Here is a 110,387-nt window from a genome sequence, read left to right as displayed (position 1 = left end):
GGGGTGGAGCTGGTGACCGAAGGCCTGCTCCACCCCTCACCACCATCGTGACCTTGGAAAAGTTCCTTAAGGTCCCTGTGCCTTGATTTCTTCATCTGTATAATGGGAATGATAACTCTTCCTTCGTGGGGGTGCTGTGGGAGGGAACCGCCAAATCCTCATAACGTGTTTTGAACCGTGCCAGGCACATAATAAGCCCCCAGGGTTAGCGAATTTATTTTCTGGGATCATTTTAATAGGGGTCCTGTCTTTTGCAAATGATCCCATCGCACATTCAAAGATCATTTCTAAGTCACCATCAGGCTCCTTCCCCAAAGTGTATCCCCCAGGACACTGGGACCTTGAGATGCTCCATTAGAAAAGAGGGGGCAGGAGCCCTGGCTGGTGTACCTCAGTGGATTGAGCACAAGCCTGTGAACCAGAGGATCACGGTTCAATTCCCAGTCAGGGCACATGCCTGGGTTGCAGGCCAATTTCCAGCGGAGGATGCACGAAAGGCAACCATACATTGATGTTTCCCTCTCTCCTTCCCATCTAAAGATAAATAAATACATAAAATCTTAAAAAAGAAAAGAAAAGAGGGGGCAAGGGGCGGGTTCTGTGGTCACAGAGGTCTGGCAAACTGCTCTGGACTCGCCTGAGGCCACAGGCGCAGACTGGGCAGAGCTGGAGGTGTGGGCAGCTTTGAGGGAACAGACTCACGGGTTTTTTAAAATACACTCTGGGGCCAGCCGGGCAGGGGCCAGGTGGACACCAGTAGCCGCTGGGACAGTCACCTGTGCCCTCCTGCGTTCCTCCTTCGGAGTCTTACACTGTTCCCCAGAGATAGTTGCCATTCTCATTGGCTGCTTTTCAGTGCCCCATCGGGTGGCACCAACACAGGCTCTGTCAGGCTGCTGGGAGGGCCCTGAAGGTCAGAGGACACAGGAGCCTGCCCTCCTGGGGAAGTGACGACTTCACTCACCCTTTGGGGAGTAACTGAGTTACAATTCCCATTGCAAAGCCTTGGCCCCTCCCACTGAGGAGGTGGGTCTTTCCTTCAAGTCAAGTCCAACGCACCCAGTAAAATTGAAGGTCAGGTGGTGGGCACGCAGCCCCCGGAGTGGGATCCCCTTCGTAGCCGAGAGACGGAGAAGACCCAAGTAACCTGCAGGGAACATGTTTGTAAACCGGGACAGCAAGGGAAACTGCGTGCTGGGAGAGCGGGGCCAAAAGGCAAACATCGGCTCCTGGGGTTTCACAGGCTGGAGGGGGCACCGTCACCCCGACCACGACCCCATTTCCCACGGGAGGCTGTGAGGAGGGTCTGAGGGCGTGTGCGTCCTGGGAAGGGCTCAGGCGCTGGCAGTTCGCTTACATTGCTCCGTGTGTAGGTTCTGCATTCTGCGTCGGGACTGGTGCTGGGATTCCGGACTGGTGGCCTTTTCTGGGCAGGAGAGGCTTCCTAGCCCCTCCTGACTCCCGCTGTGCCCCACCTGAGAGCTGGGTAGAAATGCAAGCCCCAGGGCCCCACCTGCCGAGTCAGAATCTGGGGGTGGGGTTCGGCCATGTGAGTTTGAACAAGTTCTCCAGGCCATTTTTATGCAACCCAGGTCTGGGACACAGGGGCGCTGGGATGATTCAGGGGCATTTCCATTCAGGTGTGAGTGGCCAGTCCAGTTCGCCCGGTTAATAACCTGTGTAGACCTCTGAGACCCTGCCTCCAGGACTGGAACCGGTCTTTATTTTTAGAGAAAACCAAGTGGGGCACCTGGGCCCGGGGCCCTCCATGCTGGCTGTTCGACTCTTCGGAACTTCCCTGGGGGTCGGTGGTTCCTCTTCAGAGTGTAGGGTGGCGGGGAGCAGGGGAGGTGCGGGCCCTGCAGTCCTGTGTTGCATGTGCCCTCTTGAGCTGTAAATAAAGAGATGATGCGTACTAAGCCGACTTGGTGTCTCTCTCTGCCCCTCCAGGAGGTGGCCTGCCTGTGCAGCTGAGTCTGGAGTGGACAGGAAGCCTAGTATCCCCCCCGGCCACTGCGCGTCTCATTCATTCACACACCCCTTTGATGGAGCCTTTGCCTCAAGCTAAGCAGTAAACAAGGCAGACCGGGTCTCTGCCTGCCCCTGGTCCCAGATTTTTACATCCCTCCCCATTGTAGGGTTGGGGCAGTGAAAGTCCCAAGGAGACTACCAGGCTGGTCACGGCAGGCTTGCCTCCAGCAATGTCATTCCAGGCCCCGGTGGCCAAGTGCAGAGAAACACAGGTGCCACATTTGGCAGGTTGGGGAAGAACGAAGTAACACCACCCAAAGCCGGGCCTGGGCAGGCTCAGATGCCATCGTGGGAAAGGATGTGAACTGGCAGGGGGGTGGCCTGGCTTAGCACCAGGAAGGACACCTCTTGTCTCGGTGGCCTGGCCACTGTAGTGAATACCGGTCAGCTCACTGACCTTTTGTGACCCTTATCCACACTTTCCCTTTCCATGGTTTCAGTTACCTGCGGTCCAAAACTATTAAATGGAAAATTGCGGAAATAAACGATTCATACGTTTTTTCAATTGTGTGCAGTTCTGAGTAGCGTAGTGAAGTCTCCCACCATCCTGCTTGGTCCCACCTGCAACATAAATCACCCCTTTGTCCAGCGCATCCATTCTGTACCAGGGTGTCCAACCTACGGCCCTCTGGCTGTGTGCAGCCCAGGATGGCTATGCGTGTAGCCCAACACAAAATCATAAATTTACTTAAAACAGTGTGAGGTTATTTTGCGATGACGTGTCACAATATATTTAATGTGTGGCCCAAGACAACTTCTCTTCTTCCAGTGTGGCCCAGTGACGCCGATGGCATGGGCTCCCCCGCGCTGTGCTCCCAGGCGGCAGCCACCTTGGTTATCAGACCGGCCGTCGCCACGCTTGTGTCAGTGACCTTTATTTCCTTTAGTGCCTCACTCACCTCACGTCATCTCTAGGCACTGTGTCTTCTCCCATGTCACAGGAGTTGGGGGCGTCCGGTGCCAGACAAGATGTTTTGCAGGGGCGAGCACATTCACATAACTTTTAGTACAGCATACTTGTTATAATTGTCCCACTTTTAATGGTCATTGTGGTTCATCTCTTCCTGTGCCTAACTTATATATGTAGCTTTATCCTAGCTTTATACGTTTGTTTAGGAAAGGATGTTGTTTATGTTGGTCTATGTGGGGTTCAGTACCAGGGTGGTTTCAGACATCTGCTGGGGGTCTTGGAATATCTAAGAGGGATGGATAAGGGGTCTCTGTATGTGTTTAGAGAAGAAACACATCCATCCAAGTACAACCCTGGCCTCTGTCTCCTGGGCTGTGTCCACTGCTGTGTCCCCCACCCTCTTGCAGAGATGGAAATTGTTGGACCCATTTTGCAGAGGGGAGAAACTAAGGCGCTGAGAAATAAAGGCCACTTGTCGAAGTAGTGCATGGTGACAGTGCCAGAGGCTCCACCCAAGTCTCCCCAACTCCCAAACCTGACCGTGGCCACCAACCCCATGTTGCCCCTGGAATGCCTCAGGTTTACCGCCCACCTGCTGGTGGCCAGTCACGGGTCCTCACACTGCCCCCCCTCCCCACCCTCCAGCTCAGCCAGGATCTCCAAGTCTGCAGTCAGGGCCTGCAGGGGACAGGGGTTCTGTGGGGCAGGCCCCAGCCCTGGGCTGCCAGAAGAAAAGGACGTGTCCTCACCTTCATGCTGTCTTCTGGAGGGCCCCTCAGGTTTTCTCCCAGGGGCTCCCCAACCGGCAGGAGCTGTGGAAGCACCCTCCCAGCCCTACCACCTGCTTCCTCATTCTCCTCTCCTCTCCTCTCCTCTCTGACCCACCCCCACCTGAGCCCCAGCCCCCTCACTGCCCTAGGGGAGCCTGCATAGAGCCAGTCAGGAAGCCATCTGCAGTGAGCCAGCCTCGCAATAGAGAGTGAAAGCAAATACCACGACAAGCCCTGTGGCAGGTGGGCATCTTAGGGGCTGCAGGAAGTGGTGGCCATAACTGGTCTTGATTGCGTGTCTGAGCCACCTCCAGGGCCTCCCTTGAAATTGGAATTCCATCCACATGGAGAGATGGGAGGCTGGAAGAGAGAAGGAGGTGGCAACTGGAACTCAGACAGACGGACAGACGTGACCCAGAGGGCAGAACCAGGACAGGCAGGGCGAGGCAGGAGGCAGCCAGCACACATTCAGTGTGGGGGTGTGGGGGTGTGTGTGCATACACACGAGTGTACACATGAGCACACACATCCACATGACAACATGAAGAGCATTGCTGGAGCAGGACGAGGGGAGTGAAGCATGGCCTCAGGGCAGGGTCAGCGAGCACCGGGCAGATGGGCTGCCTTGGTCTGGAGCAACAGCCTCTGAAATCCACGCTCTCTGGCCAAAGTCTGACACAACCACTGTGTCCTGGAATTCAAGAAGCCCCAGGCGTCTCCTTCCTGCTTTTTCACCAAGTGTCCAAGAGCATTCCAACGTGTTCTCTGGTGCCCAGCGTGAGCGCCTGCGTCTCTGGAGGGCCAGAGCTACATCGTAAGGGTTTGGTGAGGACTCTCCAGGACAGGGCTCACTAGGTAGTAACTTGTATAGGACCCCGATGAGATGAGACGGGGAAGCAATAGGAACATAGAGATTACTGGCTGCATTTTAAGGCTCAAGGAGGAACATTCAAGGGCCTATAAAAGTCAGTGATGGAGGCTGCTGTGAGTGTGAAATCTGTGCCGATGGGACACATAGTTCTGAATTAGCCCCCCTTCGTTTTGGTTAGTCCAAAAAACAAGTGTCTCCTCTGGAGAAGGGCCTCTCACACCTCCCATGGAGGTCCAGCCCCCTCCTGAAAACCCAGGAAGAGGGAAGCAGCGGACTCGGCCCCCCATGCCTCCCTCCAGCCACGTGCTTCCCCCAGGATTGTGCTCCCTTCCTGCTTTGACTGAATGGCTGGAGGCACACAGTGATTTTACTAATAAACCATAGTGGCATTTGATACTTTTAGAATCGCGGCATCAGCCAGAACCTGGGCCAAAGGACGGGGGGTGAAGTCTGGGACCCCAGAAGAGCCACCCCGACCCCCGTCACAGGGTTCTGTTCCTCCCGTTCCTTCTCTCCTGTTCCGTCTGTTTCCAGCTGCTGGCTTCAGAGTGAGAAGAGCCCGTCCACAGACACGGAGAACAGCATGAGCAATGGAATGCCGGGACTTCCTTCCCCAGCTCTGCTGGAACCCAGGCCAGGGAGCTCAGAGCCAGCCGGGACGTTTGTGACCAGCTGAGCAGAAACACTGGAGAACAGGCCTCCAGGCCGAATCCCGGTGATGCTCTCTGGGCCACTGAGAGCCACACTCTGCCTTCCAGATCCTTCTGTGATGTGGAGGGCCCTGCTTTCTCACAGGTGCAGGTGCCTTGTGGACAGCATCTTGGTTGTTTTCTCTGTCCCAGTTTGATTTACCTACCGGGGAAACGGAGGTGGCCAGCCCGTGTCGGAATTGTTGGCTACCCAGAATTTTGAGGACCGGAGGACAGTCAGGAATCATGTCAGAGCCTTTCGTGTTCAATGCCTCCTTTGTGCTGCCACAGCCCCGAGGTTGACTGTTACTGTCCCCGTCTTCTAGATGCAAAGTGGCAGCACTGGGGGTGGGGGGGGACACACGTCAGGGCTGGGGAGGCTCTCAGACTTTGCTCCTAGGAAAGCCGTCTGGGTGGGGTCTTCTCTGCATCAAAGGGGACATCTTTGCTGCTTCCATCCTGGTGTTTATGGTGGGCCCAGGAGATGCTGAGACAGGCTGACAGGTGCTGCATTTTTTCCCCATAGGAGCAGGGCAGCTATTGGCCCGCTGAGCATTTACAAAGTGCGGAGAGCTGTGCCAGGCAGGCTGTGTAATTCTCTCACGTGATTTCCCCAAATCACCCCCGGGGCTGAGTAACTTGCCCAAGATCACTCTGCTAGGAGGGGGCAAGGCAGGGACCAAAAAAATACCTTTAAAGGACACAAGCAACCGTCAGAAGGAAATGGCTGTGGTTGATTCATCGGCCACTTTCGTAACCAGCGGCCCTGACCAAGTGACTTCCAGGCCAGAGCTGGGACTGTTAGCAGCGCCCTGAGGACACACAGAGAGTTGGGGGGCAGGTCTTCCAGGTGCCTGTGAGAGAGGAGGTGGCACACACACACGTGTTCCACTGGTTGGTGTCCATCCATTCCCTGAACACCTACTATGCACCCGGCAAGTATCGAGGTGGCAAGACCCTCTTAGGACTTGCAGGCGAGCTGCGGGGGGCGGGGGGTGGTGTCAGACAATGAACAAGGAAACAAGTGAATTGATAGGGCAATACCTTCAGATATTGATAAGTGCTACGAAGAAAATAAAATAGGATGGTACAAAGAACCTGGAAAACCATCGGACAATTTCTTAAAAAGCTACATACACCCCCACCGTGTGATCCAGTCCCTCCTGAATTAGTTATTCACCCAAGGACGTGTTCAGTAACCGTCGTCTGAAGAAATGAATGAACCTATTCTGCAGGCCAGTTTCTTTGTTGAAGGTACTACGACAAAATGTGGCAGAGACAGACAGGATTGATGAGGAACATGAAAAACTTAAACTTGACTTCCAAAAGTGTACTCACGAAATGTATGACCTCCCCCCAAACAACCTTGTGGAGTGTGCTCTTGGGAGGGGTCCACTTGTCTTTCCTTAGTCATGACTGGGTCATAGCAGGAACTCTCGCTGGTTGAGAAGAGTTTCACTTTCCTTTGTCCCCCTGGGCTCCCTCCCCACCCCAGCCAGCTGGGTCTGTCCTCACCTCGCCCACGCTTCTGGCCTCAGCTGGTCAGGATGAATGCAGTGTCACTGCGTGAGCTGCAAAGATATTACACAGAGCAGCCTTGTCTTTCATCCGGCTCCGATCCGTCTTCTCCTCCTGGCCTCCATCTTTTCCGTCCCTTGAATGTGGGCAGCAGACACGAGCCGCTGAATGCCAGGGTCCTGGAGCCAGACCTCCTAGGGTCCCAGCCCAGTTTCATGCAGTCAGTGGTGTGACTTTGAGCATGCCTCCTCACTCCTCTTAACCTCAGTCACCCTACGGTAACTCTCGGTAAGACTGGTACCTACAGCATGGGGTGGTAGTTAGCGGTTCCCCAGAGCGCTTCCCACACCGCCTGCCACAAAATGAGCACTTAATAAATGTCAGCTCTAATCGCAGGAACTGCTTGTTTTGCATTTTCTCCTGACAAGGTGATCATGGTCTTGTTACAGACCTTCAGGCTTGGGTGAAACTCACACCTCCAGGATTTGGGGAACCTGGGGGATATTTCTTAGAAGGAAACTGATCCATAGTAATCTAATAAGTGTTGTCATACCCACCATTTATTGAGGAATTACTCTTTTCTAGGCACTCTGCTGACAACAGTAATTCACAATAATTAAGTAATCACGAATGGTAAAAATATAGCCAACCCTGATTTAGTCTGCCAAGCACTGTTCACCGTGTTTTTTCATGCATTAGAAATCCTAACTTTGGGGGGGATACCGTTATCATCCTCATCTTACAGATGAGAAAATCAAAGTGCAGAGAGGCAAAGCAGTTTGCCCAAGTCCAGACAGTCAGTGGACAAGGCCAGGACTCACACTGGTCTAGAGCGGTTCCCTGTGCTCTCAACCCTGAAAAGTCCAGCTCGTTGTAGCCACGTGGCCGCTCTCTACAGCCCACCATCCTCGGTTACAAGGGCGCAGGCAGCGCTGCTCTGCCCCAGGCAGGACTCTATCTCCACTCCGGGCATTAGATTAGGCCCACGGGCCCTGCGGAAGTCCCCATGCCCATCCGGGAAAATCCCCTCTTTGTATCTGAAGAGAGCTTGTGTCTTGTTACGATCTCAGGACAACCACCCAGGCAGTTTCCCAGGTTCCCACAGGGATCCCCCTTCCTGGAAACAAGAGCAAGTCCCCAGATGGTTCCTCAGGACAACCACCCAGGCAGTTTCCCAGGTTCCCACAGGGATCCCCCTTCCTGGAAACAAGAGCAAGTCCCCAGATGGTTCCGGGGNGTCAGTGGACAAGGCCAGGACTCACACTGGTCTAGAGCGGTTCCCTGTGCTCTCAACCCTGAAAAGTCCAGCTCGTTGTAGCCACGTGGCCGCTCTCTACAGCCCACCATCCTCGGTTACAAGGGCGCAGGCAGCGCTGCTCTGCCCCATGCAGGACTCTATCTCCACTCCGGGCATTAGATTAGGCCCACGGGCCCTGCGGAAGTCCCCATGCCCATACGGGAAAATCCCCTCTTTGTATCTGAAGAGAGCTTGTGTCTTGTTACGATCTCAGGACGACCACCCAGGCAGATTCCCAGGTTCCCACAGGGATCCCCCTTCCTGGAAACAAGAGCAAGTCCCCAGATGGTTCCGGGGGACGCTCATCCAGGTGACTCCAAAGGAAAGCTGGGGAAAGCTGGTGTTCTGCACGTGAAGGTTTTCTCCAGGCATGGGTGAAGGAGGGAGTGGGAAGGAGGATGGAGGTAGCAGGAACTTATGGTCCTTTTGGGGTGGTTGGCAGTCTTTGAGATGCCTGGTGAGACAGACTTTTCCTTCCTCAACTTCTTCCATTCGCGGTTAAGGGACAAACAGGATGTTGACAGGATCTGTCTTCTCCAGTCTTCTTCCTTCCAGAGACAGACGCATCCTATAGGTTTTCAGACGCATCCTATAGGTTTTCTGTTGGCCTTCCCACCAGGCCTGTCTTTCTTTCTTTTTAAGATTTTATTTATTTATTTTTAGAGAGAGGGGAAGAGTAGGAGAGAAAGAGAAACATCAATGTGTGGTTGCCCCTCATGTGGCCCTCTGGGGCCACAGCCTACAACCCAGGCATGTGCCCTGACGGGGAATTGAACTAGCGACGTGTTGGTTCTCAGGCCCACGCTCAATCCACTGAGCTACACCAGCCAGGGCCGCCAGGTCTTTCTAAAGCTTTTAGTGTCTCAACTCAAGCGGGCGCCAGCCACTGGCCCCTTGTTGGTGGATCATAACAATATCATATATGTACTGTCCACTTACTGAGAGCCAGGGACTTTGCCTTGACAGAAACTGTCCTTGAGCCCTCTCCTTGACTAGGCCTCTGTGTCCATCCTGTTCTCGCTGGGCCTGCATAGCCCAGTTTTAGAGAGAATCCTGACCTTGATATCAGATCCCCCTTGCTATCTGATCAAGCCCCCCCCAACACACACACACACACACACACACACACACACACACACTTATGATGTCTCAGTCCCTGGCCTGCCTTTTAGCAGAAATCCGGTCAGGTCAGCTCAGCTCAGCTCAGCATAATCCCACCCACCCTTGACATCTCCTCTTAGGGATTTTCCATCCGCTGACCCCTCCCTCTGCTGCTTGGCTAGGAAACCCCACTTGTCCTTGCTGTGTTCATAATTAAGCTTGATTTCCCTATCCCTATTGCAAGAGTCTGCAATAAAGCCTTCCTTATCATTTTAACAAGTGTCAAAATAATTTTTCTTTGACAACATGAATTCGGTCATTTATCCTCACAAGGATCCTATGAGGTAGGTCCTGTAAATGTCTCCTCCTTTACACTGGGAAGTATGGAGGAGAGAGGATGCCCTAAGAAATGAGACACCAGCTGTTGCCACATTCGCAGTTTGCACCTGGACATTCCCCCAGGTTCTCCCCGCAGCAGGTGCTCGCATCAGTCTACCTGCTGGAATATTAACCAGGCAAGATATTGCCCCTTTGTGACAGAAACCCCGCTGGTCTCCAGGCGCCCGGGACAGCTGTCTGAGCAGCGAGTGGCAGGAGCTGGGAGCCTGGAGTAAACGCGGGCAGCCCGACGCCGTCTCCTAGCAACTCGGCAGCGGTCCCGTGACCCGACTCACGCGGCCCCGAGTTGAGCTGGGGTTGGAGCTGGAGCTGCGGGCGGGGCGGGGCTGGCAAGTTTTCGTTCGGAGTTTGCAGGCCGCGAGTCTCGGTGGCTGTCTCGCCGGTGCCTTCCTCTTAGGTCGGGATGGAGCTGCCCGTCGTGAACCTGAAGGTGGCGACGGGCGTGGCGGGGAGGGGGTGGCCACGCCGCAGGCGGGCGGGAGCCTGGCGGGCCTCCCGAGTGGGTAGGGGGCGTTTGCTTTTTTAAATGGGGTTTTATAAGTGAGAGGGCCGACGGTGTGCGAAAGAGGAGAGGTAGGGAGGAAGAGAATGTACAGCCCCAGGTGAGAAAGAGGTGGGCAGACAGACCAGGGCAGGGAGCGGGGTTCAGGAAAAGGTCTTCAGGGAAGACGGAGACTGGACGGCGGCGGCAGGGGGAGGGAAAGGGCCGCCCGTTCCCGGAGCCAGCCCCTTCCAGCTGGGAGCGTTCTGCCCCGAGGATCGCTGTGGCCTACACGCCCAGAATTCCCCTGGAAAAGAGGAAGGCGCGGGGGAGGGGCCCTAGGAGACCCCGAGGCGGCGCTTGGAGGCCGGACACCTCCCCTCACCGACAGAGACGGGAGGGGCTAGACCTTTCACCTGGCCTCCCAGCACCGCCTGGTACTCTCCTTTGCTTGCTAAACCAGGTTAAGAAAATTAGATTTCCCAGACAAGTAGTTTCTCCAAAATACGTAAGCCCAGCGTGGTTATTTCCTACTAAACACGAACTTCAGTAGAAATTGCTTAAAAGCAGAAAACCCCAAGTGTGTGCACCTAGGAAAACACTGCCGGGTTTGTGGGGTGTCTTCATTTCCTGAGCCTCCTCCCCAGCTCCTCGGGGCGCCCTTGACTGTTCTTTTTCTGCCTGCCCTCTGCCCCTGGCTGACTCCCCAACCCCCGCGGTGCTTTTTGGGCGGGGGGGGGGGGGGGGGGGGGGGGGGGTGCAGAGCCTGTAGCTTTGGTCTGGAGGCTGTGAACCTTGGACCAAACCTGCCGTTTTGGGTACTGGTGCACACTCAAAGCTTTGAAACCTGTATTCAGGAAGACTCACAAGTGACCAAGCATTTAGCAGCCAGTGGTGTCTGGCACCAAAGAAACCCAAGCGATAAATGGCTACAAACAACACGTCATCCGTGTTTGGGTCAGGAGATGTGTTCTGTGCTGTGACTTCACACTGGCTGATTTTGTGAGCACACTCCTTTGGGCAAACGTCCCGAGGCTTCTGCTCAACAGCCGCCAACAGCTGCGTGGAGACACGGCTGGAGCAAGGGAAGGGATTTGGGGTGCTTGTCAGCTGGGGAGAAATTACATGAGGGCAACCGAGGTTTGTTGGCATCTGTACTCGTCCTGTTTCAGGCAGTGTGAGGTTATCGCCAGCTGCCTTTTCTCTGATTAGGGATTCGCATAAAATAATGCTAAGGGAAAATCAGGTGATGGACAGGGAGGCTGGAATGGAAGGGGCATCTGTGGTATGCCAGGTTATTTAGTTAATCACAGCAGCCTTCCAAGAAAGTTGATACCGTCACCTTTTTACGGATGAACAGACTGCAGCCCAGATCAGGTAAACAACCTGCCGAGGTCTCATAGGGATTCAGTGGCAGAGTCAGGACCTGAACCTACCAGGTCAGACTTCAAAGCTGGGACCCTTCTTGGCCATGACCTGGTAGTGAGGGCTTCTGCCTTGACAGCTTATGTCCATCAGGAGCACTTAGTCCCTTTGGGGCTTTTTTGGAGCAGTTTTACGTGCCTGCCAGCCAGGCACCACCGCACGTGTGAGCTGCGCTGACTTTGGGGGCCATGAATGAAGCAGCTGGTCCTCGCTTTGTCTCTAAGGGTCTTTGCTTCCACCAGTCAGAGACCAGTAAATGCTGGGAGTTTCTGAGGGGCTGGGGTGGCCAGGTGACATACGAGACCTCCACTGAATTCGAGTTTCAGATCAACAATGAGGGATTTTTTTTTTTTTTGCATGAGTGTATTCCAGGCAATATTTGGGACATACTAACAAAATATTCATGATCTGAAATCAGAAGTTAACTAGGTGTTCTGTGTTTTCGTTGTTAAATCCGGCCACCCTGTGGAAGGCAGCTGTTGATTCCTTGTTCGCAGACACTTAGGTGGGATGTTCTGAGGTCAAGGCCCCGAGGGAGCTGGGGAAGTGTGCCCCCAGCCCCCACACCTCTGCACTCCTGGTTTCTTATATTCCATGGGCATTGGCCCAATGCCTGCTTGTGCCCAGCCATGGTGGGCAGTGGTGCCAGATGAGAAGAAACCGCTGCCCCAGGCCCTTAGCTCAAAGGGCAGTTTCTCACTGAGCCCTGTCCTGGGTGGGAGGAGTAACATTGTGACAAGCTTAGAAGGAACGAGACTTGGATCCATGAGGCCTTGTTGGAACAGGCCCTTGGGAAGGGTTGGGGGAAGTGCAGTCTGAGTTAAGAGCTCAGGACGGCTGGGTACGAAGGGCCGACCACCTGGCAGGCACTTTGCTGAGTGTCTCAGACGCCTCTTCAATGGCCGCCTGCCCCCGTACCCCTAGATCCACTCGACAACCCTGAGAAACAGGCCTGCTGGCCCTCATGGACGGACGAGCCGGCAGCAGTTCTGAGAGGTCAGGTGATTTGCCCAAGGTCACACAGCTTTCTCATCTTGAGTCCAGGATCCAACCCACGTATTTGGCTGATTCTGTCCCCCCACTAAGGCAGCCGTGACTGGTGGCCCTTAGCCTCAGCCGCCCTGGGGGATCGCACTACCTCACAGAACAGGTCGTGTTTGCAGGGGCTGGTAGGCGTATATTCCACCCATCCATCTGTGTGTTGATCTGAGGTTCTCCACCCCCACCCTAACCCGCCATGGGCCCTCTAGCGGCACACAGAGGGCCTAAGTCCCCGTCCACATGCCCCCTTGGTTTCCCCTCAGCCTTCCCTTCCTCGGATCAAACCTCATTTCCTTCCGCCCTTCCCTTGCTTTCCCAGGTCCTGACAGTTGCACAGGCCTTGGGCAGTCAAGGCCAGCAGTCAAGGCCAGACTTTGCTACTTATTAGCCTGTGACCTTGAGCAGGTTTCTTAACTCTCTGAGTATCAGTTTCCTCACAGAAAAAAGTGGGTAAAAATAACCCCTGTCTTCTGAGGTTAATGAGAGGAGGACCCAGGGGTCCAGGAGGTGGTACAGCGTTGCCTGTTTGTTGGCGTGAAGACTCGGCCTGGATAGGCCGATTCTGAGATTTGCATCTGCGCTTTGTTATTTATGAGTGTTCCAGTTTGGGCCAGTTTGCCTGATCTCTCACAGCCTCAGTTTCCTCATAAGTTAACAGGGATTAATACTCTCCTCCACGGAGTTTCGTGAATGACGGGGGTTAGGTGTTCAGGGCAGTGTAGACCACGTGGCGGGCGGACCCTCATCAGGAGCAGGAGTTGCTCTTGCTGGCGCGGTCCCAGAATGCCTGCCCCGCACAGATGTGTGTGCTTGTTAAGTGGATACATAGAGGGGCCATCCAGATGCCTGCCTGAGTGTGGTTGAGGCACCCCCATGGGACACGTGGGTGGCAGGCGTTGCCTCCATTTCACAGAGAAGGAAGGCACCTGGGGCTCAGACACAAAGGGACCTGGTCCTTGGGCCAGAACCCGGGGCTCCTGTTCCTAATCCAGCATCCCACGACCCCAGCCTCCTTGGCTGTTTGACCCTCTCCCCTCCGGGCTGCCAACACAGTGCAGACTCCGTCTGGGAAAGAGCTGGGCCACCCCTCTAGGCGAGCACTGTGTGAAGAGTCCAGGAGCTCAGGTCTTTCTTTCCTCTTTCCCTGGGCATGTTCTCAGATCCCTTCCCCTCCCTCCCGCATTCTCTAGGGCAGTGCCTGGGAATCCCAGGTGTCCCCTTGGTGACCGGAAGCCTCCCCCAGAGACAGCAGACAGTTGTTTTGTGCTGAGATGAGTCACTGTTCTCCTGCACCGGGGCAGGGCAGGGCTGGTTTGGCCAGCTTTCTTGTTGGAGCTGACCTGGACATAGGCCTGGAGTGGGGGGGGTGGGCCACAGGGTGCCCCCCTTCCAAAGACAGGGAAACTGAGGAAGAGGAGGCTTAGTCTTCAGTGGGCTTCTTTTCCCAGGGGCTCAAGAGAGTGATCTGGTAGTGCTACATCTCTTAAATATTTCTAAAACGGAAGGGATGCCCTTGGAGCGGACTGGATGCCTTTGGAGGAACTGCACTATTTCCAGGTTATTCTCTTCCCTTCCCCAGAGGGATGGCATCTTTTCGGACCCTAGCCAGGTTCTTACTCTGTCTCCCGGAAACGTCTTTATCTCACGGGTAGTAGCAAGTGACCTCCCCAGGGGCTCCCCTGCGATCTGCTGCCCTCCTGTGTCCCAGCCGTTCACCTTGCCTCACCAGGCCCAGCTCTGCAGGGCCGCAGGGGAAACAGCTGCCATGCGCACAGCCTAGACGGAGCAGCCAGAGCCCTGGCAGATGAGGCCCCGTTCGGGAAGCCAGCAGTGGGAAAGACCAAGCTGTAAGATGTGGGTGCGAGCTCCCGCCCCTGCGCCTCCTTCCTCCACGTCTTAGTCTCCAAGCCAGACACCAGGATGGCTTGGCCCGCCACGTGGCATGGCAGATCCCCTCCCGCCTGTTNAACGTCTTTATCTCACGGGTAGTAGCAAGTGACCTCCCCAGGGGCTCCCCTGCGATCTGCTGCCCTCCTGTGTCCCAGCCGTTCACCTTGCCTCACCAGGGCCCAGCTCTGCAGGGCCGCAGGGGAAACAGCTGCCATGCGCACAGCCTAGACGGAGCAGCCAGAGCCCTGGCAGATGAGGCCCCGTTCGGGAAGCCAGCAGTGGGAACGACCAAGCTGTAAGATGTGGGTGCGAGCTCCCGCCCCTGCGCCTCCTTCCTCCACGTCTTAGTCTCCAAGCCAGACACCAGGATGGCTTGGTCCGCCACGTGGCATGGCAGATCCCCTCCCGCCTGTTAGAGGGGACAGGGGTGTGCTCTTAAGATAAAGATCCCCTCCTGCGCGCCCCCCCCCAACTCAGGCCCAGTCCTGCCCACACCCAGATTCCTGGCCCTTCCCCACTCCCTTATCTTCTGCTCCAGTCACACAGGCTTCTGCTCAGTTTCCAGAATGTTCGCAGAGCAGCTGATGTTCCTTCTGCTTGAAATGTTCTTTTCTCTCTGCCCCTCCTTAACCCCCAGCTCATCATTGTCTTCTCGGTGGCCCTGTTGTAGAATGAGGTTTCTCTTCCTTTGTGGTAACTTTCCTTCCGGACAGGGGTCTCACTGGATCCCTCGTTCCTCTGGTCATCGTTCCCGAGTGTCTCTAGCCGGGGAGGGCGGTTCGGTGCCACCTCTGCTCTGCATGCCGTCTCCACAGGGCAGCACAGCCACCAGGTGGCTCTCAGGGGTGTCGGGTTAAACCAGTAAACGTTTGAGAAACTGAGAACCATCTGGTCGCTTCTCTTAAGCCTCTGGAAGAAGAAACCCACGGAAGACAAAGCCTCTGTTTCCCCGTCTTGGTAGTGGGGTGAGCGCATTCACACAGGCCCGGGGAGGCTGATGGTTTGAATGCTGGCTCTGCTGCTGTCCAGCTGTGACCGTGAGCAAGTTCCTTGCTCTGAGTCTCAGCTTTCTCAGCTCTGGAATGCACCTCAGAGGGTTCCGAGAATGAAATGAGTTCCTATACAGGACGTACCTAGAACGTGCCCAACACATCGGAAGTGCTCACAGATACACAAAGGTAGATGGTCATGCAGATTCCTTCTACAGCCGGCCTGTGATGTACAGACGAAACCTTTTCAAAGTCTCAGGACCTCCCCAACGTCGGGCTTATCAGTCCTTACAGAATTATTTTCCTGAGTTTTGGGGACTGTGGAGTCAGACCCCTTTTGGTTCACTTGCACTGGCCAACTCAAATCGAGGTCTCCTCCTCTTGCAGGGCAGATTCCTGCTCCTTCAAGGAGCCCCCGGCCCGAGGGAGCAGGAAGAGTGTGGGTGTCCGCTGTGGCAGTGTCCCCTGTAGCAGCGTCCCCTGGCCTGGCCTGTGCTTCCCTGCCCCCTGGGCTCGCTCGCCACTGCTGGTATTTTACAGCGGACATCTGCGCAGCCCGCTTACTTGGGGGCTAGAGAGGGGCCTCCGGTGTTTTCTGGCTCCAAAAGCTCCCCGCCCCCATGGCAGTCACGCTCACCCATCTCTCCCCCACTCCCATTTCATGCGCAGATGATCATCCTGGCTCACTGGCTGTTGACGACCTGGTAAGTGACTCCCAATGTCTGCGTCCGTGCCCACCTGTCTCCCAGCGGGTTCCAAGACTAAACAACGCTTTTGTCAAGCAGAGCCTCAGCAAGCTCCCCACGTCCCAGGAATTTTGGAGGGGCAGGCAGTTCCCTCCCAGAGGCCTTTGCCATCACCGCCTCCTAGGAGCTTTGAGCCCGCATCCAGGGTGGCAGGGTCAAGGACAGATTTCTCAGTCACACTCCCCTGGCTTCTGAGTTAGTGAGTCTGGGCTGCAGCCCCGGCACCTGTTTTCTGAAAACCCCCAGACTATTGAGCCCGGCTGCCTTCTGCGCTCAATTGCTTTGCACATGTTTTCTGTATGGTAGGTAAACTTTAACGAATGTCATTGAGTTTACAAAGTGCCTCACCGCATGCCGGGTGGTGAAGGCCCAGTGAAAATGCTGAATAAGAGCATGGCCTCTTGAGCCCGATGACCTGGGTTCAAATCCCAGATCTGCCACTTAGCAGCTGTGGGCTCTTGGGCAGGTTACTTGACCTCTCTGTGTCTCCTCATAAAATAAGGATAGTAATGCCTCCTCCCTAGAGTTGTTAACACAGATGCATGTGAGTGACTTAATTCAAAGCATTTAGAAACATACCAGCCCTGGCTGGTGCAGCTCAGTGGATTGAGCATGGGCCCTCAAAACAAAGGATTGCGGTTCAATTCCCAGTCAGGGCACATGCCTGGGTTGCAGGCCAGCTCCCAGCAGGGGACGCACAAGAGGCAACCATACATTGATATTTCTCTCCCTCTCTCCTTCCCTTCCCCTCTAAAGATAAATAAATAAAATCTTTTTTAAAAAAAGTAATGTACCAGATATGAATAAGTAAATAAGAGAACATATCAGTTATTTACCATACCCTAAAAAATAAAATAGAGTGGGCGTTGGGACAGACTCTTAAGTGACAAGGTATCATTTACAATGCAGCAGTCAGGGATGGAGTCCTGGACTTAACATTTGAGCTGAAACTAAAATGACAAAAAGGGGCCAGGTGTTCCTGGTAGAGGGATGTAAAGGGGGGCTGTGTTACCGGCAGCGCCCACAGGGCCCCTTGGGCCATGGAGCAGAGTCTGTTTTATTACAAATGGGACAGAAAGCCGTTGGAGGACTTTGAGCAGAGGACTGATGTCCTGGAATTAACATCACTAGTCACTATTCAGAGAATGGCCTGGAGGGGGCAGCAGTGGAAGTGAGGAGACCAGTGGGGAGGTGGGGCTGGGAAATCCCGCTGGAGTGGGTAGTGTTTGGGGCCTGAAGGGACCCGTGTGGAAGCAGAGCCATGGAATTTCCTGACATTCCTGGCTCACAGCTGGGGAACAAGGGGCCTGGCAGATGGTGGCTTCTCAGACCCTGGAGCTCGAGGGAGGTGACCTGTGGGGGGGGCAGGCAGTCACCTGCTGACCTGACTCGGGTGCGTCTTCCTGCAGGGGCTGCCTTGTGTTCTTCAGCTCGTACGCCTGGGCCAACTTCACCATCCTGGCCGTGGGCGTGTGGGCCGTTGCTCAGCGGGATTCCATTGACGCCATAAGCATGGTGAGCTGGAGAAGCAGCACAGGGGCCTGTTCCGTCTTCCCCTCACCTGTCCCCCTCTTCTGTCTGTTCCTCGTGCCCATTTCCCAAAGCCTTGTAGATCATCCCACCCGTGCAGCCCATGTGTGTGTGTGTGTTCACTAGCCTGGCCTGCCTCTGCTTGCCTGGTCCAGACAGCCTGGAGTCTCTCCCTGCCTCTGCCCGGAAAGGTGTGGGGTGGGTCCCACCAGTGGTCCAGACTGGCCACCCCTGGAGGGTGGTGGAACATGAACTCATAAATCGCCCCCCAGGACCCTCTTAGGAGGGAGGGATTTGGCTGGGGCACCCACGAAGAGGAAGCTCCACTACTCTGTGAGGTCAGAGTGGACACAGCCCCACCAAGTGCTCCTTTGGGGGCTTCCCAACACCCACCAAACCCTTGGAGGGCGGTGGCGAGTGCCTCAGAGGAGGGGTTTCCTCAGTGGAGGAGACCATGGGTGAACTCCGAGGCACCTTCCATCTTGGAGGTCCTAAAACGAAATCTTGTGCCTGGCATGGCCTCAAGGGTAGTGATAGGAGAGACAGGTGGGGGCTGTGGTGGAGCTGGCAGGCTGGCTCGGGGCCTCAGGGACCCCTGAGTCCCTGCTCCAGCCCCTCGGGCACCTTGTCCACAGGGTCCTACCTGCTCACGGAGGCTGCTTTCCAGCAAACCCTAAGGACAGGGCTCAGATGCAGCTTCTGGGCTATACATGGTGGAGGTGCGGGGAGCGATAGGGGTGTGGTAGGGCATCACTGTGCTCATAAACTCGGGTGATACGCAGTCACCCTGGACCCTGTGCTGTCCTGTCTTTCAGTTTCTGGCTGGCCTGGCAACCACCATCTTCCTGGACATCATCCACATAAGTATCTTCTACCCGAGGTCCAGCAACATCACGGACATGGTGCGCTTCGGTGCTGGCATGGCCATCCTCAGCCTGCTCCTCAAGCCGTTCTCCTGCTGCCTGGTCTACCACATGTACAGGGAGCGTGGAGGCATGCTCCCACTGCACACTGGTGAGGCCACCCCTCTGGCCAGCTCCCAGCCCCCCCTGGGAGCTGGCACTGCCATCTCCTCACGTCGCCTTCGTCTCCTCGCCTCACCCACAGCCCCTGCACCAGGGAGCTGACCCCAGGAGACAAGGTGCACGGAGGGGCTGGGCGTGAGCATTGAGTGCCAGGCCATAAGCTGGGCTCCTGGTCTCTGCTGCAGGAGCACTGTGGTCTGGTGCCATCCCAGCCTGCCATGACCTTCCCCGCCCCGTCCCAGGCTGAGTGGTGGCCAGGACCCCACTCTGAGCTCAAGCTGGGATGTGCCCCAGTCCCAGCTGGGGGTGGTCTGCAGCCTGAGGCCTAAAGTCACCTGCAGGGCCACCCCTCCTCTCAGCTGCCACCGACCCCATCCCCAGAGTCCCTCTCCTGCCTCCTGGGGTCTGGGTGGCCAAGGGAGAGATGGTGCCGCTATGGCTGACCGGTTCTCTCACCTCAGCCCTGCCTCTCACTGCCCTCCCCGAGTCGTACCCCTCCCCGTGGGGCCGTGCCAGTGTCCTACTCGCTCTGACACCTGTGCTCATTTCCCTTCCCCCTCTCCCTCAGGCAGAAGTGGGGAGGGGTGGGTGTGGCCTGCTGCCTGTCCCTCCTGAGAAGAGGGTGGTGACTCACCTGGGGGACCAGCATGGCCAAGGGCAGGCACCTGCTCTGGCCAATCTCAGCACTGCCTGGGCCTGCCCTGGGGGGATGGGGAGGAGCCAGTAGCATCCTTCCATTACACAGATGGGGAAACCGAGGCCCAGAGGCCTTGGGACTCGTTCAGGATCACGGGACAAATGAACAGAGTAGATAGGAGTGCGGAGGGAGGGCACTGAGAGCCCTACTGCCCGCCTTGCCCCCCAGCCCCAGCTCTGGGCTCTGCAGTGGCCGGGCTCTGGCCTTCTGGACAGAGCGGTGATTTTCAGCCCGTGCGCCACAGGCATTTTTACAACACGCAGCACCTGACTCTTTAGTCAGGGGCCCCGACCTCTTTTCCCTCAAATCATCATCAAATTAAGAGATGACGACAACCAACACAACAATGGCAATTGGGTGTGACTGAATCCACAGCATACCTGTTTTGGGGGTCCAGTCTGCAAAAAATATGTTTTTTGTTGTGCTGCAAAATTTTTTAAAAAGATTTTAATTATTTATCTTTAGAGGGGAAGGGAAGGAGAGCAAGAGAGAGAAATATCAATGTGTGGTTGCCTCTCGTGTGTCCCCTGCTGGGAACTGGCCTGCAACCCAGGCATGTGCCCTGACTGGGAATCGAACTGCGATCGTGTGGTTCGCAGGCCCGCGCTCAATCCACTGAGCTACACCAGCCAGGGCTAAAATTTTAATAATTAGCTTACGTGTGCCATGTGATGAAAAAGGGTGAAAATCACTGGATAGAGTGACCGTGTTCATCCTGCCTGGGCCGGGGCCAGAGGGGAGCACGGGCCCCGGGTGGACGCCCCTCGGCCCGATTCCTGAGCGTGCCACGCCGCTCAGGAGGCACTGACGCAGAGCAGCAGAGCACCCAGGCTTCGGGCTCATGCTGCCTGTGTTTGAATCCTAGTCCTCAGCTTCCAGCTGTGTAGTGTCAGGCAAGTCGGTTCATCTCTTTGATCCTCAGTTTCCTCATCTGTAAAGTGGGGACAATAAAACCGCCAGCTCTGTAGGGTTGGTGGGGGATTGAATGGAATACGTGCAGAAGGCTTGGTGCCCAGGCGGTGGCCACCATCACTGTCCTGCCGGCCTGCCTGGCGTGGGGTGCAGCAGGCCTTGGTTTGGATTCAGTGAACCACCCTGAGCCCTCACCCTCTGTGTTTCCCTTCTGTCCGCCCCCCACTCCCAGGTTTCCTCGGGTCTTCACAGGAGCACAGCGCCTACCAGACGATTGACTCGCCAGAGGCCCCAGCAAACCTCTATGCAGGCCCGGAGGGCAAGGGTCACAGCCCGCAGGAGTACTGAAGGCAGCCCCGCTGCGCCGGGCCCCAGCTTGGGGGCCAGGATGACGAACTGTAGGGGAAGTCCGGTCTGCTGGCTTCCCTCCTGCCCTGGATGCCATTCTGGAGCTGCATCTGGTCCCCTCCTCGGACCTGCTGTGGAATGTGCCCTCCCTCCCATTCCCCATCTGAGGTGTTGCCTGAACGCCCCTGTGCACACGCCTGTCCCCAGGGCCTCCCCTCCCTTCCGTGTACCCCGCTGGTTCCAGGCGGGGAACCGTGGCCACTCTCCTCAGCTCCGCCCTTGGCTGCTCCGTGCAGGCTCCAGGCCAATCCACGCCTGAGGCTGGCAGAGCCCAGCCTCCAGGGGCCAGAGACGCCCCCACCCCGGGCCTCCCTCAGTTTGTCCAGCCCGCCCACAGGAGGCCTGTGGGCTTCCAGTTGTGCTCCGCCCCAGGAGCCGTCCGTCACAGGGGGGTGAGGTCCTTGTGCTTCTCACTGGCTGGTCAGTTGGTCCTGGGAACCCCGGGGCCGGAGGTGGGAACCGCCTGCTACGCCCAGCACCCGCCACGGCCCCCCGCTGCCCTTCTCAGAGACATGGCATTAAATGTCGGGGATTTCTGTACCAGGGTGTGTGTGGCGCAGCGTTCGCTGTGCTAGCTGAGCAGGGCTCAGGCCTGCCACTTTTGGGAGGTGCTGTTCTGTGAATGCCCCAGGTGCCTGGGCTGAGCAGCCTGTTCTGTCGTGGCCGAGGAGGCAGGGGCTCCCGGTCAGCGGTGCCCATCATGCTGAGGCCCCTGCAGAGGAGGACACTGTCAGCGTGGCACAGGGAGGTCTGTTTCTCTGGATCAGAGGACTCAGCCAATGGGTGGGTCTTGCTGCGCCACTGGCTGGCTGTGTGCCTTTGGGCAGTGCGGCCTCTCTGACCTCAGTGTCCTTCCAGAACTAACTCCTGCCTGAGCGTGATGATGCTCGCAGAAGGGCCCTGAAACGACAGCCAAGTTGGTAGTGGGGTTGCTCCTTGAGCTGGGATGAGGTTGGGTCTGAAGGTGACGGGCGACCTCTTCCTGATGGACCCTGTGTCGTGGCCGCAAAGCTGACTGGAACTGCTGCCTGTCGAGAAGCTCTGAGGGTCCCTTGCCCCGGACCCCACCCCACTTTGGTGGGGATGGGCATTGAGCACTGGCCACAGGTGTCTGGCTCAGCCTGGCTTGCCCCCAGTGTGGAGAGGTCAAGGCCCTGAGCACAGCCCCCACCATCCTCCTGTCTGTATCTGTCAGGGCAGCAGAGTGCCTGCCGGTGCCGTGGGCTGCGTCCGGGGCCTGTTCTCGGGGAGCAGACTTTCAGAGGCCGCTGTCAGGAGGCAAGAGCCCTGAAGGAAGAGAATGTGACCTCTGGGAAGGGACCCACGCACTAAGGCCAAGGGACACTGAGAGCCACAGCTGTGGCCACCCAGAAACAGCCTGTGCGGGCATACCGCCAAGACGCCAGGGTGGCTGGAGCTAGGGGAGGCCGCAGGGGCCAGATGGTGCAGGATTAGTGGGTCATTTTGAGGACTTGGGCATTTACTGAGTGAGATGGGCAGAGTTGGTCGTGGTCTGACTTGTTCTGAAAGAACAGTGCTGGGACTTGGAGGTGGGGTGATGACAAGGGTCATGGGGTGCAGTGCACCGGGTCTGGCTCTCAGTCCCAGGGCCGACTCAGATCCTAGCGCCCATCATGCCCCGGTCATGGAGGTGCCAAGGGGGAAACGCCTCACTGAATGGACAGTGCTTCTCTCAGCCCAGATCAGCCTCAGTGGTGGGCATCCACCCCCCAGGCAGGTCTTCCCCCGGCGTCTGACTTGGGAACATCTGCTAACTCTCATGTCGAGGTGGAAGGACCCTGTCCCCTCCCCGAGGAAGACACACAGCAGTGGGGCTGGCCAGGTGCCACATGGCACCCAGGCTTAAGCAGAACAAGAGGGCATGCGTTGAGCTACGGGAAGACATTGCCATACAAGGTGACTGGCTGGGCACAGGCTGTGTGGGCTCCCTCTATTGGTCAGAAAGTATCCAGGCCCAAGGCCCTCGGTGGCAACTCGGAGCGGGCTGGAAGACAGCCTGCAGAAGACTGCCTTCCCCCTCAGGGCCGCTGCTGGATAGGGTTCAGTGATGCAGGAGAAAGAGAGCAGTTCATGACTGCAAGGTTTGGGGCCTGAATATCGGGGCACCGGAGCGGCCACCAACCCGGGGTAGGGGACGGACAGCAAGAAGGCCAGCGCTAGGGCCAGGCCAGGAACTTGGTCTCAGATGGGCCACACTGGAGGTAATGGGGCTTCCAGCTGGCCCTTCTCACCACTGTTTTTCTTAAAAAGGCCAGCTTCTGAAAGGACTCGGAAGTAGTCTGTAGTTTGTGGTGTCTGACATTCTAGAAACTTAACCACAGGAAGCAAATTTCTCTTGCCTCTGGTCTGCTGGAGAGAGCTGAAATAGCTTGTGTAGCTCACAAATAATGTGTTCCTTGTTTTCACAAAGCTGAGCTTCCAGAGGAGGAAGCCAGAATAACTGTCCCAGGGCGGTCACTGTCCCTGTTGACCAAAACCAGACCAGAATCAGCGGAACCCACAGATCCCCACCTCACTCTGCCCCCCACCCCCCGCCCACTTAGGACAGCCCTCAGAGTCTCCGGAACAGCCTGGAGAAATCCCAACTCTCACAGCCTCCCTCCAAACCAGCTCTGGAGCCAGCAAGCCTTGGTTTGAATCCAACTGCCCTCCATCACTGGCTAAGACAGTCTCTTCACTGTCTCAATTTCCTCATTTGAAAAATGTGAATAATAGTGTCAAACTTGGGATTAGCGAGGATTGAAAATTAGCAACATGTTTAATAAATGTTAGCTCTCGTTACCTGTATTCCGAGACAGGGAGGGAAGAAAAACATTTTCCTCAATCCTCCTGGGGGGTCCCCAGCTGGGTCTGAAAATGAAGCTGACAAAGATAAACAGGAGAAAAGTACAAATTTTAATAGAACTTTTATTGTACCTGGAAGACTTCACAAGAGACTGCAGATCCAGAGAAGCGGCCAGAACACAAAGCTTTTATAACTTTTAGACAACAAACCCGTTAAGAAATGACAAGACAGCAGCTGGTGTGGCTCAGTGGATTGAGTGGGGCATGTGAACCAAAGGGTCACTGGTTCAATTCCTAGTCAGGGCACATGCCCGGGGTGTAGGCCAGATCCCCAATGGAGGCCACGTAAGAAGCAACCACACATTGATGTGTTTCTCCCTCTCTCCCTCCCTTCTCTCTCTAAAAATAAATCTAAAAAAAAAATGACAAAAGGATTTGAGCTGGAGGTGGTAAATGGTGAAGTAACTAGGAAGATAAGGTTTAGTTTCCCAAGGCTGGTTTGTACAGAGTTCTGGGCCATAAACCCCCTATCTCTGGTGATAAGAAGTTGTCTTCTGGTAGAAGAGGGGAACTTTCTTGTCAGAGGTTTATGACCCATTTCAGGGAAAGAGTGATAATGGGGGGGGGGTGTTGGAGTGATGTTGCTTCTGTCATTTTCTTAAACTCCTTCAGCTCAGGACACTGTTGTGCCCGGTGCCATGTTTTGGGGGGGCACATCCTGAGTCTCACCACCAGGCTGTCTGGCCATCCATTCACCTATTCATTCATTATTAATTCCGTAAACATTTATTGCGTGCTTTCTACAAGTTTTCCAAAGATTGGAGAAAATGTCAGGAAGGAAAGCGGAGCTCTTCCTCCCTGGCCACAGCAGGACTGGAGGATCCGGTTCTCCAGGTGCCTGAGGGCGTGTACGCACACCTGTCGCTCCAGAGACTCTCAGCAGAGTTACCAGGTAGTCACGGCACGTTACAGCTACGTGCAGAATCACACATTGGGATTGGAAGGGAGCGTAGCGCCTCCCTAGCCCGGGGGGTTGAAAAGTCTCTTATTGCAAACCCTTTGTTCAAAAGAAATCTCACCCAGTGTATGCAACAGCCAGGTGGATGGCACATGTCCCCTGTCATCACTGTCATTCTAATGTGGGGTCCCCAGAACACAAACTGGTGAGGACCCTAAGTCCCCAGAGGGAGGAGACTCGGTCGAGGACACCACAGGGAGAATCAGTAGTCTTTTTAAAATATATATACTTATTTATTTTTAGAGACAGGGGAAGGAGAAAGAGTGGGAGAGAAACATCAGTGTGTGGTTGCCCCTCATGTGTCCCCCACTGAGGACCTGGCCTGCAACCCAGGCACGTGCTCTGACTGGGAATTGAACCACAATCATCTAGGTCGAAGGCCCACACTTAATCCACTGAGCTACACCAGCCAGGGCAAGAATCAGTAGTCTTGAAGACAGTTAAAGGAATTACTCAGAACGCACCACAAAAAGGCAGAAACTATGAGATGTTAAGAAATAAAGGATAGAGTGAGAAGGCNTTTTAAATATATATACTTATTTATTTTTAGAGACAGGGGAAGGAGAAAGAGTGGGAGAGAAACATCAGTGTGTGGTTGCCCCTCATGTGTCCCCCACTGAGGACCTGGCCTGCAACCCAGGCACGTGCTCTGACTGGGAATTGAACCACAATCGTCTAGGTCGCAGGCCCACACTTAATCCACTGAGCTACACCAGCCAGGGCAAGAATCAGTAGTCTTGAAGACAGTTAAAGGAATTACTCAGAATGCACCACAAAAAGGCAGAAACTATGAGATGTTAAGAAATAAAGGATAGAGTGAGAAGGCCCAACGTCAATATGATGGGAGAAGGGTGACCTTCAGGAGAAGACTGGCAGAGAATGTTCTAAAATAGACTGACAAAATAGACTGAAATCCGAATTTCAGATCTGGAAGCCAAATAATCACCAAACAGAATAAGAAGAAATCCACGCTCATAGTCCTCACAATGGAACTTGGTTCACTCACTGCTGTGGTTTCAGCACCTGGAACAGTGCCTGCAGGCAATAAGTCAGGGGTCCCCAACTTTTTGGCACCAGGAACCGGTTTTTCCAAGGACTGGCAGCTGGGGAGTGGGGTAGAGGTTTGGACAGGAGGCAGAGCTCAGGCGAGCCTCCATCAAGGCCACAGTCCTCGCCCAGGCCTTGGGGACTCCTACAGTAAGTGCTTCATCACGGGTAGAATGAATGGACGAAGGAAAACTGCAGAACACCAGACACACGTGAAGATCCCCAAAGCAGCCAGGTAGAAAAGATATCCTAGAAGGGATGACAGTCACAGTGGCAACTGATGGCTTAACATCTGCCACCATCGATGTCAGAAGACAGGAATGTCATCTTGAAAGTACTGATAAAAACAAGTGTCCACCTGGAATTGTGATAGTGAGTTATCACTCAGGGACGAGGGTGAAATGAAGACATTCGGAGAAATGACAATGGGGTTTATCACCGACGGGCCTTCAAGAAAGACACGTCTCAGGAATGTTTTTGTGGAAGAAGGACATTTTTCCGTAAGGAAGATCTGACAAGCACAAAGGAAATAGTAAATGTGGTTCAGTGTTCATGACAATAATAATATATTTCAGGAGGAGCTGACCAGACCTGAGGTATTATAAAGCCTTTTTTTTAGGGGGTGTGCATCTGGAAGGAAGGTGAATACTGGATTAACTTTAGACTTAGTCAAATGAAATACACATATTAAAATGTCTTGGCCCTGGCTGGTGTAGCTCAGTGGATTGAGTGCGGGCCTGTGAAGCAAAGGGTCGCCGGTTCGATTCCCAGTCAGGACACATGCCTGGGTTGCAGGCCAGGTCCCCAGTAGGGACCACTTGAGAGGCAACCACACATTGATGTTTCTCTCCCACTTTCTCCCTCTCTTTCCCTCTCTCTAAAAATAAATAAGATATTTTTTTAAATAAATAATAAAATGTCTTGGATAACAACTGAATGACAGAAAGACAGCGTGTAAGTTCCAAGCCAGTTGTGGGGGTCGGGGGGAGATTTGCAAAAGAGACAAGAAAGGAGGGAAAAAGAAACGTGATACTTGACCATTAGCAAGCACAAAAATAAGATGGTTTGTAGAACTGTGTCATAATCATAATACTTGTAAATAATTTTTTAAAAATTCCAGGCTTGTTGTGTTCATAAAGCACACACCTAAAACATACGGACAGAGCAAGGCTGAAGAAAGTAAAAGGTTGACAAAGTTAAGTTCAATTCAGCAGGTTTAGGAGGAGGTACTAGAGGCCTAGACTGACTCAGGAAGTAATAATCACCCCCTCCTTCAAGTACTACGTCTGAATGTGGAAGACTAACCCTGGCTGGCATAGCTCAGTGGATCGAGCATGGGCTGCGAACCAAAGGGCTGCAGGTTCAATTCCCAGTTCCTAGCCAGGGCACGTGCCTGGGACCATGTGAGAGGCAACCACACATTGATGTTTCTCTCTCTCCCCGCCCTGCCCCCCTCTCTAAAAATAAATCTGAGGTTCCTTGGAACCGGTCACATGGTCTGATTTCGGGTTCAGTGCTCTTTTGAAAAAACACATCTCAGAGAGAGGAAGGAGTGGGCAGGGTAGAGCAGGGTGCTGTGGGGAAGAGCATGGACAAGGACTTCAAGGTGGAAAACGCCTGTAGGGTGGATATCAGCCAGTTTCAGAGGGACCTGGGGGCCGGCAGTCTTACACGGCTGGTGCAAGCAAGAACTTTGCACAAGGCCACGAGCTTTTTCCAACTGAGACACAGCTCGAGGGGGAGGGCGGAGCGGCCAGAACCCCCAAGGTCGAGGACCACGGGCGCCCCCTGGCCCCGTTCTGGGGCCCATACAGGCTCAGACAGCGGAGGACGCGCCCACAGCTAGGGGCTCACGGGCACACAGCGCACCCTCGAGGCAACTGCGCGACCCTGGGGGCACGCTCTCTGACGTTGACCGCCACCCCCCTACCCTTTGCCTACTAGGATCGTTAGCGGTCCTGCCCGAGGTCCCCCCCAACTGGGTAAAAAAGGCCCGAGGAAGACAAACGCACTGGAGGGCAAGTTCAAGAGGGCAGGGAAACTGATCACAAGTTCTTTTGGTGGGAAGAGTAGGGAGGCTCTGCGGTCCTTAATTGGAGTGGAGTGGAAAGGGGGCAGATAGTGCGGGGCAGGGGGGCGGTTAGAGCAGACAGAGAGCCCCGGTGGGGTGGGGAGAAGAGAAAATGAGGGGGATAGAAAGGGACATGTAAGTTGAGCTCTCTTAAATCTGTTTTGTAAAGAGGTGGGGCGTGGGATTGTCCTGGTGAGGAAGCCCGGCTGTGGAGTCGGGCCCAGAAGGCCGTTCTGCAACTGACCTGGGCAGAGCAGGGAGCCCTTTTAAGCTCCAGTTTCTTTTTCTTCTCTAGAGCAAAGACCCGATTCTTTGGGCGGCGGTGCGGATGAAATGATAGGATGCGTCCACTAGGGGGCGTGTGCTTAGTATGGCTCATTCACTTAGCACAGCGGGTGAGCCCCTGCTGTGTGCCAGGTACTATCCCAAAAGCTGTATTCACAGCATGGAAAAGAGACACAGAGGCTCCCAGGCCTCTGGAGAGAGAGAGAGGCAAACACTGGCTTCTTCAGCCTGTTAGGCGGTGCTAAGTCGTGGACAAAGAGCGAAATCTTGCCAATCTCAGGGGTGGGGGGGAGAGCTGTGGTGGAGAGACAGTGGTCAGGGAGGGGCTCACTGCGATGTTTGAGGCAGGATTTGAAGGAGAAGAGGGAGGGAGAATTCCAGGCAGGGGGAACAGCAAGTACTCGCAAAGGCCTTGAGGCCGGAATACACACACAGCATCTTGGGAGAACAACAGGAAGGCTAGTGTTTTGGGTGCCGAACAGGAGTAGAGATGAGGTTGGTAAGGTAACCAGGGCTAGGTGACTAGAGCAGGGGTCAGCAAACGTTTTAAGTACTATCTGGTGTAGCTCAGTGGATTGAGCTCGGGCCTGCGGACCACACGATCACGGTTTGATTCCCAGTCAGGGCACATGCCTGGGTTGCAGGTCAGTTCCTAGCAGGGGACTCACAAGAGGCAACCATACATTGATGTTTCCCTCTCTCCTTCCCTTCCCCTCTAAAGATAAATAAATAAATTTTTCTTAAAAAAAGCTAAGTAGAGTTGGTATACATTCTTATACTGGTTATATTAGTCAGGTGTATAATGTGGGGATTCAACTTTTTTAAAAGATTTTTAAAATTTATTTTTAGACAGAGGGGAAGGAGGGAGACAGGGAGAGAAATATCAATGTGTGATTGCCTCTCAAGTGCTCCCTACTGGGGGCTTGGCCCACAACCCAGGCACATGCCCTGACTGGGAATTGAACTGGTGACCCTTTGGTTCAGAGGCCCGTGCTCAATCCGTTACACTACACCAGCCAGGGCAGGATTCGACATTTTTATACCTCACATTGCAATCACCCCACTAATTCTAGGAACCGTCTGTCACTGCGTAAACTTATCACAATATGTTTGACTATATTCCCCTTTCCCTTTTACTCATTCCCCAGCCCCCTCCCTTCTTAAACAAATGTTCCTAAAAGCCAGAAAGTAAATGTGTTAGGCTCGGGGGACACCATGTGTCTGTTGAAACTACTTGGCCACGTAGTGAGAAAGCAGCCATAGACAAGCCATCAGACACTAGACTGGCTGTGTCCCCGTGTCCCTTTGTATAACCAGTAGGCTCCTGATGTAGAGATCTGGAAGCTGAAGCCTTCACTGAGGACCAAGCGGGTTGGGGAGTCTTTGGAGCTGTTCGAGTTGAGTCCGGACATGCTCTGACCTAAGTGCTCAGGGTCACTCTTGCCACTGGGGGGAGTAGGCCACAGGGTGAGGGGGACAGGGCGGAGTGGGAGACCAGTAAAGAGGCAAGAGGTGGTGATCGCTTGGCCTAAGGAGGTGAGGATGGAGGCGGTGAGCAGGGGCTGGATTCTAGATATCTTTGGAAGGTAGATCAGGTAGGATTAGCTGATGGACTGCAGGTGGTGCATGGGAGCGGGAAGTCAGGGTGGCTCCGGGATTGTCCCCTGGGCCAGCAGGAGGCTAAAGCTGCCATCCTCAGAGAAGGGACGATGGGAGTCTGCCTTAGAAGGGCCTGGCGCTGAGATCACTTGGGACGCGTGTGTCAGGGAAGGGAGGAGGCCCTGGCATCGCCAGCACTGAGAGCTCAGGAGAAGAGAAGGGACCAGCGGAGGAGACTGGAAAGAGAGGCTGACAGGAGGGCGGGAGGCTGAGAGGTGGCGTCCTGGAGGGCACCAAGGAGGACCAGTGACCACTGTCCTACTGCTGCCTGGGAGCTGGCCAGGGACCTGCACCTACCTCAAGGCCGCCTGGAGGAAAGCAGCTTTGGGGTGGGGGTGGGGGGCGGTTGATTGCAATGAGGTCAGCAGAGGTAGTGGTGGGAGAAGAATTAGGATTTGGGTGTGATGAGAAGGGAGGAAGTTTGGTGCCTTTGCTCATTGTTTTTAAAGGTGGAAAAATACCCCCCTGTTTGAGTGCTGATGGGGATGAGCCAGTGGGGAAGTGTAGAGGATGGGGGAGGGGACTTTGGGAACAGGGTGGGGCTCTGACACAGCACAGCCTGTGTCCTGACCCCCAAGCTCTGTGCCCTGGTGTGGTTTAGTCAGCTGTGTGGCAGGGACATTGTCATGATGGCATCTCAGATGGCCCTGGGTGCTGCCCTTCAGCAGGGGACACAGAATGGCACCCAGAGCTTAGGGGAGGGTCTGGCTGGGGAATGGGACCAGATTGGATGGGGGAGGGGTGGGTGGGGAAGGCAGTGGTGGCATTTCTTTTCTTTTTTTAAAAAATTATTTATTTACCTTTAGAGGGGAAGGGAAGGAGACAGGGAGAGAAACATCAATGTATGGTTTCCTCTGGTGTGTCCCCTGCTGGGAACTGGCCTGCAACCCAGGCATGTGCCCTGACTGGGAACCGAACCGAGATCGTGTGGTTCGCAGGCCTGCACTCAATGCACTGAGCTACGCCAGCCAGGGCTGGCGTTTCTTTTTGATGGCCCTATTTTGTGGGTACAATAGCCAACAAGGTCTGTCAAAGGGTGTGTGGGGAGAAGAGGTGGCAGAGGTTCAAGGACGGGAGAAAGTGTGAACTAGTAAGGGTGGGGAGGAGAGACTGGTGGGGAGGAGGAGAGAACCTGATTCTCCAGCAGCCTTTTGGGACTGGAGACTGATGGCGGCGATTCTGGAGGCCACAAGGCAGTCGTAGGGGTTTCTTTAGCTACCCTGACCAGCGCTGTGACTGCACGGAGTGAATGTGGCGGAGAGGGGGAGCCAAGGGTGCGGGAAAACGGTGACTATAGTCCTGGGCGGTTAAGTGCAGGAGCAGAGAGAGACATCAGGGGGCAAGAAGAGCCCAAGGCAGTGGCGTGGTGGCGAGAGGGCGGGTCACTGAAGGGGAAGACTGTTCGCATCGGGCACTCAAGGGAATGGGCTGGAAAAATCAGGGGTGGTCTCTGAAATGGAAATTGTGGAGGGGTGCAGTTATTTAGGGTGACAAAGTCTGGGAGGGTCACGGGAGCTGGTGGCTGAGGTCGGGGGAAGGGCAGGATGGTAAGAGAGGAGAAGGCCAAGGACTCCACAGGCCAGGAGCTGGCGGGATCCTTGGTGTGGACGGTGAAATCGCCCAGAACGGAGAGAGGTGCGTGTGAAGACAGTGTCCGTGGGCCAGGAGCTGAAATCTCCAAGGAACCAGGGGGCATGACCAGCACGTCCTTCATCGAGTACCTGGAGCTTGGAACCGAGTGTTTTAGAGAGGAAGGAGGGAGAATGTTCAGGAACTGGAGACAGGGAACAAAGAGAGCCTCACCCTCTCTAGGGGCTGGGCCCAGACACTGCAAGACAAGAGGAAATGACGATGATGGAAAGAGGTTCTTACCGGGTGCAGGGCGAGGAGACTCCAAGGGGCCCTGACCGCGATAGCTGGGGTTGGGCTAACCAGGGGGGCTGGTGAAGGGTGGGGTGTGGCCTGATGGGAGCCAGGTCACTCTGTCCTCGCCCCTCAGATCTCACGTGATCCAACAGGCCGCTGGCTCTGGGGTGACCAAGGACACTGCTGCCCCCTGGCTTTGCCCTGGAGCCCATGGAGCTGAGACCTGATGCCAGACACAAGGAGAATGTGCCCCCCAAGCCTGCAACCCCCCTGAGGCCAGGCAAGAGGCCTAGTGGGTCTGGGTTGGAGGGGGCAGGAGCAGGGTCCCCTCTGGAGCCCCTTTCCCAGAGAGGCCAGCCCAGGCCCTTGCTGATTCCAGAGATTAGCTGTATTGGGCCAGCTGGGCCAGGACAAAGGCTTCTCAGCCTGGGGCCCAGGGGGAGGTCAGGGAAGGAGGTTGGGAAGGTGGACCAGGAACAGGCCCGGCTGGGGCCCCTGGGTGAGGAGGGGCTCCCCAGGTCTATGGCAGGAATGGTGGGTTGGAGAACCTCCAAGCTCAGGTGCCTGGAGCTTCCAGAAGGCCCAAGGGGAGTGCAGCCAAGGGTAGAAGCAGCCCAGAACAAATTCAGATTGTGCTTCACATGCCAGGTTCTTTGTCTTCTAGCTGTGTGCTTATGGGCAAGTTGCTTAACCCCTCTGAGCTTTAGTTCCTACTTACAAACTTTGATGACCCACACTATATTCGCCAGGCCTTCCCAGACATGGCACCAGCTCCCAGGAGGCCCAGGCTCCCGTGGAATGGCCCTGGGGGTTGGGGGCAGTTGGAGGGAGGGCTCCAAGACCCACCCCTTGGTCCCTAGAGGAGCTCGCTCGCTCGGAGCCGTGTGATAGGCTGGGTCTTGCTTTCCTCTCCAGCTGCTGCCTGCTCCTCATCACCTCTTTGCTCAAGCTGGAAATCAGGGACTCGTTCTTGATGAGTCCCTTTCCCTCGCCCTCTTCTAAGCCTCCACCTCCCGGGCAGATCTGAGTCTGTCTCCTCTCCACCCTCCCTGCCACCCCTGATCCCAGCCCCGTCACCTCTCACCTGGGACCCTCCACAGTCTCCTTGCCTCTGACCCAGCCCTGTCCCTGCTCCAAGCAGCCAGGCCCAGTCAGACCATGTCACTGCTCTTGCTCAAGGCCCCCAGGCCCTCGCCGCCCACTGGCCGGCACAGCCAGGCAGACCTCCAAGTCCCAGCTCACTGCTGCCTGGGGCCCTGTCCCTCCCTGGCTCTGAAGCCTGACAGGCCCCAACTGTCCCACTTGAGCACTGAGCACTGAGTTCCCCCACCCTCAGGGCATGATCATCTCTACTCTCTTTAGAGCCATGGGGACTCCTGACGACACAGAGCCTGGATGTTGTGCGGGGCTGGCGGGTGCCCAGGGGCCGGGCTGAGAGGGGAGGGCCTGCCACTGCACCCTCCCCGGGCACAGTGCTTCTCCGGGATGCCTGCCGAGTCCAGACCAACCTGACCAGCCCTAGCCCCTGCCTGGGCCCTGCCCTAAAGCCCACGACTGGTCCTAACGGGCTCATCAACTCAAGCTTCCAGCAGCAGAGCAACCTGCAGCCCCTGTGCAACCCCCCCCAGCGGGGAGCACGGGCGTTGGCCGTCCAGCAGAGTAACCTGGGCATAGGGGAGGCCAGCTTGGCAGAGTGTGGAATTCGCAGCAGCCCCCACCTCTGGTCGGAGCCCCCAGAAAGCTTCTGGCCTCACGTGATGCCCCTGGGAAGTCCCCTACCACGAGGGCCACAGGCTTGCCCATCCTCCACCCCAAAGCAGTCCCGGCTGCTGCCCACAGGCGCCCCATGTCTGGACTTCAGGCCCACTGTGCGCCATGCCCCGGTCGATGGGCACACACAACCAGGCTCCAGCCCCTGGAGTGGTCTGGGGAGCCGGACCTCTGGGCTCATGGGGAAACCCCTCACCCTGGAGGACCTGGCTGTTCCTACCAAGAGCCAGGCTGCAATGTCCCAGCTATTGGCCTCCGTGCAACACCTGGAGCACAAGGTAGCCCACCTCAGATGCTGGGGGACCCAGGAACCCCCAGTCCCTTAGCAGCAAGAGCCCTGGACCAGCGATGGCCAGGGCCTCGTGCTTGCCCCCAGGCCTACGGGCCTGTTCTTGCTTCCTGGGGCAAGAGAAAGAGGTACCCCTGTGGTCTCAGGGGAGCTGTGAATTTCCCAGGGACTCCAAGAGCCCAGCTTGGTCCCTCAGACTCTCAGGCAGGCAGCAAGCCCACATCGCCACCACCAGGGACCACTTCGGAGGTGCTGACTGGGGGCTTCCTCAGCTCTGAGCAGGGCATCCTTCCTGCCTATGCCCTAAGGCAAGGAGAGAGGCCACATACAGCAGCGGGTAGAGGGGGTCCCCCTGCTCCCTCAAGGAGTGGGCAGCAGAGAGGCCAGACTCTGCTCTTCCACCTTCTCCAGGGTAGCCAGGGTTGTCCTCCCTGGGCAGGAAGGAGGGGCGGAGGCCCCCCAGGGAGCAGGTCAGCAGGGAGACTTCCTGTCTCCCAGCCACAGCTGGAAATGCCCTGCAGGCAGAGTCTGGGAGCAAGATTGTGGGGGACTCCAGGCGCTGCTGCCTCCCCTGGGACTTCTCACCGCCCCGTCACACCCTGCTCCCTCAGAAAGGAAGGCCAGCGGGCAGGCCTGGACAGGGTGTCCTGTCCTGTTTGCTTCTTGGCCTGAGACCTACCTTGTCCTTTTGTTTTCCAAGAACAAAGCCCGAAACATCCTGACCCTAGACTGGGAGACAGCCCCGTGAGTTCCTGGCTGTGGGCTGGGACAACTCCTTTCCCATTTGCCTGGGCGAAGGGACGCTAGGGCCTGACAGAGGGGAGTCCCTGATGGCAGGTCCACCCAGGCTTTAAGGGGGAGGGACGTCCTCCCCACTGTCCCTGCTGGGGACAACAGGGGGCTCCGGGGCCCTTTCCTTGGAAAAGGGGTGCTGTCCAGCTCCAGGTTTGGCCTCCCAAGGAAAGCCCTGCCTCTTGGGCTCCGTCTCTCCATTCATTGGTGCATTTCCAGAGTGGCAGGGTAGCCTAATGGCTAAGGCCACAGGCTTTGGAGTCTGATGGGTGTGTTTGGCCCCTGTCCCTGCCCCTCCCGGGTGCTCTCTCTCAGGGCACCTTTGAGGCCGCAGCTAACTTCCCTCTTCCCCTTCTCTCATGATCCAGTGGAGAAAGCTGACTCGGCAGCAACAACAAGAGCAGCCCTACATCCAGGCTGGGCCAGGACCCCCACCCTCTGCGGGGAGGCCCCTCAGGAAGGAAGCCAGGCCAAGTGGACCCTGCCCAGTGAAGCAAGTAGCTGGGGACACCCCAGGTTGCTCAGTGTGACTTGGGCAGCGCTGATAACCTTCCCTCCTTGTCCCCCACTTCCCCTCCCCAACAAGAGAATGAGGATGTAAACAGCAGCTGTGGGCAAAGATTTGTGCAAAAAGTTGTCTGTCACAGTGTTGTTTATCCTCGTAAAAATTGTGAAACAGCCTACACACCCAGTGGGTGAGGAAACCATGGCTCAGCCGTGCGGTGGCTGCTGGGCAACCGTTCGGTGCGGTGTTGATGAAGTCCAAGGTTTCCTCCCTCTTCTTCCCTTCATCTTCCATTTCCACATCTTCAATGTTTATTTCTAACCATGACAGTCATGTATGCTTGATTTGAAAAAATCCAATATCGTTGGAAATGGTACCCCCTCCCCACGTAGCCTCCTTCCCAGAAGTGTTTTTATGGGCATTTGTGTAGAATTTTTGATGGCAAGGAACAATGACACTGTAAAATGACACTGTAATGACCCTGCAAAATGGGGGAAAAAGGATAAATAAATAGTATCCAAGATAGTCTCTCTGTGCGCCTAAAACAGTGCATAAAAAAAAAAAGACCAGAAGGAAAAAATACTAAAATGTTTCACAGTAATGTGAAGGACTTGGCACTATTGAGTTGTTCACCTGGAAATGGTTAAAATGATAAGTTTATGTTATGTGTATCTTAGCACTCTTAAATATAAGAATAAGAAAATATTTCATCCCTCAGCCCCCCAAAACTCACAATGCAAATAGTGCTTATTCTCTATTTGAACAGTGGGGTTAAAGTGGGCTATTTGCTTCATTTCCTCAGTTTTCCACTACTGTGATATGTTGTTCTTATTTTTTGTTTTAAAAACTGTTTACAATAATTATTTAAATACTATCTACTTTACTACATGTGCATTGTAAAAAATGCAAAGAGTACGGAAGAGAAGGAAGCAAAAGCAGAACCCCCTCCCCCAATCCTTCGTGTAGTCGGGGTAAGCACGCGAGCTGCATGGAACAGACCTGGGGGGGCTCGGCGCCCCTTTGCTCCCGCAGGCAGGCAGCATCGCCCCGGGCTGGGCTGGGCAGGTGGCAGCGTGTGCCCTCCCCTGGCCCTGGGCATCCGCTTCTCCCTGCGTAACCTTTCTCTCAGTCCAGGGAGTCTGAAGGAGGAGGCGGTAACCCGGCCAGTCCCAGCAGCTTCTGGGCCGAGACCAGATGGAGGAGACAGGAGAACTCAGATCCTGCAGGCCCTGCAGCAACTGGCTGGTGAGAGGTGGGGCCTGGGAAATCAGGGGAGGCAGAGCCGGGCAGGGCAGGGCTGAGCCCCCACCCGGGACTGGATGGGGGTCCTGAGTGAATGAGTGTTTATTGAGCATCATCTCTGGTAACTTCCCAGACTCGGTGACCTTGGCAAGACATTGTGCCCATTTCACTGCTGGGGAGGGACTGAGGCACAGAGAAACTAAGTGCCCCGTTCAAGGACACACAGTACGTGTGATTTGAGATTTACGTGCCATTGACGCTGGCCATGCAGAAGCTTGAGTGTGAGACCTGGAAGGGCCCTTAGATGTCGTTCACTCACGGGAAACTGCAGCCCAGCGCTGAGGAGGGAACAGCCAACCGGCCGCAGGCCACACAGCTGGGTGTCCCAGGTGTCCCTGGCCCTCCTGGCCCGGATCCTTCCCTCCACTGGCTCTCTATCCTCTCCCTTTACAGCCTGCCTCCCGAGGTGCCATCGGAAGGAATGGGCCAGGCAGGAGCAGAAGGGGGTCCAGAGAGAGACCTCCGGGGCCATGCGGAGCACTCGGAGCATGGGAAGGGCCCCCCAGGCCTGGAGCTCTCCTGCTGCAGATACAGCCTGGGTGGCCCCCCTGGCCCCCCAGCACCAGAGTGCCTGGCTCCGCAGGTAGGCGGAAGTAGGAGGGGGCGGAGCAGGGTCCCCCTCCCCAAGGCAGAGGCAGATGGTGGCATGCAGCTGTTGAGTTCTGGACTCCAAGTCTTTGGAGGCAAAGATGAAAAGAAGAAGTGAAGGCAGCTGCACTGAGAGCCTAAGGCCACCCAGGAGCTGGGTTGGTTCTAAGGAAAGCAGGCTGCCACTCGTCACCTGCCTCACGTGGAACGCATGGCCAGGTTGGCGGACAGACAGGAAATCAGCGGTCAGGAAGGGCGGGTGCAACCCCCCCCTGAGTTTGGTGTTGTGAAGGGAAGGAACACAGATCTGTAAGAGTTTTTTTTCCTTTGTTAACTCATTAATTATGGGACGTTTTTATCTGACATGGAAGTAAAGAAAGTGGCAGAACACACCTGTGTAAAGCACCGGGCTTCCAGAAAATCACCTCCTGGGAAAACTTGTTTCGAGGGCACCCCAACGACTTCCCCCTCGGTGTTGTTTTGAGGCAAATCCTAACCATCTCTTTTTTTAAAAAAGATGTATTTATTTATTTTTAGAGAGGGAGGGGAAGGAGAAAGAGAGAGAGAGATACATCGATGTACAAGAGAAACGTGGATCAAACATGGATCAGTTGCCTCTCACACACCCCCAACCAGGGATACAGCCCACAACCCAGGCATGTGCCCTGGCCAGGAATCGAACTGGCAACCTTTTGGTTTATAGGCAGATGCTCAGTCCTCTGAGCCACACTAGCCAGGGCTCAGCCATCTCTTTTAAACACCGTGACCACGAGGCCATGCTCACACCTAAAAATGAACAGTAATTCCTCAATGCCAGCAACTGTCTGGTCAGCCTTCAAATCCCCAATCGTTTTATAAGCACGTGTCTTATTATAGTTTGTTTGAATCAGGAACTTAACACAGTCCACATGTTGTAATTGGTTGATGAGTCATTGAAGTCTTTGTAAGCTATGGGTTCCCCTGAGTTTTTTTTTTCTTGCAATTTACCTATCGAAGAAACCACATTGTTTGTCCCATCGTTTCCCGCTGTCTGCATCTTGCTGATTGCACCCTTGTGGTAGAGTTTTCTATGAGAACTTTAAACAGAGGGGGCTGACCCTGACCGGAGTTCAGTGGAGGCGTGAAGAGTGAAAGGCGGCCCTGGCTGGTGTAGCTCGGTGGATTGAGCACGGGCCTGTGAAGCGAAGGGTCGCCGGTTCGGTTCCCCATCAGGGCACATGCCTGGGTTGCAGGCCAGGTCCCCAGCAGGGGATGCATGAGAAGCAACCACACGTTGGTGTTTCTCTCCCACTCTTTTTCCTTCCCTTCCTCTCTCTTTAAAAATGAATAAATAAAATGTTTTTTTTTTTAAAGAATGAAAGGTGGATTAGGATGAGAGGGAACAGCATGTGCAAAGGCCCATGAAGGCAACGTGCGGAAAACTCAGAAAGAAGTGCAGTCGAGCTGCAGCCCTGTTAGCCCGGGATGGGGGAGCTGGGGGTGGTTTGAGATGAAGTTGGAAAGGTGTGGGGGGCACCTCGCAGGCCTGGGGAGGAGCGGCTTGTTATCATCCACACAAGAGAGCTGCTGTTGGAGGAGTTTAGCAGGGGAGTACAGCAGTTTTCTTTGAGATCTGAGAAATTCACCCCAGTTCCCGCGTAGGAACCAAGTGGAGGGTCCGAGAGTGGATGTGGGTGGCCGGGTAGGAGGCTGCTGAGGCCATCCAGGCACCCCGAGGTGCTGGCCTCGGGTCCTCACAGCCAGCCCCGTCTTACAGATGAGGAAGCTGAGGCCCAGAGGTGAAGTGGCTTCCCCAGTAGTGAGTCTGACTCGGGGCAGGTGGCTGTGGCTGCCGCCTTTGTGATGAGCGCTTCCTCTCATCTCTCCCAGGTGTTTTGGGGCCCGGTACCCAGATCACCTGGCTGACCACCCGATGGGAGCCCTGAGGATGTGCCTGAAACACTGGATGAGGGTGAAGCGGCCGCAGGCCTCAGGTGGGGCGAAGGTGACTCAGCTGTCCCTCTGCCCGGGGAAGGCAGGTGAGCAAATAGCAGTCCCTCCCACCCCAGCAAGCAGCAGTCACTTCTGCTCCTTCTGCAGGGGCAGGGGGCGGGGCGTGCTGAATATGGGTTGCTATAATGGGACGTGATGGGAGTGGGACCTTTCTCAGGGGAGAAGCCTGATGTGCCTGGGGGGGGGTGTTCTGGAGGGGTCCCCAGAATGGGTCAGTCTTGGCTGGACCTCGTCCCTGCCGTAAGCTCCTCTAAGCAAGAGACTTGGTTCATCTTCCACCAGGAAGGGATACAAACCCTGCTCCGGGGGAGCTCCAGATGTGGGGGACACATGGCCCCCCCACCAAATCCTGACAGGGGAAAATGGGATCTTTGAGTTGTTCCGGAGGGGTGGGTTTTGGGGTGGTAAGAGGGTGAAGCACCCATGAGGGAAGAAGTTCCAAGGGGCAGAGGGATGTCCCTGGGGACAAGGCTGATTTGTCTCTTGATTGCTTCTCAGACAACAGGGCCCTGTGCAGCTCCACCCCTGGAGGGGCCACATCCCATGGCCTGGGGGTGGGTGGCCCCGGCCCAGGGGCCGCCCCAGGAATGAGACCCCGGGCTCCCTGCGGGAAGCCCGCCTCCGACCGGCCCTCTACCAGGTGCCGCTACTCTGGAGGGTGGGGCTCTCCCAGGGCCAGTGTGCGGAGCAGGTGTGGGTGTCCACGGGTTTGTGGCTTGGGGTTGGGCCTGGGGGCACAGGGGTGGGCACGTGAGCAGCGCTCAGCCTGAGAGGAGGGTCCCAAAGGGAACAGGCCCCTTCCTGCTCCTCCCAGTGGCTCCAGGATGGGGCCTGGTACAGTGTGGTGCCCAGTGGGTGTGGGGCCAGGGGAGGCAGCCCAAGGACACTGAGTCACTGATTGAGCAGAGAGCTGTGGGGGCCCTGTGGGGGCCGGGGGCACAGACACAGGGTTCTACCAAGGGGGCTGGAACCTGACTGGGAGTTTGGTTTAATGCCCCTCCCCCTCCCCAGCATCTAGAATCGTCTCTCCCCATCTCCCAGCTGGGTGGGGGCCCCCTGGTGTCTGTCTCCTGGTCATTGTCTCCCAGCGCCTTGCAAATGCCCAGTTGGTGGTGGGCGTGGAATACACACTGCAAATGAATGAGTGAAGGAGCCTCTATGTCCCTGCCCCCAGCTGCCGAGAAGCAGAAGCTCAGAGGGGCTGAGCAGCTCGCTTTAAATCGCACTTCGATTCAGAAGCCAGAGGTGGGACTCAGAGCCCAGGCTGATGGTTCTCTGTGAGGGGAGCATCGGAGTCAGGAGGGGCCAGCTTCCCGGACACGATGCCGGGCGGGACGTAAGCCAGCAGTGGCGGAGTTAAAAGTTCTGTCTTTGAAAGCTGTACATCTGACATCCAGCAGCCCCAGTTTCATTCCTCATCAGCTGCAGGGCCCCCACCCACCCTGGGAGCCCCGCAGCGGGGTGATTGGCACAGGTGGTGCTGTGTTCTTGGTTTCAGCTGCTCAGGAGAGGCATCCTGGGGACTTTGGAAAAGTCAGCAAGCCCAGGCCGCACCTGGACTGTTAGATCAGAATCTTGGGGTGGGGCCCTGGTGGGCATTGGTATTTCTCAGATTCCCCAGGGGCCCTGGGATGCGGCTGGTTTGGGAGGTGGCGGTGCAGAGCTCTGGCCAGCGGATGAAGCAGGGGCTCACCTGTGTCCCCTTCCTACAGCTCCATCTTCCAGGGCACACAGCAGTGGATGCTAAGATGCATTCTGAGGGTGTGGCACTTGACGGTGTGGGGTCCAGGCACCCTATCAGACAGTGCCAAGACCACCTGGGCGCCAGAACCACTGGGCAGCATACCGGGAGGGGAGGCCTCACTGGGCTGCAGCCCACCCTGCGGCTGACTGGAGAAGGTGAGGGGCAGGGTCTAGGGTGGGCCAGGGTGGGTAGGGGACAGGTGGGAGGAGAGGGTGGGGCTGGGCAGGGGCCGGGCACCCAGGACTCCACACCCCCTTCCCCAGGACTCCAGTGCCCCCGCCCTCCTGGAGACCCCTCCGCTGAGCTTTCTGTGGGCAACTAGGTGGTGGCAGCAGGGGCAGTGCCTTCTGTTCTGGTAGGCGCAGGCCCAGCAGTCCCAGGGTGCAGCAAGGTGGCACCAGCTCACGCTTCAGAGGCGGTAGGGACCCTACCCCAGGACGGGTGAGCCACGCTGCTCACTACTCTGTGGGTTTACCGTCTCCAGAAGGCCCCTTTCCCATCAACCCTTGACCTTCACAGCGGCATCCCCTTGGGGTCTGCACCCCAGAGGGCTCCCCTCTCATGCCCCAGTCAGTTGGCCCCCAGACTCAGATCCTCTCAGCTCCTCCAGGGGAAGGGTGAAGCAGTCTCTTCTCTCAGAGATTTCAAAACTGTGGTCCATTCATTTATTCATTCACAGCACAGTCCTTAAGTCAGAATATGTGGGTTCTAATGGCAGCTTTGGTCCTCACTGGCTGTGTGATCTCGGGCAAGTTGCTTAACCTCTCTGTGCTTCCATCTCCCCATTTGTATGGGGGTGATAATAGTACCCACTTCAGTGGGAATCAACAAGGTGGAAGCACATAATTCCCCAGCAAAGTGCCTGGCACATAGCAAGCAGTCCACTCATGGCTCAAACTCTCATTCGAGAGGTTGAGCACAGGACCTGGCATTGGAGGTCTGGGGCCCCATCTTATCCCCATCACCTGTCATTGTGCCCCTCAGAGTAGTGTTTCAGCCCTCCAGCCCCCAGCACCCCATTCTCCCCCAAGATGGAAACAGGAAGAAGAGTTACCCCAATTCCCTCCCGGCTGGTCTGGATCCTGGTGGCAGTGACCATCCTCAGGGTGGACACTCCCTTTCCCAGAGTTGTCCTCAGCTGGCACCACTGGGCCATGGCCCAAGGGGCTGGGAGAAAGCTGGTTGCCCGCTGGCCCTGGGATTGGAGCTGCAGAGCTGTGCTGGGCCTGTGGCGGTGGCGGCTGGAGCAGTGGTGGGAGGCAGAGCAGCGGGAGCAGGAGCCGGCTCCGAGACAGGCGCAAGATGCCCTGCAGCACTGGCGGTCCTGTTGGCAGAGTGTGTGGGGGCCTGCGATGGGGCACCAAGGGGGAAGGAGGGCCAGGCCCATCAGGGAGACCCAGGAGTCCTGATAGGACTCCAGCACAAGGTTCAACAATGACAGGGCCCCCACAGGGCATGGCCAGGACCGCATGGACACTGGTCCCCAGGTTCATGTCCTCACTTCCATTTCCCAGCTGTGTGGACTTTAAACAAACTACTCCGCCTGAGTCTCACAGGGGGATTGTGGGATCCTATGAAGCAATCCACCCACATGCCTGGCTCAGAACGCAGCTCCTAGTAGGGGTCTTGTTTATCTGCCTCCTCATCCTCCTCACCTGGCTTTCAGGAGTCACAGGTCTGAGCACCAAGTTGTGGGATCCTCAGAGCCCAGCACAGGAGGTGGGGGGCACCGGGGGGCATTTTAGAGGTGTCCCATTACACCAAGACCTCATATCAATGGGCCGGGGAGGGGGTTCGTTGCTCTGGGAAGCTCATGTGCTATGCACAGGAAACAGCTGCTTCTCCACCCAACTGTCCAGTTGCCCAGGAGGGCTGCCCAGTGCTGACCCTACATCTCTCTGACCACAGAGCAGTAGTTCCTGCATGAAGAGTACCAGAGGTGGGTGCAGGTTTGCGTCCAGGGCCTGCAAAGAGCCGTGTTCCAGAGCTGGCTGCGGGCGGCAGCTCAGGGGAGACACAGGGTGGCCCGGCCAGAGCAGCTCCTGCTGCAGAGGTGGGTGGGTGAGCTCAGGATGGGGAGGGGGAGGTGCAGGGTCATCCCTACCCCTGCAAAAATCGGGGAGAGAGCCCAGGGGCTGGGTGGCTAGGTTGCATCTGCAGCTCTAGGGGAGTCCAGGCTGGAGGCCTGGGACCTGGAAAATGGCAGGTGGGGAGTGTGAAGGGAGACCTCACCTGGAGCCGTAAAGCTTCGACCACCCCTTCCATTATCTGCTTCGTTCGGGAGGGCAGGCCCCTCATCCCACCTCACCTCGCCCTCCCAGCCAGGTCAACCCCTCGGTTTCAGAGCACACAGTTAAGACACGAAGCCCTCAGACGTCCATCCTCACCTGTGTCCCAACACCACATGCTGTTTGAGGGTCAGCTCAGGAAAGTTCTGTCTACAGGGGCCAAGAGGATGAGATCTCAAACAGAGGCGTTCTGGTAAAACATGCGCATAGTTTGTTCATGCACAGTTGAAAGCAGCGAGCACAGGCCCTGGCTGGGCAGCTCACTTGGTCGGAGCACTGTCCCAATACACCAAGGTTGCGGGTTCAATCCCCTATCAGGGCACATCCAGGAATCAACAATGAATGCGTAGATAAGCAGAATAACAAATCGATGTTTGTCTCGCTCTCAAACAAAGCAGAGGCCACAGGTGACACATCCTCCTGCTGTTCAGTGACAGATTTGCAGATGTTCACACCGTCCCCACAGCCCGTGCTCCACTGACCGCAGAGTGGCTGACCCCTGTGCTTCCCATCTAAAGGCTGTGGACATTTCCCAGCCCCTCAGGGAGCGGGAGACCCTCTTCCCCTCGCTGACCTCCTGCCTCGGAGCAGGCTTGTGAGGGGAGGCAGGGGCAGCTGTCCTAGGGCGGCTGTCCGCCAGAGGATCTGGGACTTGAACCCTCACCTGTTGGGTTCCCTCTTTCCTACACCAAGGCCTCAAATGAAGGCCAGTGCTTCCCCCTTGACTCATCGGTCCCTGCATTTTTAAGGCTCAGGGTTGTATATGAAACCGTGTGTAACTTATAAGACTTTGTGGGGAGATTATGGGTGTAATTTTGAACACATGTGACTTTTTTTTTTAAGAGAGAGGGGGAAGGGCCCTGGCTGGTGTGCCTCAGTGGACTGAGCAGCAGCCTGCGAACCAAAGGGTCACCAGTTCAATCCCCAGTCAGGGCACATGGCTGGGTTGCAGGCCAGGTCCCTATTGAGGGGTGTGGGAGAGGCAACCACATGTTGATGTTTCTCTCCCTCTCTTTCTCCTTCCCTTCCCCTCTCTAAAAATAAAATCTTGAGGGGGGGAGGGGAAGAGAGGAAGAAAGAAAAGGAGAGAAACATGGATGCGAGAGAGAAACATTAATTGGCCACTTCCCGTACACACCCCAATGCAGTCCTGAACCTATAACCAGGAGTCCCATGGGACTATACCCAGCCAACTGAGCCACACTGGCCAGGGCTGAATAAACGTGAGTTTGGGTTGTGACAGCCCCCGATCCCTCCTCTGCCCATTTGGCACCCACTTGCAAGCCTGGTGTGGACCTGCAACAAGCGCAGGGATGCTCCAGGCCCAGGGTCAGGCCTTCCAGGGTGGACTGAGGAGAAGGGTGCTGGGGGCTGCATTCACCACGTGGTGGGAAACCCAAGCGGCCACAGCCTGGACACGGGCGCGCAGCACCACCTGGGCCTCTATTGCCCACTGGAGGAGCCACGTGTTGGGTGGCCAGGCAAAGAAGCAGCTGAGGAGGCCCCGGGCCCAGCAGGCCTTCGTAGCATGGTGAGTGGCCCTGGGCCAGTGCTGTGAGGCCCGCCAGCAGGCAGAAGAGAGAGCTCTGGCTCAGGCCTGGGTGGCCCTGTGCTGGACACTGTGGGTGCCTGAGTCCCACCTACATCAGCTCAGCCAAGCCACGCCAACCAGAAGCTGAATGCCAGGTGGGTTCCCCTGGCCTGAGGGCAGCCCCTCACTGTGCTTCCAGCTTGGGCCTTGAGCTCGTCTGGGGCAGGGTATTTGGTGGCTGGTGCCAGGGCTCAGGACACTAAGGGTGATAGGGAGAGGCCGTCCTGGTCATTGCAGTTGGTGCTAGGGCCAGAGCCCAGCTCCGCACTCCCCAGCTGTGTGACTCGCCTCTTGGGCGAGTCTGACTTTAAAGATCCAAGGAAAATAACAAGCCTGTTTTGCAGGGTGGCCCAGAGATTAATGAACATAAACATTCAGCTCAGAGCCAGGGCCAGACACTGAGACAGCATGGGCTCAGTAAACCAGTTCCCGTGAAGAAAGGAGAAGCAGAGTGTAGTTGGCAGGGCGTCCTTTCTCTAAACAGGACGCTTGTCCCTGTTGTGTGAGACTGTGCTGCTCTCCATGCCCATTTTAACCTGTTTTCTTCAGCAGAGGGCTGGGGGGAGACGGGGAGCAGGGCTCAGGGCTTTGCCTGCAGGCCTCTTAAGGAAGGGCACTGGCTGGGGCTGGGAAGGGCTCCCTGCAGCTGCCACAGAGCCCTGGCCCTGACAGCCTTGGGTGTGGGCTCCTCCCTCTCCCCCAGGGTCCTAGAGGCCTCTTCCCTGTGAGCCTCCGAGGGTCCTGTGCAGTGGGTTGCCAACACCCAGCCCCAGCAGGTTGGGCACAGGCACCTCCTGTGGACCCACTGGGCCCAGTGTCAGACAGCACTGCTCAGAGTGTGGCCAAAACTGCGAACAGAGGCCCAGGAGACCAGCACAGCCCATCCCAGGCCCAGGGCCGAGCACAGGCACTGGCCCAGACAGGCAGGCAGAGGGTGCTTCCTGGTGCCGATAGACACCGCAGCCCCAGGGAAGAAGGTGAGGTGGGGCCCAGGTGCAATAGGGGGTCCAAAAATGAGTGGAGGGCCAGTGGCCTCAGAATCAGCTTGTTGCGGCTCATGGCAGCCAGCATGGCTGGAAGCTTCTGCAGGGGCCCCGCCGCCTTGTGGACAGCACCCCTCCCTCGTGCTCAGCCCGCTGGCTCTGGAAGACAGCCGACTCCAGTCCATCGGCAAACATTTTCTGGGCACCTACTGAGTGCCAACCCAGCTCAGGTCTGTTGCACAGACAAATGGCACGGAACCTCACAATGTGTCACGGTGCAGTCTAGCATCAGGATAGCAATGTGAGGGCAGCATCATTTTTTTAAATTGGAAAAATGAAGCATGCTCGTCACAGAAAAATCAGAAAATACAAATGAAAACTTTTCTTTGGAAACATTCTCCACCTGAAGATAACTGCCAGACGCTGCAGACCAGAAGCCGCTGGTTTTGAGACTAGCAATTGGCGGCAGAAGCTTGACGGCCTCACAGGAGGGAAGAGGCCACAGTGAGAGCCAGGCACAGGCAGTGACAGTGCATGGCGGCCCAGGGACATGTCACCATGGCACTCACAGCCCCCGTCCTGGCCAGGCCAGGTCATGTTCCAGAAGATGAACTGACATCAAGAGTCCTGTTTCGGAATGCCAAGAAGTAGCTAATGGACTCTAGAGCGTCTAAGAAGAAAAGATCTTTTAAAATGGAATGGGTAGGGAGCAGCTTTGGTTATTTGCAGAACCCACATTGTCAGCGTGGGGCTGTGGCAACAGCAGACTCTGGGGCCTCAGGGTCTTTTATCTCTAGATCTGTGTCACAGGATGATTTTGCTTTTGGAGTATGTTTATAAACACTTTCACTCTATTCCTATCGGCAAAGGCGGGAGGGGCTCCCACTTACGATAGAGAAACTGAGGCTTGTAGAAACCGGGTCAGTGCTGGGAATGGGAACTGGGGTGCGGAGTTCCAGGCCCCCCTTGCTCCCACGTGATCACACGCGCCCAGGCAGCCCTCCCACTACGTCTGGTATTACTCCGACTGGTGGTGGCACAGTCCCTGAGAGAGCCCAACGCCGGTGTGAACAGTGGCTGGGGGCGTGGGCTCTGGAGTCAAACCCCTCCTGAGAGGTGGGGCCTCAGCCAAGTGACTGAACTTTTGTGACCCTGCAGTGGGAGAGTCATACCCCCCTACAGGCTGTACCTGGCGCAGGTACGCTGTCACCAGGTGGTAGCTATAATCAATCCACCCCAATGTTTGAGTCCCCAGCCACATGGGAGGGTGTGGGGAGAGACCGTGGTGTGGGGGGAGGGTCATACTCCTCGTGGGCACCTTCTCTGTCTCTGGGAGTCTCAGGGCTCACAGGTGAAGGTGCGGTCACATGAACTACCCCACGTGTGCCCACACAAGTAGGAGACCCCGCTCCCGGGGGCCGGGGGCAGGGCGGAAAAGGAATCCGGCCAGGTCACCTGGGCCCAGGAAGGCCACGCCCATTGGGTTCAGGTTTTCTTCTCTGGCTGTTCCCTCAGAGCCGTAGCCGCAGGCCACAGGGCACAGGGCACAGAGCCCAGGCTTGCCAGCTCCACGGGCCCCACACAGCATCACAACCTCGGCAGACAGAGAGAGAGCAGGGAGATGCCCTGGCCTGGAGTAAGTAGACCCGCCCCTGGGGAAGGATGACTTCCGAACTGCAGGGTCACTAGGCGGCACGGGCCTGGGATGAGCTTCTGCTCCTCGGCAGATTTCTCCTGTGTATCTCCTGCATTTCCCCACCTGCTTCCTCTTCTGGAGGGTCTCAGCTGGTTTCAGAAAGCAATACATCCTGCCCCGCCCCACCTGTTAGTTCTTGGAGGCAGAAGTTGAGGGCCTGGGGCCTGAGCGGATGTGGTGGAAGACAGGGCACAAAGCTTAACTCAGCCCCCTTTTCCCCCCTGCTGCGTGTGCTCAACTTCCAGGAGCGGACTAGGGGGGAGTTTGCCCTCCGGAACGAGTGTGTTAACATCGCCGAACTCTATTCCCCTTTCCAGGCCACAGTGCCGTCCACCTCTGGACACAGTGGCCTGGACTGACCCACTGGGCCCAGGGCCAGCCCCCTGCAGGACCAGGAGGGGACTGCAGCTCTGAGGCCAGCACCCTCACAGGCAAGGGCCAGAGGGTAAGAGGTGGTTGGGGTAATCAGCTGTGTGGAGAGGGTGGGGTGGGCGGCCCTAGGCCAAGGGGCTTGCCTGAGCGTGGACAGCACTGGGCCTTTCTGGCCAGGGCTCATCCCCGCAGGATCCTGGACGAGCGGGCCCAAGCCCACAGCTCGGCCCTCTCTCGGAAGGGGTCATGGTGTCCCTGACTGTCAGGACACACACAGGGCCTCTCCCCTGCCCCCAGGAGGAGACACCCGTGACAGTGGCACCAGGAGGCACTGCTCCGCCAGTTGTAGGCCTCCCAGCAGACCAGGGGCCCAGCAGCGACATGGCAGCGCTGGGCATCTGCTCAGGGGGCGGAGGAGCTGGGGCGCTCACTGGTGAGTGGGGAGGCCCCAGCCTCACTCCGGTGTCCCTTCTCACTGTAGTCTCAGCCCTAAGCCCTAGAATGCAGTGTTTCAAAGTGGGGTCGTTGGCCTGCTCAGTCTGAAACCTGGGGACAGGCCCAGGAATCTGCACTGTTCACATACCTCAGACAACACCTTCCTGGTCACATCCCTTCACCCCCGTGCCCCAGAGGTGCTGGGGGCTGCGGGGAGCCCAGGTGCCTGAGGCAGGAGCGGCAGCAGGCGAGTTTGGGGCCTTCTCACCCACTATCCCCACAGCTCGGGCAGGGGCCTGGCGAACGTGGCGGCAGGGGGTCACGCGGCTGCAGGTGGCTCAGCAACTCCAGCAACGAGACAATGGCTGGGTCCTTTCTCAGGTACCAGTGGGGTGGTCCTCACCCCCAGCGGGCCTTTCCAGAACCAGTGCCATACCTGGACATTTCTGAGCTCAGGCCTCTCCTCTCGCCACCCCAGGACCCCTTCTTTCACAGGGGAGGAGGGATCAGTGTGGCTGGGGAAAGCTGCTTGGACTCTGGAGCCCTTAATGTGGCTGGTGGCCATGTGGCCAGCCCTGTCCTGCCCATCACTCAGACTGGGAACAAGCTCGGCCTGTGCCACAGCTGCCACACATGTGGCCTAGCCGGCCATGCAGGGTATGGTCCCTGAGTGTCCCTTCCCTGACTGCTCTGGGCATGGCTTGCCAGATCACCTGCTGGGTCTAGCCTGAGCCTATGCATTTGACCTGGGGCAGGGTTGGCTGCCTACCTGCCTGGGGCAGAAGGACCTTAGTCCCTCAAGGGACAGAAGGAGCTGGACACAGTGTAAGCCTAGCACACACCACCCAGGCCTGGGAGGGAGCTGAGCAACTCTTCCTCACCCCTCCCTGACTCTAGGCCTTTGAGAAGTGGCACCAGAACCTGGCAACCAGGGGCCTGGGGAGAGGAGCCGACAGCAGCAGCCTGCAACCCCCGAGTAAGGTGGGCACCTGGAGCCCAGGAATGGGCTGGCAGCCACCCGAGCCCCTGCATGTGGGGGACTTGAGGTGGAGGACGGGCCCGGCTGCAGCTATAACTTATTTCCCTGTAAAGAACATCAGAACTGAGCCCATTGCTTCTGGCCTTTTGGGTAAGATCAAGTGCAGAGCCGAGCACAGCCTCCCCGGGGAGGAACTGCGCCCCACTGTCCCAGGAGTGCGGGCTCTCCGGCCACAGGGCACACGCCCCCCAGCCTGGTGATGGAGAGAGGAGCACTGGGGCTCTGGATGACACCCCAACTTCCTGGGGAGCAGTGCCAGGCAGACAGACTGCAGGGTGGGGTGCGCAGAAGGCAGAGACGAGCCCCGCCCAAGCAAACCTCACCTCTGCCCCTGGCAGTGATGGGCAGGGGGAAAGGGGAGGCCGGGGCTGCGCCACGCACAAAGGTTCAGACACCTTAAGAGGTACTTGATCTCTTGAGCCACTATTATGCAGTGACAACCAGTTCGAAAAGCAGCATTGCAGAGAGGAGAAAGCCCAGCCGAGCTCTCAAGTGGAAGGAGGCAAGAAATGCTTGTGTCATTAGGCTTCAGCCCCAGACCCAGCCAGGGGCCTGATGCCAGGTGGTGTCTGCCTCTTCAGTCACAAGTAGGAAGTGCCCAGCTGCCAATGTCTTGGAGGTGGAAGGGGGCAACATCTTCATTTTGCCACAGCTCTTTGGCAACTCCACAAGTGCCTGCTGCCTGTGTTCGCTTTGCCCATCTTCCCTAGGCCCCAACTCAGAGGGGCTCCTAGCAGAGGGCTCAGTCAGCAATAACCAGTCTTCTCCCTTCTCAGGGAGATGGTGTCCCACCCACTGTGGCCCTCTGCAGGGGGAGGCACTCCCCACAAAAGAGCAAACTCTTCCGGCTGAGCAGGGAGCACCACATTCCCATGTGGGGCTGACTCAGGTCCAACCAGAGCCCAGAAGCCCTACACCGGTCTAGCTTCCGCTCCATGTGGGGGAGTGGAGCCCGGGCTTGGGGAGGGACAAAGATAGGGGTCCCCAGGAGAACCAGTCCTGGAAGGAGAAAGGTGGGACACAACCCGCCCTGGGGATGTCAGGGTGCGGAGTCACGGAGCTAGTAACCCTCTCATTCCGATGTGGGTCTGTTGAGAAGTTCAAGTGTGTCTTCTAGCACCTGCCACAGGCAGCTGTCCAGCGGAAACTCATTGTCCACCAGGTTGACGAGGAAGTAGTTGTCGTGGATGTGCTGGATGATCAGACGGGATGGGGACTTCTCGTCGTACAGCTTGCCCCACTGCTCGACCCACAGGGCGAAGGCTTCGTCCTGCACGTGCACGAGCGCAGGCGCAGACACGGTCACACACACAGACACACACACAGACACACACACAGACACACAGGCAAGGTTAACAGGACTGCCCTTGGGTCAGGGCTCCATGCCCCGATCCACAGAGCCTCTGCCACAGCCCAACAGCACATTCCCAAGAATAGAATAAGGCCCACGGCCAGTGCCACCTCCCACTGCCCTGCCCAGGAATAAACTGTGACGCAGCCAGAACGGCCCGGTTTGCCAGCTGTGGGGATGTGGCTTCCAGCTACACCCTGGGGACCCAGCTGTACTGCCTGTCCAGGGCTTTCCACATGGGCAGGGCAGGCTGGCTCCCAGCCCCCTTACCTTCCAGAACATGAAGCTGACAGGATCCACCACAGTGGGCTGGATAATCTCCCGCCCAGGGAAGATGCCCCAAGTGACAGCGTTGGGCCGCAGCTCAGGGGCATTGGTGATGTTTTCACCCTGGGGGTGGGGGGAGAGGGGAGGTCAGCGCAGATGCGACAGAAACAACTAGAGCCTCTTACTGCCCAGAGAGCCCCGCACTCCACACCCTGCACGGCCCCACCCGCCTACTCTGTAAGCCGAAACCTAAAGGCCATCTTGGACATTTCCTTCTTCCTCTCTACACCTCCATCAGCTCCACACCCAGGAGTTTCACTTGCTTCCTCTCCAGTCTGTTTCCTCATGTCCAGCCCAGCCGTGCTTCCCTCTGCTACTCAAGACTACGCCGTGGGCCTCTGGCCCCCGTGTTCCAGACCTGCTGGTCATCGCTGTCCACCGTGACCTGCCCAAAATCAGGCTCAGAGCCAAGTCGCTCCACTGCCAGGAAAGGCTCCCTCCCACCCTTGGGGAAAACCCAAACTCCACGCAGGACCATGGAAATCCCCGCCCCCTCAGTCTCACTCTGACGCCAGTGAGTGCTGCACCCCCGGGCCTGCAGACAATGCCTTTGCCAGGAATACCCTTCTCCTCATCCTAAAAATTGAGGCCACACAGGACCCTCCAAGGAGCTTTCTGTGACCTCCCAGGGTCCCGAGCATCCCATACTGAACTGTATTGTCCTAATTAGCCACCAAAGGGCCTTCCTCACTAGCTGAGGAGCTCCGAGTTGGGGCCTGGCTACGTCCTCGTGTCTGTCTGGCACAAGACTCGGCTAGGGCCAGGACGCAATGCCTGCTGAGGCAGGGTGGAACCATGGCGGCCTCTGGGCTGGCACACCACCCCATGGGCACCAGCTCCCCGCCCCCCCCCCCCCCCGAGCTGGCCCACCTGCACATCCACGATGTGGTAGTTGACTCTGAACTCATACTTCTTCAGCACCTGAAGCAGCGCCTCCACCGTCTTCCGGGAAGTGAAGAACTCCAAGTAGGCCTGTGGGGGAGCAGGTGCCCATCACACCACCCCAGGTCCCTGCAGGCCGCTTCCCCAGTGCTCAGTGACACCGGTCAGATGCCTGCCCCTCACCATCCCCAGGGAGGGACCCACACGCACAGGTGCAGCAGGACACAAGGCTTCGGGATGAGTGCCGGCCACAGAGATGGAACATAACTGTGGATTGGCAGATGCACAAGCCAACGGGAGGGGAGCAGGTATGAGGAATTTCTCAGCTGGGCAGGTCAGACAGACCTCTGCCAGCCCTCTTCCAGTTAGGGAAGGCCGTGGAGAAGCCACTCCAGAGGCTGTGGAGGGGGCCTGGTTTGGCAAGCAAAGGCTTGTGAGCGAGGCCTGCCACATCCCAACCTCCCCACCCACTGGGCGGTGACAGTGGCTTTGAGGGCTTCTCTAGCATCAGCTGCCCAGCGGAGTAGAGCTGGGCGCACTTCAGTTCATTTGCTCGAGGCCCGCAACACTGCAGGGCGGGCCCTGTCATCTCTCTGTCACAGGCAGGGAGGCTCGGGGGCTCAGCTGCTGGGCTGCACCAGTGACAAACAGCAGAGGGGGTCCCACTGCAGCAGCCCCAGGACAGAAGTGTCAGCTGAGAGAGCAGCAACCGCTCCCGTGAGAGAACTTCCCACCTTCTCCCCACCTGCTGCTAAGCTTTCCGCACTCTCCCCAGAATGCAACGCGACACCTCCCCACCCCAGAAGGCCGAGGTGCAGAGCAGTCGTGGGACCCGCCTGCGGGGATGCTCCTGTCCATGCCGGTCTGCGGCCGCGCAGCACGAAGGGTCCCTGGGTGCCAGTCAAGGTGGGGTAGCCCTGTGCACTGCTGCATACCTTCTGGAAGACATAGCCCCCGCTGGGGCCCCAGCCCACGACGGGGTCGGAGGAAGGCTTCCCGTTGACCCGGGGCTGGGAGTTGATGGTGAGAATGCCCTGCTGGTTCACTCGCAGCAGCTCCTCCTTCATCAGGCTGGTCTCAGCTGCCAAGGGCTCGTCGTTCCAGGGCAGGCGAGTGACCTGCAGAGGGGGAGCCGGGCTGGGTGACAATCAGATCTAGCACCCTGGGTCCCTCCCTCTCACGGCCATCAAAGGTCCTGCTTGTCTCTGCTTCCGTAGGCCCCTGCAGAACCTCAGGTGGGGATTCCCTTTGCTGAGGTGCCACAGCCAGGCCAGAGAGGGAAGGCCCACAGGGAGGCATGGCCAGGGGTGTCCGGGGGTGCCCCCCAGCGCCACTCACTGGATAGCCGTTGTGGTTCGGCTCCCCCGAGAGGTAGCGCACGAAGACGTCGAAAACGCTCTCCTCGCTGGTCAGCTGCTCCCCCCACATCTTCAGCAGCTCCTCCCGGGGGGCCTTGCTCTTCAGGTAGAAGAGGTAGTAGTCCTTCAGCTCCCCGAAGGCAGGAGAGGAGGAATTGCCCCTGGCAGAGGACGCACCCAGAGGTCAAGGCACACTCCTGACCTTGGACTCCTTACAGACAGTTGTCCCACAACTGCCGAGGGGACCACTCCTGGGACTCCTGTCCTTCAGGGATCAGGTAAGCATGCAAACTCCTCCCACCTTCTGCCTCCCAAGAAATCGGACCCATCTGCAAAGGACTATGTGCCGGCCTCACCAGCGCCCGTTGGGGAACTCATCCCAGTCCTGGGTGCGGTAGATGTAACTCTTTGGTCTGGAGGCCCAGAAGATGGGACGCACGTCTTCCTTCCGGCGCTTGGGGTGGGCACTGAGAGCCCAGGGTAGAGTACGCCTGGGTGAGAATGGGCACAGAGAAGGTAAGGGATTGGCTAGAGGGAGCAGGGAGGAGGAACCCACTGAGCCTGGGTTCTTCAGTCTGACTTGGTAACACGGGTGCACATGAACTTCGTGCTAAGACTGGAACCCTAAGTGTGCCGACAGCCTTGGCAGACAGCCCCCTGCGCCTCCGGGCGGCTGGCACTGCCAGGGCACGTGCTTCCTGTGAGTCCTCTCTGACCGCCCGCCCACTGCCTTCCCTCTGTGACTCCTGGGCCTGAATTGGGGGCCGCTGGCCTCACCTGGGTTCCTCGGTCCACATGCCCAGGCGCTTCAGCACCTCGGTGGAAGCCTTCCAGCGGTTGAGGGTGTAGAAGTGCAGACCTGGCACCAAACCACTTGCCAGCAGCTTCTGGCACAGGCTCACGGCCTGCTCAATGCCATAGTTGCAGATGGCATCGTCATTGTCCTTGATGGGCTCGATCACGTCCTTGATGCTCTGCGGTACCTCCAGCTTGGACAGCCTCATGAGGTGCCGCAAGGAGTGGTAGCTCTGTCCGAGACACCGGGGGCTGTGGGGCCACGTCCCACCCCGCCTCTCACCCTACTGACCCCCTTCTGCACCACCGGGACTCCTGGCCAACAGCAGGAGTGACCCAGGAAAGCCCGACCTTACTGTATGAGGACGTTTGCCTGGTCCTGCTTTTCCTACTCTGCAGAGGACAGCGGCGGCTCAGAGCGTTCCTGCCACTGGCCTGAGCCAGCCCTCGGGGCCCAGTGGTTCCCAAGCCTCCGGGGTCATCGGAATCAGCTGCAAAACTTAAGAAGTAACATACAAATTCCAGGCCCCACCTCAGATCTACTAAGTCAGAACTTCCGGGCGTGGGATCTGGAAGTCCATCTTTTGAAAAAGCTTGTCAAATGATTCTGATGACAGCAGAGTCTGGGAGACACTGACTTATAAAGGTTTAGAGTGAGAGCTGTAACAACCCCTTGTAGTGACACTTAAGCTAAAGTGCAAGAAGCCCCTCCAACAGGTGCTGTTGCTGTTTGGGGGTGGGGGTGGGGATAAGAGGTAACCAAAATGGGGGGGTGAGACATTTTGCAAGGAGCACCTGACAGGAAATCCAGTGAGTGTCAAAGAACTTGACCACGAACTGAGCGCCTCACCCCGGGCCCTGGCCTGGGCAAGGATGGGGTGGGGGGTGGGGGTGGAAGGGGTCCATCAGCCCTCCTGGGCCCCTCACCTGAATAAGGAAGACCCCGGGGAGGATGGGGCAGGTAATGCCTATCTCGGAACAAGCCTTGACAAAGAGGAAGAATGTGTCAGCTTCAAAGAAGAGCTGGGTGATAATGAAGTCGGCGCCCGCGGAGACCTTCTCCTTCAGGTGCTCCAGGTCAGCCTCAAAGCTCTCGGCATCAGGGTGGCCTTTGGGGTAACCTGTCAAAGGGGTGACAGTAGGGAGAGGCTGGCTGCACCTGCTCCAGGTGAGCAAGGAAGAAATCGGAGAGCTGGAAACAGTGTCCCACCTCCGCGGTTCTGGACTCGGTCCAGACACGGTCCCAACACTGCAGCACGGACTGGTGGGAGGGGCGAGTGGTTGGGCTCACAACTGACGTGCCCCCTCAGCCTAGAGATGACCTTTGGTGACAGGTGGCTTACAGCCACCCTCCCAAGAGTGGGGGCGGACTGCTCTAAACTCTCCGCACTGTCCTATCTCGGGTTCCCTGCCACGGGCCAGGCAAACCAGGCCTGTCCTTCGTGGCTACGGAACAGAGGAAAAAACTACTACACCCGGCACAGTCGGGCACGCTCGCACTGCACCGGGCTCCAGGCGCTGGGTCACAGCTGCCCTTTCCGTTTAACATGAAGACGGCTCAGAGCTCCAAGACAGTGAAAAGTCAGACACCACATTACACGAGAAGGAACTGAAGAAAGCGATGCTTTGCTTAAAGAAAAGAATCCAGAGAACGTGGTGACTATTTCTAAATGACCAAAGGCCCCTCATGGGGAAAAAGGGCTCACCTTAGTCAAGTTCCTTATTAGTCCTGTTGCCTGAGGCTTCTGACGGCAGAACCAGGACCAGTTTCAGGGGCTGCCTGACGCCGGACCACACAGCCCCACAAAATAATATGCTCCTGGAGCATGAGAACACTGGGGCAGCCAAGATGGACCCTGGGACTGCCTGGGAGGTGGGAGCAGACATGCCCTGGGCTCCTCACTAGCTCTGGAAACTCTAGGACCCCTTCCTGAATGCACTGTCAGCCCAGCCTGCACAAGACCACAAGCTGCAGGCAGCTGGCCTGCAGCAGCCTGTGCCCAGGGAAGGACCCCAAACCAGGCGGTGGGGAGGCCCGGGACCCAGGCTGGTGGGTCGCCAAGCTGCTTTTCTGTGATAAGGCAGTTTCATTCTTAAGAAACCGCGAGTCATGAAAAGTGGGCGTAAAAACTACTGTTTTAAGAGCTGAGGTATGGGAGAAGTAAGCGCCAGAATTACACTTTCAATCACAAGGCCATTTTTTCCAGTAGGAATTTCAGAAACAAAGAGGCTTTAATAGCTGAAACGTTATGGCTATAAAACCTTGACACCACAAACAAATGTAGCATTTGCTTACAGGTGGATTTGTTCGGTTCCTTATATTCTTTTCCTGTCATGGTCAGCTTGGTGCTTTCCAGTCCACTGATCCTTTCTCACCCACTGAAGAGGGAGCGATGCACAAAGGCACACAGCAACTGTACGCTCACAGCTCTGCCGGTTTCCACTCGTGACCATCTAACGCCCACTGCACATGTGCACACCCCCAACTAGCTGACCATGCCACGGCCAGCGTGAGCAGTGACCACCCGAGCACTCAGAAACACCTGCCCTGTCCCTAACTCTGCCCAGACTCGTCCACGCAAACACCCCTGTTGACTGAGCGGAGTGGAAGTGTACACGGGGCTTGGGACTAAGTCCAAGGTCACCTGCGACAAGCAATTTCCTTGAAGCTGTATGGCTTATTTTTGAAAGTTCAGATTGCTTGGCTGTTTGTTTTTTTAATATAAAAAATATAATTTCCCCTCAATTATTTGAAAAAAATGTTGTCCCATGGAGCACTGCCCCGCCGCACACAGCCCCCATTCGAGAGGCCGGGCACCCAGCCCTGGTGGTGGGCAGAGGAAGGAAGGCCGCCCCACCCATTTCCAGCAGGCAGACCTTGCTTCCAGGTGCAGCCAGTGGTGCTGGAGCTGAGCTCATCTGGCTCTGTCTCCTGAGACTCTGGAATGGACATTGAGGGCTGTCAACCAGTCTGGGCTCTTAGCCAGAATTGACCAGGAGCCCTCAGGAGCAGATGCGTGAGACGTACGCAGCAGGAGGAAGAGATGGGGGTTCACGCCCCCCGACCAGGGGCCAAACCTGCAACCCAGGCAGGTGCCCCGACCAGGAATTGAACTGGCAACCTTTTGCTTTGTAGAGGGACACCCAACCAAATGAGCCACACCAGTCAGGGCTTGATCTTAGGTTCTGAGAGACTCTACCTCCTTAATAAACATTCCTCTTTCGTTTTAAAGAAGAACAGGCTGGGAAGCAGGCTAAGAGTAGGAAAAGGCAGAGCGTCAAAAACCAGAGGGGTGGGGTGGCCTGGGCGGGTAGGTGGCAGTGACAGAGGGTGAGTCAGGGCCTTGTTTCACTCGCCTCTGCACTGCCCTCATCTGGCGCAGGCCCGAGCAGCGCTGGGTTACTGGACCCTGAACTGGGCACATACAAGTGTGCCTCTCGGGGTGTTTTCGTTCCTTCCCCTCTGTCCCCACCCACTGGGACACTCCAGCCGCTCACCTGCCACACAGATGTCAAAGTAGTCACCGAACTCGCTGCGGATGTGCTTCACCAAGTCTGTAGCATAGGAGAGACCTCCTTCCTCCTCCTCCCACTGCTCACCTGTGGGGTCTGGGGGTGGTGAAGGTCACAGTCACTGGGGCTCACTGACCTCCAGGGAGCCGTTCTGTTCTTACTCCTACCCCTACACATGGATCTGTGAGCTCCTCAATGGCAGAACCCTCATGGTATTCAAACGGACGGCTCCTCTTCCTAGCACAGCACTTGGTAAACCGTGAGGGAGGAAGGTGGAGCCCAGGCCACCAGACGTTTACTGAGCCAGGCACTGGGCTGGCAGTGGTGAGCAGGGGACAGCAGGGGACAGGTGGTGCGCTTAGTTTAGCCTGGAGCGTCTGAGCCCCCAACCCCCACTCAACTCTGGCTGCGTTCAGGCACTGTCACCCCAGCCCACTGCTCACCCTCCCACCGCCTTGGAGCTCCTGCCTCCCAGGAGAATTTCCTACTCATCTCAAGTGAGACATGGTCTTGTGGTGACGAACACAAGGCCACAATGCCCCACCCCTCTGGCTCCTTCTGCCCACACTCGCGGCCCCAGGCACAAGCAGCCATCTGCACTTCTGGGACAAATGCCAGAGCTGCCGTCTTCGGGGGGCGGAGAGCTGGGGCAGCCAGCGGTGGATGCAGCCACGCCGCCAGGGCAGCATGTTATCGGGCCCCAGCTGCATCCCTGGCTGAACACGGGGGTCAAGGGGTCAAGAGGTGGCTCCGTCTGGGCTGTGCCTATGACTGCTATCAGCAGGGATGGGACCTTCAGCATGCTCGGTGTGGGACCCGGAGAAAAGCAAAGGGCCATTTCAGGGACAGAAGAGGCCCTCGGGAAAGCAAGACCCCAGAGAGTAGTGTTGGCTACACACCTCCTCTCAATGCCAAGATGTTCTTCAGGCCCAGCCGCCTGGCCTTGTGCAGGTGGCCCGTGATGGCCTCCCGGCTCTGGCGGTAACAGGTCATGTGCAGCATGGTCTCCAGGCCACAGTAGTTCACAGCAGTGCTGGCGATGGTCATGGAGGAGGTCTCCTTGTCTGAGCCAGGGTCTTCGGCTGGGCGCCAGGTCACATCTATGAACAGGGGGCCGCCGGCCCCCATCTGATCAAACCTGTAGGGAATTTCTCTCTGAAGAAGGGTTCCTGGGGGTACACCACCCATCACCACCTTCCCATGGGGTCCGGAAGTTAGAGAAGCCTCACGGCAGGTGGGATCAGACTACCATGCACTCCTATCCTGGCTCTGCTACTTACTAGCTGGGTGATCTTGGGGAAATCACTTAAACTCTCTGAGCCTCAGTTTCCTCACTTCTACAACACAACAGAGAACAGTATGACAGATGGCCCCCCCACGGCCCTTAGAACAGTTCTCAGCTTTTACAGGTGAACTGCTGTTATTATGATTACTACTGTTGTGGAGACCGTTTTGCATGAAAGTGGTACCGCAGACTTTTCAAAGTGCGTGCATATTTTTATCTTGGTTGAGTGGAGTTCAATGGCCAAGGGCTGGCGAACCCTCAGTGCAGCAGGCAGAGCCTCCCTCTAGGAACAGGAAAAAGAGGGTCAGCAGACCCAAGTTTCTACCGTGCTCCCTTCTCCCCAGTCCTGCGCTGCAGCTGCCAGTGCTGCGGAGCATGGCGCAGAACTAGACCCCCGCCATGCGCGGCTGCTCGCATGCGCTGGGTCGCAAGCCATTTTATGGTGCATTTAAACATCCTGTGCCTTCAACTCCAAGCCCCGGGAGTGAAACATGAGATGCACAAGTGGTAAAAAAGCATACACTTTAAAAGAACTGCAATCCATAAAGTGCTAATGTAATTCAGTTGGCATTTCTAGATTTCAAGACACATAATCCAAATTCCTAACTTGGTGGAAATGTCCTCCGAGCTTCTGCTTTGTGACTTTCTACACTGTACTCATGATCCAGCTTGAATGCTGAGAAATCAATTTCTAACCCATTGAAGAGTGTGTTTAAAAATCTACATGCTTGCTCGGGAGGGACTTCTGCTGACTGAGACGCTCTGGATCAAGTGACTGAGCCTGCATTTACCCTTTCCTGTCCCCTCTGGCTGCCTTTCCTGCAGGGTCACAGTGGCCCTGCGTGCGGTGGGGCTGAATGTCTACCTTCTCCCCCACCCCCCTTCTAGTCCAGCCCACTCCTGAACCTTAAAGACACTCACAGTGCGATGAGATTGACAGCTCCCTGAGCCATCCGCGGAGGGAAGAATTCTAGAGAGAACCACTTGTCCCCAGATTCCATCCTCCGCTTCATTTTCTCCCGGAGTCTCTCACGCCGCTCGGGGCCCAGCCCTGGTGAAGAACCTCTCAAATTGTCCTTGGAGCTCTCCATGCCACTGCTGCCGCTCTCCAAGTGGGCGCTGGGGCCGCCATTCCCTCTGGGTTTGTTCACCATGGCCGAATCCCTGCTGCACAGGGTGAGGGCAAAGGGTGTCAGGAGCTGGCAGGCAGCAAAACCCCTGAATGGCAGGGTCAGGTGAGAGGTGCTGCATTTCCACGCAGGATTAAGGCCGATAAGGGTGAGCGTGCCCCTGGCTCCACACACCACAGCTCAAAGCTTTTCCTTCCGCAGTAGCCTGGTTCCCTGTACGACAGCCCCCACCCGTACAGAAATATGCTGTCAGCCCTCGGATTCTCAGTGACAGCTACCTGATGGAGGGGGGCACTGACAGGCTCACAATACCAGCTTCCAAAGCCTGCATTCCTAGGGAGGGGCAGCAGTGCCCGGCTGGGAGGACCTCAGGTTTTGGAAGGTCCATCCCGGCCAGCTTGGACCGAGAACGGGCTAGGAAGGAGGAAACTTCCCCAGCCCTGTGTTTCCCTCAGGGGGTGGAGCAGTGACTAAGGAAAGGCTTACAGCTGGAGCTGGGGCCCACGTCAGGGGCGGGGCGAGAGGTGGGGGCAAGGCTTCCAGGCAAGAGGGAGGGCTGAGGCGCTGGCTGCCACAGGCAGAGGGAAGGAGGGGAACTCTGGCCAGACTGCAGGGGTTGGTGGGAGGAGGCCCAGAGACTTTCAGGGTCACTGGGTCTGTCTCCAAAGAAGGCATGGAAGGGCGTGGTCCTGCGGGGAACATTTCCTCTCCCCCAGAACAGTTTGTGTGCAGGATGGACAGAGTGAGGGATTGACAAATTGGCCAGATTTCTCCCAAGTTCTCCGAAAAGACCTGGTCACGAGTTATAAGTTGACACTGGGTTCTAAAAGTAGCCAGACCCAATTCAGGAAGGCCACGCATTTATCTCCAACTTGGAACACAGGCTGCCTTCCAGGCACACCACCACTTACACACACCCCTGAAGTCAGTTAAAGTAATGACAGTGACGGCACAGCCACAACATCCGAAGTCCTGAGCGGTGGCAACCACAGGCCGGCCAAGAGAGGGTGGGCACAGTGCCAGTGAGCAGATCAAGTGGGACAAGTAAGACCAATACTTAAAAACGAAACAAAGCACTACTCATGCCCGGCTATGTGCAAACGCACAGTCCTGGAAGCCCAGGGAGTAGTAACATGGAGATCAGAGGGACGATCGAGCCAAGTTCATTCCTTTTGAGGAACATCCACTGGCAAGCTGCTCTTAACCTCTTTGGGGTCCCAGAGTCTTGAGAAGCGAGACCAGAAACACACACACAAGTGCGTGTTTTCTCCCCCCCAAACACACACAAGTGCTCATAACACACAGCGACACATCCAAAGTCAAGGAGCCAGGACCAGACTCAGAACACTTGTGCCAGCGTTTTCTCTCTCTAGAGACCCCCATTTTGATTCTGACATAAAATTCCAGCTTCTCAGTGAGGATGATTATTGGAAGTCAGAAAGAGGTGAGTGTCAAGATCAGCCTCCCTGGCCCTTCTTAGGAATTCAAGAGTGCCTACTGATTGTCTCCTGAAACAAAATTAAGAGGGGGGGGCGGGGGGAGATGGAACCAGCGACAAATTATCTGCTCTTTCATTTGTTCAACAAAGAGTTACTGCCTTGCCAGGCACATGCCCTCTTTCACTCTGCTTTCTCATGCCATTATTTATCCATCTTAAGCTGGACTCGCACAGCACTCTGGGTTGTAATTGTGGGTTTGAAGGTAGTCTCAGAACTCCAAGACCAGGGCGGTGTCCTGCCTTTGACAGGTACCCTGCTATTCCAGTGACTGGCACAAGGTAAGGTGACAGCCAGCAATGCGCGCCAAAGGGGCCAGGCGCTGTCACTCCGATCTCAAAATAACCGACTGCCATTTACTGAACGCTTACTTAATCGGTGCCACTGCACGCCCGAAGAAATTGGCATCAGGGGGGCAGAAGGGCCAGCGGCCCAAGGCTCTTCTACAGATGCTCGGCGAGCAGGCAGGTTTAAAGGGCTGGAGCCGGAAAAACGCCTTCCGCGCCCAGGTGGCTCCAGGGCCGTGAATCGGGTCGCCAGGTCATTGGGCCAAGGGAGGGAGCGGGGACTCGGGTCCTGGGGGTGCTAGGTCACCACCTCTGTCTCAAGGCCGCCTCATCCTCGAGCCAGAGCCCCCATCTACAGAAGGCAGACCGGCCTCCATCGCTCTCCGTGCACAAATAAGTCCCCGCCCCAGGTGGTGGTCCCCGGATGCCAGGTCTCTCTACCCGACAACCCCAGGCCACTCACCCTGCTGTCGCGGGTGTCTCAGAGCACGCGCGCCACTCCCAGCTGCTTAGCCGCGGTGGAGTTGCTTGCGGAGGGGGCGGGATGCCGGGAGGAGGGGCGTGGCGCGGGAGTCGCGTGGCACTGGAGTCTGTTGCTAAGGGAGGCGGGACCAGAGGGCCGAAGCCACCCTTAGGGCCGACCGGAAGCTCCGCCCCTAACATGGCCGCGCCCAGTCTTCTCGTTTGTGGCTGATCCGCCGCCCGTCATGTGACGCGAGCCCTCGTCCCACCCGTCTGCAGCCATTCCACGTCTGTCCCCAAGCTCGGGAGGGCCACGTGACCCTCCGGGGGCCTGTCACGTGAGGCGCAGATCTCGGGTGGGAGGGGGTTGGCAAAAGGGTCCAGAGTGGCAATAAACGAGGAAGATGGCGGGGTGCAGGGGGTCCTTGTGCTGTTGCTGCAGGTGGTGCTGCTGCTGCGGTGAGCGTGAGACCCGTACCCCGGAGGAGCTGGTAAGGAGCTGGTGGAGCCGGGCTGGGGAAGGGGCGGTTGCTAAGGGACGGTGAGAGGCGTTGCCAGAGGGGCTGGGTCGAGCTGAGCCCGCAGGTGGGGAGAGCATGCTGGGCTCTCTCTAAATCTGCCCTGATTCGCGTGCCCAAATCTGAGTCTTTTTCTCATAACTCATCCCTGGAATGTAAGAGAGGATCCAGGCTAGCGCTAATTACTCCCATACATATTTTCTCTTATTTCCATCTGAAAGGAGTTTTGAATGAAAGAAGTATTTTCGGCGTAATCCCATTCACTGGACCTTGTGTTCGTCATGCAGCTGGCTTAATTTCTCCAGCCTTTTCTCACTCTATTCCTAACCCTTTCTGGGTCATTAAAAATCCAGCTTTTCCCTGCAAAGCACCCTGGGAAAACCTGAATTGCTTTGTCCTCAGGTTTGACAGGTCCCTTCCACTTTCAGATTCCGCATATTACCAGATGGAATCTGATTCTCCTTTAGAGAGTGTATCAGTAGAAATGAAGACCTCAGCTGGACCCCCACCCAAATCACCCTCCATCCCAAAAGTTTGTTTTGCTTTGTTTTTGTGAGGTCTTGTTTTGTGGTGATAATGGCTCCAGATGATTAGAAACTAGCAACTGATTTCAGTAGACACTCCTGCCTCCTTTCACTTTGAACCATTAAAAGGGTCTTCCTTCCGTGGATCTGTTTTTTCCAGACCATCCTTGGAGAAACCCAGGAGGAGGAGGATGAGATCCTTCCAAGGAAAGACTACGAGGTGAGATTCTTAGGTGCCGTCTTGAGTAACAAAAGCAGTGAATGACCTGGTCCCTTAAGACTGAAGCAGGAGGGTTCCAACCAGATGTGCTCTTTGACCTTCTGTCCCAGGGAGTAAGTGGATAAGAGGTAATGCCCCTCTGGGGAAGGGGCTGTTTAACAAGCCCTTTTCTCACCTCAACTGCAAAACACGGTCTGGGTGTCTCCACGCTTTCGTAGGTCTGTGGCACCTTAACCTGGATAGACTATGTGTTTGCAATTAAACTGCTTGCTTTTACAGCCCAAAGACCCAGAGTCAAAGCCACTGGCAGTGTATGCTCATAGCAGGTGTGGGCCAGTAGACCTTGTTTCTCTTCTGGGAGAACTTAGCATTCAGAAGGTGGTTTCGTGCTCAAGCAGCTTCTCTTTGAAGTGCTCTCGACCGCGGCTCCTGATTTCCATGTGGGACTCGTAGAGTGCGGTGTGTGTGTGTGTGTGTGTGTGTGTTTACTACTGCTGGGGTGAGCCATAAAGTAATCATTTTGTGATGACTTCTGAAAACACAAAAAAGCCATGGTTGTGATGGAGACTATTTATGATAAGGAGCTAGAGCAAAACCCATAATCCTGCTTATTGAAAGATGATTATTGATGAATTGATTATTGAAAGATGAATATTATTAAATATTCTTTTTTATGCTTACATACATGCTTTTAAAAAAAGATTTCATTTATTTTTAGAGAGAGGGAAATGGAGAAAGAGAGGGAAACATCAATGTGTGGATGCCTTTTGAGTGCTCTTTACTGGGTACCTGGCCTACAACCCAGGCATGTGCCCCGACTGGGCATCGAACCAGCGACCCTTTGGTTCGAAGACATACATGCTTTCTTCTGAGTAACAGAAGTGAGAGTCTACTGAATATTTTAACCTCTGTTTCCCCCCACTTTAAACTTACCCCTTTAAAGTGTGCAATTCAGCGGTGTGTTCAGTGCAGTCAGAGTTGTGCAGTCATCACCAAATCGGTTGTAGAACGTTCCGTCAGCTTCCTCTCCCGTTAGCAGAGTCACTGCCCATCCGCCTTGTCGCTGAGCCTAGGCCACCACTGATTCACTCTCTGTCTCTGTAGATTCGCCTGTTGGGGGTATCTGAACACCTTTCAAATATTTGTGGACTCACAGCATTATTAGACAGAGCCATCAAGCAAATAGTTAATTGGCCAATCAGTTCTGTAAAATATTTGGTATGAGGGATATTCATATCTTTCAACATTTTCTTTTCCTATCTCTAGAATGGGATGTCACTCATTTGATTAAAATATGTATATTTAATCACTCATGGGTGAATCTAGTTTCCCAGCAGAATTTTTTACTGTGGCCTTTTGTTGTGTAATCAGAAAAAAATAGTATTTTTAATGTAAAAAATGTACCATGCTTGCTGTGAAAATTCCAAACAACACCCAGATGTGAACACCCGCTAAAATACCACCTCATCAATGGCCACTCTCACCAGTGTTCCCAGATGCTTCTGCTTTCTGTACGCTGACACACCAATGACCTTCGTTCTTTCCTCAAAATGGGACTGTCACACCCTACGGTGACTTCCCCCGCATGCCCTCTTTCAGAGTTTGGATTATGACCGCTGCATCAATGACCCTTACCTGGAAGTTTTGGAGACCATGGATAACAAGGTGGGCCTCTTACTGATCTCTCGGGACTGAGTGGGTCTTACGACAGCCCCTTCACCTTTGTCCCTCTGCCCTTTTCACCTCTTGCATGGGGTGCCGGCATTTATTCCTCAGCCCTCCGTCCTGCCAGCCAGAGCACCCGCTGGCCCAGCCTCTTGAGCCCACCATCCTCGCCCTGTAGAGCACCCTGTGTCTCGGATGTCGCCGCCCTCGCCATCTTTGCTCCCTGTGTGAAACCTACTCTCAGACTGGTCGGCCAGGGTCTGTGCCTGCCCCACCGCCAGCAGAACCCAGTAACAAACTGAGTCATTCTTTTCCTGTGTGCACAGAAAAGTCGCAGGTACGAGGCGGTGAAGTGGATGGTGGTGTTTGCCATTGGAGTCTGCACGGGTCTGGTGAGCGGATGGGGTGTGGGGGTGGGGGGCAGAGGTGGGGTCAGAGGTCAAGCTTGGGCCCGATGAATAAGTTGTTTGCCATAACAGGGCCTGCCTTGTCTTTCTTCCTTTTTTAAAAAAATTCCTAACCTGGTTTTCATACTTCTCTTTTGCTTTCCCTTTTCATGAAATGAAAGTGAGTCACACAACACTGGTGCTCTGTAAAGCACTCAAAGCTTTGTTTGGGCAGGCCCTGTCCCTTACGTAAGGGATGGTCTTATCAGGTAGATAACTTGGGAGGGACAGTACCCTGTGGGTGTTGAGGTCATTCTGTAGGGAAAAAGCAAAGCAGTGAGACCGAAACCATGAGTGTCATGCCCTTGCCCACAGGACAGTGTGCCGGTAAACACTGTCGATTTCCGGGAATTTTTTGTGCCGTCCTGGGCTTCTTGTCTGCACAGTGCTGATTTTTTTCTAGAAGGTAGAGCTGGCAGTTGTGGGCAAAGGACCACGCCCACATGCTCGGAGTTCTGGGTCAGCACGTTCACAGATGCATCACCGACAGCGAAAGATGATGAAACGTTCCCCAAGACCGTAGTAGCGCAAGGTCTGGGACCGTAACTGCTGACTTAACTGTGGTTAAACCTGGACAAGAAAAGCTGGAAAAGTCAGTCAGGACACTCATCCCCTCTGATTTTCCATCAGTACGGTGTTTGGGCAGGGGTTGTTTTAGGCCATTGGGGTTTCTCCAACAGAAGTAGCACCGACTGGGTGGCTTAAACAACAGACATCTGTTTCTCACAGTCCTGGAGGCTGGAAGTTCAAGATTTAGGGCCGGCAGATTAGTGTCTGGTGAGGGCCTGCCTCCTGGTTCATAGTCGGCCGCCTTTTCACTCTGTCCTCACACGGTAGAAGGGAGCAAGAGAGCTCTCTGGGGTCTCCCTCTTTTTAATCCTGGTCGAATTGGTATAGCGTATGTATGTTAGGCACACTGTGTTATAATTCAGTATTTATACGTACTACGCAGTGTATGTATATAAGTGTGGTTGCCATCTGTCACCACACAATTAACCCCTTTCACCTACTCTCCCCTCCCCTAATTCCCTTTCCCTCCTGGGGTCTCCTTATGAGGGCACTAACCCCATTCATGAGGCCTTCACCTTCGTGACCTTGTCACTTCCCGAAGGCCCCTCCTCCGAGTACCATCATATTGCGGTTAGAATTTCAGCAGGGATTTGGGATGGTGGCGAACACAAACATTCAGCCCACAGTAGGGGTCACACACATTCCCAAGCAGCAGTCTGTTCATCCCCTTTCTCCAGCATTGACCACAGTCTCATACTTAAGTCTACGTGACGTACCCGTGAAATGTACACCACATGTGCAGTAGAATGTAGCCCCAAGGCCGGCCACGGTTTTTGTTTCATGGCACTTGCCAGATTTTCCCTACAGTAAATTCAGACGTCAAGGAACATCTTACTAGTTAAGGGTGAGTGGCATTGGAGGTCTCTTTGGTAGCATTTTAATGGATACTGGTATGGGGCAAGTTGGCTTGATTTCACTGTTTTATTGAAATTTCAGAGTGTCAGTTTTGCTGTGTATGGTTCTGATTGCAAGTTTCCCCGTAATAAGCAAAGCCATTAGCTGTCTATACACTAGTCTTCTTGCCTCTTTCATATCAAACTCCTTTGAACTGCCATTCAATCAATACCAGCAACTTTACCTGGCACCCTCACGTTATGGGAAGGAAGGCCTGCCTCCAGAGGATATCTCTTGCTACTTTAACTTGGCCTTTGACTTGGCACCACTTACTACTTTAACATTTAAGAGCCTCCAGCATTGGCTTGAGGGAATTCGGGAGTTAAAGGCCTCAAGCCTTTGATCCTCGAATCTCCAAAATCAGAAGTCTGTCCAGTTCTCCTTTAAGTAGGGACCTCGGAGAGTAGGATGGGGAAACATGAGTGTTTTTTTACTACTTGCCAGGGTAACCATTATCTATGTAAGACAGGAATAAGTCACAATAGTGACTTATATTTAAAGTAGTGATAGTGATAGAACTTACAGTGTTTGTGAGTTTTGCAGTAATAGTCAACATGCAAATCCACAAACATGTAAGTGCATGCTGGCATTCAGAGTCATCTGAGCTGTGTGCTCATCCTGCTACACATCACTGCAGAGTCAGTCGTCCTCTCCCGTCTCCCATCTTCCTCTGCATCCTTTCCCTTCTTTGTTTCACTCTCCATCTCCCATAGCTGTACCTCGTGCTTTTGTTTTTTGGTGGGCAGTGGGGCCAGGCTGGAGTGGGGCCCTCTGGAGAGCCAGGGTAACTAAGGAAAGCCGGTTTGCCCATCACTGGTTGGTGACCCAGCTGTGTGTGCCCAGGGTCACAAACACAGCGGGGCAGGCCTGTGCCAGCGCCGGGAAGAACTGCATGGCTGACGGCTCCTCTGCTCTTCACAGGTGGGTCTCTTTGTGGATTTCTTTGTGCGCCTCTTCACCCAGCTCAAGTTTGGAGTGGTACAGACGTGTATCCTTTGCTTCGGCCTTGGCGTTCCTGGATGTCAGCAGTTTGTGGTTTTGCTTTCTTGTTTAGAAGTGAATTTAACAGTAGACATGATCTGTGAAGAGCTATTTATTAGCCATTTTTGGCTGTAAGGGTTTTTTAAAATTTTTATTTATTTATCTTTAGAAGGGAAGGGAAGGAGAGAGGGAGAGAAATATCAATGTATGGTTGCTTCTCAAGCGTCCCTGCTGGGAACTGGCCCCTGCTGGGAACTGGCCTGCAACCCAGGCATGTGCCCTGACTGGGAATCGAACTGCAATCTTTTGGTTCGCAGGCCCACGCTCAATCCACTGAGCTACACCAGCCAGGGCTTGGCTGTAAGGTTTTTAAGTATCATCGAAGGACGCAAAAGGACACTTTGATAAGATAGATACTTATATTTGTGGTTAGTGAGAAATGAAGGACCAGGATGCCTACTTCACCCAATCTATAAATTCAATGTAGTGCCAATGAAAATGCCAATAGAATTTTCAATGGAATTTGAAAATTATCTTCCTAAATTTATGCAGAGAAGTAAACCAGAGGTCCACTGAGTCCGGGGGTTGTGCTGCCTGTCGCTGCCCAGCCAGAAAGCAGAGCCCGGCTGGACTATAGCTGTGTTGTCATTAATATCAGAGGCCACAGTCTGAGAAGTCTGCCTACATCCTCCTTCCCCTGAGCTTTCAGAAGCAAGTTTATATGGGGGGAAATGTGGGGTTGGGAGGGGCCAGTTCCCAGGGGTGGAGCAGACAGGCGCTGACATAAGCACTGTTTCTCCTGCGAGCCAGGGGGGGCGCTGCTCAGCGCCTTCCCCAGCTGGCTCCCTTCCTCTGCCTTTGCATTCCTCTCTTCCCCGGAGGCCTGTGGTGTATAGCCAGGGAGGCATGTACCCTCTGGTTAGGGAGGGGGGGTGTACACCCTTTGCTCCCTCGCCCTCGGTTAGGCAAGATAGGGTCTCCCATTCACCAGCTGGCTCTAAAAGTTGCTCAAACTATTTGGCCTTGTTTGATGTTCGTATCTCAGTTTCCGCATTCCACTTGTCCAGGAATTTTCCTGACTTCTTACTGTCCTGTTCAGTTTTGAGCAACAGGCAGGGAGATTTGCCCTACCAGGTGTCAAGACTTACATCACTTAGGAGACAGTAATTGAAACAGTTACACGGTGCCAGGACGTCTAGTTAGACATGGGGAATAATACAGAGAAGCAGCAGCCAGCCTGCCCGGAAGTGCGGTGAGTGACGGAGTTAGTGCGCTCACTCGGTGAGGGCCAAATGGGCCCTTTAATAGAACGGGCCGGAGCATTGGTTCTCCATCTGGGAAAAGACAATTAGACTCCTGGTTTGTACTAGAAATTCACTCCAGGTGGATTGAAATGTAAGTGGGCAGAACAAACCCTTTAAGACACTACATGCTGTCAAGAGTAGGGAATCATTTCTTAAAATCCCGGAAGGCACACGAAAAGGAAAAGATTAAAAAATTTGACCACCTCAGAGTAAATATTCCACTGATACAAACAAACCCCAAAACAGTATCAACAAAGTGAGAGGCATACAAAGACATTTATTACAGGTTTGTGATCACAGCAAGTGGGAATCCCAGCAAGTGGGAAAATGGAAAAATTAGGGAATGTTCACTAGTACGATTTTGTGCCGAAGTTAAAATGAACGAAGCAGGACTGTGTGTTTGGACATAGCTAATTCCCCAAAATGTAGCACTGACTAAGAAAAAGAAAGTTGGAATATGTGCCTCAAATATAATGCCATTATTTTAGTTTTAGAAAGATAGGAACAATACGGATACACCTGAAAATACTCAAGTGCTAATCTACAACTAAAAGGCCAGACGCAGCGCATTCCTTCGAGATTCAAAGAACAAACAGCCTTTTGGGAAGCCCCGATTCAGGCGGAGCTTGAACGGCACTGCCATTAGGAGGTGAAGGCAGGCGAGGGGTGTTCGCGAGGAGGGAGAGGGGAGCCATGACATGAGTGGGGGAAGAGACTTGGGTGTCAGTAAGCTGGGGAAGGCGTTCCTGGAGGTGCGGATTAGCTCACGGAAACCAGGCTGACGTTGGTCATGGTGTCTGCTGTACTCCGGGGTTTGCACACCGTTTGAAAACTGCTGCTTCAGTCTCCGTCCGAAGGCTAACGTGCTAACGTGCCCAGTCCCCACGTTCCACAGGTTTGAGGATTGAGGAGCGGGACGGGCAAGGTGGGCCCTGTGGGTCGGCGGCTCTGGCTCCACTTTCAAGAGGCCCTGTTCTGTGATACGCCACAGCAGGAGGGACGCACAGCAATTTCATGTCAGCGGTCTCTCCCGAGGAGAGGGGACAGAAACGAGGAGAGGGGACAGAAACGTAAAGGTTGTTTTCCTTTTAATTGTGTTTTAAATGTTATTTTTAGAGAGAGGGGAAGGGAGGGAGAAAGAGAGGGAGAGAAACAATGATATGTGAGAGAAACATCGATCAGTTGCCCCTCATATGCGCCCCAATAGGGGACTGGGCCCAGACACGTGCCCGGATCGGGAATAGAACCACCGATTCTTGACTTTGTGGAGTGATGTCCAACCAACTGAGCCGTGCTGGTCAGGGCAAGGTTTTCTTTTTTGTTGTTGTTGTTTTTAATGGCTCTTAATGTTTTACCTTTAAAAAATAGCCCGGGCTGGTGTGGCCCAGTGGATTGAGCTCCAGCCTGCAAACCAAACGGTCCTGGGCTCATTTCCCAGTCAGGCGCAGGCCTGGGTTGCAGGCAGGTCCCCGGTTGGGGGCACGAGAGAGGCAACCAGTCAGTGTATCTCTTGCACACTGATGTTTCTCACTTTCTCCCTCCATTCCCTCCTCTCTAAGGATACATAAATAAAATCTTTTAAAAGAAAAAATAAATAATAAAATAAATGAAAAAAATACCCGGAGCAAATAGGGTATCACATTGAGACTTGTGAAAGCCAGGGCTAGGAGGGCACAGGTGATGGTTCCTTTTTGTAATGTTTGAAGCATTCCACAGTTAAAACGGTTTCTAGTTTTTATCGTTCATATGTGGAGACGAGGAAGAGGAGCAGTGAACGTGCCCCAGAAGAAACGCCACGCGTGTCACGTGTTTGCAGGGAAGCCCTCGGCTGACAAGTAGAGTTTCCTTAACCTGCCTTCCGAAGCCGTGGAAGAATGCAGCCGGAAAGGGTGCCTCGCCCTGTCCCTCCTTGAACTCCTGGGTTTCAACTTGATCTTTGTCTTCTTGGGGAGCCTGCTCGTCCTAATCGAGGTGAGCGGTGTGGGTGCTGCCGTTCTATTGGGGTTTTGGGTCCTGCACACCTTCTCTCTGTCGCCGTTGCTGGAAGGTCGGAGACCTGAATTAGACTTGGAATACAGAGTCCTGTGGAGAGTGGCCACTCGTTCACTTAGAAATGTTTCTGAGAGGAAAGGTGTGTAGCCTCTGGTGAGATTAAAGAGGAAACGTCTAGATTAGGAGGGTGGTTCTCCACCTTGGGAAGCACGTTAGGATCCCCTGGGGAACTTAGAAAGCAACTGGTACCCAGGCCCCAGCGCAAAGGAATGAAATAAAAATTTCCAGAAGCGGGGTGTCTGTGTGTATCGTTGAAAGGCTCCTCGGTGATGCCGAGTCCCCGGGAATTTGCTAGAAATGTGCATCCTCCCATTCCCCTCAGACCTCCGGGGTCAGAAACCGGGGGTGGGGCCAGGCACCAGTGTCTTCCCAGGCCCCACAGGTGATGCTGGCGCTAAGGGAGGAGTCAAGTGTCCCTCTGCCGCGTTTGGTGAGGGTGGGCCAGAGCTGGTGGGTTTGGGTGTATGGGTATGCCTACTCTCTCTCCCACCAGCCAGTGGCAGCAGGTTCTGGGATACCCGAGATCAAATGCTACCTGAATGGTGTGAAGGTGCCCGGAATTGTACGTCTCCGGACCCTGCTCTGCAAAGCCTTCGGTGTGCTGTTCAGTGTGGCTGGAGGTAAGGAGGGTCTCTCTGACTTTACCTGCAAGTCTTTGAGTGGGGTGGTGGATGGCAAGAGGCGTTATGTGTGTGAATAAAGCAGATTTGGGTTGGGGGGCCCGCCGGCAAACAGGTCTCTGCGTTCCTGCTGGTGGCTTACTCTTCTCTGTGCAGACACTGCTGGTAAGGGGCCCTTTGGTTTGGAGCAGACCGGCCATCTAGTTGGTCTGTGCGGTTGGCTTTCAGCAAAGTCAGCCAGCTTTTTATGCAGACAGCCAGGTGATCGATATTTTAGGCTTCGTGGGCCAAGAGGCAAAGTGGAAAATATTATTTAGGAACTTACACATGCGTAACTGTGTGCCTCCCCGTCCCATGGAGATCTACCGGCCGCCGTGGATGAGAACAAGTCATCGGGACACAGTCTTGCTGTTCCCTCGGGAAAGGGGGTGGCGATTCTCTCTAGTGGGGGACTCCGCAGCCCTTCTCTGAAACGGCCTTTGTCGGGAATGGTGTGTGCAGGGGTACACAGCATGCATGCATAGCTCTTCAATCAATGTCAAAGGCCAATAGTCATACAAACACAGGTGTCATCTATTGGTAACAGCTGAAGGAACAGAGATCTGCCTCAGGTCAGGGTCTGTGAGTCATGCTGATGCCAGAGGATCTTCAAGACGTGTTTAATGAGATAAGGAGTGTGGGCGCAACTTTGCCCGCAAAGTCCCCCCGTCAGCCACGGATGAAAGTAAACACTATGAAGACATGATCTGCTTGGGGAGGAAAGGTGTAGAACCAGGAAGCGCTTCTCCCTGATGGAAATGGGGGCTCGGGCTATGACACAATAGCCAGTGGATAAGGGTCCATCGCTCCCTCTTTGTCACAGCCCCCTAAGTCCTTGCGTGATGGCCTCCCAAGTGATCACATCTGGTCTAGGTTGTGCCTTTCTGAGGGGTCGTACCCGCCATGGACATCGACCAAGCTTTGGGGGCCGGGGAAGAAGCAGAAGCAGCGCTCGCTGCCAGAGACAAGCTTTGTCTCACGTGGCTCACACTCCGGAGGTCGCTCACTTAGACATGGGAGGCAGTTACAATTCCTGAAACTAGGCAGGGCAGTTCCCAACATCACCCCGTTTTTTGTTTTTTAAATCAGTTGAAGCTGTTAGGCCTGTGAAACCTACTATTTGCTGTTCCCGAATGCAATCACAAGGAAACAACTTCCATGTACATCATAAAGCACAAATAAGGATTAAAACGAGGGGGAGTCCAAGGGCTGCCGTAACCCAAACTTGTAAATTCAGTCCCCTGAAGAACGTTACACATGCAAGGAGATGACAAGGCAGGTCTGGTTACAATTCATACTTTGGGAGAATTAGCACAGACTTCAGGAAGTTACTTTAAAGATACGTAGCAAGGGCTTGAGGGTGAGAAAGATTTAGCAAGAACAAGTTACAAAGCATTATTAGAATCTGTAAACAACCAGCGTGCTCAAAAGACCCACATTCTCAGGTTAAGTCCATCAAACCAATTTTGGGGGGGGGTCTTCTAGCCAATTAAGCGTTGAATGTCCTGCAGCTGCTGATGTAGCTGTAGCTGCAATTTATCAATTTGTCCCTTTGAGTTGGTAGAGAAAGTCCCTCTTAGGTGATGTTGAATACCGCTCCAGGAATTCCACTTCAGGGGGGTGACACAGCTTGGAGAAGAAGTCTGGGTCGAGAGTGCAGTGTGTGGATGGATGGTGCCAGGGAAGCCTTTTCTGTGATGCGGCTTCACCCTCCTCGCTGGCGGGTCTAGAGGTCATTCTGGGAAGCAAACATAAGCACACCCTCTTTCCCAAGCCAAGAGTTAAACTCTGAGGGTAAGGTGGCTTTGCCTCTTCTGTCTGAAAATGTTTTACAGTTGGAATACAAAGCAACTCATCGTAATTTGGAAAATTATAGGTAAACATGGCTAACAAAATTAATTTGGGGGGGGAGGACTCGTGACTCCTTTTTTGTTAAAAAGATTTTTAAAAGTCTGATGAGCCCGTTCTACAATTGCCTGACCAGTTGGATTGTAAGGTCTCCATTGGCAAATACCTTTACCTTTTTAAAAAAACCCGGAGTTGGGCGCCAGTGGTTCCCAACAGAGGAGTTCACTCCTTAGGCCTTGAACTTAACCATCCCGTGTATATGGACAGAGCCATAAAAGCAAAGCAAGCTTCAAATTGTAGGATGTGTTCTTTAGCCCCGATTTCCCACGGGATCCCTGGGTGCCCGCCTCCAGCACTCCCTGCGTTCCAGTCGAGGCTCACGGGCCTCTCTCAGGGCCCTGCTTGTGGGGGGCTGCAGTCTCCAATGCCACACAGAGTGGTCCCCAACATCTCCGCTCCTTTAAAAGTGTTTTTTATTGATTACACATTACAGTTTTCTCAACTCTCCCCCGTATGTCCCCCCTCCGCCCTGCCACCCCAGCCCTCCAGCATCCCCCCACCCTTAGTTCATGTCCGTGGGTTGTACATGCAAGGGTTTTTTGGGGGGTTCTTTCCTATACTATTCTTAACCTCTCCCTGTCTATTTTATGCCTATTGGTTATGCTTCTCCGTGCCTTTCCCCTCCCCACTGAAATCCCTCCATGTGATGTCCATGTCTCTGATTCTGTTCTTGTTCTAGTTTGCTTAGCTTTTGTTTCTGTTGGTTTTCTTTTCTTTTAGGTTCATTTTGTTGATAGTTGTGAGTTTATGTTCATTTTACTGTTCATATTTTTTATCTTTTTCTGATAAGTTTCTTTAACATTTCATATAAGGACTTGGTGATGATGAACTCCTTTGACTTGACCTTGTCTGGGAAGCACTTTATCTGCCCTTCCATTCTAAATGAGAGCTTTGCTGGATGGAGTCATCTTGGGTGTAGGTCCTTGTCTTACATCTCCCCCTTTCTGTTGGTTATGGCTGACACGGTGGTACGTCCGATGAAGCCTGCTGCTTGCTTTTCCCTTGCATGGCCACTGGAAAACAATTTGTGCATGCATCTCAGGGCACAAAAGATGACAGTGATCAGGAGGCATCCTGTAGCCCCTGTGACCTAGACACGCAGATTTGGTCCTTCAAACAAGTCCTTGGATTGAGCCTGTAAGTTGTCATGCAAGGCCCGAAAGACCCCTGTTCAGTGAACCCTGTGTTGTCCTGGGGTTGATGGATTTGTCCCTTGAGACCAGTGGAAAAGGCCCCTCACTGTCCACGTGGGCCTCCTCCCATGAGCGCCGACTGGAGTTCCACTTCAGACGGGTAACCCACAGCTCAGAGCAGCCTGGACCACCAGTGAGCTCCTGACGAGTGACAAGAGCATCGTCATCTGTCGTTTCTTCCCGGGTCGGGGGAGTCCAGCGGATGGAGGGCCGTGGAGCGGGTAGCCTTTTCCCTGCCGGCAGCTCCGGGCTCCTTCAGGAGAGGAGACACAAGCACGCCCTCTACCCCGGGGCAGTTGTTGCGCCCGCTCACAGCCGTTGGTGATACGCTGTCTGAGGGCTGTGGAGTAGAGCCTGCCGGTCCTCTGTGGCTGGCGAGGGAGGAGAAGCCATTCGGTGGTTTCAGATGTGGGGGTTAACTGCCCTAACACCGCTGTAGGTGTGCGAAGGGTAGGAAAACCAAATAACAGCACCGGGTGCGAGGGATCGACTGGCGTGAACTGCCTGGTTTGAATTGCTGATTGACAAGACTTAGCTCTGCTCACGGAGTGAAGAGACCCCTCTGTGATATTAATTCCTGTCTCCTCTTCTGTCGGCTTTAAGCCCATAACCCTTGGCTGCCCGGTGGGCAGTGGGCAGAGCAGTGCAAACGGGGCCCAAGCCAGTGGGCACCGCGAGCCGCCTCTGCTCCACGCTGTCTGTGCCACTGAGCCTCCACCCTGCCTTCTTCGCCTTCTTCCGGCCCGGGAGGTCTGACCATCCCTCCTCTGGGAACCAAGAGCAATCCTGTTTCAGCTTTTGCAAAAGACTGATAAGTGCTGGTCCTTGACCTGGCAGCCAGCACCTTGGAGCAGCTGCCGGAGCAAACGAAACCTCCTTCGATAGCCCCACTCCCACCTCGGTTAGACGTCAGAAAGATAGTAGAAAGGTCTCTCTCCTCTTAGGAATGAAACCTAAGTGGGGAGTTGAGGGGTTAAACAGTGGCCTGTTCCCTGGGAGTGGCCTGAGAAGCAGTTTGTCCCATCCTTAGAGTGATCTTCCCCCTTTTGCTCTGCTCAGGGATCTGGACAAAACCCCGGGGGCTGCTGTCCCTCACCTCAGGGATGACCAGGTCCGAATTCCCCTTCCTGACGTGCTGTCTGCGCTGCTTAGTGACAATGGGGAACGCAGACAGCTTTCCAGTCTCCGGCTTGCGCAGCCTCTGGGAGACATGGCTGTGTGGCAGTGGTAGTCTGGCCACGGGCCAGAGGTGAATCTAATACGGAGGACGGGGAGCAGGCGGCTCCTCCACCGAGTTATCCTGGAGCGGTGCTGGGGGGGGAGGTGAGGAGGGAGCCTTCCTCCTTCGTTTGTGGCCGTGGGTGTTTATTACTAGGTTCAGCAACCACGCCCGCCGTGGCCCTATGAGTCCCCTCTGTCGCGTCTGAGCTTTGCTGAATATCGGTTTCTAGAGTGAGTAGGGGCGGGAGCCGCTCTAGCTAGGCTCCGGGGTAATAAATTCCAATGTCCTGTGGGGCCCCGTTCTCCCGATACCGTTTAGTCTCTGCCCCACTTTGCCTACACATCTAGATCTAGAGAGCCTGCATCCGGGAACCACGGACAGCAGGTCTTTACTGTCTGTAGTGAGTGAGTTAAGTTCTGTTCTTCAGCCTGGCGTCCTGCAGCCTGAAGAAGCTGCTCCTTGGGAAGTCCTGAGCCCCTATCGGGCTGGGCTAGTTTTCCTTTTGGTTTTCACTTCTCCCACCCTCGCTCTGCTTACCTAGTTCTGTAAACCTCTGGCTAATTGCTGGGGAATGAGATGGATGTCAGCTGCTGGCGATAGCCTTCCGGAAACACCTGGAGGCAGAGGGTGGGAAGAGGAACTGGCACAGGTCTGAACAGGCACAGAGGTGGCTCTGAAAGAAACTCCCCTTTCCCGCATGCCGGACACACTGTGGCGTAACTGAAAGCCAGGTGCCACTGTCCCTTACTGTGGGAGGAGGACCCTGAATCCCATCTGTCTGGGTGTGCCTTCTGTGATGATGGCTCATAGCCTCTTGGCCGATGCAGGTCCCAACTCAAAGGTCACTATTGGGGCACCAAGATGTGGGATGCCCGTCCCACAGAGCTCTGCCGGCTGCCGAGGGTGAGAAATAAGTTGTCTCAGACACAATCTGTTGTTCCCCTGCGATAGGGGGTGGCGATTCCCTCTAATGGGGGATGCCCCAGCCCTTCTCTGAAACGACTTTTATTGGAAATGGCATGTGCAGGGGTACACAGCATGCGTGCATAGCTCTTCAGTCGATGTCAAAGGCCAATAGTCTTACAAACACAGGTGTCATCTCAGTAACAGTCGAAGGAACACAGAGGTCTGCCTCAGGTCAGGGTCTATTCAGTCACGCTGACGCCAGACGGTCTTCAAGACGTGTTTCATGAGATAAGGAATTCACTTCTCCTGCCTTGAACTTAACCATCCCGTGTGTATGGACAGAGCCATAAAAGCAAAGCAAGCTTCAAAGGGTAGGATGTGTTCTTTAGCCCCGATTTCCCATGGGAACCCTGGGTGCCCGCCTCCAGCACTCCCTGCGTTCCAGTGGAGGCTCACGGGCCTCTCTCAGGGCCTTGGCTTGTGGGGGGCTGCAGTCTCCAATGCCACACAGAGTGGTCCCCAACGCATAACCATTCAAAACATATCCAGGTACGAATGTAAAACTTACCCTTCGCTCTCCAGCTGTACAAAAAGCAGCCCGGAGATCCTGTTTGGCCCGCAGGCTGTAGTTTGCTGATGCCCAGTGCAGACTTTAGATAGTATTTCCTCTCACCTGGTAGGAATTTGACTTGCTCCGGTTAGACAGTCGCAGGATCATCTCTGTTGCAGAGTCACCAAGAGGAAGACTTAGGTAGCGAAGGCCTCCTGAGCTGGAGCGGGTTCAGTGCCGACTGACGGTCTCCCCTCTCCCCTGTCCCAGGGCTCTTCGTGGGGAAGGAAGGCCCCATGATCCACAGCGGCGCAGCGGTGGGCGCTGGCCTCCCTCAGGTAAGGGCGACGGGGAGGGGAGGCCCTTGCAGCGCTTTCCGCGGCGTGGGCATTCCTTGAGGCCTTGTGGGGAAAAGTCCACCAGAAACACCTGAACATGACTTCAGAGTCTGATTATTGATTCTAGAGGGGGGGGAAGGGAGAAAGAGAGAAAAACATCTATGTGAGACAGGAACAATAATCAGTTGCCTCTTGCATGCACCCCAACTCAGGACTGAACCCACAACCCAGGTGTGTGTCCTGACCAGGATTCAAACCAGCAACCTTTTGGTTTGCAGGATGACACCCAGCCAGCTGAACACACTGGGCAGGGCATGACACTTCAAAGTTTTAACAAGGCCCTGCCAAGTCCTAGGGTCAGAAATGGGACCCAGAGAAAGTGTGTTCAGATGGAAGCCACCTGGTGCCCCCACAGCCACTGCCTGGTACCTCCACATGAGGTGGATCGGTGGTTGACTCAGCGCTGCTGAACCCCAAGGGGCCGGAAGCCCGTCAGAGGTGGCTCCGGGCACAGGGCTGCCCAGAGTGCCCCTGAGGTAGCACAGGGCCAGCAGCAGCTCCGGGGGAGGAGCCGGCCCAGCGGTCCGAAGCTCCCGTCCTTGTGGGCTAGTCTAGATGTCAGCTGCGGGCAGGGGGATATCTCAGTGCCTCGTGATCTGTCGCTTGTGGATGCATCCCTGTCCCCTTCTGAGGGGATGTCCGATAGTGGTCAAAGCAGAGGAGGAAGTCGGTCTCATCCACAGTTCGCCTTCTCTCTCTCTGTCTTGCTGCTGCTTCGTCTTCATCCCCAGCCTCCCAGAAGTGAGCCGGGACTGGGCGGCAGCATGAGCGTTTGGTGGACGGGTTGGCAGGTGGCGCCTGGCCCTTCCTTCCCGCCACCCCGAGCAGGGCCACTCTATCTTCTGCAGCAGGTTCCATGTCCTCCCCACCCTCCGCTCAGCTGCTTCCCTCCCATTTTCTTTCTGACGTGCTGACTCTGTACCAAGTGCAGTTTCCGAAGATCGTAGATTCAGGGGCAGGAAAGGAAGCATCTCCCAACAATAACTTCTTTTTCTCTGGGCTGCTGTACTTGCAGCACATCTGCCCCGGTGTTCGGGGCAGGCGAGGGGATGCCCCGGGGCCCTGCAGACTTGGCCCTGACTTAGTTTCCTCTCATTTTAGTTTCAGAGCATCTCCTTCCGGAAGATCCAGGTGAACTTCCCCTATTTCCGAAGTGACAGGTACGGAAAGGTTAGGAATTGGACTTTATTTTTTTTGGCTGCTTCTTCGTTGTTAAATTAAATTCAGTGGGGTGATGTTTGCCGCCCCTCAGACCCAGTACTCGCCCTAGCTGGCTCATCGTCTCCCCTGCTGGGCAGCAGTGTGCAAAACCTGGCATCAGAAAGGAGCGGGCCTTGAGCTTCTGACCTGAAAATAAGCGACAAGGGCCCAGCTGGTCCGGTGGCTTCTGTCTTGTCATGAACTAAGGCCTGGAGGCATCACGACCAAGGGAGATGAAAACCATGGCCGAGACAGTCCACAGGCACACTCTCCGGGGTGCATTTCATAGTCCAAAGCAGTGTACTTGGTCTGCCGCCTTTCTGGGTTGGAAGGTGTGCTCGCCCGGCACTTTTTTGCCCTGTGGGGTTTGTGTGTCTTAAACTGCCAAGCACACCAGGCATGTGGAGTCGGGGGCCCTGGGTCAGAGTTGTGGTCCACCTTCCCGTCTTAGTCTTGCTGCAAGTCATTGTTACCCACGCCTCTGCGCGTAACCAGCACTTGGACATTTTCATGAAACCATGGCTTCCTGGAAGGAAGAGCTGCAGAGTGTCTGGCTCAGCAGGGGCTGAGCTGGGGCTGAGATGCTATATTCAGGCGGCCCCTCCCCGTGGTGGAACTCAGGCTGGGGAGAGCGCCTGGCTCTTGGCTGAGCAGATCTGCTGCCCAGGCGGCCTCCCCAGAGGCCTGCCCTCCAGCCCTGACCCCATGGGTCCCGAGATAAAACGCTGGATAAAATGTTGGCTGATAAGGAAGGGAAGAACTGTCTTTTGTGGCCTGAGCGCTCCTTCCAATAAACCGCCTGTCTCTTCTCTCCTCAGAGATAAGCGAGACTTTGTATCTGCAGGGGCAGCCGCCGGCGTCGCCGCAGCTTTCGGGGCTCCCATCGGGGGCACCTTGTTCAGCCTGGAGGAGGGCTCGTCCTTCTGGAACCAAGGGCTCACATGGAAAGTGGTGAGGGGGACCTCCAAGGAGAGCCTTCTCCTGAGGAGCTGTGCGCAGGGTTAGGCTGGGCACACCTCACCCAGTGTCTGTGGTCCCGATGACCAGCGTGGCTCCCTCAGTCGGAGGTTCCTTTGCCTTAGGTGCCCATAACTGCCAGGCCATGGACCCGCCCGTGCTTTTCGTGTTTGTGCCCCCACCTTCCCACGTCACACTGCCCTCATCCTCTCTCAGTGAGCCACCGACAGGAGGAGGCAGTGCTGGCGTGGCCATCAGGCAGCCAGGGCCAAGCCTGCACCAAACCCCCGTCTCCCACCTCAGAGTAGCGTGTTCTTCCTCTTGCGTCTACTGTTCCTTTCTGGCTCAGGAGCCAGTGCATAACTGGCTGTAAGTAAATAGGCTGTGACAACAGGCTGTTGAAATGGAAGCTTCTGGTGGCCAGCCTGTAGCACAGTCAGTCACCCCAGGGGTACCTCCTATGCAGTGGTCAGCGAGCGGTCCCTGGACCAGAGCGGGAGGTCGCAAGTTTCTCTGTAGATCAGGGGCTTTATGGGGAGGGAGGGTTGGGGGGAGAAGTAGGAGCTGCCACCGTGGAATGTTCTTGTTTCGTCCCCTGTCCCTAGCTCTTCTGTTCCATGTCGGCCACCTTCACCCTCAACTTCTTTCGTTCTGGGATTCAGTTTGGAAGTTGGGGCTCCTTCCATCTCCCTGGGCTGCTGAGCTTCGGCGAGTTTAAGGTATGTTTCACCCTTTTCCCCCAGAATTTATTGCGTGACCCGTGACAGCTGCTCTAAGTACCAGAGAGAAGTGATCAGAAGGGCACGCGCAGCTTCTGGAGGGGGGTCTCTGTCCTGTCAGTCTCCCAGGCTTGCCCCCTGCCCGGGCTGGGCTGGGCTTCAGCACCACGTGGCTCCCGAGGAGAGCTGGCAGCCTCCTGCGTCTGCCGCCTCTGCTTCTGCCCTGCCTGTTCTCAGGGGCGCCGTGGTGTTTCTCTCCCCCTCCCTTTCCCTTCTCTCAGTGCTCTGACTCTGATAAAAAATGTCACCTCTGGACAGCTGTGGATTTGGGTTTCTTCATCGTGATGGGGGTCATTGGGGGCCTCCTGGGAGCCACATTCAACTGTCTGAACAAAAGGCTTTCAAAGTACCGTATGCGGAACGTGCACCCGAAACCTAAGCTCGTCAGGTACCTGAGCAGTTGCCTCCCCCGACCTGTGGTGGTGCCCTGACCTGTGTGGGTGGAGCCATCTCTCCGAGGGGGGTGACCACGTGGCCAGACCCTGCTTTCCACACCAGCTCTGATTCCACATCTGAGACTGGGGCAATAAACAGCGTCATACACCTGCCGTATCTGTCAGGCCAGAAGGCTGTGTCTGAGCTTAACTGGTACCAGAGTCGCCGGTGGACCCCCAGCCTCTCCTGACTTGCCACTTAAGGCCCTTGACCGAGTCGGGAGGGCCAGTGAGACTCTCACCCCAGGACCTAGTACAAAAGGCCGTCGTGTTCCTCAGAGGGAGCTGATGTGGACACAGCAGCCACATCCCTGGCTACCCACTCTTTACATAGAAGTTGCTGCACCAAGTGCTGACTGGCTGGGGGCCACAGTGTGTGCGTGCTCTTTGGGGAAATGGGGGCAGGCCGGTTGTGTGTTGAGTTTCCGAGGCTGGAGTGTCCCGTCATCGCGTAACCGCAGCCCTCCTGTGCTTCCCAGAGTCTTAGAGAGCCTCCTGGTGTCCCTGGTGACCACCGTGGTGGTGTTCGTGGCCTCGATGGTGTTAGGGGAATGCCGGCGGATGTCATCTTCAAGTCAGCTCGGGAATGACTCGTCCCTGCTCCAGGTAACCCCAGTGCAACGGCAGCCTTTGTGCCGTGTCCACAAGAAGGATCCAGAAACACGTAGAGCGTGTCTCTGTTTAGGGCTGTCGAGTGTGTTGGGCGCGTTGTTCCACGCCTGACCGGTGTGCTGAGAGGGAGGGACCGTGTGCAGCCCTGTTACGTAAGCGAGCGTGCGCCCTCTGTCTCCTTCGCTGTCCTGGCCCTGGTATCCCAGAGGTGAACTCTAGCCTCTCTCTTTCTCTCTTGAACAACACTATTTGGAAGCAGAAACTGGGGAGGTGGACAGTCCGCTGCTTCTTCAAGCCCCTGTCCGTCTTCTGACTGTCCACGCCTGAAATGTGCCACCAGCCTTACCTCCTCCCCCACTGGTGACGGTGGGTCGCACTGAGACAGGGCGGCAGGAGTGACCACCGCAGGGCAAACAGTCCTGGTTATTCACGGTGGTGAGGTCACTTACTGTCATCTGTCCTGTCTGCATTACCCCTTTTCCGTTCTTAGTAGCAGGTGGTAGTTTCCAGAACCTCTCCCTGAAAGAGCAGGGTCCGTGGGGCAGGAGTCGGAGCTTACTCTGCCCTGCGGCTTCGGGGTCAGCCTGGAGGTGGGTCTGCGAGCTGGACTTTGGTCGGTCAGCTGCGTGGTTCTGGCTTGTAGGACAGAGCCTGGGGAGCGCTAAGTACCTGCCTCGTAGTCCTGAGTGGCCACTCAAGTCCCCCAGAGCCCTTCTGAGGCCTTTGTCTTGGATGGCTGCTTCTTCAGTGTCCCTGGGCTGGCCCAGGTGGTGGAGTGGGGGTGGGTAGACTGCAGCCCATGGGCCAGACGCAGCCCTGGGCAACTGCTTGTTTCTGTGTAGCCCTCAAGCTAAGACTGGCTTCTACATTTCTAAAGAGCTGAAAGAGGCCAAGAAGAATATGTAACAGAAGTTATACGTGGCCCCTGGCTAGTGTGCTTCAGTGGGTTGAACGCCAGCCTGCAAACCAAAGGGTCACTGGTTCAATTTCTGATCAGGACACAGGCCTGGCTTACAGGCCAGGTCCCCAGTTGGGGGTGTGCGAGGGGCATCCTATCAATGTTTCTCTCGCAAATCGATGTTTTTCTCTCTCCCTTTCCTCCTTAAATAAATACAGTTAAAAAAAGAAAAGACAACTGTATATGGCCTGCAAAATCTAAAATACACTATCTGGCTCTTCACAGACAAAAATCGCTGACCCGCTACCAGTTACTCCCAAGGCCACCGCCTCATTACTAGACCAGTATCTTCTAAAATGTGCTCCAAGGAACACCGGTTTACACGATTCGGAGCAAATGGAAATGGAGTCTGTGCTCAAATGGGTTAACCAGAATGAAATAAGTTTCTTTAATGCTGGACTTCATAAGGCCCTTTAAAGTTCCAGTAAGAGTTACGATCGTTTGGAATGTTCGCTGTCCCCGATTTTCCACAAGGTGCTTTACAGAATGACTTCATATAACCCCTACCACGGCCATGTGGGCTCGTGTCGTCATCCCCATTCTGCAGGTGGGAAAACCAGGGCCAAGTGAGGCCTTGACCAAGATCGCTCAGCAATATGCAGTGTGGGGTAGGAGCCGTTCCGTTTTATAGACAAGGAAACTGAAGCAGCACAAAAAGAAATATTGTATTTTGCCATGTACGATGCACACGGTTTTGGTGCTAATTCCCGTGAATAATCCACATTGTACATGGGAGTTAGTACTGCCCACGGGTGATGCACTTTTTTTTTTTCACTCAGAAACTGGAGCAAAAGAGTGTGCATCATACATGGCAAAATACGTTACCTTTCCTCTGATTGCGTGAGCCCTCATTGTGCTTTTAGGGGATGCTCGGATTTCCGGCAAGTGCTCTGGTGCTTCTCCGGACGTGCGAGCCTTCCCGGGGAGCCTTCAGGACTGGAGTTCCTCCAGACGTGGCGTGGGCAACGCTGCCCCTGCTGGCTGTTGCACTATCACCTCAGCTTGTCCCAGCATTGCTGTCCTCACACATTTCTGCCTTGCCAGCTCTTCCCTGCCACGTTCCACCAGTAGGGGGCGCTGCCCCACCCCTCCAGCAGCGTTCCTCCAGCTGGACCCAGCCAGGTTCACCCCGTAGGGTTAGACAAGCCCATCACCTCGTATTGTTAGAGTGTCCACATAGGGCTGTCTCCACAGTGTTACCAGTAGGACTGAGCCCAGGACAAGTCCACACCCTTCATGAGCTTTGCAGGAACCCTTTCTGTCACATGCCCCGCGACAGGGGTGAAGTGCACCCCCGGGCTGTCCCACACCATCAGGGAAAGCAAGAACTTCTGTAGTCAGGACGCCCTTGCCCTCTGAGGAGTTAGGCAGTGCCAGAATTTCGTCTTCCTGCACAAAGCGGTGGAGAGAACTAGAGGTCTCAGGTGCGGAGAACTCATCTGTTTTCCCAGGCGGGGTTTTGTTCAGCTGGTGGAGCCTGGCGGGGGGCAGCAGCTGTACCTCCTGTGCATCAGGCCTCGTGTGGACGTGGCTTTGCTTCTGCAGCAGATTCAGAGTGGAGGCTTTCTCCATTTGGAACCCAAGTTGGAGTGTTGGGTCAGCGCTACCCTGGACACAGCCTGGCAAACCTGCCAGCCACTTGTCTGTCACCTGCCTCATCTTCCCCTAGTCACGGGGTTCTTGGGCTGGGCTTCCAGGAGTGTCATTCACAAAGCTACCACAGGAGGCAGAGGCAAGGCCAAGTCCACAGGGACTCCTAATCGTAGTCACGTTTTTTTTATGAGTGTGGGTAAACAGGGGCCCACATCCTGATTCCTCATCCCCAAAGTGCAAGGAATACAATCTCAGTTGGCTGCTCTTGGGTGTAGAGCTGTGTTTTAATGCCTGCTTAATTTACGGGGAAAAACTTAAACGCCAGGAGTTTTCGACCTAGCTGGGGACCTCCTACTTGGAGATTGGGCGCTGTAGTCGGGTGTGCTGACCTTGATTTGTGTTTCTTAGGTCACGTCAGAAGATGTGAATTCAAGCGTCAAGACCTTTTTTTGTCCCAATGAGACCTACAATGACATGGCCACACTCTTCTTCAACCCCCAGGAGTCTGCCATTCTGCAGCTCTTCCACCAGGACGGTGCGTCCCTGCGCGCCCGTGCATCCCGGCGCGCCTGCGCGTCCCGGGCCGCTGGTTTTTTCTCCAGAGAACAAAGAACGACGACTCCTCGGCCCCTCTGCCGGCCCTTAATTCTGGGCGAGAACGGGGCTTCCCGCTGTGATACAGCCCAGACAGATTAGTGTTTCTGGCTCCCATGGTGCTGGTGAACTGGCTGGGTGTGGAAGGACCTGGCAGGAGCCAGGGTGGGCCTTGGCGGGCATCCGGTAGCGGGACTCAGGTCCGCCCTTGCCTTGCAGGCACCTTCAGCCCCGTCACTCTGGCCTTGTTCTCCGCCCTCTACTTCCTGCTCGCATGTTGGACGTACGGCATCTCTGTCCCAAGCGGCCTCTTTGTGCCTTCTCTGCTGTGTGGAGCTGCTTTTGGACGTTTGGTCGCCAATGTCCTCAAAAGGTACCGTGTGTGTGTGTGTGTGTGTGTGTGTGTGTGTGTGCGCGCGCGCCTGCCTGCCTGCCTGCCTGCCTGCCTGAGCATGCGCGTGTGTACGCAGGTGCACAAGTGTGTGAACTGTGGCCCCCGCCCTCCCCCAGGTATGAGTCTAAGCCACGTTCTCATTTTCTCCCTCCACCAGCTACATTGGCTTGGGCCACATCTACTCGGGGACCTTTGCCCTGATCGGTGCCGCAGCTTTCTTGGGCGGGGTCGTCCGGATGACCATCAGTCTCACAGTCATCCTGATCGAATCTACCAATGAGATCACTTACGGGCTTCCCATCATGGTCACTCTGATGGTGAGCACTCCCCTGCTAGGTCCCTTTCACGTCCCAGGCCAAGTTCACCCCACAGCAGGCTCTTTTCAGGTCCTCGCTGTGTTTGCAGGTAGCCAAGTGGACGGGGGACTTTTTCAATACGGGCATCTACGATATCCACGTGGGCCTGCGAGGGGTGCCGCTTCTGGAATGGGAGACAGAGGCGGAGATGGACAGGTGAGGCCATGATGCCCCCGCCTGTCTTGTGTTCAGAACTCGGGAACGCTGCGGCCCAAGGAGGGTTTGTTTTAGGATAGGAAATGATTATTTAGACTCTGGGGTTGGAATTTAGTGAAACATTCAGGAACACGAAGGTTGTTAAAATAGCACGCATTTGATCAGCTCGGTGTGGCTGGGCACTGTGTCCCAGTGGGCACAGTCAGGACCCAGAACCCACAGGATTCCTGGGTTGGTTTGGCTCCCGTGGTATTCTGGTTAAACAGAAAGTGAGCGCTCTGCGGGAGGTCAATGTCAAGATTCAGTGTTTAAGGGTCTGCTAAGCCCTGTTTGAGAACTAGCCTGCCTTGTGCACCTGACGGGATCTCGTACTGTCAGCAGTGATTTTCCTGGGCGCAGTCCCCAGGTCATCCATCAGTGCACAAATGTCTGCGCCTCCTTTGTCTGGGTTGTCACACGAGGCCCTCAGAGTCTAACAGAGGGGCCAGCGGAGTTCTGTACAGAGGCAGAGCGTGAACTGTCAGCTTCGCAGGCCAGGTGGGCTCTGTCGCAGTTACCCAGTTCTGCCCTGTAGTGCGGAAGAAGCCACGGGCGGTGTGTGAGCGGCACAGGCAGCAACTTGACCTGCGGGCTGCGGTTGCCACCCCTGGTCGAAGGGGCACCCAGACCCTTTTTCCCTTTAATTGAAGTAGTAGAATTAGCAAGTCAGTGGCGGTCAGTGGAAGGTGCCATGTAGTGCTCAGAGGGGACAGCCAGCCAGTCCCTGGGCGAGCGGACGGGGACGTGGTGAGGGGCTTTGCACACTGAGCCGGGGGACAAGTAGAGGCCCAGCCGGCAGTCTGACAAAGCAGGGACGCGCGTTCCGGGCGGCCTGGGTGGCAGGGGACCCATTGCAGCCCGTCCTGGCCTACTCCCGGGGCCCCCCAAGCGAGGCCAGACGGCTTCCCTCCCTCCCCAGGCTGAGAGCCAGCGACATCATGGAGCCCAACCTCACCTACGTCTACCCGCACACCCGCATCCAGTCTCTGGTCAGCATCCTGCGCACCACGGTCCACCACGCCTTCCCAGTGGTCACCGAGAACCGGGGCAACGAGAAGGAGTTCATGAAAGGCAACCAGCTCATCAGCAACAACATCAAGTTCAAGGTGAGAGAAGCAGCCCGAGAGGAGAGGAGAGTGACAGATGACAAGTGGTTCCGTAGCACTCTCGCTGACTAGCACTGGTCACGCCCCGCCCATGCGGTGGCTCCAGTCGGCTCCGAGGGGTCAGCGCAGTTCACTGTGTGCACAGTGAGCACAGCGAGTGTGGGCTTCGTCCAGGCCAGCGGGGCACACGCCCACTCTCCCAGGCAGCACCTGGGCAGATTGGTCTTTACTCGGCGGTCTTTGGGCTTCGCTGTCCATGGTGGGCAGGTTGTGTCGGGGTGGGCTCAGAGCTGCCAACCACAGAAACGGACGTCAGCCCGCTTAGGAAAGGAAAGAGCAGTTGGCAGCTGCAGGACCTACAGGGAAGCAGAAGGCCACAGTGGTGTGTGTGCCCTGGGCGTACAGGCGGCCAGTGGATGCTCTTTGGGGCCAGGAGGCCTCGGAGCTGGCTGTTCTGTCCTCGGGGCCTCCCAGTTTGAAGTCCAGGCAGAGGCAGAGTCCCATCACCGCACCTGGGTCATGTGCCCACCCCTTGGCTTCGGGGGCGGAGAAGCACAGAGATGGACAGGGCCACCAAGACGTGACGTGGGAGAAGGGTTGTTCCCCACTGGAGGACTGAGGTGCGGTTTCCAAATCAAAGGAGCAGGGATGTTGGCTGAGACCACAGGGTCTGCAACAAGCCCTGTGGCCCAGAGAGGCTCCTGTGAGTCCGAGCCGCTGCGGGGACGCCTCGCAGTCCCTGTCGGCCTGTGCTTTGGACCCCCTCTGTCGCCCAGACCCTCACGCTAAGCAGACGCTGTGTTGGTGTGCCGCGTGCAGCCATCCACGGCCTCCCTGCCAGAAGCCTCTGCCATCGTCACCCCTCCCCACCCCCAGAAATCCAGCATCCTCACCCGAGCCGGCGAGCAGCGCCGGCGCAGCCAGTCCATGAAGTCCTACCCGTCGAGTGAGCTGCGGAACATGTGTGACGAGCACGTGACCTCAGAGGAGCCAGTGGAGAAGGAGGACCTGCTGCAGCAGATGCTGGAACGCAGGTGAGGGCGCGGCTCCTCCCACCGCACGAGTGTGGGGCCAGCAGCCTGTCGGGGGGTTGGGAGGGGTCAGCCCTTGGCTCCGGAGCTGTCTGGGAAACTGGGGAGGGGTCGGGCATGAAGACACGTGATCCTGCAAGGGTGCACTAGGCAGCGTCTGGTTTTTACATAACAGATACACTCCCTACCCCAACCTATACCCTGACCAGTCCCCAAGTGAAGACTGGACCATGGAGGAACGCTTCCGCCCTCTGACCTTCCACGGCCTCATCCTCCGGTCGCAGCTTGTCACCCTGCTCGTCCGAGGAGTTTGCTATTCCGAAAGTCAGTCCGTAAGTCTCTCTCATCCCCAGTGGGGTCACGGAAGGCACGAGGGCAGGAACGCAGCTCCGCCTCGGGGAGAAGAGGGGACACTGGGAGTCCTGCGCCGCAGGCTGCTCTGAGGGGCGAGTCTGCCCCACGGCCCCTCTGCGCCAGTCACTGCTCCAGGTGACACTGAGCAGGGCGTGTGAGTCCCCCGCCCCTCTCACTCCCCACTGAGTCTCTCACCTAGCCTCAGGTGTCCTGCTGGCCTGTATCAGGCTTCTAATACATTTCTGTCTTTTAGTTTCTGCTATGCATGAACTTGCTCACGTGTTATCAAAAGAAGTATTGTCCTTCCTGTAAATTCCCCCATAGTTTCTTTTTTCTCTTTCATTGGATTTTGTGGAGATTTTGCGGGGGGTTATTGTCCACAGTGGTTCCCTAGTGACCTGAGACCTGCTCCCCCTCACACGCTGCATCCCTTCAGGTGGAGGCGGGAAAGGACCTGAAAGAGTTGCTTAAAGGCCTGTTTTCCAACAGACTTTCCTGGTTCAGGTCTTGTCCATTGGAGGCAGCTGAGGTCACTCGTGGTCCAGCAGGTGCACGGATGAGCAGCACACCCGGGGGGGGGGGCTCGGGTGCAGAGGTTGGGGCTTGAGGGGGTGTTCTCTGGGGAGGACCAGCCTGGCTGGGAGTGGGGTAGAGGGGACGAGTGGAACCCAGGGGACAAGGAAGTTGGGGGCGTGAAGTGGGCCGGATTGCGGAGGCCTTGCCTGCACACCCAGCCAGACAGAGCTGGCCTGACACCACACTGGGAGTCGTGGAGGGCAGAGAGAGCCGTGTGCAGCGTGGACTCTGGGAGGAGGACCGAGTAGAGCAGTGACCGGTGCTGGTGGTCACTGTGGTTGCCAGTGGTGGTGGCCCAGGGGCCCAGTGACAGCAACAGTGAGACTCAGGGTGGAGGAGCAGGAACTGAGCTGGTGTCTGAGTTTCCTATGGCTGCCGAGGCTGCCATTGACTGGTGGCTTCTCTGCACAGTCGGTGTTCTCACAGTTCCCGAGGCCGGAGCACAGCCCTGGGGTTGGCAGCACCGCGCACGCTGAAGGCTCGGGGCTGGGGCGGGGGCGGGGGGTCCTCCGCGCCTCCCGAGTCAGTGGTGGCTGCCAGCCCTCCTCGGCATCCCCTCCCTGTAGATGCGTCACTCCCTTCTCTGCTGCCTCATCACGAGGTCTTCTCCCGTGTGTCTCCTCTCTTTATGAGGACACCGGTCACTGGGTTTAAGGCCCCCTAATCCAGGAGGTCCTCTTCTGCGCTTGCCCACGTCTGCAAAGGCCTGGCTTCCAGTGAGTCCCTGTTGCAGGCTCTGGGTGTCAAGACTTGGATTCCTCTTTTGGGGGCACACGAGCTGGCGCCCACACGGCCACTCACTCCTAGTGCTGTCCTCTAAACTCCAGAACAGCCACGTCCATTTTACAGATGAAGAAAGGGGAGTTCAGGGGGGTTCAGAGGCTTGCCCGGGGGGCCCAGCTGGGGACAGGCTGAGACCTGGCCTCGGATCAGTGTCTCGCCCCAAAGCACCTGTTCTGGCTGCCGTGCTCTCAGGGGCTGTGGCTGGGCAGACGTGGACGAGGAGGGGGAGGGGCTCTACCTGTGGCCTTGCCTGTTGCCGTGCTCCGTGCGAGGCATCTGTCTTGGTTGGGTTTGCAGAGCGCCAGCCAGCCACGCCTGTCCTATGCCGAGATGGCTGAGGACTATCCCCGGTACCCTGACATCCACGACCTGGACCTGACCCTGCTGAACCCCCGGATGATTGTGGTGAGGAGGGCCGTCCTCAGGGAGGGGCAGGGACAGGCCTACCAGGGTCTGCCGGTCTGTGTCCCATCCCGGTAAGGGCAGCATTGGCCGCCGCTCACTGGCGTTGTCTTGCCTCTGCAGGATGTCACCCCGTACATGAACCCGTCCCCCTTCACTGTTTCACCTAACACCAGTGTCTCCCAAGTGTTCAACCTGTTCCGGACGATGGGGCTGCGGCACTTGCCGGTGGTGAATGCCGTGGGTGAGGTGAGTCTGCGGCTGTGCCGACCCCGTCTGTCCACCCGCCTTCTGGAAGGGACTCTCCGACCGCAGCGCTGTCTGGGAGTCAGGGCTTCTCAACCCGGAGGACATATGAGGACCCACCAGGGAGGTCGCCAGACCAAAATCACCTCTGAAACTCTCCCACAGGAAGTGATGAGGGAGGGGGCGGGTGGAGCCTGAGCTGGCCTCACCCACTTTCCCCTTTGCCCTCTGTATTTCTCACATGCTGTCTCCAGCGTGGCCAGCAGATGTCGCCAGTGGCACTGTGGACTAGAAACGCTTGGGGGGCCAGCTCTCTTCACCTTGGCTGGCAGCGCTTGGAGGCAGGTGGGGCTGGGGGTGCCAGTTCCCCACCTGCTGTGGCATTGATACTGTTAAATGAGAGAATTTCAGGCAAAACACTTGGACAGTTTTAAAAGATACAACACTCAGTATTTCATGAGTATTGCTACAGACTTTGCCATTTTTTCTTAGAACTCTGTATTTTTCTTGTTACACAGTATTGTTTCATTGTAGAAAAATAAGAAGACATAGATAAGCAAAAAACCAAAAAGCAACACCAAACCGCTCTCTCTTCAGAGGTAGCCATGTTAATTTTTCAGTTTATCTTTTTTCTCTGCACCCAGAAAGGCACTTCACGTACCGAGTTTTAACGAGAATGACCCCAGGGTTGTGCCCGTTAGCACCCAGCAGGGCATGGCCGTACCGCAGAGGTGCTCCTGCGTGAGGTCCGGGGGCTCCGCAGCGCCCGTTCCGTGGCTGTCAGCCGCCACTCGGTCGTCGTCTGTGCTGGAGTGTTGGTGAGATGTCACTGTAGCAGTCACCTTTCCAGGCTCCCCACACATGTTGCCAGGTCACCCCCCCAGAGGGGGACAGGTCCCTCCCTGAGGTCAAAGTGCACAGCACAGCTCCTTTGGACGAGGTTGTTGCTGCCAGTCAATTGTGTCCCCTGCTTCACGGGGCTGCCAGTTCACAGTGTGCAGTGCCTGCCTCCGTGACAGGGTGTTGCTGTGGTGACGGTGAGCAGTGGCCTTTCAGGAAAAACTCTGCCCTCTGCGCCCCCACACTCTCCTGTGCACCTGCCACCAGGGGTGGGGCTCCCCCCACCGAGCACCTCTGACCCTCCAGACACCTGCTGGCACTGTCTGCCTGCCTGCCAAGGGCACCAGGCCCCACAGGCTGCGGGCTCAGTACCCCCACTGCCCTTGACAGCCGGAAGACCCAGTAGTCCCCTGGGCTCTGACCTGTAAACAAGGTCTCGTGGCTCCTAGCCACAGAACTCAGGGAAGTAGTCTGCTGACAGGTTTCCGGTTTGTCACAGAGGGACACAACGCAGCCACAGCCTGACAAATGCACAGGGCGCCGAGTGTGGAAGGCGTACCAGGCTTCCTGCCCTCCTGGCATGCCGCCTCCCCACACTGGGCATGCTCACCAGGGGCTGTAAGGGAGGCTGTGTTACATGCACGATTGATTACATCATTGGCTGTTGGGGATGGATTCAACCCCAGCCTCCCCGACCCCAGGTAGGGGCTTGGGGTTGAAAGTGCTAACCCTCTAGTCACAGGGTTGGTTCCCCTGGCAGCCAGCCTCCGTCCTTAGGGTCTTTCTACAAGTCACATCATCAACATAAGCTCAGGTATGGTTGGAAGGGCTTGTTAAGAAAAATAAAAGACACCTTTATTAACTCTTACCACTTAGGAAATTCCAAGAATTTTTAAGAGCTTTTTGCAGAAACTTGGACAAAGAACAAATGTGCACTCGTGTTTCTTATTACGAGTCAGTATGACGGTGGTTCGTAAGATGGCATTTACGAGCCGTGGGGTCACGGCCTGTCGGGAGCCTTGGCCCGGCCCTTCCTTGGGCACCGTACGTGGAGCAGGCTGGGGGTAGCAGGGACTGAGAAAGCGGAGAGCGAGTGCCCTGCGTAAAAAGAGGCGAATTCAGGTTCTAGCTGGTCTAACCACAGTGTGCTTTGAAGCTAAGTTTATGCTTCCAGTTTATTAGCCCTGGTTACCTGCATCCTGTTCTGTCTAGAAATAGGTGGCCTTTGGAGTGAGGGTCCTCGTTCTGTGGCCATATCTGTTCTGCACCGCCTGGGACCCGGTTCTGTCCCCTCCACAGCCCTCGTGCAGGACCTGCGAGCCCTGTCTGCTCCCGGCCGTGGGTGACTCGGGTCTTTCCTCCTTGTCCTAGATCGTGGGCATCGTCACCCGACACAACCTGACAGACGAGTTCCTGCAGGCCCGACTGCGGCAGCACTACCAGACCGTCTGAGGGCCCAGCTCGGCGGCCTCACGCTCGGGCCAGCCTACCCCCTCCTGGGGCGCCCTGGGGAGGCAGCCGCTCTGTCCCCCGCCACAGTGGGTGGAGGCCCTCCCAGGGCTCAGTACATCCCCAGTCACCCCTCACTCGGAAAGCCTGCAGTCATCGAACACTTTCCTGGTCGGAGATCCCAGGGTCGGCCTGTGTGCCGTGCTCAGCAGTACCTTCCCGTTTCCTGCTCCCCGAGGCCCCCATCCAGTGTCCGCACAGGCCGCAGCCCCTCGACCCCAGTAATGCTGGGGCCAGAGCAGGCAGGTGGTGGGCCTCACTGGAGGGGGGCTCCAGTGCATTGTTCCTGCTCCCTGCTGCTTTCCTAGGGAACCCCGCTGTTGCCTTAAACTCTGATGGGAGGGGCTGTGGCCCAGGCAGATACTGGGGGGAATCAGTTGCAAATTAAGTGAATTACTAAATTCAGGAATTGGGCATTGAGGAAACAGCCCCCTGTGCCCTGGAGGCCTTCCTGCACTGGGCCTCTCGGCTCGATACCTGTTCATTTGAAGGGACCTGCTCTGCTTCTGGGGTGTGAGCTGCGGGGCTCTGGTCTGGCCCCTGTGGCCTCAGTCTCCGTGGAGCCGGGACCTCCAGCTGCATAAAGTACTCCCCACTAATAGTCTGCAAACGGAAAGCTGGGCGGCAAGAAAGCCCCCTTCATTTGTGCCTGCGTCTCCCTGGAAAAGCGGCCACAGCCCCTCTCCAAGGACCCTGGTGTCCCCTGCCCCGCCCTGCCCCGCCCTGCCCCGAACACACCAAGGCAGCACCCCAGACGGATTGCCTGGCTCTGGAGAGCAGTGCAGTGGCCTCTAAGGCGGAAAGCAGTGAGCCCTGGGGCAGTAGCCGCTGCAAGGTGCGTGTTCCGGCTGGAAAAGCCCAGGTGTTGGTGACAAAGCAGAGGGCCCTTCGTAAACCTCCGTCACCTCTCTGCTGTCACGAAACCCCTGCCTACTGAGGGGCTCAGAAATGGAAACATCAGGAGGGGTCTGCCTGGAGGGGGGGGGGCCGGGCACTTCTGCCGGGCTGTGCCCAAAGGGGTCAGCATTGCACATGGGAAGCCTCCCCGTGTCTTTCGGTGACTCGGTTTCTCTCCAGGCTGCTGGGCCTCAGTGCTGGCCCCTGAAGTGGGCGTCTGAGTGTCGGGCCCTTGCTCTCACTGGCCTCCTCCTCCTGCTCTCTGTGCGTTTGTCAGCCTCCCGGCCGTGGGGCAGCCTGTAGCAGGTGTGCTCCGGAGCTCAAGGTGGCGTCCATCTGCATCTAACATTCAGTTTTAATCGTGGAAGTGTGAAGACTGTGTTGCCCCGGCGACACTGCTGTCTTGCCTTCCTCCTCAAGGTGACTTCCATGCCAAGACTCCTTCAGCTGAGGGGGTGGAGGGGATGGGGTGAGGGGCTCAGGTCTTGTGTTCAACGCATTCTGCTGAATAATTTCATTTCAGTGAGGGACTGGTTCAGGATCTTTTCTAGTAGACTCTGGCCCCCTCCTTGCTATTTTTTTTTAAGATTTTATTTATTTATTTTTTACAGAGAGGGGGAAGGGAGGGAGAAAGAGAGGGAGAAACATCAGTGTGTGTTGCCTCTCACACATCCCCTAATGGGGGACCTGGCTCTGCAACCCAGGCACGTGCCCTTACTGGGAATTGAACCGGTGACCCTTTGGTTCACAGACTTGTGCTCAATCCACTGAGCTGCACCAGCCAGGGCTATTTTCTTATCTCTTTGATCAGAAGTACTTAGAGGCCTAAGTTTTTCAGCATCCCTGGATGCAATTGTTCGTAAAATGTGGCAGAAACCCCCAATAAATTGTTCGGGAAATCACAGGGACCAAAAAAGGCAAGCCCTTCTAAATGTGATGGTGTTGAACCAACTGCCACTTTATTTTAAAGCAGCATTCAGAGTTTTGGCCACCTTACCCATCCCTTTAATGAAGAAGGGAGCCAGTGGCACGGGTCATGGGTGGAGTCCGCTTTCCCAGCCCTCAACAGAGACTGGAGGGGCTGATGTCCTGCGGGAGGGCCTCTGGCATCCAGGCCCGGGCCACCCGGTGCTCCCCAGAGCCACCAGGGGAATGTCGTCAGAATTTACCCCCATGCACATCGCATTGCTCTTAAGCCACCAAGATACCTTGTTTCCATCAGCATAGCCCAGAGATAGATGCAATACCTTTCTCACCCCGAACTCCCTGCACAGCCACCAGGGAGGACCCACACCCAGGCCCCTCTGGAAGGACACACATCCCGTCCTCTGGAAGCTGTCCTTTCCAGATAAGCCCAAAGACAGCCACTGCCCGCCTTTGTAGCAAAACAGCTGTTAGCCTCGCGCATTCGGTTTCTGTTAGAAGCCTGCGTTTTCAGCTTGCACCTGGTCCCTCCAGCCCCACGGCCTCCCGGGGATGTGATCCCTTGACAGATAAAGCTGCACAGAGGGCTCTGGGGTGGCTAGAGGTGGTTGCATTTTGTCTCCAGCCTGGTGCTTCATGGCTCCCCTGCTGAAGTAGGTGGGGAAGTTGGGGGGAGAGTCCCCAGGGCTGTGGGCCTTTGCACTCTGCCGGTGATTGGCTCGTGACCTTGTTTAACTAGCGACTCCTGGCTGGACTGGATGCTTGCTCACCCCAGCCACCCATAGGACAATTCTGATGTGAAGTCGCACACTGACACAGCCTGGTGACCAGAAAGCCTCCTGGCCTGTGGGATCTGCGAGCAGCATTGCCTCACAGCTCCTGTGGGCCTTGGTCGTCGTGACGGCCGTGGCGTACTTGTTTCCGTTTGCACTGTTGGTTTGTACGGTGATGTTTGCTCATTCCACTGTGTGTGTAAATGGTGTTTTTTTAATTTGTAAAATCCTATTTTTATTTGAAGGTTTGGAACTTGGACGTTCTCATTATAACCTTACCACGTCAGAGTAAAACGTCTTCATCTGTCTCTAGCCTTTGGTCTCCCCGGTGCTCCTTTAAAGTAGCATGTGGTTTTGCCTTACACCATCTCTCACTGGTGCGTACGAGCTGCACAGCTAGACGGCAGTTGCGTGGTCTCAGCTCTCTCTTCGCAGAGTTTTCCCAGCAGGTGTCTTCATTCGCAGGGGTCCACGCACCCCCTTAGTAAGCGGTTGAGTCCCGTGGGTCCTGGCAAACATTGCGGAGCTGCCCCTCTGTTTCCCCCTCACACGGGCACTGTCAGATCATGTTCACCGTCCTTTTCTCCTTTGCAAATGTGCCTGTTCCCTCAGCGGCTGCTTCCCAGGCAGCCGGTGGAGAGTCCACTCAGAGTCTCCGAAGTGCTGTGTTGAGGAATTTGCCCACTGACATCCCCCGTGAGCCAGCCAGGAGCAACGACATCCACGCCGAGTCTGCACGTGTCCAGCCCTCTGGCCGGCTTCTGTCGGCGCCATGTGTCACGGCTTTCTGTTTGCTTCTGGTTTTGCCAGAAGCGGGACTTGCTCTCTGATGCATCTGCTTCAAGTTGCCATTGCAGCAGCGGTAGAAATGGTCTGTCAGGCAGCCCCCTCCACCTGTCCCCAAGTTCCGGGGGCATTTTCTGTGTATTTGGCACTTTCAGCCACTGTGTCGCGGTGACACCCAGCTCTCCACCCTTCCCTCCCAGCATCTCCCATTCATTCCTCCAGCGCCTGACCCCAGCGCCAGGTCTGGACACTTCTCCACTTCTCTGCCCTCATCCTTGTGAGTCCCCTGCTGCTCAGTTTCCCGCCCTTCTGAGCTTGAAGTCCACATGAGTAACCTTCTTACTGCAAGTGATCAGGTCAGAGTTCTCCCTACCCCCCTCCCCCTCCCCCAACCATCAGTTCACTTCTGGCTTCCCCACCCTCTACGAGGAGTAAGTTGCCACTTTGTCACGTCTTCCCGATATCCGTACAAGACCAAGACAGTTTGACCAACATTTACAGAGGGTGCTGAAAAGGCATTTGCCCTCAAAGAACTTGCCTTCCAAGGCATTGTGCCCTATTAAAGTAGTCCTGCACCTGGCACTGCCAGTGGGGAGTGGAGCTTATGCTGGGCGCGTGGTGTCAGGGAAGGTTTCAGGGAGTAAGTGGCATTCCCAGTGAGCCTTGAGGAAGAGTGAGTAGCTGTTCTCGGGAGCACCGGATGAAGCATATTCCAGGTGGAAGGGGCAGCATGAGCGAGGGCACGGAGAAGTGATGGCTTAGGTGGAGGAGGAGGGTCACAGCAGCTGATACAGAGAGTGAGGCACGGGGAGGGAAGGGTGGGGAGGGTGGGGAACGGGTCAGAGAACCACCCTCTGTTGCAGGTGGACCCGGTGGATACATTTTCAGAAGCTGATACAAAGACACCATCTTCTCCAGGGCCTCCCACCCCAGTGAAATCTGCAAGTCCAGGCACTTTGGGCCTGAATTAGGGAAAGACGATGCCAATTGGTACAAATAGGTTAGTACCCAAAAGGCACATAAACTTGCAGTGCAGTGTGTCAGCATAGCAAACATTTCTCCCTTCACTTTGCTCAGCTTTTGAACCCAAATTCTTTGCCTCTTTTAAAAAAATTTAGAGGGGAAGAGAAGGAGAGAGGGAACTATTAATGTATGGTGCCTCTCATGTGCCCCCTGCTGGCGACTGGTCCATAACCCAGGCATGTTCCCTGACTGGGAATTGAACCATGATCTTCTGGTTCATAGGCCTGTACTCAATCCACTGAGCTAAACCAGCCAGGTGCTTCCTCTTCTTAAAACTGAAAGTGCAATTCACTCAGCTACAGCAGGTAACTAGCAAAATGTCTCAGAAAATTCAGTGCCCTCATTATATAAATGTTCTTTAAAAAAACCAAAAAGTACTAGGTGTGCAAAAATTGTCTATTGCATACCAGCTACGTTAGTTGTAACCAGGGGGGAAGAAAGCTTAGATGTTTCAAAGTTTTCTTTTTAATAATTAAGGGCCCTGAATAGGAGCAACTCTAAAAAAGCAGTGCCCTTTCCGTCTCTGGGGGCTTCTTCAGGATCTGGGATGAGCTGGAGTGAGAGCAGGTTGAAAACTGCAGTTTGAATCCCAACCCATCCCCCCCCCAAAAAAATAATAAGGAAGGAAGGATTTGTCCAAATCCACAGGACACACACCACCACGAACGACCTCTGCATAAACTGTGGCGTTGGGGTGAGAACCATGTGTCCTGTCCGTGCTGGCTGGCGCTTCAACTATCAAACAACCCCCTGCCCCCCCGGAGGGCATGCGGGTAGCAGAGGAGGCTGAGCGTGTGAGCAGAGGGGCGTCTGTGGGAAATCCCCACTTCCTGCTCACTTTTCTGTGCACCTAGAATTGCTCTAAAGACAAAGTTTGTTCGTCGCTTTTGAAAGTCGGAAGAAAGGCATTGAGCATTCTTCTCACTGACAAAAGGGAGGTGATAAGGACTGGCCGGCTGAATTCTCTTCCCCAGGGAAACAAAGAAAGCACGCCCAGGGGGTTGGCTTCTGTCCATGGTGCTGAAGTTTATTCGTTTTCAAACCTCCTTCAATCACAGGTGAGGGTTTACCCTACAATGTTAATGCACGGGGTGGGAGAGGCGGGGAAGCCACAGTTAGACCACATCATCTACAGTTAGCATCAAAGGTGAGAAATGTGGACAGGCGGCTCGGACAGGGTGCTGGTCACAATTCCACTTGACGGCAATGAGATGGTACAAGGTGGAGCAGAAGACCCCAGGGGACGCAGGCCTCTGAAGTCTGCCCGGGCCTGGCTGTTATCTTCGGTACTACAAAGGAAACACAGACATGTTTGGCTTGGTGTCCTGGCTGCACCAGGCATCCAAAAAATACATGCCCTTCACAGCTTCGTGGGATTGTGCTCACTTCCCACCAGCCCCCGCTTAGCCTGAAGGCCCTCTGAGTTGCATGAACTGATAAACAAGTTGCTCATAAGACGCTTACAAGGTCAGCACTGGCCCATTTCCATTGACCTTTGGGATCTGACAGTTCTGGGGAGGAGAGTGACCTGCCAGTCCTCAGGGTGAGGGTGTCCTGGCCCCGTGAACATGTGCTCATGGGAGTCACTTTTTTTCCTCAGCATTTTCTCAGCAAGCTAAGGATGATGCTCTCAGCCCTACGTTTTTGGGACACCCGCCAGGTAGGGGCAGAAACTTGCAAGGAAGTGAGCTTCTACGCTGGCCCCTTCCTGCCGAAGGCATCCCCTGGTGGTCATCTGTGATGGGCTGTGAGACTCCAGGAACCCACAGTTTCCTTCCTGCCACCCCATGTCCAACCCCAGTTCCTCTTACCCGGAAGCTGTTGCAGCCCAGTCCACTCTGGGCTCCAATCCTGTCCATCCTGCCCCCGAAGCAGCTGGACCTCCGCAGGCTCCGAGGAGCGGCGAGCAGCGCCCTCAGCTTGTTTTTCAGGAGGGCAGACCTCTCAGAGGAGTCCCAGGGGCCCTGCCCAAGGGCAGCCCCGTCTCTCTGGACTGGGGTGACCTCCCCAGTCCAGGGAGGCACCTCAGAGAGGGGGCTGAGCGCTGCCCCAGCTTCCTCATTCTGCTCACTGAGCACTTGTGGGGGCATGAACTCATCCTCTATAGGCACCTTGTCCTCCAGATGGTCCAGCAAGTTCTTTACAGAAGGAAAACACGGGGAAAGAAAGAGGTCTCAGCGACGGGCAGTGTCACAGAGCCCCCTGGCCCCAGACCATGCCCCCTTCCTGGCCCTACCTTGAAATCCATCAGGTCAGCGTTGGACATGGAGCTGTACACAGGGTTGGCTCTGCTTTGCCCTGGGAGCTGCAACGCCAGAAAGAGGAGGAAGCTCGTGATGGTGAAGAAGGAGCCCATGCCGGCGTCGTTCAAGGAGTGCTCTGCCGCTTGTCGCCTTTTCTCTCCTCTCCGGCGTCCCTCTACCGACAGTCGCGGTTCGTCTCCGTCTGTCTCTGTCTCCCAGCTGCCCTGCGCCTCCTCTTTTTATAGCCCCCCGGCTCTCCAAGAGCGCAAGAGGGACAGAACCCTCCCCATTCTGTCACTTGCAGCGATAAAGCAGCCGAGTGAGGAGCCAGCAGAAGATGCCCTTTTAAAGTTATCAGTCCAGCAGAGCCCTTCACAGCCCCTCCGCCTTGAGCAGCCCCCGCAAGCCCCGGGGACCTAGGCTGCAATAACCACATTCTTGTTGATTTGCCTCAAGAGGTTCCCACTTCAAAGGTGTGAGAAGAGCAAAAAAGAGCCCTTGGTTATCTCGATGTGATGCCTCGGGCTTCTTTCTCCTGGGCAACGGGGACCCGTGCCGGGAAGCGGAGGAGGGTGACGGGAAGCGGAGGAGGGTGAAGGCTCAGTCACCCAGTTGGTTTATGGCTCAGCTGTCAGGGCCCCAAATAAGGGTGGGAGAGGAGGAAATGGCAGGCAGCCGGATGCCGGGGGACAAATTAGTCCAGATGCTCAAGCTGGCCTCACACCTGACTCATCGGCCACGAGGGCAGAACCTCTCCCTCCAACAGGGCTGCCCCAGCTTGGCTCTCGCTCTCGGCAATCAGGCGAAAAGCAAGTTATTTTTGAGAGTACCGAGCCAGCTGGATCCGAATGTGAAAAACGCCCCAAGAATTCAGCTCCCAAACACGAACACCAGGAAAAGTTGGGGGGGCACAGTTGTTCCTCTGCAGAGCTCGCCCCCCCACTTCCTGCTCCACAGCCCCTCCGAGGTGTCAGGGGAGACGGGCCCTGAGAGAATGCCTGTTTTCATCTCACCACTCATAGGACCTCAGATCCTTCGAGTTAGAAGCTTGTGATGTCCCCAGGAGGCGAGGGGTAGCATTCCCATTCCCGAAGGAACAGAACTGAGGCTAAGCACAAATGTCACTTGCCCAAGGTCATGAGCACAGAACTAGGACTTGAACCCCAGGTCTGACACCAACGCCCATGTCCTTAACCCGTTTCACCGATATGCTGCTGCTTAGCAGCGCGGTTCCTGACAAGCCCCTTAGGCACTGGCCCTGGTGAAATGCATGCCTATTCCCTGCCTCTCAGGCTGCCTACCCCTGCCTGGATGCCGGAGCTCTGTGTGCTTGACAAGTCGGAGTGTGTAGACTGTCCCCCCCAAAATGCTACCTCCAACCTCCATGACCTGTTGCTGCACCCAACCGCATCTCCACAGGAGCTTGGGAAATGCGTGTTGATGACCGGTGCATGCTGGCCAGGCCCCTGCCCCACAGTGCTCGTTCCTTGGCTAATCAGATATCAAGGGCAGGACTTCAGGGCCGGATGGGGCAAGATCTCCTGAGAGGTGTCCAGGGTGGGTTTATTCTAAGACGGAAGGAAAAAGGAGGGCTCTTCAGGAAGTGCCTCGGGTCAGGCAGACTCAACTTGAAATCGAGAAGGCTGCAGTTCTGAGTAGGAGCTCTCGCCGCAAAGGGCCATCGCATCCTGACAAGCCCCTGGCATGTGCTCAGAGCTTAATTGCTTGGTTGGCAGGGTTATTATTAGCCAAGAGGATTCAGCGAGCAGCCACGCTGGGAGGAAGTGGTGCTCCCAGCTGCCTGCGTCACACGGCCCATCTCCTGGAGATGCCCTTTAAGACAAGCCTTTGATGCCAGCAGAGACCTCTGGAAGGGCGTCAGGGCAGGTGGCCTCCAAGCATGCCAGCTGCTGCTCCGTGCTGAGCCACGTCTGCGGTCTGCAGGTAGCCCAAGGAGAAGCAGAAGTCCTGTCCAAGGTTCTAGAAAGAGAATTCCAAAATCCACCCAGCTCATTTTATGGAAGTCATTTTTCTTCTCCCAGAGCGAAACTGGGGTGGGACACGGGTGTCATCTGTGGAGTTTCTTGTTAGCCAGGGTTGGCTCTGTCTTTTCGTTTGCAGGAGGGGTTGGCAACAAAGAGAATAATCGGTTTAGCTGCCCTGAGAACTTTGTATAGAACCAATACCCGCTCCTGCACTAACTGGACCCAGAAAGCAGACGAGTCCCAAATACACACGTTACCCCAAATCCCAGTAAAGCCTTGGACTTGAGCCTGAAACAAACAAACGAATGGCTGGATGTAAAGTTTCTCTTCATTTCCACCCTCCTGCTCAACTTTGGGCTGTGTGTGGAGAGGCAGCTTTCGGTGGGGCCTTTAGGAGCCAGCCCGTACTAGTGAGAGCAAAAGCAAAAGGCGCAGGGAACCGATCCGCCCCCTCCTCTCCCACTGGCTGAAAAAGCAAAAGGCTTTATTCCCTTGTTACTGGAAAGAGTCACATTAGTCACGCACAGAATGGGCATCATAAGTGGTGGGAGGCCCCAGACTCGGGGCACCTCCAGTTTCAGGCCGAGTCTGGCTTCACGACCCTCTGGAGGGATCACGGGGTGCTTTGGGCTGCTCTGGGGAGCCGTAAGACCCAGTGAAGCGAAGTCACGTGTGTGCCTAACTGGGAGGAGAAGCCCATCACACACCTGGCGTGAGCCTGTCAGACCCAAGAGGGCTTCAGCAGAAGCCCCAGTTGGGAGAAATGGGTTAGACCCTGTTGCATGTTGGGTGAGGGTTGCTTCTGACTTTGAAAACACTCTTCAGCTTCTTTGGCACAATATGAAGGCCCCAGGGATGGGAAGCGGGAGCAGGTTCCCTAGAACACAAGGCCCAAGGAGAAACTCGTTTGCTAAAGCTGTATGGGGGTCCCAGATCAATAGGAGTGAGGTGGCGTAGTAGTTAACTATTGCTGTGGGACAAACTACCCCAAACCTTAGCGACTTAAAACAGTACCTGTCTACCATCTGATAGTCTCTGCGGATCAGGGATGTGGCCCTGCTTAGCTGGGTACTTCTTGCTCGGGCTCTCACCGGCTGTCATTAAGAGGCTGGCCGAGGCCTGGCCAGGGAGCCCAGTCGGTTAGAGCATCGTCCTGATGCACCAAGGTTGCAGGTTTGATCCCAGGTCCGGGCACATGCAAGAATCAACCAGTGCATATATAAATGAGTGGAACAACAAATCCCCGAGGTCCAGCCCACACGGAGGGCATGGGAACCAGGATTCAAGCTTCCCTGGGGCTGTCCCAGAGGCTGCCCACCCCAGGGAAGGACACAGAGAGAAAATACAAGGCGATGGGTTACCACCTGGCCACAGTTTGGGAAAACCACCTTAGCGGCTGGTCAGTCAGGCTGAGCCTCTCCAGGGGGCTTCCTGGAGCCGCCTGTGGGGGGGAGCAAAGGCTGAGGCCCCCGTATCAGATCCCTGGGCTGCTGCTGTGAGAACAAGCCACAGCCTGGGGCACTTGGCAACAGAAAAGTCTTGTCTCACAGTTTCTGGCCCAGAGGTCTGAGACGGAGGCGTGGGCAGGGCCGTGCTCCCTCTGAAACCTTCAAGGGCCGGTCCTTCCTGGCCTCATCCAACTTCTGGTGGCTGCCAGCTCCCCTCACTCACAGATGTGTCACTCCTCCATCACCACGTGGCCATGTCTCCGGTCCGTGTGCGTCTCTCTACTTGTAAGGGCGCCCAGCACAGTGCATTGGGGGCTCACCCTACTCCAGTGTGACTCATCTGAACTAGTAACATCTGCAATGGCCCTATTTTCAAATGAGACCCCATCTGGAGGTTCTTGGGCTTTGGGACCTCTACGTGTCTTTTGGAAGGGGGCATATAATTCCACCCACGGCACAGGTGCTTTATCTGTGGGCTTCTTTTCATCTCCCGTCTGTCACTGGTCAAAGGGGTCCACCTCCACTCTCAGTCCACCCGCCTCCAGGCCATTGTCTCCCCTGCACTTCCAGGCTCTGTCACCCCATTCCCTCAGGCAGCAGTGACAGGGGTGTGGTGGGGGGCTCAGGGGAACAGACCCCCCCTCGCCTGACCATCCATGAACTGGCTTGGCAGTCTCTCCCTGCATGGAGGGTGAGGCGGTGGCACATGGGGGGGGATAGCAGGTCGAATGGCAGGTCAGCCATTGCCAGGGCTGCATTTGCCAGGAAGCCAGAGGCTGAGCAGGTGTGAGGCAGCGTATGAATCAGCGGCAGGCCCCTCTGTGCCCCGGCGCCTAGCACAGAAGATATTTCCTAAATGACTGGATTGATGAGTTTGCCTTCAGCGCCCGTCCTACAACCCCCCTCGCCCAATGCTGCACCTTGCCCTCCCCAGGGGGCTCACAGGGACGGGGGGTCCCCCTCTGGATGAAGCAGCAAGGTGCTGCTCTCTCCCCAATGCAGGGAGAGCCAGATGGGGCACCGGGGGAGAGGCCAGTTAGGGAGCCGATGTGCCAATGTCCCCATGAGTGGAGAGGATCTAAACCAGGACAGGGAGTGAAGGACAGTGCACAGGAAGTGCTGGGGAAGGGCATGGGGTGGACACAGTGCCACCTGGGTGGTTTAGCCAGAGAAGGGAGCCAACAGATTCCTGGGGCTCTAATATCGGAGGTGGGACCCCAGGTGGTGGAGTATCATTCAGGAGTATCTTAGTTTGGGTGCCTCTGAACCTGAGACAAGAATCCAAACCAAAGCAGTTTACTGTGGAGAGGGGCCCAGGAAATACCAGCAGAGTGGGGAAGTGACCACCTGGGGCAGCCGGAGGTTACCCCTCCCTCCCGCAAAGAACTCTGGGAGCCAGTGTCAGATGCGTCCCACCTGTGAACCGTGGACGTGAACTCCCCCGCACTTCCTGCCCGCCCCAGGGGAGCCAGGTGGGCTCTGCTGCCAGAGGACAGTGCGGTGCTGCCGGATGGAGTTACAGGCTGGCAGCCCGGGCCCTGGGCCCTGCAACCTGCAGGGCAGGGACTGTGCGTAGCAGACGAGAGAGCTCGGGAACAAGACTGGGAGCCCATGTCCCGGGGAGGTACAGAGTTTGGGTTTAGAGATTCTCCAGGACTTCTACATGGCTGGTTCCCGACCCCCTGGCAGAAACACGCTGCTCTGTGGAACCGGCATGATCATTACAGCTCAGGTAGTGCAGGAGGAATCCTGCAGACACCGGGACAAGAGGCTGAGGACCACACCAGGAACCAAGATGAATGGCCACGTTCATGATTTTGTTTAGACCTGGTTCTGCAGGAAAAGAAATGCATTGTTCCCCCTTGCCTCCAATCATTCTCAAAAGGGTCAAAGCGCCACAGAGGGACAGAGAAGGGCTCAGCGTTGCTTGAGAAGGTGGCAGGAGTAGACTCAGTGACGAGACGCAGCATTCGGGCCCCACGCTATCCGGACTTCTGAACCTTACGTTTGAGACGCAGCAAAGCCCGTCTACCCTCTACCGAACCTCCTTCCAGCACTTAAGGAAGCACGGGCAAGACCTCCTAGGGTCGGTCTGTGTTCACCAACGTCTTTCTGGGAAGACTCAAATGACCGACACCCTTGGACATGTGTCATCAGGCAGCCTCTCTGCAGGACAAGGTCGGTAAAAGGGAAGCCGAGGAGGGATGTGTTAGAGGGGGCCGTGGTCACAGATTACGAGGCTGGCTTTCAGGGGCACCACAGATGGTGTGTGGGCTGCCAGGCTGCCCACAGACACCAGACACCAAGGGAGCTCCTGGAGGCTTCGCTCCATCAGGTGCCTCGGGCCACCTGCTGTCCCCCCTCCTCCAGCAGTCACGTTTGGCTCCTTCGCAGTTGCTTTAGGGTCCTCCTTCCTGGAAAGGGCCGATAACAGGACGCCTCTGTATCATCCGAGTAGATTGCACCACCTGAGCCCTGCTTATAGGAGAGCGGATTCACCCGGTGGCTGGGTTTGGGGAGTGCGCGTTCCGGGAGGGGTTTATCGTCATCACCTGAGCAGAGAGGAAGGGTTGCAATGGCACCAAAGGTTGACCTGAGGGATGCGATCGGGAGGGGAAACAGCTACCCCACACCCCCCACCCCCCCGAGCAAGCCTGACTCCCTGACTTGGGAGGGGCCAGGTTGTACAGTGGTTAGGGGCCCAGGTGCCAGGGCCGAGCTGGGTGAGCTTGAATCCTGTCTCTGACACGTACTAACTTTGTGACCCTGAGCAAATCACATCGCCTGTCTGCGCCTCGGTTTTTCCACCTGTAAAATGGGAGCTGATAAGAATTTTTACTTTGTAGAGTTGTTGTCAGAAGCACTAGGCAAAGACAGCTCACAGTTTTATTGTGAACAAGTTGCTCCTAAAACCTCGTTTTTTTTAGTTTATTTTTAATGCATTTAACTTAGAGACTGACTTGAGAGAGAGAGAAACAGAAACGCTGATTTGGTGTTGCACTTATTGGTGCACTCACTTGTTGCTTCTTATACGTGCCCTGACTGGGGATGGAACCTGCAGCCTTAGGGCATCGGGAGGCCTTAGCTCAGGAACCGACCGAGGCACCTGGACAGAGCCTAAAACCTCATTTTTGAATCTCAGGAGATCTCATTAGATACCCATGATCTATGACGCACAGGGGATTCAAATGAGAAACAACACAGAGACCTACAGCCTCTGGTTCGCTCTCCCTCAAAGAACCATCAGCGAGCTGAGCAGACCGGCTGCGAGCACAGTTCAAGGCCTACAGCTCCGGGAGGGAGCGCAGGCTCTGGGCCGCCGTGATCTGCGCTCAAATCCCAGCACTGGCTTTGAGCGGCTGCCGGCTGAGAGGCAGGATGCCTTGTTTGCCTAGGTCTGGTTTTTTCTCATCCATAAAATGGGCATGATAACAGTCCTGTTGCCTTTACTGAGTTGGATCCTAAAATGGCCCCCAAACCCACCAGAGCAGGGTCAGGTTCAGTGGCGTGGCCTCGGATGCCTGGAATGCAGGTGACAGGAGAAGGGGACCCACAGAACACAGGACAGTGGCCCCGACCAGGACTCCCGGCCAACTGAGGCCACACTGTGCGATGCTGGTGGTTGTTTCCTGTTCTGAGGGAAAATGAGGGGCTTCCCTCTCTGGGACAGGCAGAAGGTGACGATGCAAAGCCCAGGCGAGGGGCGCCGTGAAATGCTGAACCTTTTGTCTCACACTTCCAAGCTTGTGGGTTTGGGAAATGAAACTATTTGAAACCTCAGGGTTTTGAAGGCTCCTTTCAGATGACATCAGGAATCCAAGGCTAAGGTTTGGGGCAGGACAGAGGGCTCACTCACATTCACGAGTGCAAATGAGCCACCTGTACACACACACACACACACACACACGCACAGGCACTGCCCTGTCTCTGGACGAGAAACTCCCGGGACAGCACCTTGCACAGAAAGGCGGGCAGAGACCAGCGTGGCAAACCCTTGGACACGCAGCCTCCCTCAGGCTGCAATGAAACCTCAGGGCCCGTTTCCAGGAAGCGCCTGCCGGGCTTTGGAAAGCAGTTTCTGGGAAGTGTCTCAATTGCTGGAGGTATTTCTGGACATTTCAGAGGATGAAACCCTTTCAAAGAAAGCTGCCCCCCCCCCGCCCCCGCCAGCTGGCCAGCCCTGGAGGCTTGTATCCACAGCCCACCAACAAGACACCTGTGGGACCTCCAGGAAAACACAGAGTTGCAGGACGGGGAGGGGGGGGGGATCATTGTTTTCTTTTTAATTCCTTTGAAACGACGAAGTATTTTGAATGCAATGAGACACATCAGTTTCACAAGAACAAGCTTTCATGCTGACTTTATCTCATGGAAAATTTGTGCTCAAAGGTAAGAACTGGCTTATCTAAAGCAATCCAATTAAAAATGTAGTAAATAAAGAGGAGGCGCTTCAAAGGGGCCCAGGGGGTTGATGGGAAACCAGTCCCTCGCTGGGACTTCCTGTAACTGGCTCCTCAGTCCTGTGGGGGGAACAGAGAGGGTGATGGTGGTGTTGGGGGGGAGACTGAGGCAGGATCCGAGCTTCCCCTCACCCTGTGCCACCCCTGCTGCCGCCGCTGCCTCACCCCCCTCTCATCCTCTGCTGGTCTGGATGGTCGGCGTGTCCTCCACGGCCCTGTGACCCAGTTTCCTCCTCTGTGAGCAGGACTGCGGCTGCCCTGGTGATCTGGGCCTCGGTCTTTGCAGCTGTGGACAGTTGGAGGGAAACCAGGAGGAAAGTGTTGAGGGATCGTTCTGCCCGAGGACAGGCTGCCAGACTCCACTGAATCCCACCCTAAAGCAACGCTGCCCTTTTGATCACAGACGCAGCGGGTGGACACAGACGAGGAGGGTGGGTCTTGTGGGCTTGGGAATGAATGGCGTCCCCAGTAAATACTCCTGGAAAGGCACTTCTTGGCCCTGAGGACTGTCAGCAACAGGGAGTGGTGTCTAGGAGTCCCCTTCTCAGACTGCGGTCCCCAGAGACCACAAACCCAGAAGTGACTCCAAGGCGGAACCCCGAGGAATGGGAGGGGGGGGCAGCTGACAGGTAGGGAGCTCACCCTTGCAGCCCAAGCCACCGAACTCGATCCGATCCATCCTCCTCCCCCCGAAGCAGCTCGAGGCAGGAAACTTCTTGGGGCTTTGTGGTTTCCTTGGGGTCGGGAGGACATTGTCGTGAGGCCCAGGGCCGCCAGCAGAAGCTGCCTCCTTGGCCTTCCGGGCTTCTTCAGAACTGTGTCCTTGTTGCGGGGGCTCCAGGACCCTCTGTGTCTCCGGAATACAGCTCAGCGGCTCCTGCAATGGGGGGAATAACCCGAGCCTCAGGGACCCTCCCTTGAGTCCAGCCATCCTTGATGGCACCCAAGGGAACCGACCACTGTGGGTCAGGGTCCTGGCTCCCAATCTCGCCACTCTCTAAGTCTCAAAGGGACCTCTTGTGACAGTAGGTAGAGACCTTTTCGCTTCTGTTGTCATCTCGAGACAGGTCCAAGGTGGGACAACCTTTTAGCAGTGACAGGTGAAGGAGCAGAAGCAGCAAGAGCGCCCTGGACAGCCCCATCTGTGGGTCCACGTTGCTGCCCTTCAGCTGCTGTGTCCCAGTTCTGGTCTCCCCTCCTCCAGGTCCACAGGGGCTCCTCTGGATGCTGAGGCATCCACGGCCTTTTATCCCTGGCCTGGGTGCCCGCCTTTCTGCCCTCCAGGGTTATCTCGGAGTGATCGGCTGCATTTCTGCCCTCCCTGCCTGCCACCCGTACTTCCCAGGGGGCGGAGGCTGCGGAGAACAGGCCTCGCATAGGAGGGAGCCTGGCTTCAGGGGCAAGAGGGCACATGGTGCCCATGAGTCACAGCAACAGGTCTCTCGCCTCCCACTTCCTCCTGTCCTGCAAAAGCCCTGGACCTTAGCATGTGCTTTTCCTTCCCACCCCCAGCCGTTCCTGCAGAGGGAAGGGGGAACTCCAGGATGCCGAGGCCCCTGTGACAATGGCACAACTGTGAGGTGCACCCAGTGGCTCTGAGAACAGCCCCAGCCAACAAACACCCTACCCATGCAGCCTGTCCTCTTCCCTCCCAGCACCAGTATGCCCGCCAGCCTGCGGGGCGCCCCTTGGCCTTGAACGCTGTCCGTGGTCCTGATCGCCCTGAGCAAATTCAAAGCAAGAGGTCTTGCTCCAGCAACACGGGGCTAGCCAGAAAGGCAAGTGTGGGTGGGAGACAAGATTCCACCTGACCCTCCCACGAGCCCCTTCCCTAGAAGGCGACTTGTCCAATGGCACCTGATTAAACGTCTGGATATGACAAGGAACTTCTGGAATGCTGACCCTGCTTCCAACCCTGAAAGGACAGAGCTGATTTGGCTGGAATTTTGAGAGGGAGGCCTAGAGATGAAGTCATCCCTAAATGCCTTCTGTCGCAAACCCTCCAGGCGCCGACACTTCCCCTCCCTCACCAGGCCAGCACCTGTGGGGAAAGCAGGGACAACTGCAAGATGAGATCTCTTGGAGGGTGCGGGGATCCTAGAGGTATGAGGAGTGTCCTCCCTAATGTCCCCTTCATCTGGTCATCTCTGATCTAATTCCCACCAGCAGACAGCCTGGACCTGTTGTCTGGGATTAGACATGAGGTTCCAAGGAAACTGGCCTGGGAAGAGACTCAGCAGCTGGAATCCCCTGCAAGTGTGCGTGACCAGTGCCGCCACCCAGTCCAGACGACTCGGGTTAGCGATCAGCAGGGTGAAGGAGCAGCACTGTCCAGGGACGGGGGGCGGGTGACCACAGAGATGGGAAAAGGGGTGTCGAGGGGCAGGAGCGGCGACTCGTAAGCAAATCTTGCCTTAAAACCGCCCCCCCCCGCCAGTTATGGAGTGAAAAAAGTACTGCTACTCTTCCTCGTTTCTCAGAGGAGGAAACTGAGCTCAGAAGAATTCGTTTGCTTTCTCTGGGTCACACCGATGACAAGCAATAAAGCCTGGATTCCAATCCAGCTCGTCTGACTTCAGACCCGAAGCTCTAAATTACTGCCAGGGGGATCAAAAGGTGTTTCTACTCTAAAAAATAAAATGAAATAAAATCAGATGAGCATATCACCCTCTCTGAAGCTACAGGGAGCTGGGCTGCAAGAGCCGGGTAGGTCCGGTGGTTGTGTGGGGTGGGGGAGTCTGTGAACTCAGGCAAAGGTCTGCATTTTGCAGGCAAAGATGAGAGAGGGTAAAGGCATACAAAGATGGCCAGTCCCAGGGAAATTCTGGGGACTGGGGCAGTGTGTGCAGTGTGCACACCACAGAAAAAAATATGCAACAGTTAAATGGCAGCGAGAGAGACAAAAAATCTGGCCAAGTGCAGAGCCGAGTCCGAGGGCTGACACTGAGGATGCAGGGAGTCCCGTGTGCGGGATGTCGTGAGGCGAAGGGTGAAGAGCAAGATGGGGTTCTTCAGCCAGCACCTGTCAAGAGTGACCACACCAAACTTGAGCCACGCCACACTCTTCTGTAAACTGGACAGATGTCCCCTTCTTGCAGGGACCAAAAGGGAGGAAAGGATGTCAGCAGAGGCACAAGGCAGTGTGGAAAGAGCCAAAGAATTTGAA

The 110,387-nt window shown here is 55.8% G+C and overlaps 5 protein-coding genes across 13 annotated transcripts; 3 read left to right on the top strand and 2 right to left on the bottom strand.

The window, feature by feature from the left end:
• Nucleotides 1-9,901: 9,901 nt before the first annotated feature.
• Nucleotides 9,902-21,256, top strand: AGTRAP (angiotensin II receptor associated protein). Of its 3 annotated transcripts, none has more exons than XM_037045218.1 (5): nt 9,902-10,016; nt 16,082-16,116; nt 17,568-17,673; nt 18,504-18,702; nt 20,555-21,256. In XM_037045218.1, exons 1-5 carry the CDS (start codon nt 9,990-9,992, stop codon nt 20,668-20,670), a joined length of 483 nt encoding a protein of 160 aa, XP_036901113.1. In that variant the 5' UTR covers nt 9,902-9,989; the 3' UTR covers nt 20,671-21,256. The 3 variants fall into 3 exon arrangements, with proteins under 3 accessions (XP_036901113.1, XP_036901115.1, XP_036901114.1); XM_037045220.1 differs by lacking the exon at nt 9,902-10,016 and adding an exon at nt 10,925-11,069; XM_037045219.1 differs by lacking the exon at nt 9,902-10,016 and adding an exon at nt 11,210-11,444.
• Nucleotides 21,257-31,691: 10,435 nt separating this feature from the next.
• CUNH1orf167 (chromosome unknown C1orf167 homolog) lies at nt 31,692-47,380 on the top strand. Its single transcript, XM_037045051.1, is given in 14 exon segments — nt 31,692-31,773; nt 32,844-33,529; nt 33,628-33,848; nt 35,967-36,082; nt 36,533-36,722; nt 38,597-38,745; nt 39,218-39,359; nt 40,432-40,495; nt 40,727-40,881; nt 41,590-41,800; nt 42,374-42,516; nt 44,058-44,282; nt 46,484-46,523; nt 47,267-47,380. Coding segments are annotated over 14 exon segments (2,538 nt in total).
• Nucleotides 41,776-61,932, bottom strand: MTHFR (methylenetetrahydrofolate reductase). Of its 6 annotated transcripts, XR_005066349.1 has the most exons (13): nt 61,755-61,932; nt 59,300-59,596; nt 57,993-58,231; nt 57,079-57,189; nt 54,508-54,701; nt 53,563-53,813; nt 53,142-53,276; nt 52,766-52,946; nt 52,363-52,545; nt 51,416-51,517; nt 50,489-50,608; nt 49,586-50,137; nt 41,776-41,787 (listed from the first exon to the last, which is right to left on the bottom strand). XR_005066349.1 is itself a non-coding variant. In XM_037045212.1 (12 exons), the coding sequence occupies exons 2-12, from the start codon at nt 59,530-59,532 to the stop codon at nt 49,940-49,942; spliced, it is 1,947 nt and encodes a 648-aa protein (XP_036901107.1). In that variant the 5' UTR covers nt 59,533-59,596; nt 61,755-61,932; the 3' UTR covers nt 49,264-49,939. The 6 variants fall into 6 exon arrangements, 5 of the variants coding, with proteins under 5 accessions (XP_036901107.1, XP_036901108.1, XP_036901109.1 ...); XM_037045212.1 differs by lacking the exon at nt 41,776-41,787 and having other exon boundaries at nt 49,264-50,137; XM_037045213.1 differs by lacking the exon at nt 41,776-41,787 and having other exon boundaries at nt 49,264-50,137; nt 59,300-59,545.
• Nucleotides 61,927-94,160, top strand: CLCN6 (Cl-/H+ antiporter 6). 2 transcript variants are annotated; one of them, XM_037045211.1, is made up of 23 exons: nt 61,929-62,244; nt 62,956-63,015; nt 64,615-64,680; nt 65,007-65,072; nt 67,512-67,578; nt 70,740-70,846; nt 71,421-71,547; nt 77,636-77,703; nt 78,865-78,923; nt 79,782-79,914; nt 80,526-80,639; nt 80,921-81,087; nt 81,613-81,739; nt 84,705-84,831; nt 85,110-85,263; nt 85,442-85,601; nt 85,690-85,796; nt 86,755-86,941; nt 87,818-87,975; nt 88,148-88,304; nt 89,983-90,090; nt 90,211-90,336; nt 92,545-94,160. In XM_037045211.1, exons 1-23 carry the CDS (start codon nt 62,158-62,160, stop codon nt 92,623-92,625), a joined length of 2,613 nt encoding a protein of 870 aa, XP_036901106.1. In that variant the 5' UTR covers nt 61,929-62,157; the 3' UTR covers nt 92,626-94,160. The 2 variants fall into 2 exon arrangements, 1 of the variants encoding a protein (XP_036901106.1); XR_005066348.1 differs by lacking the exons at nt 90,211-90,336; nt 92,545-94,160 and having other exon boundaries at nt 61,927-62,244; nt 88,182-88,304; nt 89,983-90,070.
• Nucleotides 94,161-98,111: 3,951 nt separating this feature from the next.
• Nucleotides 98,112-99,638, bottom strand: NPPA (natriuretic peptide A). Its single transcript, XM_037045322.1, has 3 exons — nt 99,322-99,638; nt 98,897-99,223; nt 98,112-98,374 (listed from the first exon to the last, which is right to left on the bottom strand). The coding sequence occupies exons 1-3, from the start codon at nt 99,439-99,441 to the stop codon at nt 98,363-98,365; spliced, it is 459 nt and encodes a 152-aa protein (XP_036901217.1). The 5' UTR covers nt 99,442-99,638; the 3' UTR covers nt 98,112-98,362.
• Between the last annotated feature and the right edge of the window lie 10,749 nt (nt 99,639-110,387).

This window comes from Sturnira hondurensis, unplaced genomic scaffold (genome assembly GCF_014824575.4).
Source record: "Sturnira hondurensis isolate 20B ecotype Veracruz unplaced genomic scaffold, ASM1482457v3 Scaffold0004257, whole genome shotgun sequence".
Taxonomy (NCBI): Eukaryota; Metazoa; Chordata; class Mammalia; order Chiroptera; family Phyllostomidae; genus Sturnira; species Sturnira hondurensis.
Note: the sequence above shows the minus strand (reverse complement) of the source record. Positions and strands in the feature narration are given on the sequence as shown.

What these genes read in the sequence shown, in the direction of transcription:
- AGTRAP (XM_037045218.1), top strand. Translation starts at nt 9,990, where the DNA reads ATGGAGCTGCCCGTCGTGAACCTGAAG. An exon ending in CCATTGACGCCATAAGCATG is followed by an intron (nt 17,674 to 18,503) that starts GTGAGCTGGAGA and finishes CCTGTCTTTCAG; the next exon opens with TTTCTGGCTGGCCTGGCAAC. An exon ending in CATGCTCCCACTGCACACTG is followed by an intron (nt 18,703 to 20,554) that starts GTGAGGCCACCC and finishes CCCCACTCCCAG; the next exon opens with GTTTCCTCGGGTCTTCACAG.
- MTHFR (XM_037045215.1), bottom strand. Translation starts at nt 59,896, where the DNA reads ATGGACCTTCCAAAACCTGAGGTCCTCCCAGCCGGGCACTGCTGCCCC. An exon ending in GCTGTCAATCTCATCGCACT is followed by an intron (nt 58,232 to 59,299) that starts GTGAGTGTCTTT and finishes AATTCCCTACAG; the next exon opens with GTTTGATCAGATGGGGGCCG. An exon ending in GAGTTCCCCAACGGGCGCTG is followed by an intron (nt 52,947 to 53,141) that starts GTGAGGCCGGCA and finishes GTCCTCTGCCAG; the next exon opens with GGGCAATTCCTCCTCTCCTG.
- CLCN6 (XM_037045211.1), top strand. Translation starts at nt 62,158, where the DNA reads ATGGCGGGGTGCAGGGGGTCCTTGTGCTGTTGCTGCAGGTGGTGCTGC. An exon ending in TGAGCTTCGGCGAGTTTAAG is followed by an intron (nt 80,640 to 80,920) that starts GTATGTTTCACC and finishes CCCTTCTCTCAG; the next exon opens with TGCTCTGACTCTGATAAAAA. An exon ending in GCAGCTCTTCCACCAGGACG is followed by an intron (nt 84,832 to 85,109) that starts GTGCGTCCCTGC and finishes CTTGCCTTGCAG; the next exon opens with GCACCTTCAGCCCCGTCACT.
- NPPA (XM_037045322.1), bottom strand. Translation starts at nt 99,441, where the DNA reads ATGGGCTCCTTCTTCACCATCACGAGCTTCCTCCTCTTTCTGGCGTTG. An exon ending in CTGACCTGATGGATTTCAAG is followed by an intron (nt 99,224 to 99,321) that starts GTAGGGCCAGGA and finishes CCTTCTGTAAAG; the next exon opens with AACTTGCTGGACCATCTGGA.